Source organism: Bubalus bubalis, chromosome 21 (genome assembly GCF_019923935.1).
Source record: "Bubalus bubalis isolate 160015118507 breed Murrah chromosome 21, NDDB_SH_1, whole genome shotgun sequence".
In the NCBI taxonomy this organism is placed as follows: Eukaryota; Metazoa; Chordata; class Mammalia; order Artiodactyla; family Bovidae; genus Bubalus; species Bubalus bubalis.
This window is the reverse complement of record NC_059177.1, coordinates 49,068,339-49,169,276: the sequence shown is the minus strand read 5'-3', so window position 1 is coordinate 49,169,276 and position 100,938 is coordinate 49,068,339. Positions and strand designations below refer to the sequence as shown.

General features: G+C 44.3%; 1 protein-coding gene across 2 annotated transcripts; it reads left to right on the top strand.

The window, feature by feature from the left end:
• Positions 1–7,734: 7,734 nt before the first annotated feature.
• Positions 7,735–98,494, top strand: RAD54L2 (RAD54 like 2). 2 transcript variants are annotated; one of them, XM_044933905.2, is made up of 23 exons: positions 7,735–7,979; positions 32,203–32,308; positions 45,714–45,909; positions 69,668–69,869; positions 70,964–71,103; positions 71,544–71,660; positions 71,985–72,211; positions 72,999–73,181; positions 73,320–73,453; positions 74,904–75,100; positions 76,167–76,509; positions 77,223–77,400; positions 78,572–78,823; positions 79,036–79,154; positions 80,385–80,503; positions 82,266–82,365; positions 83,120–83,325; positions 83,723–83,895; positions 84,400–84,596; positions 87,220–87,419; positions 88,934–89,023; positions 91,168–91,260; positions 92,698–98,494. In XM_044933905.2, exons 3-23 carry the CDS (start codon positions 45,768–45,770, stop codon positions 93,690–93,692), a joined length of 4,407 nt encoding a protein of 1,468 aa, XP_044789840.1. In that variant the 5' UTR covers positions 7,735–7,979; positions 32,203–32,308; positions 45,714–45,767; the 3' UTR covers positions 93,693–98,494. The 2 variants fall into 2 exon arrangements, with proteins under 2 accessions (XP_044789840.1, XP_006045059.1); XM_006044997.4 differs by lacking the exon at positions 32,203–32,308.
• The last annotated feature ends 2,444 nt before the right edge of the window (positions 98,495–100,938 follow it).

The following is a 100,938-nucleotide window of genomic DNA, read 5'->3' as shown; positions in this document are numbered from 1 at the left end:
ATCTTTGTTGCTGCACTGAGTGCAGGCTTTCTCCAGTTGTGGTGAGAAGGGGTTTCTCTTGCTCTGAAGCACAGGCTGTAGGTGCGGGGACTAAATGGTTGCAGCATGCAGGCTCGGTAGCTGCAGTTCATAGACTTAGTTGCCCCATGACATGTGGGATCTTCTTCCTGGAACAGGGATTGAGCCTGTTTCCCCTGCACTGGCAGGTGGATTCTTAACCACTGGACCACCAGGAAAGCTCCAGCACTTATTAGAATTTTAAATTATTTTGTAATATTTGTCTCCCCTGTTTAGAAGCTAAGCTATGTTATGGCAGAGGCCTGTATTCTCTTACTCAGTGCTGGATTAGCATCTGAAATATAGTTTGGGGACAACAAATATCTGAACAGCCACATGGGACAGGTTTTTATTAGTTTTACTTTACATATCAGAATACGCCAAGCTCAACTTTGAGTATAGTTCTTCATTCACTTCAGTGCATGACTATAAGAGTGGCCTGTACTCAAATTCCACCCCTTTCTTATGTCCCAGCTTCAGTCTTTCCATCTTTGAAGTGGGGTGATACTTATACATACCTCACAATGTCGATATGAGGATCAAATGCATTAATAGCTGTAAAATCTTACACTAAGGGTTGGCACATCTTATTGGTATTCCCCAGCATCCAGCATGGTGCTGGTACAAGGTAGAAGGTGAAGGTGAAGTCGCTCAGTCTGCGACCCGGTGGACTGTAGCCTACCAGACTTCTCGATCCATGGGATTCTCCAGGCAAGAGTACTGGAGTGGTTTACCATTTCCTTCTCCAGGGGATCTTCCCGACCCAGGGATCGAACCCAAGTCTCCCACATTGGAGGCAGATGCTTTAACCTCTGAGCCACCATAGTTTCTGAATGGGGAATTTTATGGTACAGCAGTTTTACCAAGTCTTCAATAAACATCGGAGTGGATTTTTTTTCAAGAATCCTAGAGATTATAATGTAGTATGAGAAGCCACATATAAGGGAAAAGTTAAAAAAAAACTCAATAGGCTGGCTGTTGAAGAAAGAGAAACAACTATCACCTTGGAACCTGGTTCAGAACGATCATGTGTTTGGCATCCAGATGTGGGAGTGGGTTGGAAATGTGGCTGGTGGGAAAAGGACTGAGCTGGCTTTCATGGAAAGAAGAGGTGAAGCAGGTGAAAAGAAGAGGGTGTTTCTCCAGGTGTGAAATCACAGTGATGAAGGCCTAGTTCTAGTTTTTTATTACAAGTCACTGTTAATCCCAGCAGGAAGACCCCAGATTTTTCAACCTAACTTGAAGGCAGAGCAATCAATAGGCAGCTATGTGAATCCCACTCTAGAGATTCCTCCTTCCTCCCTAATATAACCCATTTTCTTATAGGTGAACTGGCAGGGCAGGCACATAGCATGATCACCAAAGGTGGCTGTAAGGGCATAACATCATCCAGCTTGTCAGGGAAGCTCCCAGAGGGCAAGGAAGCAGTGATGTCACAGAAGGGCAATGGGAATCTTCAGGGAGAGAACGAGAGGGGGTTCCATCACCAGGGAAGCCAGCCTTGACCCTTGCTGCTCAACCTCAGTGACAGAGGAGGCAAGTAAGTATGGGTGTATTTTTTTTTTTTTTGGCTGTGCTGTTTCAGTTGTGGTATCCAGGATCTTTAGTTTGATGCGAACTCCTAGCTGTGGCATGTGGGATCCAGTTCCCCATCCAGGGATCCAAGCTGGACCCCTTGCATTGGCAGCATAGAGTCCCAGGCACTGGACCACCAGGGAAGTCCCAGTTTGAGTATCTTTGATGCTTGTATATTAGGTCTTTTGGGAGAGGGGAGGGAGATTATAAGACTTCTTTCTTAAGTTTCTGCCCCACTTCCCTGGTCCCTTTTTCCTCTGTTTGGTCATTTTTAGGGCTCTCACCTAAACCTACTTCAACACTTGAGACCAAATCTGCTTTATTTATCACACAGGGAGTCCAAGCTAAGAGGCCAACTGGAGAAAATGTAAGGCATGGATCAGGGAGGGGTTGGAGTGGTGATGTGACCCCGGGATTCAGAGAAAAGTGAACCAGCTTTTGAGACATCCTTTAAGATCATAGTATGAAGTCTCCTTACTTGAATGAGTGGTGAACCTCTAGAGGTTTTGAGAATGCTGCTCTCTGCTTAGAATCCTGCTATTTTCAGCTGGTTATGAAAATGTCTTTAGGCAGATGAGCCCTTTCCTTCCAGAGGATAATTTAAATGGAAATCCATGTGTATATATGTATGACACAGTGACAAATTTTAATATAGGTGAGTCTCAGTGAACTCCGGGAGTTGGTGATGGACAGGGAGGCCTGGCGTGCTGCGTTTCATGGGGTCGCAAAGAGTCGGACACGACTGAGCGACTGATCTGATCTGATCTGATCAGGTAACTAATATCAGATCTTTTCTGGAAAGTCTCTTCAGGCAAGAGAGAAGGGTATCAAGGTAAAATTTCCTGAGTCTCAGAAATCAAGGGGTGAGGCGAGAATGGAAACTTTGAGGCCATGTGACAGCTATGATACTTTTGGAGCACCTTCTGCAGATCTAAATTCCCATCAGTAGTTTGGGAACATGAACTCCCAGGTTGGTAGGTGCCCAATATGCTACTAGAGATCAGTGGAGAAATAACTCCAGAAAGAATAAAGAGACAGAGCCAAAGCAAAAACAACACCCAGTTGTGGATGTGACTGCTGATGGAAGCAAGGGCTGATGCTGTAAAGAGCAATATTGCATAGGAACGTGGAATCACGTTCATGAATCAAGGAATATTGGACGTGGTCAAACAGGAGATGGAAAGAATGAACGTCGACATTTTAGGAATCAGCGAATTAAAATGGACTGGAATGGGTGAATTTAACTCAGATGACCATTGTATCTACTACTGTGGGCAAGAATCCCTTAGAAGAAATGGAGTAGCCATCATAGTCAATAAGAGTCCGACATGCAGTACTTGGATGCAATCTCAAAAACAACAGAATGATCTCTGTTCATTTCCAAGGCAAACCATTCAATATCACGGTTATCCAAGTCTATGTCCCGACCAGTAATGCTGAAGAAGCTGAAGTTGAATGGTTCTATGAAGACATTACAAGATGTCTTTTTCATTACAGTGGACTGGAATGCAAAAGTAGGAAGTAAAGAAACACCTGAAGTAACAGGCAAATTTGGCCTTGGAGTACAGAATGAAGCAGGACAAAGGCTAATAGAGTTTTGCCAAGAGAAGGCGCTGGTCATAGGAAACACTCTCTTCCAACAACACAAGAGAAGACATGGACATCACCAGATGGTCAACACCGAAATCAGATTGATTATATTCTTTGCAACCGAAGATGGAGAAGCTCTATACAGTCAGCAAAAACAAGACCAGGAGCTGACTGTGGCCCAGATCATGAACTCCTTATTGCCAAATTCAGACTTAAATTGAAGAACATAGGGATCATTCAGGTATGACCTAAGTCAAATCCCTAACAAATTATACAGTACAAGTGAGAAATAGATTTAAGGGACTAGATCTGACAGAGTGCCTGAAGAACTATGGACAGAGGCTCGTGACATTGTACAGGAGACAGGGAGCAAGACCATCCTCAAGAAAAAGAAATGCAAAAAAGCAAAATGGTTGTCTGAGGAGGCCTTAAAACAGCTGTGAAAAGAAGAGATACAAAAAGCAAAGGAGAAAGGGAAAGATATATCCATTTGAATGCAGAGTTCCAAAGAATAGCAAGGAGAGATAAGAAAGCCTTCCTCAGTGATCAGTGCAAAGAAATAAAAGGAAAACAATAGAATGGGAAAGACTAAAGATCTCTTCAAGAAGATTAGAGATACCAAGGGAACATTTCATGCAAGATGGGCTCAATAAAGGACAGAAATGGTATGGACCTAACAGAAGCAGAAGATATTAAGAAGAGGTGGCAAGAATACACAGAACAACTGTACAAAAAAGATCTCCACGACCCAGATAATCACGATGGTGTGATCACTCACCTAGAGCCAGACGTCCTGGAATGTGAAGTCAAGTGGGCCTTAAAGCATCACTATAAACAGAGCTAGTGGAGATGATGGAATTCCAGTTGAGCTATTTCAAATCCTGGAAGATGATGCTGTGAAAGTGCTGTACTCAGTATGCCAGTAAATTTGGAAAACTCAGCAGTGGCCACAGGACTGGAAAAGGTCAGTTTTCATTCCAATCCCAAAGAAAGGCAATGCCAAAGAATGCTCGGACTACCACACAATTGCACTCATCTCACACGCTAGTAAAGTAATGCTCAAAATTCTCCAAGCCAGGCTTCAACAATACGTGAACTGTGAAATTCCAGACGTTCAAGCTGGATTTAGAAAAGGCAGAGAAACCAGAGATCAAATTGCCAACATCCACTGGATCATGGAAAAAGCAAGAGAGTTTCAGAAAAACATCCATTTCTGCTTTATTGACTATGCCAAAGCTTTGAAACTGTGTGGATCACAAGAAACTGTGGAAAATTCTGAAAGAGATGGGAAAACCAGACCACATGACCTGCCTCTTGAGAAATCTGTATGCAGGTCAGGAAGCAACAGTTAGAACTGGACATGGAACAACAGACTGGTTCCAAATAGGAAAAGGAGTACGTCAAGACTGTATATTGTCACGGTGCTTATTTAACATATGCAGAGTACACCATGAGAAATGCTGGGCTGGATGAAGCACAAACTGGAATCAAGATTGCTGGGAGAAATATCAATAACCTTAGATATGCAGATAGCACCACCCTTAGGACAGAAAGTGAAGAAGAACTAAAGAGCCTCTTGATGAAAGTGAAAGTGGAGAGTGAAAAAGTTGGTTTAAAGCTCAACATTCAGAAAACAAAGATCATGGCATCCAGTCCCATCACTTCATGGCAAATAGATGTAGAAACAGTGGAAATGGTGGCAGACTTTATTTTTTTGGGCTCCAAAATCACTTCAGATGGTGACTGCAGCCATGAAATTAAGATGCTTGCTTCTTGGAAGAAAAGTTATGACCAACCTAGACAGCATATTGAAAAGCAGAGACGTTACTTTGCCATCAAAAGTCCGTCTAGTCAAGGCTATGTTTTTTCCAGTAGTCATGTATGGATGTGAGAGTTGGACTGTGAAGAAAGCTGAGCACCAAAGAATTGATGCTTTTGAACTGTGGTGTTGGAGAAGACTCTTGAGAGTCCCTTGGACTGCAAGGAGATCCAACCAGTCCATCCTAAAGGAAATCAGTCCTGAATATTCATCAGAAGGACTGATGTTGAAGTTGAAACTCCAATACTTTGTCCACCTGATGCGAAGAGCTGACTCATTGGAAAAGACCCTGATGCTGGGAAAGATTGAGGGCTGGAGGAGAGGGGAAGACAGAGGATGAGATGGTTGGATGGCATCACCAACTCAATGGACATGAGTTTGAGTAAACTCCAGGAGTTGGTGATTTACAGGGAGGCCTGGCATGTTGCAGTCCATGGGGTCGCAAAGAGTCAGACAGGATTTAGTGACTAAACAACAGAGGTGTGAAGGCCTAGAAGAAAAAGGAAGAGGGAAGGAGAAAGGGTTTTTTAATTGTCTTGATTTTTGGCAGAAAACAAAGCCCACTTTCTGAATTTTTTCATCATTTCGTCAATATTCATTTCTTGAAAGAGGGAGAAGGAAGGGAATCTGGGCCTGTTGTGTAGCTGACACAGTTCACTCTTCCCCTTAACTGGAGCCCTATGGCAATAATTCCCAACTTGAGGGAAGAGAACCTGAATCTTTAACTTCCCTCTCAGTATCAGTGATCAGGAAAGCCCTTTCTTGTCCCTGCTTTTTTTCCAGCTTCAGTCAACAGGAAACCGGTCAGGAGGGGGAAAACCTAATTAGATCAGATCAGATCAGATCAGTCGCTCAGTTGTGTCCGACTCTTTGCAACCCCATGAATCGCAGCACGCCAGGCCTCCCTGTCCATCACCAACTCCCTGAGTTCACTCAGACTCACGTCCATTGAGTCAGTGATGCCATCCAGCCATCTCATCCTCTGTCATCTCCTTCTCCTCTTGCCCCCAATCCCTCCCAGCATCAGAGTCTTTTCCAATGAGTCAACTCTTCGCATGAGATAGCCAAACTACTGGAGTTTCAGCTTTAGCATCATTCCTTCCAAAGAAATCCCAGGGCTGATCTCCTTCAGAATGGACCAGTTGGATCTCCTTGCAGTCCAAGGGACTCTCAAGAGTCTTCTCCAACACCACAGTTCAAAAGCATCAATTCTTGGGCACTCAGCCTTCTTCCCAGTCCAACTCTCTCATCCATACATGACCACTGGAAAAACCATAGCCTTAACTAGACAAACCTTTGTTGGCAAAGTAATGTCTCTGCTTTTCAATATGCTATCTAGGTTGGTCATAACTTTCCTTCCAAGGAGTAAACGTCTTTTAATCTCATGGCTGCAGTCACCATCTGCAGTGATTTTGCAGCCCAGAAAAATATAATCTCATGGCTGCAGTCACCATCTGCAGTGATTTTGGAGCCCAGAAAAATAAAGTCTGACACTGTTTCCCCATCTATTTCCCATGAAGTGATGGGACCAGATGCCATGATTTTCGTTTTCTGAATGTTGAGCTTTAAGCCAACTTTTTCACTCTCCACTTTCACTTTCATCAAGAGGCTTTTGAGTTCCTCTTCACTTTCTGCCATAAGGGTGGTGTCATCTGTATATCTGAGGTTATTGATATTTCTCCCGGCAATCTTGATTCCAGCTTGTGTTTCTTCCAGTCCAGCGTTTCTCATGATGTACTCTGCATATAAGTTAAATAAGCAGGGTGACAATATACAGCCTTGACGTACTCCTTTTCCTATTTGGAACCAGTCTGTTGTTCCATATCCAGTTCTAACTGTTGCTTCCTGACCTGCATACAGATTTCTCAAGAGGCAGATCAGGTGGTCTGGTATTCCCATCTCTTTCAGAATTTTCCACACTTAATTGTGATCCACACAGTCAAAGGCTTTGGCATAGTCAATAAAGCAGAAATAGATGTTTTTCTGGAACTCTCTTGCTTTTTCCATGATCCAGTGGATGTTGGCAATTTGATCTCTGGTTTCTCTGCCTTTTCTAAATCCAGCTTGAACATCAGGAAGTTCACAGTTCACGTATTGTTGAAGCCTGGCTTGGAGAATTTTGAGCATTACTTTACTAGCGTGTGAGATGAGTGCAATTGTGCGGTAGTTTGAGCATTCTTTGGCATTGCCTTTCTTTGGGATTGGAATGAAAACTGACCTTTTCCAGTCCTGTGGCCACTGCTGAGTTTTACAAGAGTCCTTGAAGTCTTCGCCCAAGCTCTGTAGGAGGCGATAGCAGTAGTAACAATCATCATTGGCAGCGTCAGCAATGACCGAGACCCAGTGTTGAGTCGCACATCTCCGCGCCAGGCACTTGCAACATTTCATATAGTCCTAACAAGCCTCCAAGGTTATCCCCCAGTGAGGAATGAGGAGGAACCGAGACTCACTTGAATCGCTTTCCAACGTGCCTCTCTGATGGCTAGCGGGGTGCAAACACATTCTGTTGGACACACCACTAAAATCATTCTCAGGTTTCCGGCCTGGGATTTCCGTGCTTCATTCACTCCTGAAGAAGTTAGCATAGATGGCTCTGTAGAGGAAGGAGTCTCAATCCATCCGGCGCGGCGGAACAGCGGCTTCCGACAGGCTCTCAGCGGAACTTTCCTATCCGTGGCGCGTGTTCCCGTCCGGGCGGCCGGGCGCGCGGGCCGGGAGGGGGAAGCTTTCTGGCGCGGACCGCCAGCGGAGGCTGAGAGCGCCGCCGCCGGAGAAGACCGACGCTTAGCAGGAGCCAGCCCGTGGCGCCCGGGCCTGGCCGGTTGCCTCCCTTCATCCCCGCTGCCACTGCCGCAGGCACTGCCAAGGCGGGCGCAGCGGAGCGCTCGGCCCCTCGGCCCTACCCGGCCCGGCGCGGCCCGGAGCCGCGGCGCGGGAGGTGAGTGCGGTTGCCGGCCCCCGGACTCCCTGCTCGGGCCGCCGGGACCCGCAACAATGGGGGCCGAGTGGAGAGGCGGCCCGGGCCCCTGGCGCTCAGCGGCCTGGGGCAGCAAGCCGGTCCTAGTGGCCCAGGCCTTGGGGCTCTGGATCCCACCTGGGAAACTCCGGTGGCTGGAGGCTTGGCGGGGGTCTTGGCCTCCACCTGGGGCCTTATTGGCTTGGTATTTAGGACCTTTGTACCCGGGAAAGGGAGTCTTAGGGACACGGAGACTTAACTGTAGTGGCGTGCGCTCTTAGCGCCTGATGCAGACGGCCTGGAGGCTGGCCACAGCGGGTGGGTTGGGGGGAGGGTGCGTTTGGAATTCTAGGGGGCCTCAGTGTGCCTGCCTGGTCCGTAAGGCGAATCGAGATGCGTCTCTCCTTGCCCTCCTCCCCACTCGCTCAGGTCCGTGAACTTGGCAGACCGGGATCTGGCTGAGGAGAAAAGGGTATTGAATATTTAGCTTCCCTGAGATAACCAGTGATTAGTTCCTGGAAAGGCAAGGAGCTCAGCTGGGCACAGGAGAGTTGAGCGAAGAGATGGATTCTCCAGGGCCCAGCATCCCAAAGTTGAGTGATTCTCAGAAAGGGAACTTGTCACAAGAGTGTCACAGTAAGTCGTGTTGGCTACCTTGGCGTTAGGGTGAAGCCGGAGTTGTGAACTGGAGAGTACAGAGGAGGGTTGGTAGGCCGCTGAGGTTGGAGAATTGGCTTTTTGTGGGTCGTGGTGGTGGCAGCCTGTGAGATAAACAAGGGACCTTTGCAGAGTGGGCTTCCTGATAGAGAATGACCTCTTTCTGCGGGGGAGGGGTGACTCAGATCTATTAGAATTCCTGCCACTCGCTAGTGGATGTGGCTGAGTATGTTGGTGGCTGGGTACTGAGGTAGATGGGGCTGGAAGGGGGCGTCTGGGGGCTGAATTGAGTTTGTTCCTGAATAGTGTGGACCATTCCTTTTTACTGCGAGTCATACTGGTAGCTGTCATTAACCGTGTTTTAAGTAAAAAATTTCCTTGTGGTATTCGGACCCAAAGCATTCCTCTGTTCATTTTTTTTCCCCTTCTTTGTTTTTGAATTGTGACTCATGCTTTCTTTTCAACACTGTGGCTGTTGTTTATAATGATAGACAAACTTAGCATAATATATGTAAATTTTAGGGATTTTCACCCCACTTTTTCTAAATCTAAATTAATTTAAGAGCCTCTTTTCACTGACTTGTGTGTCATTGTTTAACATGTGCAGCTCTAGAAAGGGATGTGAAAACTCTTTAACAGTTTGTCGAAAGTTCATTTTATCCCTAAATCCATGAAACTTCATTTTCTCCTACTGCCATGAAATCATTACATTAAATCTGCTAAATCTTAGTGACTGTCATTTCAACTCTCCCAGGACATTATCTTCACTAGAAGTGTTATCTGTCTGGTCTGTACACTGTGTCTCATCTGTATCATTGAAAGGCAATATGCAAATTCCAGGTAGCTGAGGCCTGCATCTGTTTTATGCACCAGAGTTCTCTGTGGAATATTCTCAAAAGTTGGTGTGTTGTCTGTAGATGAGATATCAAACCTCGTGTGGAAAAAAAAAGAAGTGTCAGAGTCATTGTACTTTCAGAGTTTGTTTAGTGTTAGGAATTGTATTGCCTCTTTGGAGCATAAAGTGAAGTGAGTGAAGTCGCTCAGTCATGTCCAACTCTTAGCGACCCGATGGACTGCAGCCTACCAGGCTCCTCCATCCATGGGATTTTCCAGGCAAGAGTACTGAAGTGGGGTGCCATTGCCTTCTCCGCTTTGGAGCATATTAGAGTATAAATTTTCAGATGAGATGTGAAGTAATTCTATTTGTAGTTTTGCTGATGGTTCTGGGGATTTTTTTTTTTCCCTTAATGTTTAAAAAATCATGTATTTCCCTTGAACTATTCTTTCTCTGTCTTTTTCTCTTTTTTAAGTTTTCTCTTGTAAGTAATTCATTCTTCCATAAACAAATATCTATTGAATTATGCCAGGCCCTGTGTTGGGCACCTCCACCATGGTGATGTTATTCTTGTTTTAATAATAGTAGTTCATATTTTAGAAGGTGTTATAGGTCTGTGAAGGAAGAAATGATTCAGGCATTCAAGCTTTTAATCTGTAAAAGCATTGAGTACAGTTTTTATAAAGTATTGATTTTGACTACTGACAATTGATTATATATTTCCATGGGAGAAGTTCACAATGGTATGGGATTGTTTTGGATTATTTTATTTGCATACACCTGTTAACCTGAAGTATGCCTGTAGACAAACCACAAGGTAAACATTTTGCTGCTGTGTGTATCTTGATGGGCTGTGATTTACAAATACTGTATGTGTGCCTAGGTTCCTTAGGAAGTCATCACATTTCCTTCCCACTGTGGTTTTGAGAGCATGAAGGTGTTGCTTACTGCCTTTGTCTGGTTCACTGTATATAGGCTGGGAGTGTCTGCTGATGGTGGGAGTGCTGTCTCCTAGAACAGGAGGAATAAAATTGAGGTAAGGCTCAGCCTATTTGATATTCCTTGCCTCTTAATTTTTACTTCATAAATTATGTTTGAAAGCTTTTTTGCTGTAATTGTTAATCTCCATTCTGATCTAGTTAAATGAAAGTGTCCTTTGCTCTCTTTTCTGTCTTGCTGCATATGTATTTTGGCCAAAAATAAAAGAAGAGATTTAAAAATCAAGGCATGTGGATAATAAATTCTTTGAAATATGTTTCACTTTCCATCTGAAATAGTCAGTTGATCAAATCAAATAAAAACTGTTTTATTTGTTGCTTTGGAGGCAAACTGATTGCTGAAAAATGTTTTTGACTACCTCTTAGTCAGATGGATCACCTCAGAGACTCTTGGAAAGAAGGTTTAGAGTGTTTGATTTCTTTGGAAAAATTGTGAGGTGTCTAGGATGATGGAAAGCATGGTCTTTGGAGTCATCCCATCTGTACCTCTTGCTTGCTTTTTGACCTGGGTAAGCTTTAACTTCTTTGTGCCTTGTTTTTTAATGTTTTTCAGTCTGTGAAATGGGGCTAAATAAAATAACCTCTGCAGGTTGTAATGAGGACTGGAGCTGAGGGCCCAGTGCTTCGTGGGTGCTCAGTGCTTGCTGTTAGTAGTGGTGAGTGTCTGTCATTATGTACGGGATACTCTTCTCAGTGGTATTAGTGCCATGAGTGTGGCTGGGTGCTGTACATGGTGGAGGGGTTCAGTTTCCTTGTGTAGTGAGAAAGGCAACCTTCTGTCTACACCTGTTGGCACCCTGGTCAGGTGAGAGAATTGTTGAGTCCACACTATAAAGTCCAAGGTCATTCCTGGCACTGGTAGGTTTTTTCCTGGCAGTTTCTGTGGAGAAGCCCGGAGGTAACTGTTTGGCATGTCCTTGTTTTGGGAACAGTGGGCATTCCCAGTGACAAAGTGCTGGGATATGCTAAGCAGCAACATGTTCTGTGTGGCCCCTGATCAGGGTATTTCTCTAGCTAGCTTCTGTTGGCATCAGATACCTGACTTTGGTCTTTTTTGCCTGGAAGGCTCTAGATGCTGGAGCAATTTGTCTAATTTGGGCTAGTTTGATAGAATCTAGCACTCTGTTCAGAAATGTTTTTGATGAACAGAAGGTTCACAGGCTTTGTTATAGAATTGTTCAGTTTATTTTTTCCCCGTGAGAGGGAAAAAAAAAAAGTTGAGAGAAAAATAAGAATGAGCCAGACAGAAATGATTCAAAATAACTGGGCCTAAATCTCTTCCAGTCTTTCTTCATCAATCCCCGTCCATTCAGAGTGGTCTTTAACTCCAGTTAAAAGTAAATAATACGCTTCTGGCCTCGAAATACGGGAATATTTAGATCCTGGTATGTCTCTACTTCAGCATCTCACAAGGACCTTTGTGACCTGGCCTCTTTGATGTCTTACTCTCCGGTCCCTCTTCTGCCACAATTCCTCTGTCACTTTAGGTTCCAGTCACAGCTCCTTGAAGGTCCCAGGATTCTCTCAAGCTATGCTCTTACTAATTTCCACCCCCCATTTTAATAGCTTGTTTGACCCTTAGGCTTAAATTTACTAGGAATGCAGGCCCCACCATCACTTGAAGCCCTTCCTTGATTCTTTCCAGGTTAAGGTGAATGCCTTTCCTTAGTATGGCCATTGCAATCTGTGAAAGCTTCTTTCATAACCTGTGTACTCTTAACTTTGGGTATTTTTGTGTATTTTCTGTGCCTACGTTGTGAACTACTGGAGGGCAGGACCTGGTCTTGTTTAACTTTACATCCCAGTACCTAACCATTTCTGTTACAGAAGTAGCTACTCAGTAAATGTTCAGTGAACAAATGAATGACCTCTGCATGTGAAGTGTCATGAAATTATTCCTTGTGAATCTGTTGATGTGATGAGAGTTCCAGTTTCATGGGTGCACCTGATCCTGGCTGAAGCAGTGCTGCTGTCTTTATATTTCCAGGTTGCTAAAAGCAGTGCTTTATTTTGCTTTCAAAATGTGTTGCTTATTCTGATCGTTAATGATTTTGATGCTGGGGAGCTATTACCTTCTCTCTTTGGGTCTTGCCAAAAGTTTCCCTTGGAAGAGAATGTGACAGTTCTTTAGTTTATCCAGATCTTCCATTGGCCATTTACTGTTCTGAGCACTTTGTCCTCACGTGGGAAGAGCAGTGACTTGTTGGTTTGGGCTACAAGGTCTCCATTCAGCTACTTCCAGCCTGGGAGTGAGTAATGGATTTAACACCAGGATGTTGTGACTTTTGTCAGCTGACAGACTTTTTGGAGATCCAGCTGAGCCTCAGTATGGTCATAATTCAGGATATAATATCGTTTGCCCAAATTTTATTGAAGACTTTGAACTCAGTGATTATGAAATTAGCTGTTTCAGTTTTTTGTTCAGCCTACCACTGTACTAACACTGAAACTGATCTATTACTTCTTTGTTAGAAAGCTCTGTTGTTCTGAATTACTAACCTGAAAGTAATGGAATTGTGCCAGTTCATTTAGTCACCCTCTTGGCTCTTCTTAGTGGTAAAATAACTTGAGAATATACTATCTAAATTACTTTAAATTAATTTCCATGGTTGATCAGACCACATAGGAATCCTACTGGCCAGGTGTAAGGAACTGTATTGACGCCTACATAATGCAGTTATTCTTTCTTGTAAGTGACATAACAGACTACAGAAAAGGAAAGCATGACAAGTAACTGTAGTTAGATTAAAGATAAAAATTGACATGAGATAAAAAGGAAAGCTGAGACAAAGCATAAGGCTCTTTAAATGTGGCAAGCAACTGTTAAATTGAAGAAATTTGTGAGCAGTGTTGAAGTCTTGAGAAAAAAATTGTTATAGGTGAAAAGCAATAAAACTATGAACAATTTCATCCAAATAGGCACAATGAAGGTACTTGCACCCTTTTATGGTTTTATAGCACCATTGATGAAAGTGGTAAATAGGTAGAATTGAAGAATGTCTCCTTTACTATGATAAATATAATATAGCTTGTGTATGTATGGTATTGTAATTTATAAAACACAGAGAGGTGAAGTGGCTTGCTTTCCAGCACAAAGCCAGTAAGAAGGAAAGCTGGAGCTCCATGCCAGGTTTTCTAAGCTTCAGTTCAGTTCAGTCGCTTAGTCGTGTCCGACTCTTTGCAACCCCATGAATTGCAGCACACCAGGCCTCCCTGTCCATCACCAACTCCCTGAGTTCACTCAGACTCACGTCCATCGAGTCGGTGATGCCATCCAGCCATCTCATCCTCTGTCGTCCCCTTTTCCTACTGCCCCCAATCCCTCCCAGCATCAGAGTCTTTTCCAGTGAGTCAACTCTTCGCATGAGGTGGCCAAAGTACTGGAGTTTCAGCTTTAGCATCATTCCTTCCAAAGAAATCCCAGGGCTGATCTCCTTCAGAATGGACTTGTTGGATCTCCTTGCAGTCCAAGGGACTGTCAAGAGTCTTCTCCAACACCACAGTTCAAAAGCATCAATTCTTGGGCACTCAGCCTTCTTCACAGTCCAACTCTCACATCCATACATGACCACAGGAAAAACCATAGCCTTGACTAGACGAACCTTTGTTGGCAAAGTAATGTCTCTGCTTTGGAATATGCTATCTAGGTTGGTTATAACTTTCCTTCCAAGGAGTAAGCGTCTTTTAATTTCATGGCTGCAGTCACCATCTGCAGTGATTTTGGAGCCCAGAAAAATAAAGTCTGACACTGTTTCCACTGTTTCCCCATCTATTTCCCATGAAGTGACGGGACCGGATGCCATGATCTTCGTTTTCTGAATGTTGAGCTTTAAGCCAGTCCCCCCTTATTCCAGGCTTCTGGCCAGTAGAGGGTACACAGTCCACCCAGGGAGTGGAGCCTCTGCTCTGTTAACAGCAGCCTAGTGACTCTGGAAGAGCCGGGTGCCGGCGGAGGAGGGGAGCCCAGAAGGAGCTCCTGCCTTCCTCACAGATTCTTTAGGGATTATGAGAAACACTGAGAAGCAGGCAGACATGGTTTTTCTCTTGAGACCCAGTGACTCAAATAGGGATCTTCCTCCTAACGGGATGATGTGTAGAAACTGGAAGAAGAATGAAAGTCTGGAAGAGCCCTTTAGGGTCATTCCGGGTTGAGCTTAGTGCCTTCCCATTGCACCATCTCTCCAGCTTCTCTTCTCCACTGTTTGACCCACCTCCCACCTTACTGTGGATGCTGGTTTGCCATGGTCCACAATTTCCGTGCTGCCCTGCCCAGATCTGAGAAGGCGCCTGAACCTTTGTGCACTGCCTGCTCTGCCAGTTGCCAACCCTGAATTCTCTCCCCTGGCCTCCGGCAGCCCCTCGGCTGCCCGGTGTTTCTGGGCTGCTGTGCTTGTCAGCAGCCCCCACTGCCTCACTGATTGAGCTGCACCTGCAGGTGCTGTCCTGCTGCATCCGCAGGCCCCAGTTCCCACAGCAGCGGCTGCACAGGTCCCCAGGCTCGTTGTTCCCTCAGGCCCTAGACCTGCTGTCTGTCTCCCTCGTTCTTGACCTGTGACCTCACCTGAGAGCTCACTGATTTTTTTTCCCCCTCTCAAGTCCTTAACTTTTTTCCTGATTATTCAGGTAATATATGGGTACAGTTAAAACTTAGGTATTTTTAAATAAGGAAAGGAACCCATAATCCCATATCTCAGTGCTAACTACTCTCATGAATTTGGTTTATATTTATCCACACTTTTTTCCACTCTGTATATGCTGATATCTCCGGGAAGATCCCTTTGAGAAGGAAATGGCAACCCACTCCAGTATTCTTGCCTGGAGAATCCCATGGACAGAGGAGCCTGGCAGGCTACAGTCCATGGGGTTGCAAGAGTTGGACACGACTTAGCAACTAAACCACCACCACCATATGCTGATATGGACGCATTTGTGCTTCTGTATATGTGTGAGATAAAATAATTCCTTTTTCACAGAAATGGAATCACAGTATACCTACTTTTTTTATAATTTGCTTATTCATTTAATGCATTTTTTCTTGTGCATTTTCCTATGTGTCTGACACATATCTGTTGTATCTTTTAATAGTTTATAGTATTATGTGTTTTTTTATCAGTTTTCCTAGTCCCCTGGTGATAGCCATTTGTTTCTTACTCTTTGAAGTAACATCCTTGAAATATATCTTCCTATACCTCTTTGTGTGCATTGTATACATCTTTCTGTGCTCTGTGTACTTCCTGGCATAAATTCCTGCAACTGGAAAAATTCCTAACAAGTCAAAACTTGGGATTGTTTATAATTTTACCAGATATTGTCACATAACTTTTGGAAGATTATATCAGTTTATATTTCTCCTCTAATAGGGAGCATTATAAATAATTTTAATCTTTGACAGTTGAATCCTAGATAACTCACTTTTATTTATATTTCCTTATTGAAGGGGGATGAGCATCTTTTAATGTTTTTGTTTCATATATAGATTGGTTGGCTAATTAATTAATTGCTCACTTGTCTTCTTTCTAGTATCTTCCTGTCCTCCCTCTTTCCCCTTTTTGTTTTTACCTACATACAAGGTAGAACCGGAGAGGCACCCCACTCCAGTGTTCTTGCCTGGAGAATCCCAGGGACGGGGGAGCCTGGCAGGCTGCTGTCTATGGGGTCACACAGAGTCAGACACGACTGAAGTGACTTAGTAGCAGCAGCAGCAGCACAAGGTAAAACCAAAGTAGTTTGGCCTTTCATGCTGTCCTAGCCCTCTCCTTATCTCTGGGCATTTTATCTAAGATGCAGTTTTATAGCCATTTCCTCACTTCTTTCTTTAGCTATACCTCATAATCCTTTGCGGTCTGGCTTCTGGTCCTGTTTTTCTCCTGAGTACCAACTCAGTGAATTCCTTGTTGCCCAGACAAAGATTTTTTTTCTTGATGTTTGTTGCTCTTCATTTTGACTGATTGCCCTTTGCAGAGAGGGAAGTGTGTGTAAGTGAACTTTTTATTATGGAAAATTTGAAACATACACAGCAGCAGGGAGTCTAGTATAAGGAATCCCATGTAGCCATCACTCATTTTCAGTCGTGATTAATATTTCCCCAGTTTCTTCTTTCAATTGTCTTTCCCACTTTTTTTTTTTCTGTTGGCATATTTCAAAGCTAATCTCAGACTTTGTCATGACGTGAATGCATATCTCTGTTGAGAGCATTTTATTTCTTAAACATCATCACCTTGCCATTTTCTCTTTTTAAAAAAATTATTTCTTATTTTTCTTTTCAGCTGTGCTGAGTCTCCATTATTGCATGTGGACTTTTCTCTAGTTGTGGCAAGGTGGGGGCTACTCTTCTCTGCAGCGCACAGACTCACTGTGGCGGCTTCTCTTTTAGTGGAACCCGGGTGCTGGGCTTCCCGGGCTTCAGTAGCTGCAACTCCCAGGCTCTAGAGTGCAGGCTCATTAGTTGTGGTGCATGGGCTTAGTTGCTCTGAAACTTGTGGGACCTTCCCAGACCAGGAATCACACCTGTGTCTCTGCATTGGCAGGCAGATTCTTAGCCACAGGATGACCAGGGAAGTCCACCTTGCCATTTTCTATCCTCAATAATGAGGACTTGATATTTAATCCTAGTTCTGATACTGGCTATTTAACTTGGACAATTTGTTTTTTTTTAAGTTTTTATTGGAGTATAGTTGCTTTACAATATTGTATTCGTTTCTGCTGTACAGCAAAATGAATCAGACATCCATAAACGTATATCTCCTGTTTTTGAATTTCCTTCCCATTTGGGTCACCACAGAGCACTGAGTAGAGTTCCCTGTGCAATGCAGTGGGCTCTCATTAGTTAGCTATTTTATATATAGTAGTGTATATTTGTCTATCCCAGTCTCCCAGTTCGTCCCATCACCCCCGCCTGCTTGTAGCCGTATATGTGTTCTCTACATTTGTGTCTCTGTTTTGGGTTTGGAAATAAGTTTCACATGTATCACTTTTCTAGACTTCACATATAGTCAATATTATATGATATTTTTCTCTCTCTGATTATTTCATTCTGTATGACAATCTCTAGGTCCATCCGCCCACATCTCTGCAGATGCCACAATTTTGTTCCTTTTTATGGCTGAATAATAATCCTGTGTGTGTGTATATATATACACACATACACACACACACACACACACATACATATATATATATACACTGCATCTTTATCCAGTCGTCTGTTGATGGACATTCAGGTTGCTTCTGTGACCCGGCTACTGTAAGTAGTACTGTAGGGAACATTGGGGTGTGTGTATTTTTTTTGAATTATAGTTTTCTCTGGATATATGCCCAGTAGTGGGATTGCTAGGTCATATGGTAGTTCTGTTTTCAGCTTTTTAAGGAACCTCTATACTGTTCTCCACGGTGGCTGTATCAGTTTACCTTCCCACCAACAGTGCAGAAGGGTTCTCTTTTCTCCACCTCCTCTTCAGCATTTATTGTTTGTAGATTTTTTGATGATGGCCATTTTGATTGCTGTGAGGTGATACCTCATTGTAGTTTCAATTTGCATTTCTCTAATAATTAGTGATATTGAGCATGTTTCCTTGTGTTTATTAGCCATCTCTATGTCTTTGGAGAAATGTCTATCTAGGTCTTCTGCCCATTTCTTGATTGGGTGGTTTGTTTTTTTGAAATTAAGCTGTATGAGCTGTTTATGTATTTTGGAGATTAATCCCTTGTCAGTTGCTTCATTTGAAAATATTTTCTGCCATTCTCAGGGCTGTCTTTTTGTCTTGTTTATGTTTTCTTCACTGTGCAAAAGCTTTTAAGTTTAATTAGGTCTCATTTGTTGATGTTTGTTTTTATTTTCATTGTAACCCAGGTTTGTTGGTTTTCTTCTTGTATTCCCTCTGTGGTCTGACCCTCAGAGATCTAGCTCTTTCACTCCCACCACTTCAGGCTGTCCAGGTGACTCAATTCTATAACCCTGGTTTCTTTACCGAGCAACAAACCCACGTTTCATCCTGGCTTTCGGCCGCGTCTTTCTGGTCACGTGAGTGAGTGTAAAGTGCCGTGAACGGAGTCTGCCCACCAGAGCTGCACCCAGTGTTGCCGCTCGCTCTGTGGCTCGGGCACTTGACTCACCTCTCTTCATCTTGGTGTCCCCAGTCGGATGGATGGTAGGGCTGGATTAGAGTCTGAAGTCCTGTGCAGCTTTATCATCAGCTGTGAGAAAGTGCTTTCAGAAATGTCTTGCTCAGGTATGTGGGACCACATGCATCATTCTGCTCCCCAAACAAGTTTCTGGCTTTTCCCGCCTGGCCTCTCTTAGGAAATCCATGCTTTCTCCTATGGCCTTTCTCTTGCATTTGTCCTCAACATGGGGCCAGTTATTTTGTGGCTAGTTCTTCAGTTAATCCTGACTTCTGGCTCTTCCTGGAGCGTCCCTTTGGCCCTTTTCAGCTTTGCATCTGTATTCACGTTGTTTCCTTTGGCTGTCCTATTCAACTCTTTTCCTCTGAGCCTGTGTTGTGGCCAAATTTCTGACCATCTTTCTAGACAAAGTTCAGGTGACGGCCTCATCCGCATTGGAAGTGGTTCTCCCTCTCTTGACTCCCATGACTGACAGTGCATCAGTGACGTTTCACAGGATGCTTGGTACTGCAGGTATTTGTGTGTATAAGGTTTTCTTGCTTTCTCGTGTAGTCTCCTTGAGTATAGGTACCACATTTACACACTGTGTAATTTTGCATCCTACAGTGTCTTGGCACAATTCTTTGTACTAATAGTTTTGCAATTAATTCCAGTCTTGAAATTCAAAGAATCCTCTGTTTTCCTGTCCTGTCTCAGAGTTGGGGAGATTCTCCAACTCTTGGGTAATACAGTTTGGCTTCTCCAAAGCACAGCTGGCCACACTACATTGCTGTCATCGCTGTCTTTAGTCGCTAAATTGTGTCTGACTCTTGGCAACCCTATGGCCACTGGGGTCCTCTGTCCATGGGATTTCCCATGTGGGAGTGGGTTGCCATTTCCTTCTCAGGTGATCTTCCTGACCCGGGGATCAAACCCTCATCCCCTGCCTTGGCAGATGGGTTCTTTACTGCTGGAGCCCCTGGGGAAGCCCTCGTACTGCATACTGTCAGGGAGTAGCTAAAGGGAGTCATCAGCGTTGATCGGAAGCTGATGTACCATATGCTGGGCAGTGTGCTTGCTAGTGTATTTTTTCACTTTAAAAAAATCTTCTACATGTACTGTTATTCTTCTCATTTTACAAATAAAGACACCTAGATCTAGAGAAATGAAGTAGCTTCTTTAGCATCCCGTAGCTAGAAAGTGGCAGTGCTGGGACTCTGACCCAAGCCATCTCATCCTGGAGATGAGATGTGTTCTGCTGAACTGGTGTGCTGCTCTTTTGTCCAAAACATATTTACTGCCAGTTGGCCCTTATATGTTTTATGTTCATTTTCTAGCACTTATCAAATATCTTGCATGGATTTTTTTTCATTTCTCCCCAGCCACCCAAACCAGCTGTTCCTCTGTTGTTCTTTCTGATTCTGGTGAAGGGTATGCCAGACTTCAAGCCTCAGACTCACGTGTGATTTTTCCCTTTCCTTCCTGTGAGTTGTCCCTAGTAATGCCTTATCCCTGTTTCATCCTTTCTGGTTTCTTTCTTCTTCACGCAGGCCCTCCAGATCCAGTCCTGGATTATAATGGCTGACTTTCCTTCCTTCCTTCTCTCATTTTTATATAGTCCTGAAAGGGTTGCCTGTCACCCATCTCTGTCCAGGTAAAAATCTGTTTTTCCTGTAGCGGGGGGGTTCCTAAAAGCCAGTTTACAAGCTGTGTCAGAGTCAACTGTGGGACCTCTTTTCAAGCGTGTAAAGTCCTCACTGCAATACTGTGAAGCCAGTACTGTTGTTTCCAGTTTACAGATGAGAAAATAGAGGCTCAGTGAGACTGGCACTCTCACAAGATCCCTGCTGTTGGTGGTCTGTGTATGTTTAACAAACTCCCCAGATTCTGTCGCCCTTGTGGTTTTCGAAAACACCAGGCAGCCTTCAACCCCTTTTAGAATGCTTCCCCTACGTCTTGTGTTTCTCTGTGGCTCCCCCTCCATCTAATGGATCTGACATTTCTGTAGATTTTAATCTTGACCATGCCCACCTTGCTGATGTCTTTCCTGATAGCATCCTCCTGAGCTGGTTCTTTCCCTGTCTCTCTGACTCCCTGTGCAGACTCCTTTCAACATTCCCTCATGGTTTGACCTATCCTTGCCTTGCCTTCCCCCACTTCATACACTCCCTGAGTATCGTCCGTATTTGAGGTCTCAGCTACCTGAATGTGACAGGAACACCCAAATCTGTATCTCTGACCCTAGCCCATTTTCCGGCTGTTTCTGACATTTCACCATTAACACTGTTAGCTGCTCCATCATTTGAGCTGGAGCCCTCGATCAAGGACCAGAGCTTGGAGTTAGAAGTCTAGGTTGGAACTGCACTGTCTCGCTCTCTCAGTAGTATCACCGACTCAATGGACATGAATTTGAGCAAACTCCGGGAGATGGTGGCTGACAGAAGAACCTGTTGTGCTGCAGTCCATGAAGTCGCAAAGAGCTGACATGACCCAAAGAGCTTAGCGACTCAACAAGTCTCTAGCTGGGTATGTTTGGGGCAGGTCACTTAACCTCTCTAAAACTTAGATTCCTTATCTGGAAAGTGGGAGTAACATTGCTTTCTTCATGGTATTATTGTGAACATTCAGTGAGAGAATGTAGAAAAAAATAATCATTTGATCGCGATCTGTGGAGTCCTTCCCATGTATATCAAGTACTGTGATGGATGCTAGGAGATAGTGGTGAGCAAGGCCACCCTCATGGGGCTCCACTTGGCTACTGTAGTTTTACTGGTTTTGCCTCCTTAGTCTCTAATATTCCCTTTTTTCTCCTTTCACTTTGCCACTAGGTTAGTTCAGGGTCTCATCGCCTTCTGTCCAGACTGTTACAGCCGCTTCCTACTTAATCTCCTTGCCTCCACATAGCTACCGGTGTTCATTTTAAATTGGGAATTCGAATGACACTTCCCTGCTTGAGATCCTTTAGTGGGGCTCCCACTGGGGGCACATGGACTGTAGGGAGGATTGCATGAAGATAGATACTGAGTCCACTTCTGAGCTCAGCAGAGAAGGGCTCAATGGCATAATAGTTCTGTCTGCCAGAGGTGCAGACAGAAAAGTGGTGCCAAGTGCCACATATTTGCCAGTCTTTACATAGGACACAGTTCAGACTCGATACAAGGTCCTCAGGACACTGCTGGATCAGGATCCCGCCTACTTCTCATCTCTTGCAATTTGCTCATGAGCTCCCCAGCTGCTAGTCCTGCAGAACTGTACTCCTGCATATATCATTCCCTCTCTCTGAATGACTTCATCAGTCTCTTCTTAAGGAAAGCTCGGTTTGTCCTTTGACATTCAGATCTGTTGCCTCCTCTGGGAAGTCGTCACCGCCCTTTCTCAGCAAAATCATTTCCTTCTCTGCCCTATAGAGCCTTTTCCTCCCTCCTTCCCCCCTCCCTGCCTCCTTTCCTTCCTTCCTTCCTTTTTTTTTTTTTTTTCTTCTTCCTTAATATAATTCACATACTATAAATTTCCACCATTGTTAAGTGTTTAATTCAGTGATTTTTGTTATATCACAAGATTGTGCACCTATCACTACTATATAATAACGGCTAATCTACTGTCTATTTCAGTGGTTTTGCCTGTTCTAGGCATTTCAGATACATGTGCTCATACAATATGTGGCCTTCTGTGACTGGCTTGTTTCACTTAGCATAATGTTTTCATTGCCCATGTTAGTACTTCATTCCCTTTTATTGCTTGATACTATTCCACTCTATGGATATGCTATATACATTTTATCTATCTAGTCATCAGTTGTTGGAAGAAAAACTTTGGTCATACATTGTACTTTGGCTTCCCTAGTGGCTCAGGCAGTAAAGAATCCATCTGCATTGCAGGAGACCTGGGTTCGATCCCTGGGTCAGGAAGATCCTCTGGAGAAGGCAACGGCAAGCCACTCTAACATTCTTGCCTGAAGAATCCCATGGACAGAGGAGCCTGGTGGGCTACAGTCCATGGGGTTGCAAAGAGTCAGACACAACTGAGTAACACTTTCACTTTCTTTCATGCTCATGGTGTGTGTTTACATGTCTGTATCAGTTGACTGGCTGATTCCTGGAAGGCTCCAGTCATCACTCTATGAACAGGTTCTCTCTCCTCTGGATCTTCAGTACCTGCCAGTACTGGCCAATAGTAGATGCTTAATGGTGAGTCATTTTATCTCCTTTTCCAGAAAACTTAGAAATATTTTCTGCTGTTTCAGCACTTCTCAGATCCAAGTCATGATTCCTGTGTGGAATGTCTCCTTCCCTCCGCACTTATCTAAGTCAGCCTTGCTTCTGAGGTTGTCTCAAGGTCTGCTTCCTCCAGGAAGCCTTCTAACAGCGTTTAAACCTCAATCTCTGTTGCTCTCTTCTCTGAACTCTATGTTTGGGATCTCTATCATTCATTAGGCACTTAAAAATGTAGTCTTACCTGTCTTACCTTAAGTAGGTTGACACTAAGCCCAACAACACTTAAGATTCCCTTTTTGCACTCCCAGTACAGAGGTGCTGTAATTAATATAATGGAATTATATCTAACCTTTTACCTTGCTTAAATTCAGTCACACACTTTACAAATGAAGACAGAAAGTAACGAATAATGGTTTAAATAATGGGATAATTTATACTCACCATTTTACTCAGTGAGTACCCAAAGGCAGTGTATGCAATGGGTGTTGTTACAGTTAAAATGATTGACACAGCCTATAAATGTCAAGAATTGTTAATCACCGTTTAGGTGGTGTGATGCTGAGTTGGACGTATTCAGTAGAGGGCGGCAGGGAGGAAGAGCTGAGTGCCGATGAGGAATTGCTGAACCGGTTCAGGCAGCAAAATACATGCAGGGCTGATCTCTGAATATTATAGTCTTTTGGAAATATTTTTGGTGTATACATCTACAGAAAATAGACTTCCCTGATGGCTCATATGGTAAAGAATCTGCCTGCAGTAGAGGAGACCCTGGTTCGATCCCTGAGTGAGGAAGATCCCCTGGAGAAGGGAATGGCTGCCCTCTCCAGTATTCTTGCCTAGAGAATTCCATGGACAGAGGAGCCTGGTGAGCTATAGTCCGTGGGGTCGCAAAGAGTCAGACACGACAAAGCAACTAACACTTTGACTTTCTCTGGGAATACATACAGAAAACTGTTCATACAGTATTTTTGTGGACAGTCGAAAAGGCCTTTGAAGGATGATTCTAACTATGGATGATCTTTTTCACATGCTGCTGTAGGCCCTCCTGTGAGCCCTAGCTGAGATGGGATCTCTGCAGTAGATGGCCGGTGAACTGTGGTTGGCAATGTGAGGGCTTGCCTGTTGCTCACTGGATGTGGCTACCAATAGGAGCAGTCATAGACTGAAAATACGATGCTGCTCAGGATGGGGGTGAGGCCAAGTAGGATTTGTTCACTGATGACTTTGTAGAGAGAGAATGCATGTATAAAGATATTGGTCTTACAGTTATAAAGTCATGTATCTATTTATTGTAAAACAAAAGAATAAAGAAGAAAATAATACCTTTTTTGGTAAAACTGTCACCCAGAGATAAAAATGTTTAATAACCTTTTGGTGCTTTTCCTTCTTGTCTTTTTTTTTTTTTTTTGCTATGCATATATATACTTGCAAATGTGTAATTCTGTTTTTAAAACTGGGATCTAAATGTTTATTAAGTTTTTTTCCACTTTTTATACAACATTATATTGTTAAGATGGTCTTGAAAATCTACCTCTGAAATTTGCTCTACTGTATCTATTTTATGTTCTCAAAAAGACTTTTCCTCTGATAGGTCAGAAGATCTTTGGCAGAGCCATGTATTCATGTGTTGATAGATTTGCTCATCACCAGGACGGTCTTGCACGCTCTGGTTAGGGCAAGCTGGAATTCGCCGATTGACCCAATCAGTGCGCTCAGTGCGGATTCCTCTGTCAGAGACTTGTGACCTGATCTCATCTGTCAGCTGCCCCGTTAGACCTGCCCTTCTTCTAATGACTCCGCAGTAGATGTTTCAGATTAAGTGTTTATAAACAATTGTTTTAGATGTTTAGAGGAAGACTTGTGGCGTTTTTTGTTATTGTTATCAAAACCATGTGCTGTGGCAGCATCTTAATGAACAATTCCATGTCAAGGGCATTTTGGCAAGTTTTTCTCCTTTGAAGATTCATTTCTCTTCATATTCCATAAGTGAAAGTAGCAACTAATACCTTGTGACGTGTACGATCATTACAGTTCTTACAAGAAACCGAATCTGTGAATCAGTTGCAGCATCAGTAAATTAGCCTGTTGTAGTAGAAACTGTTACTCTTTCATATTTAATGTGTTTGAATTTTGTTTCCAATGATAGTCTTCCTTCCCCAGTTTGTATCTCGCCAGCTGCCTAACCTCTCATAAGGGATCTTGAATCTTAAATGTGAACAGATTATTTAGTTTGTCCTGCTAACATAAAGCTTATCTTTGGCATAACAGGGAGAAAATCTGTGTTTCAGATAACTTTTCATTTAGTAACTTTGGTGTCTTGGTATGTTTGGCCTCCCCTGCCTGCTTCAGAACTGGTACATTCTAGAATCTTCCTTGGTTTGCTTCTTGAGCTATGCCTTTTGCTGTGGTTTATTCTGGCTGTCTCCATGTCTTTCCTTCCCTACTGTTGTATCCACTCATTGTTTGTAGACTTGGTTTATCCAGTTTTGTCTAGGAGGAATGCCTGTTTTCTGGGCTTGGGGCCAAGTTTTTTTTACTTAACTTTAGGGTAAAACTACAGCATCCCAGCTGTTGTTTCCAGAGTGGAACTCTCTGAAACCAGTTATATTTGTTTGGAGACCAGATAGCACATTTTATGGTGGAAGATGTTGCATACATTTTGGAAATGGGCCATTGGTTGCCTATATGAGAACCAACACACTGATGTGTATTGTACAGTCTCAGCTACCAAGGCTTCCCTGTGGGCTGGAGCTGAGATGAGGCTGTAGTGTTTTCATGAGAGACACTGTGAAAGAAGCTGCACATCTGCATAGGATTTGTTTGTGTTACGTTACTGAGTCCTTACCATGTTGTTGGGTCGCACACTGCACGAACGCTTCCAGCACCTGACGTGTAGGTGTCATTACCCCAAATGAGGGAAAAGTAAATAATTCGCTCCAGTTAACTAGTCTCTCTGAGGTCTAAGAGTTCCCTCTCCGTGATAGCAGTGCTGATAGTAAAAGCAAGGCTGTTACTGCTTTTACATCTGGTCTCCAGTCTAGCTGGTGTCCGAGCAGGAGGTGACAGCGGCACCTTGGGCCCTGGAAACCTGGACGAGGTCTCGCGTGTCTTTTACTCTTTCACTGGGGCTTGAAGAACAGTACCCTACTAGCCCTTTACCTCCTAATAGTTCTCAAATCTGATCTTTCCTCTGTTTTTTTTGTATTTTTACTGGCTATTTACCGTCTCTTCATATTCCATTTTTTCTAGCAAATATTTCTTCCAGGCCATGTTTTGAGTGCTTACACTGTGCTAAAAACTGAACTGTGTAACTTCACAGTACACTTTACATTTATATTCATTCACCACCTTTTTAATAATCCTTGAAGGTAAGGAGTGCCTCTGTTTTTCGAGTGTGGAGTCTATGGCCCCAAGAGATGAGTTGCCTAGGGTCACACTGAAAAATGAGTGGGATTTCAACTTGAAACTGCATATCCTATGCTTTTTTTTTTTTAACCTATGCTTTTATATTCTATATTCTATGGTGCAGAGTGACGTTTATAGTACACAGAGCTGGTCATCTTATTTTGGTCTTCTTGTAGGATAATAACCAGTCTCAACATAGGGTGTTCTATGATTTAGATCCTTTTGCATTTCCGAGTTTAGTTTTTACTCTTCCCCCATACTTCCGGCTTTATGCTCCAGTAATGCAGTCTTACTGGATTTGTTTGATTTCACATCTGCTTTTGTCTCTCACTTATTGTTCATACAGTCCCCTGTCTTTGAACTCTTCCCTCCTCTTCAGTCTTTATCTCCAGCATCCCCTCCCCTCCCCGCCCCGCCCCGCCCTGTGCGTGCTCGGTCGCTTCAGCCGTGTCCGCTTCTTTCCAACCCTATGGACTGTAGCCCACCAGGCCCCTCTGTCTGTAGGATTCTTCAGGCAAGAACACTGGAGTGGGCTGCCACGCCTTCCTCCAAGAGGCCTTCCTGACCCAGGGATTGAATCCACATTGTTGGCAGGTGGTTCTTTACTACTAGTGCCACCTGGAAAGCCCTGCCTGCCCACATTACCTGACTGTCCAAATCTTTCTTCAGAGCTCACTTTGGGCCTCATTCCTCTTAACGCTCGATCTGTCCTGACCTGTGTTTACTCCTTGTCTTTGTGTCCCCAGTAGATGATAGTTGTTTAATATGTTTTGGTTGAGCTGAGTAGAATTTTGGAAAATATCGCTGTCTGGAAAAAGATGTTCAGAGACCACCAAAGCTTCTTGTTGAGCTGTTTTGTCAATTTTAATAACTTAGCCTAAGGTTTTTCTGAATTTTGGCATTTGGATGTGTTAGAACTATCCTTGTGGAACCATCTTTTCCCTCCCTTTTCAAATTGGACCTCAATTGCTATTCACTCTTCTTTGTTAACTAGTACCCTGACTAGGAGGCTGAATCTTTAGATAATGGACTTGGTGGTCATATGGTGTACGCACTTTGCAAGTATTGGCTGTCAGTCATCATCACTTCTCTTCTTTCTCTGAAGCTTTATAGAACAGCCTGATTCTAGATTTCAGAGCCTCTTTTATGTCAGGGTACAGAGAATGTGCATCTTAGTAAAAGAACTTCTTGGTTTCTAAGTCATGTTTTTTGCATATCCCCACCCCCTGCCCCCTTGTGTTTATCAAAAATCAACAGTCAAGCAGTTCGAATGTAAAATACCATAGTTTTTGCTTCATCATTTTGCTGAGAAGACGTTATTGCATTCAAACTCTTTTCTGTGCATAAGCATTCAGTAGTATCTTTAGTGAATTTTAACTGATTGTTAAGTCTGCTGATAAAGAAAGTACTGACTTTTCCTGATATTGGAAAAGGCCCAGGTGTGGGAGGATTAGTTACTTGCTCGGTAGAATATCAGCTTGTCCTCTACAGATGATGATCCCTTTTTCTTCACTGAGGTTCCTCTCATGTAATTATCTAAATATGCTGTTGTTATTTTCAAATCTTCCTTAAGAGTCAATTACTTCCTGTTGTTTAGAGGCAACCCAGAGGAGACAACTTTTGGAAAGCAAAATTAAATAATCAATTCACCTACTGATGGGCTTTTTGGGGTTTGTGAGCTGGTTATAGCATCTTTATCCCAATGTTAATGTGTTGTATATATATATGAGCCTTCTGAAGTGTTTGAAACTGCTGCCAGAACCTGGTAAGAACTCAGGAAATCCACAAATCAGGAGTAGCTTCCCCAAAGCAGTGAAGCAATCTGTCTGTTTGCCTTACACAGGGAGCCGACAAATGCCCACTGTGGGCCACAATTAGCAGAATGAGGTAGATTTGGGGTCCTCCTTTCGATGTAACTGAGAGTGTGAGATTTGTTACCTAGGATGCCTAATCAAATACAGAGTGAGGAGTTGGAAATAGACGGAGTAGAGCAAAAGTGTAAGAGATGCTCTTGCAGTCCACCCTTTCCTTTAACCCTCTAATCAGATCAAATCACTCGCTTAGTCGTGTCCGACTCTTTGCGACCCCATGAATTGCAGCACGCCCTCTAAAGAAGAGGCAATTTAATAATATTCAGTTCAGTTCAGTTCAGTCACTCAGTCGTGTCTGACTCTTTGCGACCCCATGAATCGCAGCACGCCAGGCCTCCCTGTCCATCACCAACTCCTGGAGTTCACTCAGACTCATGTCCACCGAGTCAGTGATGCCATCCAGCCATCTCATCCTCTGTCGTCCCCTTCTCCTCCTGCCCCCAATCCCTCCCAGCATCAGAGTCTTTTCCAATGAGTCAACTCTTCGCATGAGGTGGCCAAAGTACTGGAGTTTTAGCTTTAGCATCATTCCTTCCAAGAAATCCCAGGGCTGATCTCCTTCAGAATGGACTGTTTGGATCTGCTTGCAGTCCAAGGGACTCTCAAGAGTCTTCTCCAACACCACAGTTCAAAAGCATCAATTCTTCGGCACTCAGCCTTCTTCACAGTCCAACTCTCACATCCATACATGACCACAGGAAAAACCATAGCCTTGACTAGACGGACCTTAGTTGGCAAAGTAATGTCTCTGCTTTTGAATATGCTATCTAGGTTGGTCATAACTTTTCTTCCAAGGAGTAAGCGTCTTTTAATTTCATGGCTGCAATCACCTTCTGCAGTGATTTTGGAGCCCAGAAAAATAAAGTCTGACACTGTTTCCACTGTTTCCCCATCTATTTCAGTAAATCTAGTTATATGTGGCTTCTTGGGTAAACCAGATATAACCTGTTGAAGAAACTAGCCCAGATATGATGTTCTAAAGAGGGGGTGAAAAAGAGTTAATTAAAAGGGAGCAGTCACAGCTTTGTGGAGCATGTAGTGCATGTTATTTGTATGTTTATAATAGGATGCTGTTAGGAAACATGAGGATCGTGTGTTTGATTCCTTTTTACAAATCTGAATGAAGGAAGCTTTATTTCTTCCCATTTTGTTGATGATAATGGAGGGTGTAGGAGGCCTGAAGGCAGTGTCCAGAGAGAAGAACAAAGAGGACTTTTCCCTCCTGTCCAGCAGTCTCAGATGCTTTGGGAAGTCTACATAACTTGCCAGGATTGAGCTTAATGAACTTGTATAAAGGTTGTGCTTCCTCAGGCTCAGGTTCTCTTCTGTTGAGATTCAGACCTTTTGTCTATAGAGTTGCTAAACACCCAGTGCCCACTGGCCCCACTTCTTTTGTTTTTGAGAAGAGGCTTTGAGGCAGCAGTACTATCAGTTTTCTGGGCAGGTAACTGGCCTACCCCAGGAATGGTCCCCTTGTCTGTCAGGCTACGGAGCAGAGGGGAGCCTTTGTCCTTCTGTTACATCCCTGCATGGGTGTTCTCTCTTCACAGTGCAGGTAGAGCTTTAGGAATCTGACCCTCTTGACTCTTGGCTTTTGTGAGTAGTCCCTCCTCTGTACTTTTGAATTATGAGCTCATGTTCAATAAGGCTTTATCTTGGTAGTCCTGGTTGAGGTATTTCCAAGAGATGTTATAAATTTACTTCTAGGCAATGCAGAAGCATCCCTTGCTTGGGACCACTGTAGTTTTGGTTAATTTCTAAGACCATGTAAGTAAGTATGTAAGTATGTATTTCAACCTCAGACTGGTTTGAGGGCAGACTCCTAGTTACAGACTCCCATTGGATATATTTTTTTCTCCCTGCGACCTAAATTGACACAAGATTTTATGTTGTCTTCTGTGTTGGTGGTTAGATTTTTTTTTTCCCCTAGACCACTCTTTCATGAGGGTATATATAGAGGTCTCAGTCCCTTCTTTTCAGCTTCTTTGAGCCCAGGCTGTTATTTCTGTGTCTCCCTGCTCCACCCCCTCCCCAGGATTGGTACCCTCCTCTTCACCTAGGACTGCTGTAGTGAGAGATCTCATAATATTTTGTGGTTTCAGTTTGCCTTTCATTGTTGGTTCTTGGGGATTTCTCTCACTTGTTTTGTAGGAATAGTTGTGCATGTAGAAAGGATGCTGATTATAATTTTCTCCATATTTCTAGATGTTTTGCAGTGAGAAAATTGCAGGATCTCCTCTACTGCCAAGGGGCCAAGCAGGACGTCCTCGTCCAGCTTGGTAGATGAGCTTTGCTCGTTGAGTTGCACTCTCACTGGTTCCCACCAGATGATTTCTGGGGCTGTTGACCTGAAATCTTCCCTGGTGCAGTCCTGCGCTCGAGACTCTGGTGTTCCCAGTAGTCAAGCACTCACTCTCAGTTAATCATTTCTTCCTCAGATAATTTTATGGGCTTTTGCTGCAAAAGTGGAATCAGCAGGGAAGCTATAAAGTGGCACACTTAGTGTGGGTTTGTGTTCTTTCTGAAATTTGAAATGGAGTGCATTTCAGTTGTTGATCAAGATAACAGCAGCACTGATGGTATTGAAAACTGCATATAGGTTCTTTCCATCCTGTGTGAGTGGCATCTTTTAGAAGCCAAGTTCAGAATGTATAATTATTTTTAAAATGTCAACATTTTATTTACTCTAAAGAGTAAAATACAGCTTGTATTAATGTAATACTAGTATCAGGTCAATAATCTAAGTAGAGGCCTGCCTCCTTTGTCTTATCCACACTGGTACAGAAATAATGACATGGGCTTCACTAAGAGCAGAACTACCTTAAACGGGGACTTTGCAATATGAAGAGGCCCCCCTGTCAGAATTGTTTGTTATGGAAGCCAGTGTTTTTATTTTTAGTTAGTGGAGAGATGATGAGGAGAGTGTGGAAATGGCTGTGATGTAGGGTGTTCAGTACTTTTCTCTGTTAGCATGGCCAAGTGGCAGCCTCTGACCCTGGGTTTAGAACGGTCTGCAGATGAGCCATTGACTGAGCTGGGCCTTTTGTTCAGCCTCACTGTTACGTAACAATGAGTTGCACTCCTTTTTCCTGTGTTTTGTGGTGAGCAGGAGAGAGAATTAGCTCCCTATCCTGTCATTTTTCTGTTAATCACGCCCCTTCTCTTTCAGGGGCATTTTCATTTTGGCTGCAGCACGGGGGCAATGTCCACTTGAGAATAGGTCACAAGAATATTTAATGACTGCTTGTTGACTGAATGACCAGAAGATTGGAACTTCATTCACCCTCTTTCCCAAATGCAGGCCTGGAAACCCTGTCCTTGAGATTTGGCAGTTGCCTTTAGGTGTTCCACTTTTATTCTTGTCTCTCAGTCACCTGGATTGTCCTTGGATGGTGGTGGCCAGCATTCTTCACTCTCAGTCACCTAGATTGTTCTTGGATGGTGGTGGCCAACTATTGTAAGTTGGCAGTTGGCATAGTGAGTGCTGATGAGGCAGAAGTTTGAGGTTTAATTCCAGGGTACAGCCTCACCCTGGTTTGAGAGAAACCATGCCACCCAGACTGTACTGTTAACTGGACGAAGGTAATGAGTGTCCTTGGGTACTCGATGTGTTTAGGGCAGATGTTTAACCTAATTAGGGGAGAAAAAGGTATCATAAATTTCCTGATGGGACAATAATGTCATTTTTCATTTTTGTATTAAGGATGTAATTTTAAATTATGATTAGGTTTGATTAGGTATTTGTTACTTATTCAAATGCTACAGACATCTTTGATGTCCAGAAATGACATTTTTGTTGTTTTTGTTTTGACTTCTTGCTCTACATCTAAATTTTTCTTTTCGAGGCATGTGTTTATATCACCCCCACAGTGCCTGGCACAGTGTCTTTATCATAGGCGATGCCTAAGCTTTGGCCTGAATGAATTGCTGTCCCTTCTGCTTTTCCCTTTGACCATTCTTTCTCCAAATAACTATCGGTCACTTTTTCCTTTAAAATATTTCCTTAAGCTTTGTTTCATTTTACCCTTTGCCCTTCATCCCCACTATCATGACAATATCTCCTCGCCATAATGTCACTATGTGAATTATTTTGTTCTCTTCATTATATCACCTCTCATTTGGTAGATTGAAGTTTGGTCTTGTCTCCATGGAATAGCATCTTTATCTGAAGAGTGACAGGAGGCACACAGGTCATCTTCCAGTCTCTGACACCTGGCCCTTCTTCCCAATGGTTAGTGTCCATTGTTTTCTGCTTACAGAAGTGAGGGTTTCTTGTGGGTTCTCTTCTTATTTGCAAAATCTATAGCCTGAGTTTGTCCAGACTCCATGTGCTTTTCCCCAGAGACATTATAGGAGTATTAATTTGAAAGAAGAAGCCTTTTTTCCTACTTTACTGTATTGGCTTTAGGCCAGATGCACACTTTCTTTCCCACTTACCTTTGCTAATATTTGGATGTCACTGGTTTCTTCAGTGTTTATGTCCAGTGTTAGACTAGAGAAGAGACTTACAGTGCAAATTTATTTAGGTTAATTCTGATTCAGTGGTGTGAATCTTAAACTACGTATTTTTACAGTGTTGCAGAGGGAGGGGGGTGTGTGTGTCTGTGTCTGTGTGTGTAAGAGCCTAAGAACTGGGCACATAACCTTGGCCATAAAGTACCAGTGAAACACGTAATTCAGATTGATTACATAAGTCTCCTTAGAAATAGTTCTGAACTGGGCCACCTCTACACAGAGGGAGGGCAAGCTAGCGCATCCAATTTCTACCTGCCTGTGGGGTGCTGTTTGTTTATGCCATTGATCAGCACTAGAGCCTTCCAGGGGGAACCCAAGTGAGATTTGCCTCAGAGATAGTTCCAGTTGTTGGCTGGGCTCAGGGGAAGAGGGAGGGATGCCTGCCCCTCAGCGAGAGGACATACTGTCTGTTCGTGAGGATCCTAGGAGGCTAATTAGCCATTTTAACCCTAAGTTATTGTGTCTTAAAGGAAAGGAAGTTTGTTACTAATTTTCTAATAGTTAGCTAGGTGATCTTGTCAAATCTATACTTTGAAATCTATACTTTGAAATAAGATATTTTTGTATTTGTTAAGTGTTTAAATCTGGAGAACCAGGAATAGATGATTTTATTCCCTTCCTTGTTAACTGTCTTTTAGAAGGTTATTTGTTTACTTTTACCCCTAAATGCTTGATTGTATATTTCCTAAAGACATTTTCTTCTGTAACCACAGAACAGTCCTCACAGTCAGGAAATAAAATACTGATACACTACTGTTATCTAATCCATAGTCCATATTCAGTTGCATCAACTGTTGTTCTCAGTACTGGCTCTTATAGCTGTTTTCTTCCCCAGGTCCAAGACCTAATCCAGGATTCCATGTTGCATGTAGTCTCCTTCAGTCTGAAACAGTCCTTAGGGAATTATTTTACGTATGTGGTGAGATGTACACAGTTGGTCCTAGGATGCTCTCAGTTCTCGAATTCTGATCTTGACTTCCCCGTGCACTCTAGAGAAAGGTGGTGCCACCTTCAGAGTACAGGGATTGTGTTTGAGTGGAACTCATTAGTGTAATTCAATTCTTCCACATTTTCATAGCTGTTAATAGGTTTGGTTGTCTTAAGTGGGTATGTTGGCCAAGGGAGGGAGATGTATCTAATAGACAGGTGATGGTTAGACTCTGTATGTATTTTTGTTTATTTTTCTGCATGCTTAGTAGTGTCCAGCTTTTTGCAACCCCATGGACTGTAGCCCACCAGGCTCCTCTATCCATGGGGAGTCTCCCAGCAAGAATACTGGAGTGGATTGCCATGCCCTCCTCCAGGGGATCTTCCCAACCTAGGGATCGAACCCAGGTCTCCCACATTGCAGGTGGATTCTTCACCGTCTAAGCTACCAGGGAAGCCCTTGTTTTTCTATGTGTATTTTAAATTGCTTAGGTCACTAAATGATCCTCCTTGGTTCCACTCATTTTTTCCTGATTCTCAGAATCAGTTTTTATTATTCAGTGAAAATGTGGAAAATGGTGTTGATAACAGATTTGGTTTTATCTATGGTTCTTTTTTTCCTTTGTTCTTTGAGGGGTGAACTCACTATGGATTCCCATTTTCAAATTCATGTATCATGTAATTACTAATCTAAGTCAACTGGGAAAGTGACATTTAGTTGTTTAAAGGTACAGGTTACCTGTTGCATTGCAGTAAATGCCATACTTTATTTTTGCACATGGGAAGTCAAGAAATAATGCATTTTTAAGTTTTCTGTTGTTCTTTGCAGATATAAGTTCTTGTGATTTGTCACTTATAAGTCTTTGTGACCCTGAGATGTTTCCCAGTACCAATAACCAATTCTCTGATTCTCTGGATCCCAACTTAGTGTTCAGCAGTTCAGTTTTCATGCTAACTACTCAGACTTAGTGTGGACTCTACAGGGTGAGGACGCAGTCCCACAGAACTGCCCCTGCTTCACATACCAGTCATAAATCCTTGACTGACTGACTATAAATCAGAGGTTCCTACGAGCCCCTCTTTAGGTTCAAAAATTAGCAAGAATGATTCATAGAACTCAAGACTATATGTATGTTTACTGGCGTATTGTAAAGGATACAACTCAAGAACAGCCAAATGGAAGTCAAGCACAGGGCAAGGTGGGGGGGGAGGCGGGGGGTGTTGCTGTGTGTCAGTGCTCTTTCTAGGTGTCCCCCTTCCAGCACCTCGGTGTGTTCACTGACCCAGAAGCCCTAGAATTTCATCTCCAGCTCCCTGCCCCCATCTTGGAGCTTGGTGGGTGAGGCTGAAAGTTTGGTCATTTGGTCTTACTGCTGGCCAGTCCCATCCTGAGGCTTTCTAGGGATCCCACTCTAGAAATTCACTAACCTAAATTCAGGGCTGGTCAAAAGGGGGCTTGGTATGAATAACAAAAGACACTCCTGTCACTCAGAAAATCCCAAAGGTTTTGGGAGCTCTGTGCTGGGAACCAGGGGCAAAGACCAAATGTATTTTTGTATTGTTGCATAGGCACCGTAAGGTGTCTACCCCTGACTAGCATTACCGTTCATTTTAGAACTGTGAGAAGTGGAACCAGAAGAGTTTACCTATGTCATTATGGAGCTAAGTGCACAGAGTGCCCATGTCACTGACAAAGCCAAAGTGTAAAAACTTGAGTAGCTATAGAAATACAATTTGTGAGTACATAACACAAAATAATAGTCATGCATTAGAAATTTTATTTATAGTAGATACCAATTTCGGAAAAACCGTAGTATACAGCCTGTATAAGAGGTAGGTATAACTTTTTAAAAATAAATGATTATTGAAAATCTAAAGTGATCAATATCAATTCAGAAAATTAGTGGCTATATTCAGGTAAGGGTCCCTGCTGTAGTCTTATTTGTAAAAGCTCTGATTTGTTGACATGCTACTTGGATAGAGCTTTTCAGGATTGTGTCTGGTGGGTAGATTGACTAGATACAGAGATGTCTTTACCAGAATTTATGCTGAATGTTTGAAGGCCTGTGAGGGGTGAATGAACCATCCCTCACTCTGCACAGCTTATGCTTGTCTGGGTTTGAAGTACCCAGACTGAGCTCTGTGGCTTCATGGTAGATTTCTTAGAAAGGGAGGGGTCTTAGGAGAGGGGGTGGTCTCAGAGGACTCAGGGAAGAGGCTGGTGAGAGGAGTGGAGGCAGTTGTGGTGGGACATCAAGCATGATTTGGCTTCTCTCCAAGCCTCTTCAGTCTCACCATCCAGTAGATAAACCTGACTTGCTTTTAGGTTGAGCTGAACTGGGCTGGCTTGGGCTCCAGGGAGCCTGGGGTGAGTGGGCCATCCGTGCCCCTGCCAAGTTGGTCCTTATCTCTGAAATCCCTGTTTTAAGAAGTTAGAGCTGTGTGGAAAGAGATACAGGGCTCACAAGTTGAATGGTAACATATTTAGCCAGAATTGCATTTATTCTTGCCTCATCCCCTGCATTTAGAGATCCAGGGATCTTAACTTTTTTTTTTTTCCACCCTCAGATTACACAGATCTGATGTTTTAACATATGTGGAGTGCGTGTGTGTGAGAGAGGGACTTTTTTTCAGAACCTACATTTCTCTGGGGGAGCAGTGTCTATGTCACAGAGGCTTCTCATAGCCAAATCTGTCATCCCTGTTTTAGCTCCAGTCTTCCCAGCTCAATTGTTTATTCTCTTTCTCTCTCTCTCTCTCTCCCCCTCCCTTCCCCCTTCCCTCTTTTCACACCCCCCCCCCCCTCCCCGCTCTCCCCACCCCCACTCCATGGAGAATGAAATGAATCTTTCATTTGCTCCCATCTGCAGTGGCCTTCTAGGGCTTTAACTCCTACTTCTTCAAAACTTCTGGGACTGACTCTTGCAGGGATGTGCTTCTCAGTTAACTTTTTGGGTGAAGGGCATAAGCCAAGGGGAATTTACGAGGAGGGCAGTGTACCTCAGCCCTTGGCTATTTTAAAGGGAGTGTGGATAGCAGAGATTCAGTGGTAAAAGTGAAAATTTGACTTTGCAAATGTAGCATTGGTCTCTCCTGGTGGCTCAGCAGTAAAGAATCCACCTGCGATGCAGGAGACTTGTAGGAGACACAGGTTTGATCCCTGGGTCAGGAACATCCTCATGAGTAGGAAATGGCAACTCACTCTTGTGTTCTTACCTGGGATATCCTATGGACAGAGGAGCCTGATGTGCTGCAGTCCATGGGGCCGCAAAACAGTCAGACACAATGAAACGACTAAGCAACAGGGTAGTATTAACTTCGGTTACTAAGGAAATTTGCCCTTGATGATTAATTATATTTATAAAATAACCTGTGTGTATCATTTTTATATATCAGATTAATTTTTGGTTTTTATTTAAATATTATGGAAGATTTTATAATGTTCATGTAATGTGGTTCTCTGCATGTTATGTTTTTCCTTAAAGCCAATTTTTCTCTTTGTGATACCTGAAAATGAGGGGGGGAAGACCACAGATCTTAGAGTTTTATTGTATTAGAATAGCAGGTCTCAAACTATTTGCTCTTATGATCCTTTTATATTCTTAAAAATTATTAAAGACCCCAGAGTGCTTTAACTGGTCTATATTTGTTGTATTAGAAATGAAAGCTGAGAAATTAATGTATTTTATATTCATTTCTGAGAATTAATATATTTTATATTAATTCATTCTAAAATAATTGTATATTAACATAAATAATCTTTTAAATGAAAAATAGCTATTTTCCAAAACAAAGAAATTAGAAGAATAGAATTGTTTTACATGTTCAAAAATTTAAAATGTCTGGTTGAATTGAGACAGCTGGGTTCTCAGATCTGGTTCTGCATCTGTTCTGTTGCGACTGACTGTTTTGTTGTTGACTTTTTATATTGTTGAAGTACATGAAGAATGTAGTTGGAAAAGACAGGTTTGTTTTAACGTTCTTTTCATATAATTGTGGGTATTCGTTGGTATTATACCAAAACTCTGGTAGCTTCTTCAAGGTTAATTGTAAAAGAGAGCTTGAAACCGTATTAAGGAACTTTTTGTATTCTGTTTCATTGAAATCCATTGGTCTGTCTTGCACTTTGAATGGCTGTTTAACCCATGCAGGAATTTGGCTTTTTAAAAGGGTCTCAAGGTCCGCACCCTCAGGGGTTCCAGGACCACCCTTTAAGAACTGCTATCTTAGAATCTGGAAGGGGTCTTAAAGATGAACTCAGGCCCATCTCTCTTCTCTCTGAAGTAAGAGGGGTTATGGAAGAAGCTCTGGGAGAACATTTGGTAATGCAGCTAGTTGCCCACGAGCTGTGGCTAGCCTTTAGGCCTCTTTACACGTGGCTTCAGCGCCTCTGTTGGGCTTGGTGCTGGCCTCACTTGCATTGCCTTTTGGGAGAGTTGTCTTCTGTGGCCCGGCTCCTTGGAGGCCTGGGTATGTTTGTTCATCTTTCTTTCTTTATTTGGTCTTAATTGCTGAAAGTCTCATTTGAGTTCCGAAAAACATATTTCGATCTCTGTCAGTTTAGCTTCTGTGACTGCTTATGTGTATTTAATATGTGTTAAAGTAACTGAAAGATAAACAAAAGGCATTTGGGCTGCATGGAATTTTGAAGTAACATGTTAGATTTTCATCTTGCACAGGAAAAGTGTTTTGAAATAACTTTAAAGATACACAGTCAATCTCTCACCGCAGATTGAAGAATCTTGTAATAGATATCCAGGAAGTTCTATATATGAACTGAACTCTCTTCTCCTTTTCTTTGATTCTTTGACTAATAGGTTTCTTTGAAGGGCTGTTGCTTCAAGTTTTGGGCTGAATGTTTGCTTGCTCTGAAAACTTCCCTCCCCTTGTATGTTAGTGTAAATGCATGGTTTTGTTTATATTAATGGAGAAAAGATGTGAGTGGTACTTGCTGTTAAATTGCTTCAAGAGCACTTGAGGAAATTTAATATTACTCAAGGTCACCAAAATTAATGAGGATATGGCAGTTGGGAATGGATTCTTTTATATCAAAGGCAAGATCAGGATGCTGCTGGACCACTAAGACGTCTCTGGAATTTCACCGGCTGCCCGGTGAAGCCTTGTGTGTTTGCAGTTTTCAGTGTGGACTCTCCAGGCATGGTCAGCTTTGTGAACAAAGGCTGTGTGTGTGTGTGTGTGTGTGTATTTCCTTCTGTGTATCTCCCCGCCAAGGGTGTGTCTGAGGGCTGTGCCCACACAATTAATTCCACTGATTCTTGGTCAGGCAGCACTTTACAGACAGGTGTCCTTGTCTTTGAATTTAGCAGGGCAGAAAACTCTCTTCCTTCACTCTCACGGTTGCTGGGAGAGGCTCACTGGGATTGGCTGTGTGTTTCTTAATAATTATAGCCTCCTTTTAGCAAATCCAATATGATGATGTTGTTCAGTCACTCAGTCATGCCCGACTCTTTGTGACTCCATAGACGGTAGCACGCCAGGCTTCCATGTCCTTCACTATCTCCTGGAGTTTGCTCAGACTCACGTCCATTGAGTCAGTGGTGTCATCTAAGCATCTCATCCTCTGCTGCCTTCTTCCTTTGCCTTCAGTCTTTCCCATCATCAGGGTCTTTTCCAATGAGTCAGCTCTTTGCCTCAGGTGGCCAAAGTATTGGAGCTTCAGCTTCAACATCATTCCTTCCAATGAATATTCAGGGTTGATACCTTTTAGGTTTGACTGGTTTGATCTCCTTAATGTCCAAGGGACTTTCAAAAGTCTTCTCCAACACCACAGTTCAAAAGTAAACCCAATATATTAAACTATAAAGGTTAACATATTATTTAGGGATTGAATATTCACTTATCAGAGTGGTTCTGTTTGGAGTTCCTTTAAATAGCTAGTTCTCCAGTTTCATTAAAATAGAATTTGATTCCCAGAATTTGCTCTGTAGGAATACAGGTCATTTTTAAGATGTAGCAACACTCAAGTCACTCTCCTAGTATGTCTGTGTCTTAGAAGCAGACCTCCTCTTCACTGAAGATTGAAGCAGTGTCTCGTGGGATGAGGAGCAAATGGGGAAATGCATTTTTTTCCTTATCAACTTTTTTCTTATGTCTGTTTTCCATTGTATATATGTACCAGAGCTGCTTTATCCATTCATCTGTCAATGGACATCTAGGTCCCATGGTCTGGGTACTGTAATAGTGCTGCAGTGAGCATTGGGGTACACATGTCTTTTTCAGTTTTAGGGTATATGCCTAGTAGCGTGGTTGCTGGGTCATATGGTGGTTTTATTCCTAGTTTTTTAAGGAATATCCATACCATCTTTCATAGTGGCTGTATCAATTTACATTCCCTACTGGCAATGCAAGAGGGTTCCCTTTTCTCCACACCCTCTCCAGCATTTATTGTTTGTAGACTTTTTGATGATCACCCTTCTAACTGGTGTGAGGTGGTATCTCATGGTAGTTTTGATTTGCATTTCTCTAATAATGAGCACTGTTGAGCATTTTTTCATGTGTTTTTTAACCATCTGTATGTCTTCTTCGGAGAAATGTCTTTTTAGGTCTCTTCCCACTTTTTCTTGGATTGTTTGTTTTTTGTGGTATTGAGTTGTATGAGCTGCTTATATATTTTGGAAATCAATTCTTTGTCAGTTGTTTCACTTGCTGTTATTCACTTGCTATTATTTTCTCCCATTCTGAGGGTTGTCTTTTCACCTTGCTTGTAGTTTCCTTTGCTGTACAAAAGCTTTTAACTAGATCCCACTTATTTATTTTTGTTTTTATTTCCATTACTCTAAGAGATGGGTCATAGAAGATCTTGCTTTGATTTATGTTGAGTGTTCTGCATATGTTTTCCTCTAAGAGTCTTATAGTTTCTGGTCTTAAATTTAGGTCTTTAATCCATTTTGAGTGTATCTTTGTGTATGACATCAGGAAGTGTTCTAATTTCATTCTGTCCAGTTTTTCCAGCACCACTTATTGAAGAGGCTGTCTTTGCCCCATATATACTCTTGCCTAAGGTACCCATAGGTGTGTGGGTTTTTCTTGCCTATCTTGTTCCATTGGTCTGTATTTCTGTTTTTGTGCCAGTACCATGCTGTCTTGATGACTGTAGCTTTGTAGTATTGTCTGAAGTCAGGAAAGTTGATTCCTCCAGCTCCATTCTTCTTTCTCAAGACTTCGTTGGCTATCTGGGGTCTTTTGTGTTTCCATATGAACTGTGAATTTTTTTATTCTGAAAAAGTAAAAGTGAGTCTTCCCTGGTGGCTCAGAGGGTAAAGCATCTGCCTGCAATGTGGGAGACCTTGGTTTGATCCCTGGGTCGGGAAGATCCCCTGGAGAAGGAAATGGCAACCCACTCTACTCTTCTTGCCTGGAGAATCCCATGGACAGAGGAGCCTGGTAGGCTGTAGTCCAGGGGGTTGCAAAGAGTTGGACGCGAGTGACTTCACTTTCACTTTTGCATTGAATCTGTAGATTGCATTTGGTAGTATAGTCATTTTCACAAAATTGATTTTCCTGCCCAGGAACATGGACTATCTATCTGTTTATGTCATCTTTGATTTCTTTCATCAGTGTCTTATAATTTTTCATATACAGGTCTTCTGTCTCCTTAGGTAGGTTTATTCCTAGATATTTTATTCTTTCTGTTGCCTTGGTGAATGGTATTGATTCCTTAATTTCTCTTTCTGGTTTTTCATTGATAATATATAGGAATGCAGTGATTTCTGTGTATTGACCTTGTATCCCATGACTTTGCTAAATTCACTGATTAGCTCTAGTAATTTTCTGAGTTTCTTTTGGGTTTTTTATGTATAGTATCATGTCATCTGCAAACAGTGAGAGTTTTACTTTTTCTTTTCCAATCTGAAATTCCTTTTATTTCTTTTTCTTCTCTAATTGCCGTAGCTAGGACTTCCAAAACTATGTTGAATAATAGTGGTGAGAATGGACACCCTTGTCTTGTTCCTGAACTTAGAGGGAATGCTCTTAGTTTTTCACCATTGAGAATAATGTTTTCTGTGGGCTGATCATATATGGCCTTTACTGTTTTAAGGTAGGTTCTTTCTATGCCCATTTTTTGAAGCATTTTTATCATAAATGGGTGTTGAATTTTGTCAAAGGTTTTTTCTACATCTGTTGAGATCATATGGTTATTTTTCAGTTTGTTAATATGGTGTATCACATTGATTGATTTGTGTATAGTGAAGAATACTTGCATCCCTGGAATAAACCTGACTTGATCATGGTATATGAGCTTTTTAATGTGTTGTTGAATTCTGTTTGCTAGAATATTGTTGAGGATTTTTGCATCTATATTCATCAGTAATACTGGTCTGTAATTTTCTTTTTTGTGTGTTGTCTTTGCCTGGTTTTGGTATCAGGGTAATTGTGGCCTCGTAGAATGACTTTGGAATTGTTTGGAAGGCGGATTCTTAACCATAGGCCCAGGCCTGCCAGGAAAGTCCCTAAGAGCTAATTTTTAAAATCAGGGCTGCCTTCCCTGTGTTCTGAAAGGCTATGCCCACATGGAAGTGTGTGTGTCAGGGCAGAGCCCCTTAGAGACAAAGTGCAGTTGACTGTGCTGCTGCCTGTGGGATCAACTTTTCCTCTGCCATTTTCCCTTTGTTGCTTTTTTGAAGGTGATCAGTAACAGCCAAACCTCCCCCTTAAGTAGTTAGTGTGGCTCTGAAGAGCTGAGAAAAGAATTCATTGTGTCGACTTTGTAAAGGAATTTAGTGGCCTGTAGAAGGGAGGGACAGAGAAGGCAATGGCACCCCACACCAGTACTCATGCCTGGAAAATCCCAGAGTCGGACACCACCGAGCGACTTCACTTTCACTTTTCACTTTCATGCATTGGAGAAGGAAATGGCAACCCACTCCAGTGTTCTTGCCTGGAGAATCCCAGGGACGGTGGAGCCTGGTGGGCTGCCGTCTATGGGGTCGCACAGAGTCGGACATGACTGAAGCGACTTAGCAGCAGCAGCTGATGGGAGGGAAAGAGAAAAACCAAATTTGGTGGGACTTAAGAAAGCCATTCGGAGAAGGCAATGATACCCCACTCCAGTACTCTTGGTTGGAAAATCCCATGGATGGAGGAGCCTGGTGGGCTGCAGTTCATGGGGTCGCTGGGAGTCAGACACAACTGAGCAACTTCACTTTCATTTTTCACTTTCATGCACTGGAGAACGAAATGGCAACCCAGTCCAGTGTTCTTGCCTGGAGAATCCCAGGGACGGTGGAGCCTGGTGGGCTGCCGTCTATGGGGTCGCACAGAGTTGGACACGATTGAAGCGACTTAGTAGCAGCAGCAGCAACAAGAAAGCCATTACTTTCCAGTTTCTTCTCTGATATGGGCATCTGATGGCCTGGGTACTATTTTAAAAGTGTCTTCTTTTTTAAAACAGTTTTAAGAAGGGGGCTGGACCAATGTCTTTCGTAGTCTTAACAACGTATGTGGTGGTTGAATGTTTAATTGATGTTTGCTTCTGTCTGTCAGGAGCTTGGGGCTGAGATGGTTTTAAAGATGTTTGTTAACTGGGTTTGCAGGAAGCTTTTCATTGTTATTGCTAACCTCTAAGTGATTGTCATTTTTCCATCACCACACAATTTCTTCTGTAAAATGCCAGAAATTCAGATTACCTAAAGGTACCTGCTGATTAAAAATTGTTCTCTAAAAGCCACTCCATAATCAGCCAGGCACACAGCAAAATAACTTACTCAAGCAGTGTAGAATGAAACGGGGTTTATGCTGATTATGAACGTTGACTTCCAAACAGAGTAGTTGCTAATGAATTATCATTATACTAATATTCAGAAATAAATTTCATTTCTAAACCTGCTGATATTTGATTGGTTTACTACTTCCTTTTTAAAACCTAATGAACTAAAGACATAGATTTCCCTCAGAGACTTGGAATTTGCATTGTCAGTGAATGGTAGCTCAGCATTAGTTATATTAATGTGTATTTGTGGGTCACTTTTCTTCCCTGTACTTTAATGCCCTTTGTAAATGTTTTTGCAAGTGTGTTATTAATGCAAAAATTTGAATTCTATTACTAAACCATCCACAGCTGCTCTTTGCTTTTGTTGTCTTCAGAGGCTAAGTATGTGACCCGTCAGGATGCACACGCTCATTATTCCTGTGCTTTTTAACTGAGCAGTCTTAAATTCTGGTTTTCCAAAATTCTAAAGGATCAGTTTGCTTTGTTTTGTTTCTGTTTCTATTCGGGAGACCATAGAAGTTCTGTTTCAAATTGTGTCTGAACTTTAAGAGATTCCAGGTCTAGAATAGTATTTGTGTTGAATAATTAAGATACTTGTGTTTCTTTTTTTTTTTTTTTAATTTTGGGAAGTGGGAAGAATTTTAGGATGACCCGTTCTGGATGTGGTTGTCTACAGCTGTTTGTCTTATGAAAGATTATTTATCTTTGTTCCCCTCTTCCCCACATTTTGTAATAAAAACTTTGAAATATATCAAAAAATGGAAAGAACTGGTGAATCTTCACATTAATATTTTGTTGTATTTGCTGTATCACAAAACAGCTAGCTTTCTCTTTATCCTGTTTTTTTCTTTTCACTCAAGAAGAAAGGACTTTTGCTAATAGTAAAATGGAGAGAGAGGTGGACAAACACGGGCAATGCCCGACACATACTAAATATAATAGAGCAAGCAGATTGGCCCGAGAGCGTGAATGTGAATAGGAATGATTTGAGTAGGGCTTGCTTCTAGCTCTAGGATACAAAGAAACAGTTCCCAGCTAAATCCACTGGAGGCTTACTGTTGGGTCAGGAGGTGAGAAACCAAAGAAGGCAAACACTTTGCCAAGTAACTCATATGAAGCCTTCAATGAAGGTCAGCCTGGTCAGCGTGGCTGCTGGAGTTCAGAAGAGGGAACGTGATCCCAGAAGACTGGGGCAGTGGACAAAGGCTTCTTGGAAGAAATGGAGCTGGACCTGAGCCACGAGCTAGGGCAGAGCCTGAGAGCTGAGCTGTGGGCGTGGGCGTTCTGAGGCTCCCTACCTACTCTGGAGGAGTGACAGAGTGATGAGTAGTCAGTTGTCTCTAAGCATTTTATTCAGGTGATGGGAGAATGAACCATCTTCCTTGTCGTGCTCCAAGATAGGGCCTACTCCTTATTCCCTGAGCACTCCCAGTTCCTCTAGGACCTCGCCTTTGCTGCTCACTCTGCCTACGCACAGTCCCTCCAGATGTGTGTGTGGCTCTCTGTTCCTTCTGGCCTCTGCTCAGTGAGAACTTTCCTGTCCCCATTCCCCACCCTCAGCCCCGCCACACTAGATAAGATAACAGCTTCTGGCACACACCACTTTCTGACGTACATTTCTGTACTTTGTACTGTGTCCCCAAAGCCTGAGTGCCTGCGATTATATACGCATGTATATATATCTACAGAGATGTAAAGAGTTGGTGCTCAGTTCAGTTCAGTTCAGTCGCTCAGTCGTATCCGACTCTTTGCGACCCCATGAACCACAGCACGCCAGGCCTCCCTGTCCATCACCAACTCCTGGAGTTTACCCAAACTCATGTCCATTGAGTTGGTGATGCCACCCAACCATCTCATCCTCTGTTGTCCCCTTCTCCCTCTGCCCTCAATCTTTCCCAGCATCAGGGTCTTTTCAGATGAGTCAGCTCTTCGAATCAGATGGCCAAAGTATTGAAGTTTCAGCTTCAGCATCAGTCCTTCCAGTGAACATTCAGGACTGATTTCCTTTAGGATGGACTGGTTGGATCTCCTTGCAGTCCAGGGGACTCTCAAGAGTCTTCTCCAACACCACAGTTCAAAAGCATCAATTCTTTGGCACTCAGCTTTCTTTATAGTCCAACTCTCACATCCATACATGACTACTGGAAAAACCATAGCCTTGACTTGGTGCTTAGGAAGCAGTTAATGCATGAAGGAATGAACCAATGGAGATTCTGAAGTGTATAGGGTGTTTGGACAAGAAAATACCTTAAAGGGACCAAACAAGCAGGTAAGAGAGGTTTGAGCTGGGCAGAGTCACCACAATATGTCTTAGGGCCAGTGTCCTTGTGGGAAAGGTTGAGATTTTAGGTATGCTTAGCTCCATACCTAGCCAGGGTATTCATCCTTGACATTTTCTCTTTGAAAAATGTGTGTTCCTAAGTGAAGCCTTTAGTGATTCTCTTGCCTCTTGTCCTCCTCCCAGGACCCCTGCAGTGGACCATGAGACGGTAATGTCCACTGAGGACCTCTGGGAGCCATGTCAGACGAATCCGCCTCAGGGAGCGATCCAGACCTGGACCCAGACGTGGAGCTGGAGGATGCGGAAGAGGAGGAGGAGGAGGAGGAGGAGGTGGCAGTGGAGGAGCATGGCAGGGATGATGGAGAAGACCTGCTGGATGGTGAGTGACTCTCGTGAGCGACAGAGGTTGCTTCCCTTTCCTCTATTAAAATTTTTGCTGAGACTGCTTGGTGTTTATGGTTGGATTTCTCAGGTCATCCATCGTGAGAAGGCAAAGTCTAAAACACAGTGACAGTGAACCCATATGCTCTTCCCCAGGAAATGAATTGTTCCTCTGTGTAAGCTTCACTGTGGTGCTGAAGGGACCTTTAGCCCGCACCTCGTCTTTGGCCATGTGCACACTTAGGTCCACACATTTGAGAGTGGAACATACTTGTTCAAGTCGTGGAGCGAGTCAGTGGCAGAGTTCCTGTGGTGAGCCTTTGTGGTCTGGTGACCACAGACCCATCAGGGGATAACTGTGAGTGGCCTGTGAGTTTCCTCAGTTACATGCACAATTCTGCTTCTGTGAACATGAGGACGTTATTTGGGGAGAGGTTCTTAGATGGGTTCACAACTCCAGAAAGCTTACCCTGTCTCCTGCAGTGCTGGTCTGCCTCTCAGCCACTTCAGGCAACTATAGATTGCTCCAGTGGGGAGAGAACTGCCCCTGTGTAGCTGCTATAGACCCCTGCTGGACTCCTGTTTGGTTTGCTTGGCTCACCCTTTCTTTATTCCCAACTTTTTTTTTTTTTTTTTGGTTACCAAGCAGATATTTATTGTTTACATACTGGGTTTTATTTTCATGACCACAGGCTTTCGGTTTTTATCCCTCATTTGCCTCATATCCAACAGATCGTGAGGATTGCCATTGTGCCATGGCCAGCAATAGACAAATATCCGAGACCCGCTGCTCCCACAGTCCACCACGATGCCATAGTTCACGCTGGGGTTATTGGTGTCTGTAGCTTCAATGTCAGTAACTCATGCCAGGTACCTTTGAAACTTCTTGTCTTTGGAGAGCCGTCCATACTTATTTTGCATTATGACAACAGAAAAGTATAAAAGTGAGACAGCAGCAGCCAGAAGGCTGATGATGATAATTTGGTGTAAGTTGGTGTTCAGAATTCGGGGACACCCCACTGGAGAGATGCTGAAATGCCAGGAAGCAGGAAAAAGACAGGAGATGCCAATCCTCCCCATGCTGATGGGTCAGAGGTCAGGCAAGGCTCTGGGAATCAGTCTTCACACACCATCACTGCAGTCCTCCTGGCGTTAGAGCCCTCCTGTTCTGCTCGGCTATATCCGACTCGGAGGCCAGGGCTCCTGGGAGTGCCGGCAACACCGACACGACTTCCCCAGGGCGGCGGGGTCGGGAGGGTAGCTTCCCAGGAGCTCCGCTGCTTTCCAGTAGCAGGCCCCCCACTCTGCCACCCAAGTCACATCACCGGGAGCGCCTATTCCCAACTTGTTGAAGTGGCATTAGACTTTTTCTTTCATCATTAGTCTAGCGTTAGGTCATCTGACCAGCTTCTCAATTAATTCTAGCCTTTCATGGCACAGGATTTAGTCGTTTGTAAGCTTCCTGTTATCCTAGGAATAAAATTTGCCTTTTTATAACACACCAGTATTCAGTTTTATACCTGAAATTGCGGTAGATTGTCATTCCTTGGACCTGCTGGAGCCTGGTGAAGATGCACTCCTGTCATCCTCCAGATTCCAGGAGAATAAACATCTCTCCTTTTTCTTTGTTGATGTTAATGTCTTTAGTTCTCAATCATCCTAACAGCTGCCATACAGTTCAGGGACCAATTTTCTTTCACGTAAACTATCGAGAAGTCTCTGCCTCATTTCCAGTTTACTTCTGGCAGGCGAATTACCATTTTACTCCCTGCCCTCACCCGGACGGCATCGTTTGCTGTCCACTGCTAGCCTGTCCACTGGAGCCTCCCCACCACTAGTTTTATAGTTCCTGTCCATAAAGTAGAATGAGGAGCAATAATGGAAGATAGTGATGTATGGGTATCCCATTAGACTGTTTTGCTTGCCTCTCATGGTTCTTAAGATGGCGTTAGAATCCCTAGGTATCTGCATCACTTTTTGCTTTTATATCATTTGGTTTCTCAAAATTATGTTTGCAGGCACCTCTAGAACTCTCATCAGGTTTAGACTGGGTTTTAGATGCTGCGGGTGACTATAATGGATATATACACACTGTTTTCCCCCTTGGCTTCTTGGATTCCTTTTCTCCTGGTCAGATTCTTAATTATTCAAAAATGGTATGGTATAAATTTGAGAACTTTACTATTATTTATTTAAAAGTGGCAAGAATTTGTGATTTGTCTCAGAATAATGTACTTATTGTATTGGAGTTTTTGAAAAAGAAAATGTATTTATTGATGAAATAACTTTTTAAAATTTTGAAATGATTTCCTTTTATTGCTTATGAATTTCAGAGTGAGTAAGAAAAAGTTTCCATAGGTACTGTCTCCTTTGGCCCCGTTAGGGTATCTTACTTCTTGGAATTTGATTCAAGTGCTTTTTTTTTTTTTTTAATTTTTGTTTTGTATTGGGGTACAGCCGATTAACAATGTTGTGATAGTTTAAAGTGAACATGGAAGGGACCCAGCCATACATATACATGTATCCATTTTCCCCCAAACCCCTCTCCCATCCAGGCTGCCACATACAATTGAGCAGAGTTCCTCACAAGCACAATTTTTATGTTTCACTGTAGTGTTAGAACACTACAGCCCTACCCTCCCACCCCCTACCCCTGCTCCCCCGAAATAAAAATGACTTCTGCTACTTGTGGCATCTCTGCCTCTGTTTCAGTTCTTACAGCTTTTCTGGTCCTGTCTTGAGGACCCGAACATCTTGAACACTGTGCAGATGTGCTGAAACATCCAAGACCTGCTTATTTTCTTCAGTCTTGCCTTTGCTGCCTTGGTTTGCTGGTTATCTATCCTGCAGTTCTAATGGGCAGAGCAGCCAGCTGTTCTAAAATTAGGAATAGCTATGAATAGTCTAGTCTTAGCTGGTGTAGTGTGATGTGGCCCTTTTGTTTTCTTAGAACAGTTTTTCTCAACCTGGGTTGATTTTACCTCCCAGGGGACAGGTTACAAAATCTGAAGACATTTTTGGTTGTCACGACTCCTGGGAGTGGGGGAGGAATGCCACTGGCCTCTTGTGGGTAGAAATAAGCCATCCTGCTGACCATCCTGCACTGCATAGAGCAGCTCCCTGCCACACTGTTATCTGGCCCCAAATGCCAATAGTGCTGCAGCTGAGATACCCTTTCAGAAAGGAAACTGTTACTACAGCCCTTTCTATTTGAAGTGTTTCACTTTGACAGTGCTTCCTTATAGTTGACACAAACATCTGAACTCTCCTACTAACCTCTTCAAAGAACTGCCTTCTGGCTTTGGTGATCCTCTATATTATGTTTGTTTTCTTTGTAATTTCTACTTTAGAATATTCTCCTACATCTTTGCGGTTTATTTTGCATTACTTTCAAGCTTCTTAAGATTATGCTTAGCTCATTTAAACATTTTTTTCCTAGTAGCACTTAAAACTAAATTTCTAAGTACTACTTTAGGAAGTTCCATCCCCTCAGAAGCATTTTGAAATGTTTTGTCTTGCTTGATTATTTTAGTAATCCTGTGTGTTAAGTAGGGTGGGTGCATTTTACAGATGAGAAAACTGAGGCTCAGAAAGGGAAGTGCCTTGCTTAGTGTAACTTAGTAAGAAAATGGCAAAGCTGGGCCTTTGGTTTCCAAGGTGGTGCTCCTATTTCAAACCCATGCTGCTTCTGAGACCATAGATTCATTTAATTCCCTGCCTGTGATATGTTTGCATTCTTTCTTAATGAGTGCTTTGAGGGAAGAAGTTGGTGATACTGTTGATCAGAGATGAGAGGACAATTAGGAGTAATGGCATGAGTAAAGGGAAAGCATGGCATGTGGTAGGAATGATGAGCTATCTTACTTGGTGTAGAACTGAGCACTTTAGGAGGATGACCAGAGTGAGCCTGGAGTGATGACCTGTGGTCAGATCATGAAGGAATCTAGAATTTGTTTTAGAGGCAACGTGGGACTGATGGAGGGTTTTACTGTGGGAGCATCCATTAGACCTTTTATTTTAGGAATGTTATTCTAGCAGTATACAACAGAGATGGCCTGCAGATCAAGAAAACCAGTTAGGTCTATGATGGAGCTTTATGGGAAGGGTCAGTGAGGGTTTGAACTTTGAGTCAGTTGATCTGCACATGAGGAATACAAAGATTTGTTGCTGTGGGATTTATACGACTTGGAGACTTATTGGCTATGTGGGGCAGATTGAAGATAGACTAAGTAAAGCCTGGGAGGATGATGAAACCTTTGCAAAGATGGAAGGAACAGAATAGTGAGTGAATGGGGGAGTTAAGAGATATTTTTAGCTTTGCTACATTAAGTTGGAGCATTGTCTACCCCTTGATACTGACCTTCCAAAGCTGACTCGTGAGACATTAGTCTGAGAACTGGCTATGATAGAACAAGGTGGCTTTGGCTATTGGGGAACAGCTTCATGATTTTGTCTTCAAAAAAGTGGGGAAGAAGATAGTGCCTTCTGTTCATAACAGGTGAGGGGACCTGTGGCATGTTGTGAGACGTTTTGGCATGTCATTCCTGTTTTTCTTTTGTATATTGTTTTGGAATGATGGGAAAGTTAGAGGTCCGCTCTTTTGGGGGTCTGTCATTATTAGAGGCAGAGGTTCAACACCTGCTCTGTCTGGAAATTGGCTTTCCTTGTGCAGTGGTTTTTTGGCTCAGCATTTTCTTCTAGCTGAGCGTGAGCTCTAATCTCTTGATCCAGTAAGGTGCTTAGAAATATTTAGATGAAGGAAACTCCTAGAATTATCTGGCCTTTACAAAAAAAGTTTGTTTTCAATTACTACTTAATGTGTGTTGCATTTGATGTGAGAGTGTGGGATGGGTGATACATGATATATTTTCATTTACCTGTGTTTTGCTGGTTGATTTGCTGGTTCATTTGTCTTTCTCAATGTCACTCCACCCTTTAGGCCTACAGTAGATTCTTCCTTTCGTGGACTTGGCAACTGTAGGTAATAGAGTATCTAGACCAAGGAATAGTTCCAAGGGTCTGTCTGTGCAAATGGTAAAAATCTTAATATCATTTCCCCAAGGTAGTTTCTTATCTCCTTGCAGCAGGGAGACAGGAGAGAAAAATAACAGGAAACCTGGGCCTAAATGTACAGTAAAGGTTGGGGGGTGGGGGAGATTCTTAGAATTTAATATGTTCGTTTAATAAGAACTTCATGTATTTCTCATTAATATTCATCTGGATTCAATTCTTGGTTTCCCTCCAAAATTTCAGTTGTTCTCCAGGTGTATAACAATTGTAGTTAATAATGAGATTCCCCTCCCCCACCAGTCCATTTAGGTTACCCTTATTCTTATGGAGTATTTATTACAAGGAAAAACCAGATGCCCCATTTCTTTCCCTCTAGTATTTTTTTACTTCATTAGTTGTGCTGGTTTCTCTGCTATTTTCTCTCTCGGTTTTCTGGTAGGAGAACTGGGGCCTCCACCACACTTTTCTTCTGAGAGCCCTCTGCTCATCCGAGCTGTTTGGCCCATGTTGTGAACAGCCTTGTTCAGCTAAGACAAGAGTAGGGTTTTGTCATTTTTTTTTTTTATAGGAATTTCATTGTAAAACCCAAGCCCCAGTCAAAAACTACAGGCTTAAACCATTTACTGGCTATTCTAGGAATGATTGCTTACCAAGGAGTTTTGTTTCCAAACTTGGTTCCTTAGGTTGTGGAAGGGATACTCGGAGTTTATGGAGCTTCACTATAAACATGACAGACCTTGCTGGAGTGTCAGTTTTATTGGGAAGTTAGTGGAGAAGTGTCAGGGCTTGGGGGTTCAGTACTTTGGTATGGATTGAAAAAAAATTTTTCTATATAATGAAAGTTTGGGCATAGAAATCAGTATTCACATGAAGTTTTAAGATAAAATTAGATTTTCTTCAAATAAATTTGAGAGTGGAGTTTGAATGCTTTGGATGGTGCCCTAAGGGATAAGAACATTTTCTGTGGGAATTCAGGACTCCTCAGCAGAAAACTTGGAGAAGTCCTGGTTTATTTAAGTGAGTCAGGATCTGGACACAGACTGATTTGATGGGCACATCTCTTTAGAACATAGGCCTCCCCCCCCTCCCCCCCATTTCATTCTGTTCTTGTCTGTTTTCCATGGCGCATCAGGACACTAGTTTCCTTGCACAGCAGCTAGGGGTGTGACATGCTTAGTGCCTTCCGGAACCTGCTTCATAGCCACCTCATTGACAGAAAGCTAGCCCCCTAGATGCCAACTGTGACGCCCTTCACCTTGGACCCCTGGGTAAGGAAAGCGGATCTCCTTCTCAACCCCTGCGTCTCGTAGTCTCCTGCAGGGAGTTTGACTTGTGCTGTTTCTCTCACCCGCTTCTATTTGTCCTCTTTGCTTGCAGTATAAAGAATCAGGGGTAAAGTGTCCTAGGCACAGGGCCAGGGCAAAGGCCCTGGGGTGGGAACAGTTCTGCTTGTTTAGACTCAGGAAGGTGGAAGCCTTGGTGGCTAGATGACAGGGAGCAAAGGCAGAGTGGTCTGGGGTGAGCTAGGTAGGGGCTTGAGCATGTAAGGCCAGTGGTGGTGGTTCGAGATATACCTGGAACCCTGGGTCTATTTGCTTGAGTTCTGACAGCTGCTATTTCAGACTCACACTGTGAATCCCAAGTGTATCAATAAGCACCAGCAGTCTGCAGGAGGAGTCTTGCAGCTGGAAGTGGAAGAAGTGTCAGGAACCTCCAGAGTTTTAAACTAAGATCAGAGTGGGCGGCTTTTGTGTCATGAAGAATGTCACTTGGGAGGAATAGTCACAGCAGTCTAATGGGAATCCTAGCCAATGTTTTCTCCCTCCTGTGGAAGCCCCCAGGGCCCTTCACAAGGAGCATAGGTTATGGAGGTTGTAGTTTTCACTGTTTATTATGGCCTTTCTGTCACATTAGACATCCCTATTTTGAGCCTAGATTTCTTTCTCTTCTAAGAATAGTTTTAAGTAAATGTTATGAACCCTGTGATTGCCTCATATCCTAGATCCTTCTTCAAAGAGTGTGTCTGGAGTTTGGATACTATTTCAAAATCTGTGATGCCCAACTGCTTGTTGAGTTTACTATTTAACAATAAATTTCTGATTATTAGTAATATGCACCTATTAATTAAATTTTGGAAATATAGAACATTATAAAGAATATAAAAATCACACAGAACTCTATCAGCCAGAGATAGCAAGAGTATTGATGTCTTATTTTTCAGTTATTTTTCTCTTCAGGTGTATATTTCTACAAAGCTGGAATCCCATTGCATTTTTTTTTTGCATGTGCCATTTAAAATTTTTCAAAACCAGGATTGTTTCAAAATTCCATGGTGTTTCATTTTTACTTTTCTAAGCTTTTATTTTAAAAAATAAAAGTAAAAAGATCAGTTGTTACCAGAAGTTTGAGGGAGAGGAGGGATGAATCTGTGGAGCACAGAGGATTTTTAGGGCAGTAAAACTGCTCTATATGGTCTTCCATGGTGGATGCATGTCATTATGTATTTGTCCAACATCAAGAGTGAACCCTAATGTAAACTCTGGACTCGGGGTGATACTGATGTGTCAGTGTAGGTTCATTCATAGTAACAGGTACCACTGTTGGGGAGGATTAATAATGAGGGAGGCTTATGTGTGGGGCCTTATTCTGTGAGATGGGAGCCATTGCAGGGTTTGAACAGAGGAAAGATCACTCTGGTTGATATGTAGGGAACAGACCGTTAGGGAGATGAGGGCAAAATCAGGGAGACCAGTTAGGAAGATATATCAGAATTCAAGGCAGGAAGGATGATGGCTTGGTGCAGTTGGTAGAAGTAGTTGCATTCTCGTTATGTTTTGAAGATAGAGCCAAGAGAATTGGTTAATGAAATAGATACAGATTGTGTCAGAGTAACAGGGAAGATAAGGATGGATTCTGAGTTTTTATTGAACAACTTTAAGATGCCATTTTCTAAGGTTAGGAAGATCAGGGGCGAGGCACAGATTAGAGACAGACAGGAGTTTGGTTTTGGAGAAACAAGTTTGACATGTCTTATGCCTCCAAGTTGAAATGTCCACAGGGCAGTTAGACTACTGAGTTGAAATTCAGAGGAGAACTCTACGTTAAAAAAAAAAAATGGGGCATGTCTGTATATGCTGCTGCTGCTGCTGCTGCTAAGTCGCTTCAGTCGTGTCCGACTCTGTGCGACCCCATAGACGGCAGCCCACCAGGCCCCGCTGTCCCTGGGATTCTCCAGGCAAGAACACTGGAGTGGGTTGCCATTTCCTCCTCCAATGCATGGTGCCTAAACCACAGGACAGGATAAGATTATTCCAGGAACAGGAGAAATGGTCTGAACGACTAAGCACTTGACAGCAGAATTGGGGAGGGAATGAGGATGATTGAGGAGAGAAGACTGAAGAGAAATGGCCACTGAGGTAGTAGAACACCCAAGAGAAGATTTTACGGGATCCAGATAGAAAAAAAAGTCATTTCAAGGAGGAAGTGATCAGTTGTGTTAGATAAGCCAACCAACAGTCCTAGTAGTATGAGGACTAAGAATTGACATTGGATTTAGCAGTGTGGGGGGGTCCTTGTGCCCAAAATGATCAATTTCAGTGCAGTGATAGGGGCTCCAATCAGAATAGGGGGAGAGCAGGTTTTATCTTTTAAACTTTCTTTTTGCCAGTGGGACTGATCAGGGTGGGAGGGAGAAACTGATGGTGCAGGAGAGATAGGTGGCAGTCCATACTGGCTAAAGCTGTCGCTGTGGCCTGGGAAAGCCTTTGCCCCAGCACTCTAGTGTGTGATAGAGAGGAGCAGTCTTCAGCTACACTTCTGTGATCCTGGGAAAGTCCTTGCTGAGCCTTTAAGTTCTCTTCCACAGAATGAAAAGTTTGCAACCTGAATTCTAGATCTGTTGTTCTCTTGTTCTGGACGAAGACCGGGAAGGGAAGGCATGTTTTTAGGAACAAAGAGGAATCACTGAAACGGAGAAAAGGGCTGTGAATCAGACCGTGGAAGCAGTTAGACCATGCAACTAAATGCACCAAGACAGACAAGACAGTGTTAATAGAACATTCTATTGCATTTCAGCGTTTTGTTCTCAACACAGATGACGAGCAGCATTCCTTAAATTACGGATTCAAGCCAGATCTTTTTTTTTTTTTTGGCTGTGGTATACGGCCTGTGGGATTTTAGTTCCCAGATCCAGGATCAAACCTGTACCCTCTGCAGTGGAACCACCAAGTCCCAACCACTGGACCTCCAGGGAAGTCCCTCAAGCCAGATCTTTGTATTCTGTATTTCTATCTTCCTTTTCTTCCCCAGAAACGTGTCACTTTTTTCAGAGAAAACTTGAATATCTGTTGTTGGACTGATTTTTCAGCATAGCTTGTGTCAGTATTTAGATGACCTCCGTGTTAGAAATGGAGCAGTGCTGATTTTGGTACTTGTTCCTGTCCTTCCTTTCTGTGTGCTAGGCTTAGGGACACAAAGGGGCAGAGAGTTTGAGTGTGCTGGGGGCGGGTCTGTTTTGTAAACCTACATCAGGAAAACATGTCAGACCTTGACCCTGTTGTTCAGAGTGATTTTGTAGGGCCTTTAACATTCCTTACTGCAATCCAAGGGGTTGGGGGGGATTAGTATCTGATTGTGGTTTTAATTTGCATTTTCCTCCATCCTAAAGGAGACCAGTCCTGGGTATTCATTGGAAGGACTGATGCTGAGGCTGAAACACCAATACTTTGGCCACCTCATGTGAAGAGTTGACTCATTGGAAAAGACCCTGATGCTGGGAGGGATTGGGGGCAGGAGGAGAAGGGGACAACAGAGGATGAGATGGCTTAATGGCGTCACCAACTCGATGCACATGAGTCTGGGTGAACTCCGGGAGTTGGTGATGGACAGGGAGGCCTGGCGTGCTGCGGTTCATGGGGTCACAAAGAGTCGGACATGACTGATCGACTGAACTGAACTGAATTACTTCAGGTGTTGAGCTCTCTTCCACATGCTCACGATCATTTTCACTTTTGTAAAGTGCCCGAACCCATGTTTTCTACCATTTTTCTTTCTTTCATAAATTTCTTAGTTGGTTTATAGGAATTTTTTATTTCTGGATGTCTTTTTGATAATATATACATGACACACCTTTCCCATTTATATTGCTTGATTTTTCAGTCTCTTAGTTGTGTATTTTTTACAGTCATAATCTTTTTTTAATTTTTGATCTATAGATGCTTTAATTTTAATGAAGTCAAATTTATCATTTTTTCCTCTTTTTGTTTTGTGCCTTGTATAAGAAATAGTTGTCTACCCCAAGGTCATGAAGATATTCTCCTGTTGTCTTCTAGATGTTTCATATTTTACCGTCACATTTAGATCTCGGATACATCTGGAATTGATTTCTGTGTTGTGAGTTAGGGTCAAGCTTCATTCCCCCCATCCCCCACCAATATGGTTAATTGAGCTACTCTGCATTAGAGTTTTGTTTTATTCTTTGTTGTAAATCAAGGCACAGTACATATGTGACTCTTTCTGAACTCTGTTTTCTTCCTTTATAACTTTAAGGGGAATGGGAGTACAGGAGAAATTGTGCAGGGTGGTGGCTAAGAGCAAGGACTCTGGAGCCAGACCAGCCACCTGAGTTCAAACTAATAGCTTTGTGAAGGACGTTTTTTTCATCTGTACAATGGCAATATTTGTAGTATCTTGTATTTACCGTTTTGAGGACTGAATGAGTAATATTGGTAACATGAATAAATCTAGCCAAAAGATAACAAGCATTGCAGATAGGCTGGGCCCCAGTGCTTCTGGGAGCAGAGCTAGTGACCAGCGCCGTTTTAGATGGACTTGGGCATGACGGGGCATGGGGTGGGGTGCATATTTAGCAGACTCACCACAGACCTGTGCTGGGACTACAGTTACTCCCCACTACCGTGCCTGCCCCGACTTCAGAGTTACCCAGCAACCTTCTGGAAGAGAAGGTTTTTCAGCATTTTTTGATTCATCTCGTGAAGTCTTCAGATAATCTTTGGTCCAGTTTAGAATACAGAAGCAGAATGTGCCAGGCTTAAATGAAGTTCCCTGAGCAGCTTACCAAGAGAGACAGCAGCAGCTATTAACTTTCTCTCTGCAGCTATGTTGACAGACACTACAGCTTAGCAGTTGGGCACATGCTGAAATAAAAAGGAAGAAACCTAGAGAAGGTGTTCTGGAGGCTGACCTTTAAGTGGGGACCCAAAAGAGGCTATGGGTTAGAAAGAAGTAAGTTATTAGACTCTAACACATAACTGTTAGATGAAGAGGTGGGGAAAGAGGGACACAGCCTCAGCCAAGGCCTGAGACCTCGAGAGCTGAGGCTAGAGAGTAGGCAGTGGAGGGTGTGTGGGTACAGGCGTTGGAGGGAAGTACCCAGTGGTCAGAAGGAAGGCTGGATGCTAGCAATCAGGGAAGGCCTTAAGTGTTTTAGACTATATCCTGTGGGTAGAACGGGGCAGCTTTAAGGTATTTTAGGAGATCCTGGGTGGGTGGAGACTGTGACATGGTCAGATTCAGAAAGCTCTCTTTTTGCGGTGTGGATCGAAGAGGGAGTAATCAGAGGCAGGGAGACCCTTTGGAGTCTGGTGTCAGAATCCAGACCAGGGAGTACAACGGTATGGAGGGAAGCCAAGTGGGATATAAAGATAGGTAAAATAGGTAACTTCTTTAGGCACAGAATTTGTGTTTGAAGATGAGGAGAGGAGAGGTTTTATCGTCGTCAGTGATCATATATGGTAGAGATGTATGGAGTGTTTCCGCTGTGGAGTGAAAGGTCCTGGGAGAGCCACTGGTGAGTGCTCCTCCAGCTTAGAGAGGTTGTACTTATGTTCCAGCTGATCTTTTAATCAGGAAGCAAAGCATCAGCGTGCTCCCAGGTAGATGCATATTGTCTTTTATTTTCTGTGACCCTAAGGAAAGTTTTTTTTTAAGATTTATCTTATTTCTAATGTGGTCAGAAAGTGCTTTGCCTGTCTGAGTTTACTCTCCGGCCTTTTGCATTCATAGAGTTAACATTTAAGGTTTAAGTTAATGAGACAGTCCAGGAGCTCAGTGACATGCAGTAGTTTATTCTTTTGCCAAGGCATGCGTTTCAATGCTGCTCTCTGGGGCATGGGAACTGATAGGTGAGCCCTGCCCTCCACAGCATCCGCTCTTCAACCTACCTTGTATTCTGCTCTCAAATCAGAAATTCTTATCATTATTAAGAGCCTGATGGGAATCGTTTCACTGTTTCAATTATATGTGAATGCATTTTGTGGAGGAAATCTGTGCTGGAGCAGTATTCTCTAATTTTGGGAGTTTGTAAAGGTACTTTACTTCTCTCTTGCCTGCTGTGCTTTGCCAGCATGATGTCTGATGCTCTGCTTGTGGAAGACTGGCCCTTTCTCAACTACTGAATCCTCCTGGGAAGAGTGTGTGTGTGTGTGTGTGTTGTGGTCATGCCTCAGTACTTCAAAGCATTCATCAGTAGAATGAAAAGATAAACTGAGTTATGTGGATTTCGCCCCCGCCTTTCCACTGTACTCTCATCAGGGAAAACTTTTGTTTGTTCATAGGACCAGTTTTACTGTCTTCTACTCTCTTAGGCTTAACAGATACAACAGTAACAAATTTCGGAAGATGATCACCTTAGTGTGTGTACCTAAGTCCTCTCTCAAATAAAAGTAGCAGAATTTGAGCTGTTGGTGTTACTCTTTGCCCATTCCCTCTTAAAAGGAACAGCAGATATGCCCTGTTTTCCTCTCGTTCGTTGTGGGTACTCTTTCAGGGGGCCCTAGTGGAGTTTGCACATATAGGAAGATTTGTGTGTTGATTTGTGCTTCTGTCACCATTCAAAATGGATTTCCCAGAGGAAAATGCGGGGCTTTACCTGCCTGAACTCCAGAGGGAAGGACTACAGTCCCCCAAAGTTGCAGGCAGGCTTGTTTTCTTCATTCTCCCTAAATCCTTACTTTGTAGGGGCAGAGGTCTTGTTAACTCTCAGCCCTCAGGTTCACTGGAGATGCCAGGAGATTGTCTGCTAGCCTCCCTGAGAGAGACTGCGAGTTGGAGCCGTCCAGAAGAGCAGGGAGCCTGGCATGGATTGACATGGCTCTTGAACCAACTCCAGCTCTGACACCTATCAAGCAGTTGCAGCATGCGGATCCACTTTACTCCCCCATAGTGCTGAATGCAGGTGGAGAAAGCACTGGCCATTTAGTGATTCTTAAGTTTCCAGGGGTAATTTGCTTGAGTCTTTAATTCTCTTTTTATTTTTCCTATGTTTGGATTGCTCAATACTTTGGGAAACAAGCAAAAAAAAAATTTATTGCCTCTGTTTTCCCATTCATATCCCTAGCTAATTTATTTATTTATTTATTTTTTCAGACAGGGATGTAGTTGATTTACAATATTATGTTAGTTTCAGGTATATAACATAGTGACTGAAAAATTTTATAGATTATACTCCATTTATAGTTATAAAATATTGCCTGTATTCCCTGTACTGTACCATATATCTTTGTAGCTTATTTATTTTATACATAGTGACTGCTGCTGCTGCTGCTGCTGCTGCTAAGTCACTTCAGTTGTGTCCAACTCTGTGCGACCCCGTAGACGGCAGCCCACCAGGCTCCCCTGTCCCTGGGATTCTCCATAGAGACTGGTACCTCCTAATTCCCTACCCCTATCTTGCCCCCACCTCCTCCTCTCTCCCCACTAGTAACCACTGGTTTGTTTTCTGTATCTGTGAGTTTGTTTCTTTTTTGTTAAATTACTAGTTTGTTTTATTTTTTAGATTCCACATATTAGTGATAACATACAGTATGAGTCTTTCTCTGTCTGACTTATTTCACTAAGCATGCTACCCTCCAGGTCCATGCATGTTGTTGCAAATGGCAAAATTTCATTCTCTTTTTAATGCCTATCTCATTTCTTTTTTTAATTGTTACTAGAGAGTTGAGAGACTCTTGGAGAACTGTAGAGGAAAGAGTGACCAGCCTATTGTCTCTTGAGGCCTTTGGCAGTCTGGAAGGAACGGCTGTCTCCTCAGGAAGCTGGCTGCAGGCTGCCGCTTGCCAGTCCACCTGCTGCCTCGGGTGGTGTGTGGCTCCTCAGGAATGGCAGCCATTTCCAGACGGGAGTTGGCTCTCTCTCCACCTTCTGTTCCTCGGGCAGCAGCAGGGTTTCTCTTCTTAATGTGTGATGGTGGCTGGGTGTGGGGTTGCTGGTGGAATTCTGGGGGATGGAAGGAATGGGGGAAGTCAAGCTGAGTACGTGATTCAGCATTCATGTTTGGCATAAGGCCATAGAATGTTAGTCGATGTTTTCTTGGAATATGGAATAATGAAGTTGAGTGCTTGCAGAAAGTGGGGGAATAGTTCAAGAGTCAGCTCAGATTTCTGAAGTAATGATGCCAGTTTTGACTGTGGTAATGATGCTTTTCATGTTTAAGTGTTTGTGTAAGTATTCTGGATGTACTGATATTGATATTGTTAATGGCGTCTGGTCTGTGACTTATCTCAACATTGCTCACAGTGCTCTTTGTTGTTAGAAAAAATTCTGTATTTTATTGTAGTCCGTTTAAGCAGTCTTTCATATTGTTTGATAGTCTTTTATTTCCTGAGTGTAAAAGTGAGAAGACATAGGAGAGGCAAATTTTAAAGATCAGAATGTGGTTTCCATCAGCATCCTTGGGTTTAATTTAGATTTTTAAAATTCTGATTTTGTGAAATTATTCTAGACATTACCTTGTCTGTAAGATTTTAGTAAACCAAGTATTCACTTTATGTTTTCTCATTAACTCTATATCTTGTTCAGAAACTAAACTAGAATTCTAAATGGTTTTCGCCTTACTCTTCTCTCTGCCTTTGCTCAGAAGTACCTGCTTTGTGACTGATTTGCTGAGAATTTGGTAATTCTTTCCTGTGGTTGCAGAGATGGCCCAAAATTTTCCTCATCATGCTGAGTAGGGTCAAAATCAAATCTGTCAGGAGCACAGGGCTAGAATTTCAGATGGGTTGAAAAGAGGTGTCATTGTGCTTACAAATAACTGTTGCTTTAGTGATTTGACTTTGTGCTAAAAGCAGTGCTTCTCTACAGGGAGTGATTTAGCCTTCTAGGAGACAGTTGGCAATGTTTTGTGGTTGTCACAACTGGGAAGGTGCCACTAGAATCTAGTGGATGGAGGTGGTGGGAATATTGCTGAACATTCTTAACAATGCACAAGAGAGCCTCCAACAACAAAGGATTATCTATCCCCAGGTGTCCATAGTGCTGAGACTGAGAACTGCTGTGCAGTCTTGGTATCTTTTGCAATGATGAGCAGTTGTCCTCTTCCCCTGTGAGAGCCCAGTGGAAAGGCTGGCCGTTTCTTTTCTTCATGCCTTAGGTTGTCTCTCATGAGTGAGTGAGAGTGATATTGGTCCCTTTGATCTCAGATGTCACTTTAAAAGATGTTTAATTTAGAATCCTGTAGTTCCTTTTAGCATCAATGCTATGAAGATTTATTTCTTCCCAAGGAGCAACTAGGATGAGAATTTTTCCCCCCTTAAACTGGCTTCCATGATTATTTTAAAAGTGAATCACATATTGGTTTGTGTAAGTTTTTAACTTTTTAACATTTATTGGCAAATATATTGGCTTTTCTTGACATTTATTGAGTCAGGGAAAGCTCAGTCTATAGAGAACTTCAATATGTGCTTGTAAATGATGATGTATGATATGGGACATAAACATACTGAATAGGAACTAATGTACTTCAGTGGATTTTTTTATTCATGTGTATTTTTCTCTAGTAGGTTTTTTTTTTAGTAAAAACAGGCTCATTTTAAAAAATTCAGCATACGTTTATTGAGCATCTCTTGGGCAGCTGGCATTTTTTTAGGCTTGAAGGATATGTTAGAGAATGAGATGGACAGAATCCCTGCCTTCAAGGAGCAACAGTTTAAAAGGAGAGACAGGTTAAGTGTTGAATGGTTACAAACTTCAGATCTGGGTAAGAACCTTGTAAACAATAAGAAAAGGGACTAAGCCCCAGGGGTGGGCAGGAAGGGTCTGTTTTAGCTAGTGCGGTGGTTGTGGCGATGGTGGCTCTCTGATGATACAGCGTTTATGCCTCAAAGAATCAACTTTTGCTTTTGCTCTTAAAGTATGTTTTCCGCTGTTCTTTGTAATTTTCTTCCTGCTCCGTTCTTTCTGAATACAGGTCTAGTCTTGTTTCATTTGTTTCCCCTGATCTTGGGTTATTTGGAAGTATTAGTTCCTCAGTGATCAATGCAAAGAAATAGAGGAAAGTAATAAAATAGGAAAGACTCTTCAAGAAAATTAGAGATACCAAAGGAACATTTCATGCAAAGATGGGCACAATAAAGGACAGAAATTGTATGGACCTACAGAAGCAGAAATACTAAGAAGAGGTGGCAAGAATACACAGAAGAACTATACAAAAAAGAACTTCATGACCCAGATAATCACAATGGTGTGATCACTCACCTAGAGCCAGACATCCTGGAATGGGCAGTCAAGTGGGCCTTAGGAAGCATCACTACGAACAAAGCTAGTGAAGGTGATGGAATTCCAGCTGAGCTGTTTTAAGGCCTAAAAGATGATGCTGTGAAAGTGAAAGTGCTGCACTCAACATGCCAGCATATTTGGAAAACTCAGCAGTGGCCACAGGACTGGAAAAGGTCAGTTTTCATTCCAATCCCTAAGAAAGGCAATGCCAAAGAATGCTCAAACTACTGCACAATTTTACTCATCTCACACTCTAGCAAAGTAATGCTCAAAGTTCTCCAAGCCAGGCTTCAACAGTATGTGAACTGTGAACTTCCAGATGTTCAAGCTGGATTTAGAAAAGGCAGAGGAACCAGAGATCAAATTGCCACATCCGTTGGATCATGGAAAAGGCAAGAGAGTTCCAGAAAAACATCTACTTCCGCTTTATTGACTATGCCAAAGCCTTTGACTGTGTGGATCACAACAAACTGGAAAATTCTGAAAGAGATGGGAATACCAGACCACCTGACCTGCCTCCTGAGAAATCTGTATGCAGGTCAGGAAGCAACAGTTAGAACTGGACATGGAACAACAGACTGATTCCAAATCAGGAAAGGAGTATGTCAAGGCTGTATATTGTCACCCTGCTTATTTAACTTCTATGCAGAGTACATCATGAGAAACGCTGGGCTGGAAGAAGCACAAGCTGGAATTAAGATTGCCGGGAGAAATGTCTATGACCTCAGATATGCAGATGACACCACCCTCATGACAGAAAGCAAAGAAGAACTGAAGAGCCTCTTGATGAAAATGAAAGAGGAGAGTGAAGAAGTTGGCTTAAAACTCAGTATTCAGAAAACTAAGATCATGGCATCCAGTCCCATCAGCTTCATGGCAAATAAATGGGGAAGTGATGAAAACAGTGACAGACTTTATTTTGGGGGCTCCAAAATCACTGCAGATGGTGACTGCAGCCATGAAATTCAAAGACACTTGCTCCTGAAAGAAAAGTTATGACCAACCTAGACAGAATATTAAAAAGCAGAGACATTACTTTGCCAACAGAGGTCCGTCTAGTCAAAGCTATGATTTTTCCAGTAGTCATATATGGATGGGAGAGTTGGACTATAAAGAAAGCTGAGTGCCGAAAAATTGATGTTTTTGAACTGTGGTGTTGGAGAAGACTTGAGAGTCCCTTGGACTGCAAGGAGATCCAACCAGTCCATCCTAAAGGAAATCAGTCCTGAATATTCATTGGAAGGACTGATGTTGAAGCTGAAACTCCAATACTTTGGCCACCTGATGTGAAGAGCTGACTCATTTGAAAAGACCCTGATGGTGGGAAAGATCGAAGGCATGAGGAGAGGGGGTCGACAGAGGATGAGATAGTTGGATGGCACCACCGACTCAATGGACATGAGTTTGAGTAAACTCCAGGAGTTGGTGATGGACAGGGAGGCCTGGCATGCTGCAGTCCATGGGGTTACAAAGAGTCAGAGCGACTGAACTGAACTGAACTGAAGTTCCTTAACTCTGTAAGATTTTGTCTATAGAAGATTTTATCTATTAAATAAATAAAAGTAAATAAAAATAAATAAAATTTATCTATAAAACAAGTTAAAATTTTATTTACTTATAAAATAAATCTATTAAAGATTTTATCTATAAAAACTTCAGAGTATATTTAATCTGTTCTCTAAATATGAAGTCCCTAAGATATGATCTTTTGGGGTTTTTTTTCCCTTGCAATTTATTGATAGAAGAAAAGGACTCACTTGTTCTGTAGTTTCTAGACTTTGCTGATTGCATCCATATGGTCTTACCAAGTTTAACATAGTCCTTTGTTCCCTGTATTTTTGCAAACTGGGAATGTGATATCTAGGTGTTTTCAGATTCAGGTTCAGTGTTTGGACACACATACATCATAGGTTGTGGTGTATATATCCTTCCACATCATGTCAGGAGGTACATGGTAAGACTTGGAATCCACTGATCTTTGTTTATACAGATAAGATTGAGGTAGGGTTTTTTTTTTTTTTTCCAAAGCTACTTATTTGCCTATCATATTTGTTATGGTGGGGTTTATAACTCATTCCTGAGAAGCTTATGTAAGTGTTTGTTGGTGTTTATATAACTTTGGTGATTACTCCTCACAGCTGGCTTGCATGAGGAAGAAAGTTCAGAGGTATTTGTCACCAGATCTGATTCCATGATCCTGAGCTTAGGTGGTAATAGTCACTGACTTTTAAACCACTGAAGACACTAATTTTCCTTTGTCAAAGCACATGCCTCTACTTCTTTGTTGACTTGAATTTTTTTTCCTCGGTGACTTTTGGTGGATTATATTTTAGAATTTTGGAGTGAGCTATCATTTGAAAGTCAAATCAATGATTGTGGATAGGTTGTAAATTCGTGTGGTTCAATATTTAGAAGGTACAAAAGAGCACAGTGAAAAGTTATATTTTGACTCAGGGAAAATCAGTTATATTAATTTTGAAATAACAGTTTTATTATTAAAATTAGTTTAAGACGTAGTGTATATCAGGGGTCCCCGACCTCCAGGATCTGATGCCTGATAATCTGAGGTAGAGCTGATGTAATAACTAAGTGCGCAATAAATGTCATATGCTTGAATCACCCAGAAACTCTCTCTCCCTGACCTTGGTCCGTGGGAAAATTGTCTACCACGAAACTGGTCTCTGGTGCCAAAAAGGTTGGGGACCATTGGTATATGTTATAATGCTATATAGAAACCAAAAGCATCACAGTTAAGTGTCGTGAAGCAGTAACGAAACAGCTGTAAAACACTGACTTCCATGACAACAGACTTTAAATATTAGCACATCTGGGCACATCTGTAAACTAAAGCCACTTTAACAAGCAAACAGTAGTTGTTGAACACAGAAGCTGAGGATTCATTCAAAGAATAGTAGGTGGTGAGAAACTGATTTAGACCTGTGTCCTGTATATAAAGGAAAGGGGAAACCTGTGTCTGAACTCTTTGTTCATGAAAATTGTATCTACTGTGTTTGATCATTTGCAAATTGCTACTGTGCTTGGCTACATTCAGCCCCATGCCAGACAGAAATTCACAGCCAGGCCTCACAAGCTGGAATGTTAGGTAGTAAATTTATGACATTCAAAGGCTATCAGGTTTGTTCTTCTGCCTCCCAGGGACAGCCCACTCTGCAAGGCAGAAACCAGAAGAAATAAATACAATAGTTGGCAACAAGTTTGCAGTACCCAGTATATGAAGTTCAGACCCTGTGCCTGTCCACTATACTCTGACTGTGTCCTGCCTAGTTTCTAACCTTGCCTCCAGCTGTTCCTCCAAGTGGTTACTCAATAAATTTGCTTGTGAAATAGAAACGAAAACAAAAGGCTTTAAGGCCAGGAGAGCATCAAAGGTCATTATCTAACCAGCTCAGAGGACCCAGCAAAACACTAACTTGAGGTGTGCCAACCCAGCCCTGAGTGGAAATTGGTGTGTAGGTCAAGCTGCAGTGTCGGGGGAGTGCCACTCCTGCTGCGGTTTTGCTTACTTCACTTTAGCCAGTGTTGAACTGCCTGTACTTTCCTAACCATTCCACCTTGTTTAGAGTCTCTGTTCCTCTTGCTTATGCGCCTCTGTCTGTCTAGAATGTTCTATTCTTCCTTTACTAGCTGGTGCTTATCCATTCTGTTAGGTTAAACCTAGGTCTCACGTTTCCCAAGGAAGTGCCCCCATTAACCACTGATAGGCAAGGCTGGATTAGGTGTCCTTCCTCAGGTGTTACTGCTGTAAAGCACTCCACTGTATAGGTAATGACGTGTGTCCTTATGAGGACCGCTGCATTGTGCCTTGGCACAGGGCCTGGTACATAGCAGATACTCAAATTTATGTTAGGCTAAATTAAAAGCAAGGGGACAGGAGAGGCAACAGTGTCTGGTTTGTGGCAGTATCAACTGGAAAGATTTAGAGTGTGGGGTGTGTGTTTTGTAAGAAATACTCATTTTCTAATAACAAAATGCACTTTGCATATGTCAGTTCTACTTTTCCTTTTCCTTTCTTATTTCTGATCTTTGATTAGGATATATAATTGAAGTTTGAGATCTCCACACAAATAAATACTGCTACCCAGCGTGCCTGACCAAGCCCCAGAGCTCTGTGTGCTCCCAGACTGTTGAATGTAGTTGTGGGAGTATGGAGTTCCATGGAGTTCAGCAGACTAATAAAGAATAATATTTTCCATGAGAGAACTGTTTGCATCCTCATTTTACAAATGTGAACTATGGCTCGGAGAAGTTGACCTCGTGAGCATAGAGCTAATAAGTGACAGAGCCAAGATTCACCACCAGGGTTGCCTGACTACAAAGTTCATCCTTTTAGCTATCTGCTCCTGTTTTTCTGCTTATTTCCTGTATACCCATAGGCAAGTCTTTTTAACTTTTTAGTGCTTCAGTGTATCATATTTAGAATGGGGGCGGGGGGGACTAGAATGATGGGAGCATAATTCACCTTGTAGAATTATTGTAGGAAAGAAAGAAGAGAAGAAACCAAACCCATTCTTTGTACCTGGACTAATGGTAGTCATAGTAAAAGCAGCAGCAGTTTTATATGGTGTTTACAGTGTGCCAGGCACTGTCTTAGCACTTTATTTAGGCCACCTCACAATCATCGCCACAATCCTCTGAGGTTGAGGAACGACACTACAGTTACTATTCCCTTTTTATAACTGAGGACCAGAAAGGTTGTAATAAGGGGCAGAGCTGGTGTTTACAGCCCGGCAGTCCGGCTTCAGTGTCCATACTGAGCCCATTTGCTCTGTTAGCTCTTAGGAAACATTAGTTTCCAACTCTGTGCTGTTTTGGAATCTGGCATCAACATGAAAGAGACCATAAGGAACCCAGAATGGTATCAGGGTGGCCAGGGGCTACATCAGACTGGGTACGGTGAGCAGTAGCAGTATCTGGGACACTCATGATTCTCTTACTCAATCACTGACTGGTGAGATGGCCGTTTGGTATTTTTTGGTGGTTAAGTTCATAGGATGATGACCCATAGTATGTCTTTTTTCAGCTTGAGGGCATCCACTTACTGGTTCACTTAATGAGGTGTATGAAATCTCTGGCCTCTCTTTACCCAAGTCTACAAGGTTAAATGTTTCTTCTTGAGTCCATACTGATAAATATATATTTTAATGTTGAATATATAAATGAGGGAGAAGGGAAAAATCTCCCTTACAGAAAAATTCCAGATAATAAGTGTGTAAGGAAAGACAGAAATAGAAAACCACTGTTAGAACACCACCGTAATAATTGCTCTATGTAGAATCCACTGATGAATGTTAAAATTAGTGAATGAAACTTTTGAGGATATTTGTGTTCTCAAAGCCTCAAAGTATTCCCCCCCAAAACATTTGTCTGTGTGTGTTTATGGTTTTTGCTTTAACTCTGTTCTTTTTTTTTTTTTTTTTTGTATGTGGTTTTAACATATGTCCAGAAATTCTTTGATGCCCTTCCGTCCAGGAAATGGAGTGTAATTCTCTTCCCCTTGAGTGTAGGCTGGGCTTAGTGATTGGCCTCTTATGAATAAAGTATGGGAGGGGAAAAATAGTAATTTTACAGTGGAAAAATCCAGTAAACACCACTTCAAGGTTAATGTCACCAGGAATAACCCATGTTGATACCATTACCTTGATCAGACGTGATGAGAAGAACACTTCACCTGTGTGATATTCTTTCCTAGAAAACATAACCTCCAAACTAATCATCAGAAAAACTGAAATTTGGGGACAGTCTACAAAGCCACCTGACCAGTATTCTTCAAAAATGTATCAAGGTCAGGAGCTCCCTGGTAGTCCAGTTGTTAGGACTCAGCGCTTTCAGTGCTGGGGCCTGGGTTCGATCCCTGGTTGGGGAACTAAGATCCCACAAGCCACATGGTGTGGGCAAAAAAAAGAAAATCAAGTTTGTGAAAGACCAGAATAGGCTGCCACAGTTAGGGAAGACTGAAAAGACATTGAAAGCTCAATGCAATGTGCTCTCTATGCTAGATAGGATCCCATTGTAACAGAAAAAGGATATTAGTAGAAAACTGGTAAATCTAAAATAACAAACAGAAACAATCCCACCAAAAGGGCAGACTTTCTGAGTCCTTGCTGCCTGAGAGCCAGGTGGCATGGACTAGATCACCCAAGTTTCAGCACTTCTGCTCTTGTTTTGAACCCTTCTTACCTTTGGGAGAGACCTTTTGATTGTGTGGAGCTTGTATCTGGGAGGCTCTGGCAGATGTGGGGACAGGTCTGAGTGACTGCAGGACCTGCCCATCCCACGAACAGAATGCAGCTCAGCTGATGAGGAGAGGGGCATGCACAGGGACCTTCCCCCTGCAACCCCAGTTCTTGTTGGTGGTCGATACCACAAATGACATTCCCTCTGCCAGGAATTTCTTCCCACTTGGCCCCCATCCTGAAGGCAATAATATACCATTAGTCGTTCTGTTCATCTTTTAAGTTCTCACTTACATTTTACCTTCCATATAATTCCTTGTGTGATTATCCTATGAAATAGTACCTTTCATATTCCTATGACCCTAACACAATTATTCTTGGCTTAGCTAATTACTTCTGGCTCAAATATGGTACCTTCTTTGAGTTGCCCTGCCCCTCCTATGGTAATGGTATTTAGCACACTTTGCCTTATTATGTCTAGAAGACAAACTCCTGGAAGGGAAGGAATCGTTCAAGTATTCCTTGAAGCATCTAGGACAGTACCTGCCGTGTTGTGAGCTCTCATTAAATGGGTGGCAAATTGAATGAACACTTTTAAGGCACTGATAGGAGGAGTGGTCTCCCTGTTGGCCAGATGAGACTTGCTTAGAGTCATACAAGTGAGTGTGAGCTGTATTTGAAACTCGGTGTCCCTTTCTGAGTGGTCTGAGGCCCTGACACTTCCTCACTCTGAACATAGTGCTAAATTACACCAAGAATGATGGCTCACATTTGTTGTGAGCCTACTCTGGGCCAGGCTTGGTTTTAAGCATGCCCTCTATTTAGTCCTCACAACAGCTCTGAAGTGTGGAAATTACTATCCTCGTTTTATAGATAAGTCCATTGAGGTTCAGAGAGATGTAACTTGCCTTCTTAGCTCACCCGCTAATAAGTTCTAATAAGTTGCTGAGTTGAGATCTGACCCTGGCGTGTCTGGCATCAGAACCCGCTTTTCCTCCAGTAAAGTTGATCCCTGGCACCTCTTTCCATTTGTCTCCTCAGACCCATCCCTGGAAGACATGTGTGGTACTGAGTGTGCCCAGCTGGGAGAAGATGGGCAGCAGCCACCACGGTGCACTTCAACTACCTCATCTCAGTCTGAGCCTTCAGAGCAGCTTAGGCGCCACCAAGGCAAGAGCCTTGCCTCCGAGGACCCCAAAAAGAAGAGAGCTCAGAAACCCTCCCACATGAGAAGAAACATACGGTGAGCTATGCTCTGGGGGAGAGAAGGGAGGGAGTAGAAATATTACCTTCATTTGAAGGCTGTCGGTAGAACAGCCTTCAAAGAAGGACTGGTTTGATCAGGAGAGTTCTGTTTCCCAAGGAGAAAAATGTAGGCTATGTGCCCCAATTAATAGTGAAGCTGCAGCTCGGGACCACTGGGTCTGGACTATCTGAGGATGCAGAGCGGATGCGGTTGGCACTTGAGCACCACTGGGGATGTCCTACCGTCTGGAGGCCAGGGAAGCATCCATAGGATGCTCTGGTTGGAGTCTGTTACTTCCTTTATTTTTTTCTTATGTTTCCAAATACAAGGAGATAAAAGAGTTTGAGTTCTCCTTCTCAGAACTCAACATCAGTTGGAAGAGGATTGTCTAGTCCAAACCAAGGCTGCTTCTTTAACCTAAGAGATCAGCAGATGTGAACTTCCTTACCTGTCCAAATCTCCAGCAGTCCTTTCTTCTACCCATGACAGTTTTCCTCTTGAAAGGAGACAAAGGATATTTTTCTCATCCTGCTACTGCTGCTGCTAAGTCGCTTCAGTCATGTCTGACTCTATGCGACCCCATAGATGGCAGCCCACCAGGCTCCCCCGTCCCTTGGATTCTCAGGGCAAGAACACTGGAGTGGATTGCCATTTCCTTCTCTTCCTACCCTCATTTTTTTCTAAACAGAATGATGACTTGAAAATGTACTCTTAAGTTTGGGAAATAAGGATGCAAAATCATCCACAGTCTTATTTTCCCATATAGCAAGTCTGTCTTTTGTACTGCTTTCCAGCTTTGTGGATCACATGTTACTCTATTTCACTCTTGATCTGTTAGGTACCAAGAAGAGTCAGCGGGGTGATGTGTCAGGAAGTTAAATAATATGAAAAACATACTAGCCCAAAAGCACCTGAGCCTTGAAGTCCTATTTATGTGTTTGTTTGTTTGTTTTTTTACCTTACCCACTGCGTGGGTGTAGTGGTACTGACGCGGCTTCTTCTCCCAGCAGTGGTGATTTCCCTCTTCAGCTTGGCGTTACCTTACTCAACCACAAGTGAACTGAAGCGCTCACTCTTATTTTAATATTTAGAAAGCTTCTCCGGGAGGATCAGTTGGAGCCAGTTACCAAAGCAGCACAACAGGAAGAATTGGAAAGAAGGAAGCGCCTGGAGCAGCAGAGAAAGGATTACGCAGCCCCCATTCCCACCGTCCCCCTCGAGTTATTTCCCGGTAAGCCGTGGAGGGGGCAGGAGGGGCCCCGCGCCCAAGTGAGGAGAGACCTTCGGTGCCCACAGTGTCAAGGACAGATCTGGAATCAGATGGTGGCCTCTCAGGAATCCTTTCAGTCCATTCAGAAGGCTCTTGTTTGAAAAGTTAAGATGGATACTTAACTTGGTACTTCCTCAAATTGGTCTTATTTAGATTTTCCCCCTGAATCTTAATGTACCAAAGGATTAGGACATTTTCTAGTGGTCAGGTGAGTGCTAGAAGTAAGAGCCGGTAGAGAAAAGGGAATTTGGGAAGAGGGTTGAAGTTTTTAAGATGTCCTCTACTTGTCTCCTCAGAGGATGGTCCCCCCAAGAACAATACAGGAGGAGGAGGGCAAATTATTTTGGAAAATATGTTTCAGCTAAATGACATTCTCTTCCATCTCCACCTCCCCCACCCAGAGGAAATTGTCTTAAGAGCAAGCGATGGTCCCCAACTGCCTCCTCGCGTCTTGACCCAGGAAGTCATTTGTTTGGACAGTAGCAGTGGCAGCGAGGATGAAAAAAGCAGTCGAGATGGTAAGATGGAGCCAGAGATGCCCCTCCTTCCTCCCGACCCAGTGCTCACCCCGAGAGATTAGCTTTCCCTCCGAATAGAAAAGAGTTCCGTCCTTCCTTATTCCGTTTAGGGTCTGACCATGGCAAATTTCCCTGAGTCTCCTTGGTAAATATGTTTTTCCCTTGTCTTAACTTGAAGCTGGAAGAGAGAAAAATTAAAAATCAAAATTTTTATGAATGGTAACAAGTTCTAACATTGTTTCCATGCTCCCTTACCATAAGTTACAGTGAATTATATCTGCTCCCTGAGTCCTTGTTTTCATTTTACTTGGCTGGCTGTCTCAGAGGTGATTGAACTGAGCTCTGGAGAGGAGGATACTCTGCACATTGTGGACAGCAGTGAGTCTGTCAGTGAGGAGGATGAGGAAGAGGAGAAGGGTGGCACCCATGTGAATGACGTCTTAAATCAGCGTGATGCTCTGGGGCGGGTCCTTGTCAACCTGAACCACCCTCCAGAGGAGGAGAATGTCTTCCTGGCCCCTCAGTTGGCACGGGCGGTGAAACCTCATCAGGTACAGTAAATCTGGATTCTCCTCTCTGTCTCCTTTCAGCTTCCTTGCTGTGGACATCGCCTGCTGGCGGTTGTTAGCATCACAGCCTGTGAAGTACTTGTTTGGTACCATGAGCAGCTACTGATTGATTCTTCCTCCTAACAGTTGATGCTTCAGGATTTCTGATGGGTGGGAAGGGACAACCCTGAGACATGCCCTGTTATGTAAAAGGTGCTAATCTCTTGGGTTAATAATCTTGAGCCACCTCCTGTGAGATGACTGATCAAGATACTCTCTGAAGAGCAGTGCCTTGGTGGGAACTTGTGGCTCCAGGAGAGGTGTGAGACTCAGAAGTCTGAGAGACTTTCTGATAGGAAGGCTCAGAGCAGTTTGTGTTGACCCAGAACCAGAAGTAGGACCAGTGAATAAAAGCTCCAGGAAGGCAGAGGTTGACTCAACAGAAGAACTCTAACAGTAAGAACTTCTCCTCATGGAATGGGCTGCCTTGAAGTAAGCAACCAGGGGCAGCCAGGCCAAGACTGAGTTAAAGACCCAAGCAGGAGTTTGGTAGTCCAGATTCTTGCCTCAGATGGGCTACTCTACTAGGTCAGTGCTTTTCTCTGTGTTCTCCAAGAAGAATGTCACCAGTCAATAAACTAGCCAGGGTTCTGGGAAACTTCTGTAGCCACTCACACCAGCTGTCTGGTCTAATGTCTGCTCATCTACTTAATTTTGACTAGTTCCAAAGAAAGTAAACTAGACCCTTGGTCTTTGCCAGCCAAAGATATTTGTGTTTGTTCCCTGTCAGATTGGTGGGATCCGATTCCTCTACGATAACCTGGTTGAGTCCCTGGAGAGATTTAAGACCAGTAGTGGCTTTGGCTGTATCCTGGCCCACAGCATGGGCTTGGGGAAAACTTTGCAAGTGATCTCCTTCATCGACGTTCTCTTCCGCCACACGCCAGCCAAAACTGTCCTTGCCATTGTGCCAGTAAGTGTTGGGGCGGGCACCACTTGCTCACCCTCTGCAGAGCTCTGGGGTAATGCCTTATGGGCTCTAAAAACCCTGGTAGACTCAGTTCTGAGGTTCTTCCCTAAAACACCCTTTTTGGACTTAACTTTCTGACAGGTTAATACTCTGCAGAACTGGCTGGCAGAGTTCAACATGTGGCTCCCAGCTCCTGAAGCCCTTCCAGCTGACAATAAGCCTGAAGAAGTCCAGCCTCGGTTCTTTAAAGTTCACATCTTGAACGATGAGCACAAGTAGGTGGCCTGCCCTCCGTTCGCCCTTTTCCTTTTAGACTTCTTCCCAGGGTCTGGAGTCAAGGCAGTCAGTCTCTCTGGGTATGTGCCTTGTCCTCCCAGATTCCTTTTGGTTTCTTGATGTATCCCCCTCTCTCTTCTTGCTACTCATTTTTTTCTCTTCCTAGTTTTTCAATAGTCAGAGTTATGTAGCACAGAAATTCTTGTATTCTGCTCGAAGACGTTTTTATATCCTGAAAAATCTGTGTGCATGGTCACATTTTCCCATGCATACAGTTCAACATGATAGCATGAAACTTTCTGTCTTCTATCTTTTCACCTTTTACATTCACCTTCTATTAGAAACCTAACCATCAGTTTCCTCTTATAAGCACTAATCTATATTTGACCCTTAATGGTACAACTTCCAAGCTTTAAAAGATGCAAACCATTTTTTTGTTTGTTTTGGATCTAAATATAATGATTTATATTTCCATTCTGTAAATTCAACCTGCTTTCCAGAAATTTAAACCTATATCCTGATCCTGATCCAAGCCAGCTATCCATGCCACGCTTTCCCCATGTTGATATGGATAACTGAAAAAGTAGACTTTCTTTTCTGCAGAGGTCACCTTTTGTGATGTTTGGTCACACACATGAAAATGAAGAGCCTGTGGGTGGCTCCATAGGTAGCCGATCACCTGCTCTTTTCTAGATTTCAGGACTGTCAGTCCACATGTGGTTAATGAAATAGAGCCAGAGCTCAGTTGTTCAGGAGGAGAGGGATGTGCTGAGTGGCATCCGGTCTCAGCTATTCTTTTTCCTTTACTCTGTGTCCTTGGCTCTTCATTCACCAGGGCCTGGGCAGGTGAAATGCAGGATGTTGCCTTTGCTTTTACTACTTTGTATATATTATGATAATAACTTGCAGCTCTCCCTCAAATGTAGTATTATAGTCATGCATGTAATGTACACTTTGGCCACCTGATGCGAAGAACTGACTCACTGGAAGAGACCCTGATGCTGGGGAAAATGGAAGGAAAAGGAGAAGGAGGTGGCAGAGGATGAGATGATTGGATGGCATCACTGACTCAGTGGGCGTGAATTTGAGCAAACTTTGGGAGAAAGTGAAGGACAGAGAAGCCTGGTGTGCTGCAGTTGATGGAGTCTCACAGTCAGGCAACTTAGTGTCTGAACAATAATGCGTACATCTAAGGGGATTGTCACTTTTATTTGTACCATTGAATCTCTGGTTTTTGCTATTTAACCATCACCAGGACCTAGTCCGTCCTCAGTGCAGTTAGTTTGTCTGTAATAAGTCCTTGGGCAACTGGCCAGCCCTGTGATGCTGCCGCATGAAGTCTGTGGTGAGAGGGACTTCTGACTGTACATCAGCACAGCTTTGACTGTGAGGAGTTCTTCCTGCAGAACCGGGGAAGCAATAATGTGTTCTTTCTGTTCACTCTTGCAGGACAATGGCAGCTCGTGCTAAAGTGATGGCTGATTGGGTGTCAGAGGGAGGGGTGCTGCTGATGGGGTACGAAATGTACAGGCTCCTCACCCTGAAGAAATCCTTTGCCACAAGTAGACCGAAGAAAGCCAAGAAACGTTCTCACCCGGTTATCATTGATCTGGATGAGGAAGACCGACAGCAGGAGTTTCGAAGAGGTGGGTGGCCTCTCTGGGGATATTCTAGGGGGTAACTTGGGGAAAAGAAGTAGTGTCTGCTCTAGTACCTAATCACATGGGGAGCATTATTGATGTGAGTCACGTGGTCATGAACCAGAAATCCTGGTCCCTGAGATAAGACTGGCTCTGGCCAGTGGCTCTTGGAAGGCCCTGCTTTCTCTGCAGACAGTGGAATTCTGGGTCAGCCAGGCCACAGACTGGCTTGGGCAAGACTCCCCTATGTCTTCACAGAACAATTAGAAGAGCAGCTGCTCCCTTTACTACTTCCCAGAATGTTCTGAGACAGCATTAACACAATATAAAGTATTTAAATTACTAATACACGGAGTAGTAGTAGTACTGTTTGTGTGAATTTATAAAAGAAGAATTTATCACGGTTTTCTTTTTGGTGAAAGCCATTCTTCTCATAGTTCTAGCTCTCTTCTCTCGTTTGAGGGGCCTTGGCCTATTTGGGAAAAAAGTACTTTTAAGTTTCAGAGGATGTTTCATTTCATAGATCTCTTCATCTATGAGATTCTGTTTTCTCTGTTTGCTTCTGTGGCTGACTTTGACATTTAGCAATGAGCAGCAAATAACTCCAGGAAGACCTTGTCCTTTAGTTAGCTCCCACCAGCCAGCTCTCGGGTGGCTCCAAGACAGTGATGAGAGCCTGTGGAAGGGTCTGGGTTATTCCCATCAGAATCATCCCAGATGCCTTTTTAATCCTTTAGACTAGTACTCTGAAAGTCATGCCGTCTGCTGCCTAGTTGGTGTAAGCCCTAGGAATGCAAGTCAGTTTTATTCTTAGCCTAAAGGGAAAAGAAAATCAGGAAAGGAAAGAGGGAAAAGGGAGATTTACTGCAAGAGTCAGTAGGCCAGGGTCATGTGCCACACCAGATGCACAGGAACTGGAGTGGCCGGCTCCCTTTCACCGCTGGGGGCTGACTCTCGCTTTCCTGCTTCCTTCATTTCTTCTGTCTCCTCCAGGGTGCACCCCCACTTCTCATATTGTTGACTAAGAGCAGGCCCTCTCACCCTCTTACTCCGGATCCTCTTCCCTCCCTAGAGTTTGAGAAGGCCTTATGCCGCCCTGGCCCTGATGTGGTGATCTGTGACGAGGGACACCGCATCAAAAACTGCCAGGCCAGCACCTCCCAGGCCCTGAAGAACATCCGCTCCCGCCGCCGGGTGGTGCTGACCGGGTACCCCCTGCAGAACAACCTCATCGAGTACTGGTGCATGGTGGACTTTGTGCGCCCAGACTTCCTCGGCACCCGGCAGGAGTTCAGCAACATGTTTGAGCGCCCCATCCTGAATGGACAGTGTATTGACAGCACACCTCAGGACGTCCGCCTCATGCGGTACCGGAGCCACGTCCTGCACAGCCTCCTGGAGGGCTTCGTGCAGAGGTGAGCCATCCTCGGATTTTCCAAATCCGTGGAGAGTCCTGGTGGAACAGACCCCTCAAGGCTTTCCTGAAGGGGGAAGGTGGTTATGGTGGGAGGACCCCTTTCTCGTAGGGCAGTAGTAAACCTCTGCTTTTACTGAATAGCTTTTCCTGAGCAGGTAATAGATGGTGGATATCCAGTAGTTCATTCTCGGAAAGTCTGGCCCAGAAATGCATGTCTCAGAAGTTAATCTATGAAGTTACTAGGGATATCTGCCTTACTTGCTGAGAGAAGCAAGAGACAGCTACCATACCAAGGACTTGAGTAAAAGAATAAAATGGTTTTCAGGGGAATGGCCTCACCAGTTTCAGCGTCTTGGAAGATGTAGGTTTGGCCAACCTGAAGCATTCCCTCGTTTTTCCTTGTGAAGACGGCGTGTGTGGAGAAAGCTTAGAGAAACAGCCCTAGATCAGGTTAAGAACCTGGAGTTCCCCTGGTCTCTGTCTCTCATTCAGTCACCTGGGACAGGTCACTCTGCCTCTTTGCTTTAGTTTTTATCCTCAAAATAAGTTTCTTGCTGCTGGTTGCTGAGCATGTCCTCATTATTACAAGGCTGTTGTGAATGTTGAGGTCCTAAGGAAGGATATGTGGCACCAATGCAGGATTCTGTTGTTTTCCTGCACTGACACCTCCTGGCCACACTGCCTTGTCAATTCTGATCTGTACCTTTGTAGGAGAGGCCACACTGTGCTGAAGATTCATCTCCCTGCCAAGGAAGAAAATGTGATCCTGGTGCGGCTCTCTCAGATCCAGCGAGATTTGTACACACAGTTTATGGACCGCTTCCGGGACTGTGGTAACAGTGGCTGGCTGGGGCTGAACCCTCTCAAGGCTTTCTGTGTATGCTGCAAGGTGTGTTGAGGCCTCGGGGGAATACTAAGATAGAGATTAAGGATGCTCATGGTCCCAAGGGAGTCATGCCTGCTGGGAATCCTTGATAAAGAAAGAAGTTCACTGCACTGAGGGCTCCAAGGCAAAGCAGTTCCCCAAAGTGCCGCTCGTAGACTATAATGAAAATGGTGCCCCTTGCAATTGTGCAGCTGCACAGCTTCTTACACCAAACTTGAGAAATCACTTCCTTTCTCACTGATTGTTTTTCAACTGAGACATGGAGTGATTGGAGGAACATCATGGGACAGAGTTTTTGACTGCTAGCATAATCAGGATTCAAGAAATATATAGCTTAGACTTGCACATTATTAGGAATACCTTCCATTTAATTCTATGTTTAATCAGGTTGAGATCTGTTTTATTCTGATAATGCTTGAGATGGTTTGGGGACAGCAAAGTCTAGTATCTTTAGCACTGAGCCTTGTGAACAGGCTGGCGAACCCCGGCTTGTCTTTGACCTGGCCAGATGCTCTCAGTTGCCTCACAAGGGATCTGTTCCTTTGACAGCTCTCAACTAACCTTGTTGGATATTATTCCCACTGCTCTAATAAATCAGCTGAAGGTGTGTGTCTGGGGACAGATGACTTTCAAAATATTTCCTAGATCAGGGCCAGGAAGCTAAAGCAGACATGGTCTGTGAGGATGCTTTGGTGCTGATGTACCCTTCTCACACACCCCCCAACACCACCCACTTTGCTCAGGAATTCTCAATTCCTGCCAAGAATGTCCCTGAAATGATTTATAGTTGATCATCATCTTAAGTTAGAAACATTTTTTCATAGGAGAGATTTCATAGCTTCATACAGTAGTTGACTGTAACCACATGGGGAAAAAGGAATGTTCTTGTTTAAATAAGAATGCAAGGCTTGTGGCAGCCTTTTTGGTCATGTACCAAACATACTGGCATGCCTCCTGGTGTGAATTCTCCCATTCATGTATCATGGAAATCAGAGTCGGTTAGTGAAAATGTGCAGGCTCTTTGGCTACAGTGGGGTTGGGGAGACTTTAATTTGGGGTGTGACAGTGGGTGCTGTGGGGGGTGTGTGTGGGCAAGTGCCTGTTGCCAGAGTCCATGGGACACCCTTAGATTGTTCTCAGCCCTGTGCTACCTCCCCTTTAACTTGAACCTCAGATCTGGAATCACCCCGACGTGCTGTATGAAGCCCTTCAGAAGGAGAACCTGGCCAATGAGCAAGACCTGGATGTGGAAGAGCTTGGTTCAGCGGGAACTAGTGCCCGCTGCCCATCACAGGGAACAAAGGGCAAGGTGGAGGACAGCGCCCTGGCCTCCTCAATGGGAGAGGCGACCAACAGCAAGTTCCTCCAAGGGGTCGGCTTCAACCCTTTCCAGGAGCGAGGCAACAACATTGTCACATATGAATGGGTGAGTCAGGCAGATCCATAAGCCACTGCTGAAAGGGGATGGCGGAGAGCCTTCGTGGGGAGAGGGTAGGGCATGCGCAGTGCACTGTCCGCTAAGGTCTCTGCAGGGACCTATTCAGGTTGCCCGTGAGCTACTGCCTTTGAGGGCGAGAATTGTCTTTCTGGTAGTCTGGCTACGGCCTGCTCCAAGCTGCCTCATTTCCTCTCCTACAGGCCAAGGACCTTTTGACTAATTACCAAACTGGTGTCTTGGAGAACTCTCCCAAGATGGTACTGCTTTTCCACCTGATTGAGGAAAGTGTGAAGCTTGGAGACAAGATCCTTGTGTTCAGGTAGGAAAAGAAATGGCCTAGCGTGTGTCTTTGGTAAAGACTGATGCAGCGCCTGCAGCCTGCGACTGTCCGGGACTGCGCCGGCCCCATTTTATGCCCATCTCTGCAACCAGTGCTGTTTGTGCTTTGTCTCTTAGCGTTTCTTCTTTTATCCAACGCAGTCTCTGCAGAGAACAACTTGAGGCCTTAGGTCACTATGTTGGAGATCATGGTCTAACCCTTCAAATTGTGACCCAGGCCAAATCTGGCCTGTTTTTGTATAGCCTGAGAGCTAGTTTTTACATTTAAAAAAAATTTTTTTTTTTTTTAAAGAAGCATATGCAGGGACTTCCCTGGTGGTCCAGTGTTAGGACTTTGTTCTTCCACTGCAGGGGTCACGGGTTCGATCCCAGTTGGGGAACTAAGATCAAGGAGCTGCACAGTGTAGCCAAAAAAAATTTAAAAATTAAAAAGAGACAGAGAAACACATGTAGCACAGACTATGTATGGTCTATGAAGCCTAAAAATATTTACTGTTTGGGCCTTTACAGAAGACATTTGCTGACCTCTGGTCAAATCTGCTTCTATATCCCCAGCCTGCCCCTACCTTTTTTTTAAAGCTTTGTATATAAAGCCAAATAAATAATGTTATTTTTTCCCAGTTTTGAGAGAGCTCTGAGTCCCATCAAGGCCTCACTTCTCAGAGAAACAGGTGTAAAGTAGATTGCCTCTCCTTTGTTCCAACTAGATTATGCTCCAGTGAGAGCTAAGTGGCAGGAGCCTGGCTTGGGAGTCTCAGAGTGGGGGTTCCCATGTGTGACATACTCTGACAAAAAAGCAGGGATTCTGAGTTTGGCAGAGCCTAGTGTCCTACTGCTTTTATGGTCTAGCTTTCTGCTTAACTTGGAAACAGCTAAATGATCTGTCTCCTTAGTAAAATCCTAATATTGCCTGTGGCCTATAATTCGATCTCATGTATATTCATACAGTGTTGGTTTTTAATGCTGATGCTATGTGTTACTCTGTACTGAGCTAAATCTCAGGATTTTTTCCATCAAGGAAGTAATAGGTTAGAGAATTTTTTGGTGGGGTGGTGGTGATAAGTGTGTGGATGATTGTTCTCCCTCATGAGCTAGGGTGGTTCTTTGTGAGTAGTTGGATGCGTGAGCTCTCATTCTTAGAGGGGAGCCTACTGGGGAACAAGATTCCCTCGGGTCCGGGAACCTTCTGAACCAAATGTGTCCCTTTCAGCCAGAGCCTTTCCACCTTGGCTTTAATCGAGGAGTTCCTAGGGAAGCGAGAAGTGCCCTGTCTACCTGGTGCTGAGGGGCAAGGAGTACAGAAGTGGGTTCGAAACATCAGCTACTTCCGTGAGTTCATTACTGCTTTGTTTGCGGAGCCTTGGCAAGGTCTGCCTAAGGGTTTCCTCTCCCTCTCTCCTCTCTCCTCCTCTCTCCATTCTCCATCACATGCACAGGAAGATCTGTGATTTAGCTAGGGAGCAGAGAGATACTAAAAGCAAGCTGCCGTGTGTGAGGCACTGCACAAGGCTGGGGAGCTTAGGCCAGGTACGAGGAGGGCAGAAATGTTGAAGGCGGATGCCCTGCCATCACCCTGGCGTGCAAGAACAGATTTAAGGTAGCACTGGCTGACTGCCCTCACCGGAGTTCTACAGCAGACAGAATCGACATGGTGAGGATGCTTGGAGAAAGCTTCCTGGAGGAGGTGGAACTTGGACTTGACTTGCAAAGATGGAGAGAAATTGAATATACAGAGCTGGTGTGGCCTAAAGATCATCCTAGGCCACACAAGAACAGTGAACACAAGCCTAGATCATGTATTCTCACTGGGGAGAAGGTGTCCCTAACGAGGTGAAAATCGGGTCACGAGGGGACCAAAAAATGGGAACTTTTTAGAATTATAAAGCACAAATATGCATTTAATTAATTATATAGTATACAGTATATCTGTGGCATGAAAATTTAATGGAGAGCATGGTGATTGAGGGGAAAAAAAAAGAGTGTTTAAAGGCTCCTTAATGGGGTGGTAAAGAAAAAAAAAGTTGAAAATTACTGACTTCAGGCACTTACTGACCAGATATTGACATTTTGGCCAGTTAATTGTTACAGAGGCCTGCCTCTGGCGTTGTAGAGTGTTAGCAGCATCTCCTGTCTCCACTCACTAGATGGCAGTAGCAGCCATGCAGTTATAACAACCCACCCATCTCTAGACATTGCCAAATGTTCCCTGTCGGGGAGCAGGGTGGGGAAATCCCTTTTGTTGAGAAGCCCTGGCCTAAAGGAAAGATTGAGAGAAATGGAGGGTCAGGGGATGGTGAGGAGACTCCGCCAGCCAAGATCCGTGTGTTGACTGTAGGCTTGTCCCGTGATGAATCAGTGCTGACCTGCGCTTGGAAATTGTGGGAACTCAGGTTGAAAGCCAGGTTGGGGTGTTGACTGAGGGAGCCTTTAATACCAGGCAGTTAATACCAGGCTTCCTACATCAGTAGTAATTCAGTTCTCCATGTAGTATTTCATGCCCTTAGCTTTGCCTTCTTCTCTGCTTTCCTCCAGGTGACAAATGTAACCCCTCCTCCCTTACTCCTTTTTCTTAACTGAAGCCTACTTTTTCTCTTTCTTGTGAGCATCCCTCCTTTCATTCTAGTGTCCCATCCCATTGCTCCAGATCATTTGGTTTTTGTATTTTTTTAATGTCTCCTTCAAGCAACTCCTTAGCCTTAGGAGTTTGTTAATTATGGATTCCTGCCTGGTGAAGGAGCATCATCCTTCCTTATCAAAACAGAAAACCCTTGGTCCTTTTGTACTCACTCACAGGACTGAGGCAGAGCAGTTACCTTAAACCAGTTCTTACCAGGCTTGCTTAACTAGGGTGATTCTTATGCACTCTGAAGTCTAGGAACCTTGGCCTTAGATTTGACCCAAGGTACTAAAGGGAGAAACACAGTTTATAGATGCCTGGGTCTCATGGTAGATGCCTATGGAATGTCCAGGGCATGGAATCTGAGCACTGTAGTGTTTGTCTTGTTTTGTTTTAAAAGTCCGTTTGCCCATTGATTTTTCTGTGTATCCCTGTCCTCATCATCCATTTCTTGTTTGTTTCCTTCTGTCCCAGGGCTAGATGGTAGCACCCCTGCCTTTGAGAGGGAGCGGCTCATTAATCAGTTCAATGATCCCAGCAACCTCACCACCTGGCTGTTCCTTCTCTCCACAAGGTGAGTGGATCCTGAAATGGGGAAGTCAGAGGGCTGCATTCAGGGCATTTGGCCACATGGGCCTGAACCCCAAAGGCTTGTCCAAGTTCTGTCAGAAGAGATAAAGATCTCAGATTTGTGACTTGTTTTTGAGGTGAGAGAGGGGGCCCCCAAAGGAAATTTTGTTCGAAGGGTAATAATGATAGTGTCATGAATTTCTCTGAGACTTTCATTCACAGTGGTCAAAAGTAGCTTTTCTCTCAGGACTGTTCTGAGGTTTAGACGATGTGATGAATGTAAAAGTGCTTTTATAAAGTACAAAGTGCAATATAACTATAAAAGGCTGATGGCATTATTTGTCTCATGCCAAGCAGCTTGAAGGCTGTGCTGCCTTCTGCATCAGAATGCCCTTGATAGGGTATAAACTAGTCATTCTCCCAAGCTGTTAGACCAAACACATCAGAAACATTGGAACACAGACACTTCCCCTCACTCAGTGACATCACTCCTCACTCATCACAGAGTGGTGGAGAGTGGATTTTCTTTCTGAGCTGGTAGGTACTTCTGTGTTGGAACTTCAGGGCACCCTTTCAGTGCCTGAGGAAGGTACTGTTCTTCCGCAGAACCCTCCAATGTGTTCTGCTTAGGATAAAGAGGAGGATATTCAGGTAGGAATATACCTCCTTACTCAGGTAGGAGTAACAGGGGGTAAAACCTATCTGAAAACTGTCTTTAAACTAATCATTTGCTGTGCTTATTGGCTTGTGTTTTAAAGGGCTGGGTGTTTGGGCGTGAATCTGATTGGTGCCAACCGAGTGGTGGTGTTTGACGCTTCCTGGAACCCTTGCCATGATGCTCAGGCTGTATGTCGGGTATACCGTTATGGCCAGAAAAAGCCCTGTCACATCTATCGCCTTGTGGCTGATTTCACCCTCGAAAAGAAGATCTATGACCGTCAGATTTCGAAGCAGGGCATGTCAGGTGGGCCATCACTCAGGCTCAGAAGAGGACGTTTATACAGACTGCCATTCTAATTGTATCAAAGGAGAGGAGGAGAGGGGCAGGATGAGGAAACACAGGCAGGCTTTCGATTTTTGATGCAAATAATTGCTTATGAGGACATTTAGCTCAAATTGTTGAAGATGGGTTTAATGATAAGAGCTGAGCCTGGTTATGCAGGTATCTCTTAAAATATTTCTGTTTCATGAGGGTCTCAGACCTGCTCTTTGACTTTTAGGTACAGAGTGGCCCGAGTTGTTCTAGATATTAGTGACAGTTACGCCACCCACCACGTCTCTTCTCTCTGCCAGTCCTTGGAGTGGTGCTTTTGTGGTCTCCTTTGCCGAGACCTGACTTCCTCATATCTTTTCCCTTCTAGATCGGGTGGTGGATGATCTCAATCCGATGCTGAACTTTACTCGAAAGGAGGTGGAGAACCTACTGCACTTCGTGGAGAAGGAGCCAGCTCCCCAAACATCCTTGAATGTAAAGGGGATCAAGGAGCCAGTCCTGCAACTTGCCTGTCTGAAGTACCCTCACCTCATCACCAAGGTGGGACCTGGTGTGCATGTGTCCCCGTGCTGCACTCTCCACTGGGGGAGGCTTGTCTGCCTCCTTCATCCAGAGTTTTATTTCATGCAGATTAATTCAGCTGGTTCTTTCCCTTGCCCCAGACAGTCCCCCTCCCCTCTCCCCATCACCTATCCTATCCTTGTCTCATCCTAGCAGTATGAGCTCAGCCGTGAGGATAATTTGGCCATGGTGAGTTTTCCTAGCCAAAAGAAGTTTTGAAAATGTAGTGTGGTGATTCCCTGAACCCTCCTGTTATTTTGATATGGAAGGCAGACGTAGGTTGTCTAAAGCTGGTGCCAGGTTAGAGTTGAGAATTTATGCTCTTGACAGAAAGAGTAAATGTGCCTGTGAGTCTGAGAGCAGGCTCTTTGCTAAGTACTGTAGATAGCCAGCTCTTTCTTGGTTTCAAAGTAAGGCTTTTTGTATATCATTCATGTTGGTACAAAGACTGGTAATTAAATCAACATCCTCCTGTGTCCCCAGGAGCCTTTTGAGCATGAGTCATTGCTCCTTAACCGAAAGGATCACAAGCTGACCAAGGCTGAGAAAAAAGCAGCAAAGAAGAGCTATGAGGAGGACAAACGTACATCAGTCCCCTACACCCGCCCATCATATGCGCAGTATTACCCGGCCAGCGACCAGAGCCTGACCAGCATCCCTGCCTTCAGTCAGAGAAACTGGTGAGTCACTGAAAAGGGAGGAAGCTGTGCTGCTGGGCCAGGCCCAGACCTCTCAACTGGTTCCTTTTGTAAACAAAAGGAGGCCTACAACTTGCTCTTAGGCTGCCTTGAATGGACAGGTTCTGCTCTTGGATGAGGTGCTGAAGCAGGTGTTCTAAGTGGTTCTGGCTGGAAGAGTGAGCTGCTGGTCCTGTGACTCAGGAGAGTCCTTCTGGCCCCCCGGGAGGCACAGCTTCCCCTAACACAGACTCCCAGGCCTCCCACACAGCCTCCTCCTATCTGCAGTGTCCTGGTCCTAGGCCTTATTTCACAGTTAAGTTCAAGAGTGAAGGCCAGGTCTTCTATGGGTCCTGAATCGTACTCAAGGAATTCCAGTTCTCTTAATGGGATCTCATTCTGTGTCTGTGCCTTATTCCTAAGCAAAAAGATCTTTTTCTTGAGTACAGTTTCCAAAACTATTAGGATAGGAACAGCATGGAAGCCAGTTGCTAAGCGGGGACAGAGGCTCTTTGTAGGAAATTATAGAATAGTTAGTTATCAGTACTTTTTTTTTTTTCTTCTCAGTAGAAGACAGAGTACCTCATAGCCTTTATCACATCAGCTTCCTGCTTGGTTGGTTTGCATTTTTACATTGTTTGATTATCTTGAGTTAAAGATACTAATGGAGAAGGCAACAGCAACCCACTCCAGTACTCTTGCCTGGAAAGTCCCGTGGACGGAGGAGCCTGGTAGGCTGCAGTCCAAGGGGTCGTGAAGAGTCGGTCACGACTGTGCGACTTCACTTTCTCTTTTCACTTTCATGCACTGGAGAAGGAAATGGCAACCCACTCCAGTATTCTTGCCTCGAGAATCCTAGGGACGGCGGGGCCTCGTGGGTTGCCGTCTATGGGGTCCCACAGAGTCGGACACGACTGAAGCGACTTAGCAGCAGCAGCAGCAAAGATACTAATAATTATTTTAAGAGGGATAGATTTTAGAACTTTTTCTTTTGAATGTTCCATGTTAAAAAAAAAAAAAAAAAAAAAGGCTTGCCAAATGAGCTTCTAAAGGAACTGAATGAAGCCATGTAAGATTTTATACGACTTTGGTGATTAAATTTGCTAATTTTTATGTGTAAGTTGCTTCCAAGTAGAAAATTACTATCTTTTCAGAGACTTCAGACTTTATTTCTGTGTCATTTTCCAAGATACTGTTGCCCGCTCACATTCTCCTCTCTTGTCCTCTACCTCTTTTCTTTCTCTTTTCTGGGCTTTTCCTTGTAACAACAGGAATGGACTAAGTCTGAACCCAGTGGGAGAAAAACCATATGGAGACAAGGTGTGGCAAATGGGCTGGGCTGTAAGGAGGTGTCAGCTCCTTTTCTAGCCCAACTGCGGCCCTGTGGAGGGCATCGGCCTCTCACCGCATTTGATCCTGCTGATTCCTTATTCTGTCTGGGTACATGTGAGGAGGCCTTCCCACCCAAATTCCTAGCCTTAGCCTCTGCAGAATATGGGCCTTGGGCTAGATTTCTGAGTCCCACTGATGTCTGAGGAGGGCCCCAGACCCCGGTGAGCGTGCTGTGCTCTCTAGCCTGTCCCGGCCATCCGCGGGGCCCCAGGGCTTGCCCAAAGCCGGCCTGAGAGCAGTGACTGAGCACTCCTGCAGGCCTGCTCCAGCAGCGTGGTACAAAAGTGTGTTCTTTTATGTGCCAGGTTTCAGTCAGATGACGAAGAACATACCAGTCCCAGAGGGTCTCTTTCCCAGAACTAAAGCCCACAGACTTTAGAAAGCTTAGAGACAGGGACTTAATTTCAGAACCTTTAAATGAGTAGCTTCCTCAAGGTACCAACATCCAGCTGAAAGGAAGGTAAAGAATGAGGAATGCCTCATTGACCACAGGACAACATTTTGGCGTGATGGTAGTAAGAGATGCACAACCAGGGCTCAGGCTGGCCACAGCCGTGTGCCACTTAGAAGCGTGACTTCTGTGTGCAGTGTTTCGCCTGCTCCTGCTTTTGTGGTGGCTGTGACTACAGAGCCATTTTGGGGACTGGCCCCAGGAGAAGTCCACTGAAAAGTAATGCAGAGGAGAGAGGTGTCTGCCTTACTTACCAAAACTTGAGGATTCAGAGGGTAATGATGGTTAATGTTGGACAGATGGCCTCAAGGTCACCAGCACATGTGATGTCATGTGGCCTTTTTTTTCTTGGTGAGTGGGAAAATGCCACCCATTTGTCCCCATTTGTCTTGAAGTTAGCATGCACCATACACCCGTGCGCCCCTCACCCCCCACCATGACTCTTTGCCTCTTCCTGACTTCTAAGGACAAATTCCTGATGCATGTAGACAGGCAGTCCCAATTCTAGAGGAGCAGATGTCACCTCACATTTCCAAGAAGACATTACTCCGCTGACATCTGATTCTTCTTACACACTGAGAGGCTTTATCCCTTGCTGTGTCTGTCTCTGCTCTGTCTCCAGTCTCCTTTTTAATTGACCATACCCTGCGGCTTCTTTTGATCCTTCTGTCAGCAGCTCTCTGGCTATAGAAAGGGGAAGTCTGGAGAGGCTTAGCAGTCTTGCAGAAAGGTAAGTAAGGGCTGTTTTGCCAAACTCTTAGTGTGCTTGTCTTTCTCTCCTAGGCAGCCAACCCTGAAGAGTGATGAGAAGCCCGTGGCCAGTGTTCGCCCCGTACAGTCCACCCCGATCCCCATGATGCCGCGGCATGTCCCACTGGGAGGCAGTGTAAGCTCTGCCTCCAGCACAAACCCAGCTATGAACTTCCCGATCAACTACCTGCAGCGTGCGGGAGTCCTTGTGCAGAAGGTGGTCACCACAACAGGTTGGGAGCTCCTGAGTTCTCTTCCAGGGATGCTGTCCCTTTTAAAATTCCTCTGTTCAGTTTCTTTACCTACTGAGCTATGAGGAAAGCCCAAGAAGGTGAAGTCACTCAGTCGTTTCCAACTCTTTGCAACCCCATGGACTGTAGCCTGCCAGGCTCCTTCATCCATGGGATTTTACAGGCAAGAATACTGGAGTGGGTTGCCATTTCCTTCTCCAGTGGATCATCCCAACCCAGGGATGGAACCCAGGTCTCCCACATTGCAAGCAGACTCTTTACCATCTGAGCCACCAGGGAAGCCCTGTGTTCATTCAGGAAATATTGATTAAATAACGTCTGCATTCTAGGCAGTACTGCACTGGCACTCTAAGGGGAAGTAGCGAAGGCATTGGTCCCTAATTGTGAAGAATATGTATTCTAATGAAATATCTTAAGAGTAGCAACACAGTACTGGGTTTTATTGAATATGGTGGGCAGGATGGACACTGAACACGCCAGAGATTGTGGGAATGTCGCTGGACATAGGGTTTGTCTTCAGAGTGAGGTGTCAGTGTGTTGAGTCCTGCCTGACTTGTCGGGTCAGCTGGGCATGAAGGACAGCTCTCAGTGTCCTTAGTTAAAGACCTTGCTTTTTTCTTTGTAAGTTTAATATGGATCGAGCATGAAGGGCCAGCAGTCAGAGGTGGGCAGTGCATTCATCCCCACAGTTGATTCTGTGGTTCAGAGTAGTTGGGAAGGAAAGCACCTCATGATGTTGCTTTTCATCTTGATATGTAGAAATATTCATGATAATTCATTTTAATGAAAATATCTTAATTGCTTTTTTTGAATATGAAAATTAATAGATATTCATGGTAAAAAAAAAAAAAACTTCTTTTGAAACAAAAACAAAGATAGAGCCTCTCGGGACTTCCTGGGTGGTCCCGTGGTTAAGACTCTGTGCTTGTACTGTAGTGGGTACAGGTTTAATCCCTGGTTGAGGTACTAAGGTACATGCCATGTGGCACAGCAAAAAAAAAAAAAAAAGAGACAGCCTCTCATAATCCTACTTCTCTCCTGATTCTTGAAAATACTCTTCTCTTCATTCTTTAGTTAGGTGAGGAGTAATACCAGCAAGGAAGATATGTGGCCTCTTGGAGCCTAAGGTGATAGGAGCAGATACATGCAAATTGCTTAGGGAGGGAAAAGAAAATAGAAATAACCATTTGAATGGAAACTTTTTTTTAACTGAAATTTTCTAAATCAAAAATTCTATGATTTTTAAATTAAACCAAGGAAAATTGATGAGAAGGATGATCAGGTTTCTGAAAAGTGTTTTGTTTTCACGGTATTCTTTGTTGAGGCAGTTGCAAGCAGCACTGCTTGCTTCCTCTTCCTTGGTTCTGACCTCTGCTCCACTGGGATGCTTTAGGAAAACCCTTGAGGATCGAAGGGTGGATGTGAACTTGGCCTTTTCTCCCCCTTCTTCAGTCAGGCCCCATGTAATCTAAATCTGAGGTCTGTGTCTTCACTAGATATTGTTATTCCCGGGCTCAACAGCTCCACAGACGTACAGGCAAGAATTAATGCTGGCGAGAGCATCCACATCATCCGTGGGACAAAAGGTGAGCACCTGCCTGAGGGGCCCCTCCCCTCTCTTTGGTTGAGAGTGGTGGGCTGCCCAGCAGAATCAAGACATATGGCTTGAGCTGGAGCAGGGATAGGAGTCATCCTGTAAGAGGGGGGGAACGTGGGGGAAACCTGAGAGAATGACATTTCTAGGAGCTTGGCCAGTTTGGGGTGGACTCTCAGAGTGGGTTTGGATAGACACATTGTTCTCTGCTGGTCTCAGCCTGTCGATAGTATCAGCTAGGAATGCCTGAGACACTCGTCCGGTCCTATACTGCTTGTGGCCAGCCCCACATACCTTTCCTCAGAGCCAGTGTTGTGACTGGACCAGCCCTTGTTTTTCTTAATTACGATGGCAGGATGCACCTCAGCAACAACCATCAGGCAACTTTGAAAACACGAGGCTTATTACTCACAGGTCCTCTAGGGCACACAGCATACTCCAGGGCCACACAGGAAGGTGGTAGGTAGAGAGTCAGTGTGTGGGCTTGGGTCTCTGTCTTATTAGGGTCCAAACGTGGCTAGGGTTTCACAGGTTCACTCTTTATTGGTGAATTTAAAACATAAGAGTGGGAATTAGTGTGTGGGAAGGAAAAGGCGAGAATCACTCAAGGATTATTTATCTAGGTTACCCTAGGCTTTCTAATAAGGAACTTTTCAAGGGTGAGAGCAGCCAGGTGCCTTACCTCGTAGTTTAGCTAGTAGCTGTGCCTGACAGCTGGCAGTTTGATATCCAAGATGGGTGTCTTGGCAATCAAAAGCTTAATATCTGGCAGTTACACTGCACGTGGGGAGGCCAAAATTAGAATGGAATAGGTTATAAGCGAACACATATATTGCTGTGCTGTCTTAACCTTCTTGACTAGAGTGAAGTAGACATCTCCAACTAGGAAATGTAGTAGGTGGATGAATTAGTATACCTGGGTCACATGACAGAATTTTCGAGTGTGGTCATTTGAAAAGCCTGCTGCCTCTGGCCTCATGAAGTTCTCCAGATGGGATTTCTGGAGAAATCTGGGCTGGTGTCAGAACACAGTTGCAGCCTATATTTCATGCCAGCTTGTGCTCTGTGATGCTCCCTGAGGGTCTTGGTTTAGTAAGGAGACTTTTGCCCTAGTCTCTGTTGGGTTAAAGCACCCTTAGTTTCAGGGAAAAGATGCTATGAAATACATGATAGCCAGAGAAGGTTGTCCACAGCCCCCTTACTGGGTTCTTCCTTGCCTAGAGCTGGGAGGAGGCGGGGGAGGGTATGCAGACTGTGGCCCATGGGCCAAATCTTGCCTGCTTGCTGTTACTGTACTTGTGAGCTAAGAATGGGTTTTATATTTTCTGTCATTTTCAGTTGGTTGGAAAAAAAATCGAAAGAGTATTTATTCTGTGACATGTAAAGTATATGAAATTCACATATCATTGTCCATAAAGGTCTTTGGAACACCATCATGCCCAGCTGCCATGCTGTAGCAGCCGAGTTGAGTAGTTGCAACAGAGCCCTTTTGGCTCACAAAGCCAAAAATATTTACCAACTGATGCTTTAAGAAAAAAATTTGCTGACCTCTCGCCAAGAGGCAGCCCTGGCACCAAAAACTAGATCAGAAGACATGCCCAAGACCAAGGGAAGGTTGACTAGTGCCACGTGGGAATAGAATGCCTATCTTGATTTATTCCTACCAAGGGAGGGCGGTTATTGAGATGGTGAGGCTGCTTCCTCCCCAGTCAAGAGGAGGACCTAGACCGGAGGACCTGGGCCAGAACAGAGGGAGCCAACTTACTGTCCTTCACAGCACCCCGTTAATTTCTTTCATTGTATTTACCCTTTCCTGATATTTTCTAGTATAACTGTGTGTGTCTCCCCCTCCAGAGTTAAGCTCCATGAGACACAGGGCCCTTTTCTGTCTCGTATATACTTCAGTGTCTGGAACAGTGCCTGGTATATGTTAGTCATGCAGTCAGTGTTTGTGGAGTAAATAGTAATATTGGGTCCGCAGCTCAGTCATCCCACTCCTCACTTCAGGGGTTTTGAGAGAGAGTGTGAGACCACTTTTATAGCTCCTTCTGAGCCCACAGTGGCTAAGCCTGGAGTTCCCAGGACTGGCTGTATTGCATGTCTGCGCCTCATAGTCTTCCTCATGCTTCTCTTTAGGGACATACATCCGTACCAGCGATGGGCGAATCTTTGCTGTCCGGGCGACTGGCAAACCAAAGGCCCCTGAAGATGGTCGGATGGCTGCCTCAGGTATAGTGGCTTCTACTTTCCATTGACCTACGTAGCACTTTTGACAGGTTTGGTTTGTTACTATTTTTTGAATAGATAATATATACATAGTTCACAATTCAAAGATTTCAAAAAGGAGTAAAGTGAGAAGTTTTTCTTCCCTTATACTTCCAGCCACCTGTTGCTCCTTCCTGGAAGTGCTTTTTCCTGTTTGTTGTTTTTTTCTTAAGAGATATTCTGTACATGGTACAGGGATATGTATGTGCACATGTGTATATATTAAAACAATATATGTTATGTATATACTATATAGGTATGTAACTTTGTATTCTGAAAACAAACGCTGAACTTACTGTAATATACTGTTTGTTCTTGTCTTCATTCACTGGTGTGTCTCAGTGCTTGTTCCGTATCCTTCCTTGAGATGTTCCTCGGGGAAGGTTTGCACAAGATGCAGTTAGATGGGTATAGCACAGTGCGTTACCGAGTTCCCTGTTCCTGGACCTGTCGTGGAGGTCCACTCTGTGGTTCACAGTCACATGGTGTATCTATAGGAAAAATTCCTAGAAGTCAGATGGCCAGGTCGAAGAACATACGTGTGGCACATGAGCAACATTAAGAACTCTCGCAAAAGTCCCCTCTAGCTAGGGGAGTGGTTCTCACTTATCCTCCAACTGTGAGTTGTGAAACTAGACTGTTGTTGCTCTCAGCTTTTATCATGGAAGTTGTCAAGACACCAGACAAGGTGAAGCACAGCACTGTGAGCACCCACGTACCCTGCAGCTCTATCTGGTGGCTGATACCTCGGTGGCTGATACCTTTTTCAGAAACTTTTTCCTTTCTTTCCTTTCCTATTATTTGAACTATTTGTAAGTTGAAGACGTCCTGTCATTTCACCCCTAAATATTTCAGTACACATTTGCTGAGATTAAGGTATACTCCTAATCACAGCACCATTATCACACTAAAAAAAAGTTTAACAACTCTGTAATATTACCTACCACTCTTGCCATTTTAGATTTCTTATTTGTACCAGTCATCTTTCATGGCCATGGATTTTGTTTTGTTTTTAACCAGGATAGACTGCTTTTTAAACTTCCTTTTCCTCTTTTTTTCCCGTCATGGGCACTGACCATCTTTGTCCCCAGAAAGTGTCGTACTGAAAGGATGATGGCATTTCATATCCATTGTTTTATAGGATTCTCCTTGGTGGGGTTTTACAGGGAACTGAGGTACAGCAAGGTTATAAGTCTTTCCTTGGATAGACTTATTTCCTAGATCAAAAGACTTCTTTCTTTGTGACTGGGAAAGTTGACTAGATGATGTTGTTTGCACAGGAAACTATATGAATTTTGAGAACCACAGGACAGGGTTTTTTTTCCCCAATGGACTTTTGTCTTATCCTCTCCTTTCCTCCCTGGCCATTCTGGTTCTCAGTTACCTACATTTTGTCCCCAGGTTCCCAGGGGCCTTCTCTCGAGTCTACAAGCAACGGCAGACACAGTGCCTCATCACCTAAAGCCCCCGACCCCGAGGGGCTGGCCCGGCCCGTCTCTCCAGACAGCCCGGAGATCATCAGCGAGCTCCAGCAGTATGCGGATGTGGCTGCTGCCCGAGAGTCCCGCCAGAGCTCCCCAAGCTCCAGCGCCGCCCTGCCTGGCCCCCCGGCTCCACTTGTGGACAGCAGTGCTGTTCCTGGGACAGCCCTCGGGACTGAGCCTCGACACGGGGGTCATTGCCTCAATAGTTCCCTCCTGGTGACCGGCCAGCCCTGTGGTGACAGGCATCCAGTGTTGGACTTACGGGGCCACAAGCGCAAGTTGGCCACCCCACCTGCTGCCCAGGAGTCAGCCCGCCGGCGGTCCAGGAAGGGCCATCTGCCAGCTCCCGTGCAGCCGTATGAACACGGGTATCCAGTTTCTGGCGGGTTTGCCATGCCACCCGTCTCCTTAAACCATAACCTCACCCCTCCCTTCACCTCCCAGGCTGGGGAGAACTCCCTGTTCATGGGCAGTACCCCCTCCTACTACCAGCTGTCCAATTTGCTGGCAGATGCCCGCCTGGTGTTTCCAGTGACTACTGACCCTCTGGTGCCGGCAGGCCCCGTCAGTTCCTCTTCCACGGCTACCTCAGTCACTGCCAGCAACCCCTCCTTCATGCTCAACCCCTCTGTAACAGGGATACTCCCCAGCTACTCACTCCCATTCTCACAGCCACTCCTGTCCGAGCCAAGGATGTTCGCGCCTTTTCCTTCCCCTGTCTTGCCCAGCAACCTTTCACGGGGCATGTCTGTCTACCCCAGCTACATATCCCCACACACAGGCTACCCAGCCGGTGGCCTCCTCCGGTCCCAGGTGCCTCCATTTGACTCTCATGAGGTTGCTGAGGTGGGGTTCAGCTCCAATGATGATGAGGATAAGGACGATGATGTAATAGAGGTCACTGGGAAATAGCTGAGGATCCCCTCTCCACCTCACTCGGGGCCCCCAGCAGGTCGCCCACCCAGACAGAAGGCAGCAATCTGGGGTTTCTGAGAATAGGGCCCTTGGCAAGAGGGGAAAGGAAGAGGACAAAGAAGGGTGGTTGACCATAGGTGGCAGGGCTCTGTTGCTGTTTTAACAAAAGAGGCAAAAAAAAAAAAAAAAATTCCAACAGAGCAGCAATAGTGGGAAATCAGGGACCTAAAACAGGAATGGAGGGGCAGGGCAGCCTGCCTCTCTTCCTGCCTGCCTTGCTTATGCTGTCTGCTTGCTTGCTTGCCCGTCTGAGGGTAGAAGCTCACATCCCATTTCTGTCTTTGGGAACATTCTCTCCCGAGAGAGCTGCCTTACTGGGTGACTTAGCTTGGTCTGGAGAGGGGAGGGAGGCAGGGGAAGAGAAGAAGGGTGGGCAGACTGAGATTCCATGCAGTCGGGTCTTTTTAGGGGATGGGAAAGAAGCAGACCAGGTGTGTGTGCGTGTGTACGTGTGTGTGTATGTGTATGTATATGTACTTACATGTATGTAACAGAGCAGGGGTGCAGGTGGGTGGGAAGGGAGGGAGGGAGGGAGGGACTAAGGGGGAAACTAAGAAATGAATTTATCTTTTATAAAATGGAAATCAGAGCATGGTGGTTCATGGCAACTATTACTATGAACATCAGGGTGAGCCCAGGAGAAGAGCCATGGGAACCACAAGTTTCCTTCTAGTTGAGTGAAGACCAGGCCCAGCTAACCCAAGTCCCCGGTTATCAGAGCCACACTTGATTCAAGACTAGGGGGAGATTATCAGAGAAAATGGGCATTACCAATCTCTCTTTCCCCAGTGGCTTTCTCTGAGCAAGATCTGCCTTTCTGGCATGTGAGAGTGTCAGTGTGCCGAAGCTGGGGGGGAGAAGCACTGCGGAGTGTGAGTGGGAGGTCATGGAGTTGTGGCCAGAAAAGACATTCTTCACAAAGATGGAACCGAGCCCCCAGCTGCCCGTCCTGGTGGCCTTTCTTGGCCTTTCCTTTCCTTCCCCATTAGAGAGCTCCATGTTAATTTATTTCTTATGGGCAATTATTTATTATTTGGACTTTTCATGTGTCTTGGTTCTTTTTTGGGGGGTGGGTGGGATGGGAGGTTAGGGTAAGGAGGGTAGATGTTGGGAAGGGAAAGTTTATGTCTCAGACCCCACAGCTGCTGGTTAGTAAATCCCCAGTGGATGGCGAATTGACCAAGGAAAGAGAGTTAGCCTAAGGTCTACACTAAGCAACTATGTTTTCAGCAAATGGCTTCTCAGGAAGTTCAGGGAATCCTGCGACTGGGTATTAGCGATGATGCGACTCATTACACAGTGATTGAAACTTAGGATCATGGAGTTTGCAACTGGGAAGTAAGTGACCCCAAATTCGGAGGTGTGTCCTCTTGGGATGACCTTAGAGGCAGGCTCTATGCTGAATAGTGAAGCTGGGTGTAGGTGGCTGCTGGGTTGACAGAACAGACAGTTGAGCTCATATCGGGAAATGTTTGGCTTCCTCAGCCTATCAGGTGATCAGTGTGGGCCCTGGTGTCTGCTACCTCCATCCTCTGTGGAGGAGCCCTTCCTCTGTAGAAGCCTTAAATCATCATAACACATCGGTCATTCTGAGTCTCCCCTTATCACCAGTGCTGGAGGCTGAGGGGCATCTAGTCTTTAAGCATAAGCACTGTCTTCCTTTTGGCTTTTCCGCCCCTACTGCTGAGACCTTGCTGGGCAGTTCTTTAGGGAAAACAAGCCCTGTCTGGCTTCAGAGCTATACCGCCTCCCCATTGGTCCCTCCTCACTGGCTGGGCGGCTGCCGCGCCTGCCTCTTCTGAACCCTGGGGGCAGCTTAGCTGGGTCGCCCCTAGTAGTAGCTGCTTCTACAGTTCTTCTGAACAGCCCATTTCCATTGGTGGGGGGGTTCTTAGCACACTCTGGGGACACTCTGGGGTATTATCCCCAAGAAGAGACAAGGAGATGGCTGTTACGTGTGCGTGTGTGTGTGTGTGTGTGTGTGTGTGTGTGTGTGTGTGCACTGTTCAGTTACACCAAAAGTGGAACTTAAGGAGCTTGCTTTCTCTGTTTTCATAAGCACCCTGTCAGACACTTAACTCTCCTCTTCATAGAAGCCTTAGACCTACAATTTAGCTATGCAAATTATTTTAATAATTTAAAAACAGCAGTTCCAACAGTGCTTTCTTGGATGCATCCCAAGAATGAATGGTGAAGGGGCTGAGTTGGAGTGGGCTCTCCGGCTGAGGCTGGTGCAGAGGGAGTAAGCTAGCCTGGATCTCTGATTTGCAAGGAACACTCACCACCTGGGCTACAAATGATGCCTCTAAGGCTCCAGAGCACTGGGATCCCAGAGAATGTGTGTGTGTTTGGGGAAGGAGGGGTATTTTTGTGTTCACCTCTAGGAAATCACAGCAGCAGACTCTGAGAATCCAGAAACTATCCCAGTGAGGAACTAAAAGCAGTCACTGAAGGGATGGGCTTTTAAACGTACTAGGAACCAAATGGGTGTTCTCTGCCATTACAAGCCTGCCCTCTTCCCAGTGGTTCTAGGGGCTGAGTCATGCTTCATTTCAGGAGAGGCCGCAGTTTTGGGAGGCTGTCCTGGGTAGACAAGGTTTTCTTTGATTTATGCAGCTTACAGTGTATAAGGGAGTAGGGCTAGGATCATGGGAAATTAGAGTGCTGCTGGTTCCATGGTTTTCCTTTTAAAAAAAAAAAAAGAACCTGAAAACACTTCTCTGACATTACTGCTATCTCTGTGTGCAGGTAGGCAAGCGTGCATGCACACCAAATATGAACATAGGTGTGAGGGAAGCAGGAGCTGTTTTAGAACCTAAGAACGATGTTTTACTGTTCCTCTGATGAGAAACAACTTGGCAGTGATGCCCACCCACCATTCTGGCTTGAGTAAGGGAAGGATGGTAAGAGGGAGGGCAGATCAGGTTTAGCCATCTTCCCTCACTGCTGTCTTCCATAGCATGTTTTCAAGGGCCTCTCAAGCCCCATCTGTCTGGTTTAGCCTAAGTCCTCAATCTAGGGGATATAGTACTATGTAATGATTCAGGATTACCACTTGTAGTAATGCTTGATTTGCTGTCTCAGTGTCTTTGTAGATAGAAATTCAACAGAGATTAGCCACTGAAGTGAGAAAGTAAGTGAGCCATGTTGGATCCATGTCATTTTCAAATTAGATATCTGCAGAGTTCTCACTGCCTCCAGTTATGCTTCTGAAGCATCTGTCTTAAGCATCTTCTGACTTCAGGATATCTCTGGTCCTTAGAACTCTATTCCCTAGGAACTAGTGTGTAGAATCTCTATATACTTGTGATTCACAACTAAATATGAACATTTCCCACTCCAGGACATGAAGCAAGTAGCTGGGGTAACATTTTGCTGATAGGTTGAAACAACCAAGCTTTTAACAGTCTGGGTGGGACTGTCACTCCCACAGCAGTCAGAGCAAGGCACTCGTGTCTGTGCATGCCTGGCATCGCTCTGAATTGAGTCCTCATCCCTTGGGGGAAGGTCTTCTGGGGCTTTACATTCCTGTTTCTCTGTTTCTGTTCATAACCCCCTTGTGCTTCCCAGTCCCCTGTGATTCTACAGGAGACCCATCTCTCCTCTCTGAGCAGTGGCCTCCTGTGCACCCAGCTTAGTGACTCTCCTTGCACCAAAACTCCTGAGAGAAGAACAACTCCCACCTTTAGATCCCTAGCAGACTTTCTGGCCCTCGGCAGACTGTTCCCAAGAAAGAAATCTGCACCTCATGGTCTGTCTGAGAAGGGTATGCTCTCCAATTACTCACCTGCAGACTCTCCTTCTGACTGACTTCTGCCCTGTATATTCCACTGTGACCCCTTTGCGTGTGTTCTGTGCCACTGGCTTGGCTCTAGTCCTTTTATGAATACCCGAGTCTTACTGATAAACTGGCTGAGCAGGCAGAGTCCACTTTCTCTGCGCTTCAGGGACTTGGTCTCCTTTCCTCTCTCAGAGGTCTGTTTGCTATCATAATCTAGTGCGTTGGGGAGAGGTAACTAGACAGGCTGTAGTGATGGGGCCGGGGGAGATCTGAGTACTCCATTACCACTATTGGGATAATATTCAGAAGAGGGGATCTCATACTGTGACCTGACCTAAGGCCCTCCCCTGGAAGAGAGCTCAGTCCAGGTTTGTGTGTGTGTATGTGTGTGGTAGAGTGTGTGTGCGTACACGTGCTTATGTGCACATGGGTATAAATTGACTTATCTGGTTGTGTTACTCAGGGTGGGCTGGGGACTCACCGGAAGAATCCCCTCAGCCTGCCTGCCTGTGTTTTTCCTGTACCCTTTCCAGAGGGGTCGGGGAAGGGGGTCCAGGGTGGGTTGAGGGGGTCGCAATGGATAACCACTAAGGCCACACTGCTGCCAGGGGGAGTCAGGGGGAGATGAGGTGGCCCCAGGGACCTGGCACCTGGCTTTGGTTTTCCGTCTTCTTTCCTCAGGACGCCCCCTGAGGCCTGGGACCTGCGCCTGGCTTTGAGGAGCACCTGTAGCTGAGTGCTCCGGCTGCTGGTGTGATCACGGGCTTCCCTCCTCTCTCAGCAGGGCAGGTGCTCCTGCCCTAGAGACTGGGCAACTGGCTGTTTCTATGACGTATTTATTTTTACTTGTGTTTCATGTCACTTTTTTAAAAAGCAAACAGAACAATTGTAAGTCAGTATAACTGCCTATCAGTTTTCTTTATTTCTCTTTTTGTAAAATAAAATGTAAACTGAAGAAGGCAGTGTTGTTTAATCAAGGAATTGTCTGAACAGCTCTGTGGCTGGGTGATGGTGTAAGGGATATAACTTAGAGCAGTGTGGATGCTGAGATGGCACCTCTGGGGGTGGGAACAGAGGACAGATGGCTGGCAGGCTCTTTTTATGCTGTGGAGTTCACTAGACTTTTTCTGCCTTGACTCACCTGAAGAAGACTGCATTTCCTGGCTCTAGAGGAAATAGCAAAGCTGACTCCGAGTGGCTTGAGGCTAGCTGGTCCCTCAGTCATGGCAAGTCCTGCAGGGGTAGCCCTAACTAGGCTGTGAGTGGCCAGGGATTGGCCTTCAGAGGGTGGGAGATGGCTGGTGGCAGGGTTTGCAGAGCATCTTACATTGCATGTACATTCTCCATTTGTCATCTGAATTAGAGGATCTAATCACCACTTCAAAGAGAACTAACCTGAAGAGGGAGAAAGAGGGGGTTGTCTCTGCTTTGTTTCCTGTTTGGGGAAACTGTCTAGAATTTACTAAGGGAGAGTTAAAGAGCTTCTGTGGGACTTGTTTGGACAGGGAAGGAAGGAGGAGATAAAGGCCAAGTCTGGGCTCATGAGAGAATACAGGCTGTTGGGAGACAGGACAGACTGGAGCATGGGGGAGATGATCCCAGAGGCTAGGTGATCAGCTCCGCTCAGGCATGCTACTAGGGGTAGTGGAGAGTGCCTGGACTGCTGTCTCCTGGTGGTGAGGAGAGGCCTTGCAGGAATCCTGCCAAGGGCAGAGCTGGCTTTGTTGAGAGCAGCCTGCAGTGAAGCCTGGTAGGCTGATGGGCTGCAGCTCCAGTCACAGGCCAACTCTGCTTTCACCACAGAGGTACTGAGGCTCCTAAGACACATCCTGAACTCTGACGTGGGACTCTGGAGTTCCCCTACCACACTAAAGGAAGTGAACAGAGAGGACAAGATGAAAGGGCCTCTCCAGACAACGGTTTCCTGGGAGAAGTTCATCAGCTTCTGAGAAGCAGAACTGACCGTGCAGAGAGAAGCTGTCTGTGTCTGAGGCAGCAGTCCTGCCCTTCCTGGTCTCACAGGAAATGCCTTCATACCCATTTGCCTGGGGGCACCCAGAGGGTTTGATCATCTGCCTAATATCCATCAGTAGAACAGAACTGCCACAATCCTGCCAGCCCAGCCCTGAGTGCCTCTGAGAAGTCAGCTACCCATTCTGGTTGGCCCAGAGCCCTGTAGATGAGGTTCAGTCTTCCCTGCCTGTGGACAGAATAGTGTGAAGTAGAAGGAAAAGAAACCAGCTACAAGTGCCTCCGTGTGCTCAGTCTGCCCTTTGTTAGTACAGTGGGATCCCCCCCAAAAATGATTCACTTCCCAAACCAGTCCTCTGTGTGAGGAGCACCAAAGTAGCTCTTGACCCGGCCTGTCATGTAGACAAGCTTATGAGCAGAGTTGTCCCCTGCCCCATCCCCTCCACTGCAGGACTGGGCCTCTGAGGAGAGTGAGGTTTTATCTTTGGGGCCCTGGAAGAATGCTTTGTTGTTTTTGTAGTTCCTCAAAAATACCAGCTGAAGATTGAACCTGTCCGCAAGGAGCTTACAGTTGACTTGGGGTTTGGTGCAGTGGTAAAGAATCCGCCTGCCAAGGCAGGAGATACGAGTTCAATCCCTGAGAGGGGAAAAATTCCCTAGATTAGGAAATGACCACCCGATCCAGTATTCTTGCCAGGAAGATTCCATGGACAGAGGAGATTGGCGGGCTACAGTCCAATGGGGTCTCAAAGAGTATGACACGACTGAGCACGCACAGTGTGTGTGTGTGTGTGTGTGTGTGTGTAGAATACGAAACTTAGAAGGGCAGACAGGCCTCCCCCAACCACCTCTAGGGTACTGAAGGAAGAACCACCTGGTGAGCTCCAGGAGGGCAGGCCCTTGATTTTGTTCATTTAGTATCCGCAGCCGCTAGAACTGTACTGCTGCTGCTGCTGCTGCTGCTTCAGTCGTGTCCGACTCTGTGCGACCCCAGAGACGGCAGTCCACCAGGCTCCCCCGTCCCTGGGATTCTCCAGGCAAGAACACTGGAGTGGCTTGCCATTTCCTTCTCCAAGAACTGTACTAGCAGGAAGCAATGCTCAATAAACGTTGGCTGGAAGAATGATCACCTCTGTGCTCCGTTTGGCGCAGGGAAGAGGGACAGAGGAGGGAAGAGGTAGGCGCTGAGTGTTGGAGGTAGCTGCTATCTGCGCCTCCCGAGATGGGATCCCGCTTCCTCCGTGAGCCTTGCTTGGTTCCCAGGTCTGTCAGGAAGCCTCAGTGAGACAAAGTGACGGTACCTAGGGTGATACAAAGGCCAGAGTTGTACTGCTGTGCTGCACTTCCCAACCTCTTCAAAGGATCCTTTCCGGTGCAGCCGTTTGGGACCCCAGACTGCCTCTCTACTCCCCTCTCATGTCGTGGCTCTCT

What these genes read in the sequence shown, in the direction of transcription:
- RAD54L2 (XM_006044997.4), top strand. Translation starts at nt 45,768, where the DNA reads ATGTCAGACGAATCCGCCTCAGGGAGCGATCCAGACCTGGACCCAGAC. An exon ending in TCGAAACATCAGCTACTTCC is followed by an intron (nt 80,504 to 82,265) that starts GTGAGTTCATTA and finishes CTTCTGTCCCAG; the next exon opens with GGCTAGATGGTAGCACCCCT. An exon ending in TTCGAAGCAGGGCATGTCAG is followed by an intron (nt 83,326 to 83,722) that starts GTGGGCCATCAC and finishes TTTCCCTTCTAG; the next exon opens with ATCGGGTGGTGGATGATCTC.